At 42.6% G+C, this 141926-nt stretch overlaps 11 protein-coding genes across 16 annotated transcripts; 8 read left to right on the forward strand and 3 right to left on the reverse strand.

Annotated features, from left to right (window-relative positions):
- The first annotated feature begins 30661 nt into the window (after positions 1 to 30661).
- On the forward strand, positions 30662 to 43387 carry LOC127772588 (uncharacterized). Of its 5 annotated transcripts, none has more exons than XM_052298527.1 (11): positions 30662 to 30938; positions 31543 to 31660; positions 32256 to 32352; positions 36102 to 36208; positions 36449 to 36571; positions 36775 to 36928; positions 37221 to 37281; positions 37401 to 37765; positions 37859 to 39467; positions 39681 to 40112; positions 42578 to 43387. In XM_052298527.1, the coding sequence occupies exons 1-10, from the start codon at positions 30808 to 30810 to the stop codon at positions 39922 to 39924; spliced, it is 3009 nt and encodes a 1002-aa protein (XP_052154487.1). In that variant the 5' UTR covers positions 30662 to 30807; the 3' UTR covers positions 39925 to 40112; positions 42578 to 43387. The 5 variants fall into 5 exon arrangements, with proteins under 5 accessions (XP_052154487.1, XP_052154486.1, XP_052154488.1 ...); XM_052298526.1 differs by lacking the exon at positions 42578 to 43387 and adding an exon at positions 40300 to 40525; XM_052298528.1 differs by lacking the exon at positions 42578 to 43387 and adding an exon at positions 40300 to 40525 and having other exon boundaries at positions 36452 to 36571.
- Positions 43388 to 46211: 2824 nt separating this feature from the next.
- On the forward strand, positions 46212 to 52434 carry LOC127773576 (pentatricopeptide repeat-containing protein At3g62470, mitochondrial-like). Its single transcript, XM_052299683.1, has 3 exons — positions 46212 to 50142; positions 51357 to 51534; positions 51640 to 52434. The coding sequence occupies exon 1, from the start codon at positions 46277 to 46279 to the stop codon at positions 48164 to 48166; it is 1890 nt and encodes a 629-aa protein (XP_052155643.1). The 5' UTR covers positions 46212 to 46276; the 3' UTR covers positions 48167 to 50142; positions 51357 to 51534; positions 51640 to 52434.
- On the reverse strand, positions 50976 to 53883 carry LOC127773577 (uncharacterized). Its single transcript, XM_052299684.1, has 7 exons — positions 53596 to 53883; positions 53353 to 53424; positions 52877 to 52944; positions 51792 to 51909; positions 51618 to 51701; positions 51437 to 51544; positions 50976 to 51350 (listed from the first exon to the last, which is right to left on the reverse strand). The coding sequence occupies exons 1-7, from the start codon at positions 53776 to 53778 to the stop codon at positions 51267 to 51269; spliced, it is 717 nt and encodes a 238-aa protein (XP_052155644.1). The 5' UTR covers positions 53779 to 53883; the 3' UTR covers positions 50976 to 51266.
- Positions 53884 to 59925: 6042 nt separating this feature from the next.
- Positions 59926 to 61219, forward strand: LOC127774080 (universal stress protein PHOS32-like). Its single transcript, XM_052300353.1, has 2 exons — positions 59926 to 60457; positions 60825 to 61219. The coding sequence occupies exons 1-2, from the start codon at positions 60134 to 60136 to the stop codon at positions 61038 to 61040; spliced, it is 540 nt and encodes a 179-aa protein (XP_052156313.1). The 5' UTR covers positions 59926 to 60133; the 3' UTR covers positions 61041 to 61219.
- A 7188-nt stretch (positions 61220 to 68407) lies between these two features.
- LOC127774847 (glycine-rich cell wall structural protein 1-like) lies at positions 68408 to 71231 on the forward strand. Its single transcript, XM_052301138.1, has 4 exons — positions 68408 to 68745; positions 69018 to 69121; positions 70174 to 70567; positions 70901 to 71231. The coding sequence occupies exons 1-4, from the start codon at positions 68658 to 68660 to the stop codon at positions 71023 to 71025; spliced, it is 711 nt and encodes a 236-aa protein (XP_052157098.1). The 5' UTR covers positions 68408 to 68657; the 3' UTR covers positions 71026 to 71231.
- A 3894-nt stretch (positions 71232 to 75125) lies between these two features.
- On the forward strand, positions 75126 to 77118 carry LOC127774733 (uncharacterized). Its single transcript, XM_052301020.1, has 4 exons — positions 75126 to 75277; positions 75469 to 75524; positions 75660 to 75888; positions 76678 to 77118. The coding sequence occupies exons 1-4, from the start codon at positions 75190 to 75192 to the stop codon at positions 76926 to 76928; spliced, it is 624 nt and encodes a 207-aa protein (XP_052156980.1). The 5' UTR covers positions 75126 to 75189; the 3' UTR covers positions 76929 to 77118.
- Positions 77119 to 88283: 11165 nt separating this feature from the next.
- On the forward strand, positions 88284 to 88628 carry LOC127773231 (uncharacterized). Its single transcript, XM_052299259.1, has one exon. It carries the CDS (start codon positions 88284 to 88286, stop codon positions 88626 to 88628), a length of 345 nt encoding a protein of 114 aa, XP_052155219.1.
- Positions 88629 to 98365: 9737 nt separating this feature from the next.
- Positions 98366 to 100871, reverse strand: LOC127772916 (probable xylan O-acetyltransferase 9). Its single transcript, XM_052298908.1, has 3 exons — positions 100614 to 100871; positions 99900 to 100527; positions 98366 to 99833 (listed from the first exon to the last, which is right to left on the reverse strand). Exons 1-3 carry the CDS (start codon positions 100831 to 100833, stop codon positions 99317 to 99319), a joined length of 1365 nt encoding a protein of 454 aa, XP_052154868.1. The 5' UTR covers positions 100834 to 100871; the 3' UTR covers positions 98366 to 99316.
- Positions 100872 to 110881: 10010 nt separating this feature from the next.
- Positions 110882 to 111930, reverse strand: LOC127772784 (hapless 2-like). The gene has a single exon (XM_052298755.1). The coding sequence runs from the start codon at positions 111832 to 111834 to the stop codon at positions 111355 to 111357; it is 480 nt and encodes a 159-aa protein (XP_052154715.1). The 5' UTR covers positions 111835 to 111930; the 3' UTR covers positions 110882 to 111354.
- Positions 111931 to 120510: 8580 nt separating this feature from the next.
- LOC127772511 (uncharacterized) lies at positions 120511 to 126868 on the forward strand. Of its 2 annotated transcripts, none has more exons than XM_052298438.1 (11): positions 120511 to 120834; positions 121551 to 121719; positions 122404 to 123085; positions 123178 to 123262; positions 123922 to 124009; positions 124566 to 124750; positions 125186 to 125318; positions 125444 to 125580; positions 125707 to 125781; positions 126237 to 126350; positions 126441 to 126868. In XM_052298438.1, exons 2-11 carry the CDS (start codon positions 121572 to 121574, stop codon positions 126480 to 126482), a joined length of 1689 nt encoding a protein of 562 aa, XP_052154398.1. In that variant the 5' UTR covers positions 120511 to 120834; positions 121551 to 121571; the 3' UTR covers positions 126483 to 126868. The 2 variants fall into 2 exon arrangements, with proteins under 2 accessions (XP_052154398.1, XP_052154399.1); XM_052298439.1 differs by having other exon boundaries at positions 120511 to 120830.
- A 3020-nt stretch (positions 126869 to 129888) lies between these two features.
- LOC127775048 (nicotinamide adenine dinucleotide transporter 1, chloroplastic) lies at positions 129889 to 133891 on the forward strand. Its single transcript, XM_052301361.1, has 9 exons — positions 129889 to 130388; positions 130496 to 130591; positions 131641 to 131747; positions 131961 to 132009; positions 132093 to 132202; positions 132564 to 132658; positions 132759 to 132847; positions 133010 to 133104; positions 133211 to 133891. The coding sequence occupies exons 1-9, from the start codon at positions 130268 to 130270 to the stop codon at positions 133457 to 133459; spliced, it is 1011 nt and encodes a 336-aa protein (XP_052157321.1). The 5' UTR covers positions 129889 to 130267; the 3' UTR covers positions 133460 to 133891.
- The last annotated feature ends 8035 nt before the right edge of the window (positions 133892 to 141926 follow it).

Raw genomic sequence — 141926 nt, forward strand, 5'->3', positions numbered from 1 at the left:
GTATCATAAAGATGGAAGCACTAATCCCGAGAACGCAAGCCGCCATAACAAGTTTTACCTCTAGTTGAAGATCGAAACCGATGCAGCTCAACCCGAAAGCAAGAACTCGTTGAAAGTAAACGAAAGTAAAAGGGTGGCGATGCGCCGAGATTGTATTGAATGTGTATTGTTTGATTACATGGGTTCGGGTCATATTTATACCTGAGATACAAAATATGTCCTTATCGGACACGACTCGTATCTCTAACAAACTCTAAGATACCATAAGTCTTTGCGGCAGACTTTTGCCCAAACTTATCTATAAGGAAATTATATAAAATATCCTAACTAATAGATACAATTGCCTTTTCAGGACTTAATATGTGCGTGGCAATCCATATGAAGCACATTAACTCAACCCGACAACATGTACCGAGTCACATTGTCGGAATCTTCTCAATCGGCTAACGTTGTCCGACTCAAACTCTGCTGATTCTGGTTGCAGCCGATTCGGACTTTAGCCGATTGTTGCTCTGTTTCCGGAACAATCTCTATCTTGGATTCTGCTTCAGTTTTACCTCCATCTTCGATACTTGAATTACCAAATTTGGTCGTTAACACACATGTGCTGAAATTAAAAAAAATATGAAAAAAGAGAAAAAGAAAAAGAAAAAAATCGAAAAAAAACAGAAAAAACGCCTCGCGTGGGGTGGGAGTGTCGCCAGGTGGCACGCGCGCCAACAGCGTTGCTGGCGCGCTCGTGCCAACTAGCTTTTCTGATCTTTTCACTTATGCTTATGCATATCAGCCAAATTTTAAAGTTTCAACTTTAAATTTAGAGTTGATTTTAAGGGGTTTTTTCATCAAAGTTTATTATTCAGCCTTTGCTTTTAGATAGCTAAGAACATGTATATAAAAGTTTTTTTCACAGATTATTTTTCATTTGCAAATATGTCGTTTGGCTTATTTACTTAATATGCCAAACGATGCGGGCTGCAACTACCGCTGCTCTATTTCTCTTTTCGGTTACTACCTTCAAAACAGTCATTATCTTTTCATCCCGTAACTCGTTCGTACGCTCCTAAGTAACCACCGAATCTAATATTTTATCCTCAATCGCTCTCCTAACACATTTCTAATTATATAGTTCTCGCCCTTTAGAAACGTATGGGATGTTACTAGTATCAATATACTACCATAGTTTAGCTCAAGTGTACAAACTTATACTACCTCCGTTATACTACCTCCGTTTTTTAATAGATGACGCCGTTGACTTTTTCTCACATGTTTGACCATTCGTCTTATTAAAAAAATTTACGTAATTATAATTTATTTTATTATGAGTTGTTTTATCACTCATAGTACTTTAAGTGTGATTTATATCTTATACATTTGCATGAAGTTTTTAAATAAGACGAATGGTCAAACATGTGAGAAAAAGTCAATGGCGTCATCTATTAAAAAACGGAGGGAGTAATAGATAAGGTTAATTAGGCATGTGTAGGTGATGTCTGAAAAAAAAGGCATAATGCCATATTGAGTAATGCAACACCTAGCATCGTGTTATAGCTATTAGAGCTCCCAATACTGAATTTTGATTATCTTAATTAAGCTGTGCAACTCCCAAACAAGAGTGTACCTATTGTAGTTAATAAAAATATTCTTGTCATGTACTCCCTCCGTACTCATAAAGAAAGTTATTTAGGACAATGTTTAAGTCAAACCTTGGAAATATAAATCATAAATAACTCTCAAGTTGTTGAGTTTGAAAATGTAAAAAGTATATGAATAGATTTGTCTTGAAAAATACTTTCATAAAAGTATACATATATCACTTTTCAATAAATATTTTTATAGAAACAAGAAGTCAAAATTGTGTTTTAGAGACCGTGTCGCTGTCCAAAACGACTTCCTTTACATGTACGGAGGGAGTACTAGGATTTTGGATGACATGCATAGCAAGCAAATACTACATCTATCTCACAATATAAGCGATTTTGAAAAGATAATTGTCCAGATTTGTAGTTATAAGATATATCAGAACCCTCCAAAATCCCTTGTATCGGAGGAAGTAGTCTGTGTGAGAGTATCTTGCATGTCGGTTTCAAAAAGTATCTTGCATGTGACACTACCATGTTACTGCTTAAACCAACTCACAATGAAACAAAGGAAAATCAACAAATGAAACAAACATAGATGATATGTCTTCTACCATATGAGAATGCTCTAAATCAAACCACAATGCATTGTGTTCTCAGGTGCCAAAGAGAGGTAAAGGAAGAGCACCTTGGTCATGTTCAGAATGTAGGCTAAGCGTGCCAGGATGAACTTCGCTTATTTGATATATATTCTTTTGATAAACTATTTGGTTGATTGCTCTAACTATACAAAGCCATACTTTCTAAAGAAAATTCTTTATTTGCACTGCACAATCGATCAGTTTTCTTATTTGCCCTTGCAAAAATGCCTTTCCCCCTTATCCCCTTCATTGTCAAATTTAATCCTTTAAGACGTGTTTTTTTTTCATGGAACATAATGGTGGATAAATACGCACGTTTCTCAAGCTAGGGATGAAAACGGACGAAAACCACATTTATTGTTTTCGTTTTCATAATTTTTTCGGAATTAGAAACCCCATATACGAAAACGGAATCAATATTATTGAAACCGAAAATGGAGCGAAAACGAACCGGCGCGGGTATGGTAATGAAAATTTAACGGAATACAAAAACCCCTCAAACTGATAAATCCAATTCTTAAGTCTCAACGGTAAACAATTCATCATAAAACATAATCATATAAGTCTAATTGTTAAGTCTCAACAGTACATCACAAAACACAATCTATGAATAAATTATCTACCTTGAAGAGAGTAATGTTGTTGATAAATCCCAATGTAGGAAAAAGATATATTCTTATGTAACTTCAGATTTGCATAACAAATATTCTAGAAAAAATAACAGCCAAACACCATGGTATTCACTGTTTAGTGTTTAAAAAATGTCTAGGGTATTGTTAACAGTGAAATTTGGTAAGCCCCAAAGTCATCTATTTGTCTTAGAGTTAGTATCGGCTTTAGACTTTTGGAATCGGCCGATGGGAATTATAAAGTCGCCAATAGTCGGATTCTTAGTAGATTCGGTTAAGGAAATTAATCTACTAAAGAAAGTTTATCCAGAAGAGACCGAGTTCAAGGAGGATGCGGCATGACAGTTTATCTATTAATTAGGAATAGTATGTTAGTTTCCTTTTATCTTTAGGAAAGTGTGTTTAGTGTCCGATAAGGACTTTATGTTTTCCTTTTATCTTTAGGAAAGTTTCTTTCTTGTCCAACAATGACTAGCATCTACCCATGAGTATAAATATGTACACCCGGGGGTATTGTAAACTATCTTACAGATCAATATAACTACTCCCGGTGCATCGCCACCCTCTTTACCGATGTTTTTATTTATCATCCGGTGGAACTTGGCACCTGACGCGGGGCTGCAGCGGCTTTCGATCTCCAGCGAAGGGGTAAGTCCTACGTTCCGCTGGCCTAGGCAATTGTACCGGTGTTAACAGTGAAATTTGGTAAGCCCCGAAGACGTCATCGGCCTAAAATTAATATCAGCTTCAGAGTCCTGGAATCAGCCGATGGGAATTATCAAATCGCCAGCAGTCGGATTCTTGGAGGATTCGGTTAAGAAAATTAATATATTAAAGGAAGCTTATCCAGATGTGACCGAGTTCAAGGAGAATGCGGCATGGCAAGTTATCTTTTGTCTTTAGGAAAGTGTGTTTAAGTGTTTGTTAGTTTCCTTTTGTCTTTAGGAAAGTGTGTTTAAGTGTTCGATAATGACTTTATGTTTTCCTTTTTGTCTTTAGGAAAGTTTTTTTCTTGTCCAACAAGGACTAGTATCTACCCACGGGTATAAATATGTACACCTAGGGTCATCAGTAAACTATCTCTACGATCATTACAATTCGGCGATCGCCACCTGTTTTACTTTTATACTTTTTCGACGAATTTATACTTGTCATGGCTGTTTGCATCGGCGGGGCTAGGGCTTTGACACTCTGATCTTGTCAATGTAAGCACCTATTTATCATATATCTTAGTTAATCTAGTCTTAGTATCTCGATTTAGCCATATCAGCTGATTCTCGCTTTAGGGTTTATGCCGGTATCGGTTAAATCACTTTACTAGATTAGATTAGCTAAGGTATCTACCACCCTGAAAATCAATCAAAGGCTTGATTGTCTAGATATTATGTTTATTTTCATACTTAGTGCTGCATCAGTTAAGTTTGATGTACTAAGTTGTGCTTAGAACCATAATCTCTAGCCTGCTTCTTGATTGCCATTAAGGGTTTCATCAGGGTTTCAGCCGATGAGTTATCTAGACGTTGTATCAGCTTACGAGGATTGCTTACAAGTTGGATTTAGCCGATCACAACAAAGGTTTTACTGTTGATCTAATATTGTGGATTTTATGACATCGGACCTCTAGCCGATGTATACTTTAACCTTCGGACTAATACTTATTCTATTATATCATTATTAGCTTATTGGTTTCTACTGGATTATATTATTGTTATTTATCATCATGAGCCGATTGTCTTTTTACATCAAGTGTCAGATTCTACATCAAACATATAGTTGATAGCTCAAAACCTTATCGCTATCAGTTGGTATCGACATCGGCTAGAATTATTACATCGGCTTGTCAATCGATCGGCTCATTGATCTGCTATTTGTATATCTTGTCAGTTACAAGATCAAATTGACTGGCATGCCTGCATCTCATCAACCTTTGGACCTGCACTGGAGCTAAGCAGATCTCCCAGGCCATTGTGTTCGTTGACTTAGTTCGCGCCAACACAGTTCCGGCACCATCGGCCGAGCGCGGATTTTTCGTTAACAATCGGCTACATTGGTGTTGTTCAAGGCTGCATCGCTTCGATCTCTTGGATTGCTCTGATTCGGTTGATATATTTGCCTACCTAATTTATCATATATCTTAGTTAATCTAGTTTGGTAGCTCGATTTACTTATATCGGCTGAGATTCACTTTAGGGTTTATGCCAGTATCGACTAAATCGCTTTGCCATATTAGATTAGCTAAGATATTTGCCATCCTAAAAATCGGTCAAGGGCTTGATTGTTTAGATATATATTTTCTTTTCATACTTAGTGCTGCATCAGTTGAGTTTGATCTACTAAGTCGTGCTTAGAACCATAATTCCTAGCCTGCTTCTTGATTGCCAATAAGGGTTTCATCGGGTTTTCCACCGATGAGGTATCTAGACGTTGTATCAGCATACAAGGATAGCATATAAGTTGGATTTAGCTGATGACAACAAAGGTTTTACTATTTATCTAATCTTGTGGATTTTATGACATCGAACCTCCAACCGATGTATGCTTTAACCTTCGGATGAATACTTGTTCTATCATATCATTGTTAGCCGATTGGTTTCTACTGAATTATATTGTTGTCCTGTTACATTATCATCAGCCGATTGACTTTATTTACATCAAGTGTTAGATTCTACACCAACCATATAGTCGATTGATCAAAACCCTATCGGCATTGGCTGGAATTACTCTATTGGCTTATCAGCCGATCGGCCCATTGATCTGCTATTTGTATATCTTATCAGTTGCAGGATCAAATTGACTGGCACGCCCGCATCTTATCAACCTTTGGACCTGCACTGGAGCTAAGCAGATCTCCCAGGCTGTTGTGTTCATCAAGTTAATTCGCACCAACACAGACTTGGCATCGTTGGCCAAGTGCAGATTTCTCGTCAATAGGTATTTCAATCACAAAATTTCTAGAAATTCCGAGAAAATTTCTGGAAAGTTTCCAACCGATTCCGAGTTTCGACGAAAACTGCCCTTATCATATTAGATTCTGTTTTCGAGAATTTTTTTTCTGAATTCGTTTCCGTTTCCAAAAAATTCAAAAAAATCTTGACTGACAGATTCCGTTTTCGAATATAGGTCTAGAATTCGGAAAGTTTCCGTACCATTTTCACCCCTATCTCATGCTCCTTAGCAGTGCAATTTGTGCAAAATAAAATTTTATATATGAATTTGTCATGGTTATGGATACCGCATACCCAATAGTAATCGACTAAGCTTGGTGGGCCCACCATATACCAAGTCTTATACGGAATTGTACCTCGTATATAGAAGGAGTTTCGGATAAGGAAAGAAAGTAGAGTTCTATATGGAAACGACAATGACTACTCGGATCGTATCCATACTTGTCTCCCTAGTTCTACTTGGACAAGGGGACATCTATGGGTATAAATACAAAACCCCCTATGACGAGAGGGGACGACAGACACGCAAGCTAGAACAAACCAATATGCCGCCAGACATCGACATGAGAGATTAGCCTAGATAGACTTAATTTGGTGCCTGTGGAGGCCGACAAGAGGGATCTAGCGCCATCTCTGATCTCGATGAGTTCATATTAGAGGAGGAAGAGTACTACCCCATTGTTGACTACGTGTTGGTGTTCGTGCTGCCATGTCGACGACGGCTAGATAGGTTATCCCAAATATTGTACTTGTGTGATTATGATGAATATAGAGCAACACCAGCTTCGGCCAACAGGAGTAGGGCTTTTATCTGTCAGATAAGGGGACCGAACCTACATAAAAATTCTTGTCTCTGGCTCTTTTACCTCAATCTCGCATATACCCTGATACCAACGATCTCCATACTATGCAAATACCATAGTCGTGACCTCAAACGTCGATAGAATTTGTTATAAAAATGTTTAGATCCATTTTTGAACTTTAAAATAATATTTAATTAATTTGTTTGTACCCTCCAATAATTATCACAAATCATTCATCCATTCAGCTATTCAGCAGAAAAGTACATAGGTAAAAGGATAATTATGCCAAGCCTATCGTTTTAATTAATGTACCAACAAAGTTTGTTGATTAAAGTTTTCACAATAAAAGTTAAGATGCATCAAATGAACAAACCAAAAATAATTATACTTCTATAATTCTATTCCAATTACAAAGATAAGTCTGAAAATAATATTAAAACCCCCAAATCAACTCTAAATTAAGTTAAAAAAGTTTATGTTTTAGTTGTGGCTATAAGACAACGAGCAACCAATGTCAATTAATTTCATGTAATATACTAAATGCATAATAACTTCATTACTAAAATAACTCCAGGTTCCTGACTAAAATAGCTCATAGATTCATGAGAGATTCCACTACCAGTCCATAATAAGGTTGCTATAAAAATTGTCCCTGCAAAAATAATTAATAAAACTGTCGTGCATAAAATAAATGTAAGGGCAAAATTGTCTTTTCACTTGTCTACTGTTGACGAAAAATCCGCGCTCGGCCGATGGTGCCGAAACTGTGTTATCGACGAACACAACGACCTAGGAGATCTGCTTAGCTTCCGCGCATGTCTAAAATATTGATGAGATGCAGGCGTGCTAGTCAGTTTGATCCTGCTACTGACATATGTAAATAGTAGATCAATAAGTTGATCGGCTGACAAGCCAATGGAGTAATACCAATTGATGACAGCCGATAGCAATAGGATTTTGAATTATCGGCTATATGGTTGATGTAGAATCTGACACTTGATGTAAATAACAATATAAAGACAATCAACTGATGGTAATGTAATAAGAAAACAATTTAATCAAGTAGAAACCAATCAGTTAACAATGATATGATAGAATAAGCATTGTTCCGAAGGTTAAAGCATACATCGGCTGGTGGTCCGATGTCATTAAAGATTAGATAAACAATGAAACCTTTGTTGTAATCGGCTAAATCCGACATGCATACAATCCTTATAAGCCGATGCAACGTCCATATAACTCATCGGTTGAAACCCCAATCAAACCCTTATTATAATCAAAGACAGGTTAGCTTTTATGATTTTAAGCACGACTATGGATGATGCATCGCAAAGTATGCAAAGAAGCATAAAGTCTAAACAATTAAGCTTTTGACTAGTTTTCAGGGTGGTGGATACCTTAGATAATTTAATCTAGTAAAACGATTTAGCCGATACCGACATAAACCCTCAAGCGAGAATCAACCGATATGGCTAAATTGAGATACTAAGACTAGATTAACTAAGATATATGATAAGTAGGTAGACAAACATACCAACCAAACCAGAGCGATCCAAGAGGTAGCGTTAGACAACACCAACGTAGCCGATACGATTGTCAGGGCCAGCGGAACGTAGGGCTTACCCCTTCGCTGGAGATCGAAAGCCGATGCAACCCCGCGTCAGGTGCCAAGTTCCACCGGATGATAAGTAAAAACCTCAGTAAAGAGGGTTGCGATGGGCCGAGAATAGTTGTATTGATCTGTGAGATAATTTACAATGACCCCGGATATACATATTTATACCCATGGATAGATACTAATTCTTGTTGGACAAGAAAGAAACTTTTCTAAAGATAAAAGGAAAACATAAAGTTCTTATCGGACACTCAACACAGTTTCCTAAAGATAAAAGGAAACTAACAGACTATTCCTAATTAATAGATAAACTGACATGTCGCATCCTTCTTAAACTCGGTCTCTTATGGATAAACTTCCTTTAGTAAATTAATTTCCTTATCCGAATATAGCAAGAATCCGACTATTGGCGACTTGATAATTCCCATCGGTCGATTCCAGGACTTTGAAGCCGATATTGACTCTATGCCGATGATGACTTCGGAGCTTACCAAATTTCACTGTTAACATCTACTAACGCTAGGTAAAACTAACAGAATAGGCATATAAAGGATAAAAGTTGAGAATGGGGGTAATTAGCGAGAGAGAGAGAGAGAGAGAGCGCGCCAATTTTGCAATGGTAAATGAGGAAATCAATCAACGTTAGAGCACAAATAAAAAATTTCTTTACAAAATATTTTCAAAACTTTTCATGACAATTTGCAAAAAATATTAAATATATCTATATATTTTAATAAGTCTTATACGTTTTCTTGGTAATCCTTTTATTTGTGGCTTATAAGCCGAAACAAGTGATCTAAGAAACTAAAAATAATCTTAAGTAGTACTTTATACTCTGATTCTAAATGGTCCAAATTAAAAGCAATTCAGAAAAGCAGAAAATATAATAAACCCCCTAAAAAAACTCCGAAAATGAGTTCTAAAATTCAAAATTGCCTGCAATTTAAATGGTAACAAGTAGCCAAGCAATAATGTTAAAATAAAATCATTCCAACTTAATTAAAATGCATACTTGTATGAAGAGAGAAGACAGGAAATTTAGAAGGTAAAGTGAGGCATTGTCTCATGCTAAATTGCTAAGTTAGAGGGTAGTACTTCACAAGGTAAAATAAGCAAACAAAAAATTAATTTAAAGGATCAGGTCCTCTGAACAAATAGTTAAAGGAACTAACATGGTTTTCATCTTTATTAATCATACCTAAGTACCTAACCTAGCCTCGTGGTAGCTGCAATAACGTATCTGCCGTGCCTCCTACCATGAATCTTGTTATTAATAGTTGTTTAACTTATGACATAAAAGAACATGACACAATTATTGTAAAGGAAATAGAGGGCCGATCAATTGGCTTGGAAGGTGGATGCTGGAAAATTAGCAGCCCTATAGCTAGCCAACAGGTGCTGTTGCACACTGTCACTACCAAACGCTTTGCGCCACATGATCGATCCTCCAAACTCTCATCAAAATTCAAAGGTCAATTAAGTACCATACAATCTCAACAAATTTCTCCCCGATAATTAAACATCCAACAAACTAAAGTTGGGGAAAAGGATATATTAGCGAACTACCTTTGTGTTGGTAATATGTGTGTGTTTCTCAAAATTTTATTCATCCATTTGTTGGAGCCTGTCTCGAACAGACTGGTTATATATATATTCTTGTATATTATATATGTTTTGAAGTTGCGCTACTATCACGATCATGATTAATCGGACCAAGCTTGGTCATCAGGGAAAAAAGGAAAATCTTTATTGTATACAAATTAGGTTAAAGTACCTAACAATATTGTTGTTCACCTGCTACAACCCAGTGGGTTGGGTTCTTAATAATAATTAAAAAGTAATCGGAGTTGTCAACTTGTAGAAAAACACAATCTGATATGATCAGTCTTTGAGATCATCTGACCAGAAATAGTTACGTACACTAGTATACCTTATGAAAATTAATTAATTATTAAGCACCTACTATAATTATCTAAAAATTTTAAGCACCAACTGTAGACAAGAGTCTTTTCTTTTTTCATTTGTTTTTTTGAAACCTGAAAATGGGACCAATCTAGAAAAGACTAGATTGATTTTGAATTAATTAGAGGGTGAGGCTCGAACCCGAACCGGCTAGCTCGCAGCTTGCGTTGCTAGCTGAGAAGACCCTGGGCCTTTCTCTTTTTTCATTTGTGGAGAAAAAATATAATTGGAATTATAAGCTAGCTATCTAGTCCCATCGGTCTCTAAGTACTCAAATAAGTTTGGCACGATCTTTACTTAGAAAAAAAATATAAATAAAATACAGAATTAGAATGCACTAGTACTTCAAATCCTATGAATAAAAAAATACATGAAAACTGCAGTAATGACCATTGGATAGGGTTCAGGAAAATATTTTTTTATCCCAAAGGTTGAATCTCATGTCAAAATTCCTCTAAATTTTCTGAGCCATTCCAAAAGAATTTCATAGCATTTTTGGATAGCTATTCCTGATCATGTAGAAAAAAATTCGGATGGTCGAATTCCTCCAAATTTTCTTAAAGAACCCTTTGTTTTAGGGGTTTAACAGTTTAATTATCTATCCCAGCGGTTTGACGCAATCGAGGGTTTACATAGAAGAGGATACTTGGGGAGATCGATCGACGATACTTCCTCCCGGAGAAAAGAAGAAAACTTGTAAAGGAAGCTCATCATTCAGCATATTTTTTCAGCGAAAATATAATGCGTTAGGTTGTTAGTTAGTGCTACTTTTTGCATGCAGCAGGGGTGTTTCGGACTGTCCTTCACTTAAGCATACTTTGACTGACTGAACACCTACCACTAACTAACTTGGTGTCAACATCGATGGTTGACTTGTTTCTGACGTAAACGATGTATGTTTCATTGTTTAAAGAAACATTAAGGTCGATCTCGTGAAGTAATCCTGACTATGGTTGCCAAATTTGATCGATCTCGTAATTAATCAGAATAAGATGATGAGAAATTTCACCAGCTAGGCAGAGCGACTCACTGTCTAATTCACCAGGAAATTTCACTTATATAATTTTTTCCTAATGTTTAATTAGGTTGCCGTTTTTCCTTTTGGTACATCGTGATTAAGCACTGGTGATAATCACTTTACCTCGCCAAAAAATGGAGTCTTCTTCCTCGTGTCTATTTGAGGCAACAAAATATGATTTCTTTTGAGAATACGTTCTAGTACCGGAGGTGTGAGAAGTACTCCTCCAGTTTTATATTAGAAAATATGGTCCCTCCGGTATATCATCAAGACTGTGAAATCACTCATTTCTTTTACATTAATAAGTGCATTCAACATTTACTTTTATGGTCTATTTAGAATTAATTATACTATTTGTCGAAAGATATATTTCAAATTGGAATTGCTTTGAACATGTTTCATCCTAGTAGTAGTTTGCATAACAAGTATGTTTGGGATTAAAACAAAAATGAAAAATTCTTAGTGGTGCTTCAGATCATTGTCCTCCGATTCATAAAACTTGATATTCAAAAGCTCAGCTCTTTGATAAACTAATGACTTGTTTTCCCGCAATTACTAAGGAGTAGTACGTAGTTGCAAATAGAGCGGAGACATATCTAGTGTAGTTATGGCTTGAGCTCTTGCTCCCAAATCAAATTTAAAACTAATTAAATCATCATATAAATTTTGAAGAAAATCAATAACCCATTAATTAAACCACAACTTAGCCTAGGATTTAAGTAATTTATGGTTCCACTACTACTCCCTTTTTTCAAAAATATAACAATTTATCGGGTTTGACACAAACCACCGTTACAAATATAGATAGGTCCTATATCTAAATTCGTAATACTAGCCCGTATCAAATCCGTAAATTTTAGACAGAGGAGGGAGTAGTCACAAATCATCTTTTTTTTTTTTAAGTTACAAGCTTAGTACCGTTATAACTGTTTTTTTTTTTTTGAGAAACCCGTTATAACTGTGAACTGTGATATTTACGAAAGGTGATTTGCCCGCGCGTGCGTGCAAGAGAAGAATCGTTGCAGCGTCTGCTTCCGCGCGGTTGGGGTTTCCGGACAGCTGGATTATAGCGTTATTAATAACTGCCCTTGAATAATGACGAGAATCGCACACGTGATGAACAAGCAAAGATTATATTCCCCCTGCAGCAGCAGCAGCATGCATGTGTCATTTTTCTAACATAAGATCAACTAGGAATTAGGTCTCTCTGCCTCAATCAATTAATCATAGGAGTACAGATCAGTCGCATTTTTTTTGTGGGCACGCCACGACTAGCTACTAGATTTCCTTAATTAGTTTAATGCTCATGTTATATATATGTGGACGTCCAACGGGAGAAAATAATAATTCCGAAAATTGAAACCCTAGCTCCAACCTACCGCCGTCGCCGCAATCCCCCATCATCATCGCCGTCACCGAGGCCCCGCAGTTCCAGAGACTGGCAGCAGCGAATCTGCCCCTCCCGAGCTAGCGTCGTCGCCGGAGTTCCACCACCACCCCCGCGCTCCTGAGGCCAGGCCACTGTGCCCAGCTCTTCGTGAGGCCGCCTCACCACCCCCCCCACCCTCCCCCCCCGGCGCGCTTCTCCCGTACCTGCATGAGGGTACCGTCACCGGATCCACTAGACGTGAGCCGCGATGAAGCCTCCACTGCCTCTCCCGTCGTCGCTGGTGCTATTGCCAGTCATGCTCCCGTCGAGTAGGGATGAGATAGAGGGAGGAGAGGTGATAGGGGAGAGGACGTGAAAGAGGGCAGAGGATAGAGAGGAATAGGGGAGTGATAGGGTTCGGTGGGAGGATTGAAAAATTATAACAGAAGTGTTGCACCCTGTTGTGCTCTTCATTAATTTTCGCATGCAGGTCTTCATGGGACACCCTCAAAGGTTTTTACATACGGTTTTTTACGCTGGAAAAAAAGTGGTGTCTAGGGAAATTATTTTTTAAGTAGCGGATGATACTAGAAAAGTAATAAAAATAATTATGAAAAACTAAGGAAAGCCTAACTCTATCTGCATCACTTTAACATATTCTCTACTATAAAATTAAGAAAGTTATGATTTAATTGTAAATAGCTTTGTGATAAATAACACTAAATCTGTACATAGCATTTCGACATCGTACTTCCAATCTTAGTTTTGCTGTAAATTTGACCTATAAATATGTAATTTTACGATATACTAGCGTCTAACATATGTGTCGTTTTGTCGTAGTTTTGGCAAAGCATAGACAGTTATATAAAATTTTACCTTATATTATACCATATGTATGTATGTTCTATATTTCATCTTATATATAATCACAGCATTTAACGTGCTTATCCACTATGTATGTAACTTTATGTATGAGTTGTTTTATGTAAACTAGCATTTTTCTGTGCATTGTAACAGGATTTTAGTTAATAAAATTTATCATTATGATGTTATTATCATTATATTTTATACATCATCTCTTAATTTATGTATATATGCTTTGTATTGTCCTTTTTTCAAAAGAAGTAATAAAGTTTGTGGTGGATGTGGTTGACATGTAAACCCTTTAGCTTCACATGTCCTTTCTCCATTTCAAAAGATAAATTTTGCTATACGATAGTTAAAATTTGTATAATTTGTTGGTAGACATCATAGAAAATATGTCATGAGTGAAAGAGACCTAAAAATATTTTTTTAATGAATCGGCGAGCCGCCAATTTCATTGAATAGAGAAGGAGTAAACTGTACAGTATAAAAGGAAAAACATGACCAAAGGTCCTAACGAACTAAGTTATAAGCCAATTTCCCAGATGTTTTGCTCCTGCTAAGAGATCCATGCTCTGGCCTCCTCTTTGATTTTTGTTAGCAGGCCATTCGACGAGAGCTCCTTTTACTGGAAGGTTCTGCTGTTTCTTTCATTCCAAATTTCCCCGGCGACCAAAAGCGTCAACGAATGGAGGGCCTTCTTGGGGGCTTCTTTGGTGCTTGTGATTATTTCCCACCATTCTAAGATCGACGAAGCATGTTGCCACTGGTTAGGATGCAAGGTACTGCATGCCACCTAGTTCGCCATAGCCACCCAAATTCGCCTTGTGTAGCGGCAATTCGCCAAGAGGTGGAGGGCCATTTCATGGGCCTGGCGACACAGAGGACAGACGGAGCCATTCGGCCACCCCCTAGTAGCTAGCCTGTCTGAAGTCCAAACTCTGTTCTGAATGACTAGCTAGGCGAAGGTTTTACATTTTCGTGGGGCCCAAGGTTTCCAAATTAGGGTGTTGAAGTTGGTGGCCATTGTGCTGAGAAGCTGCATGTTGTATGCCGACGCCGCCGTGTATCACCATGACTGTTGAGTTTCCATGTTATTTTATCCTCCTTGTGCTCGGACAACTCAACTGTATGGGTAGCGCTCCATATCATAACAAGTTGGTCGATTAGTTCCGTTGTCCATCCTGTATCCGCTGGAAGGGTCACGTCGAGTAGCCACTGATTTGATTGCAATGCTTGTTGGAGCGATCTGTTCTTTTTCTTTGAAGCTGCGCGTAGACTAGTGGCGCCACGTCTTTCAACCTTCTCCCTTCCCACCAGGCCGACTCCCAGAAGCTAGTAGTTGCGCCGTCTCCAATTTTTATGGTTGTTGTTGTAGCAAAGAGGAGCTTGTCGGTGTCGTCACATGGTGTACCAGATCCCACCCATGCTTTATCTGGCGACTTCCATTCATGCCATAGCCATCTGAGACGCAAGGCCCTTGCAAACTTTTCAAGGTTTAGGATGCCCAATCCACCCGAAGCAGTAGGGACACGTGTTTGTGTCCAGTTGATTTTGCATTTCCCATATGTCAAGGTTTCTCCGCCCGTCCACAGGAATTTCCTTCGCTGCTTATCTAGGATCTCGAGTGACCCTTTTGACGCTTTTAGGCCTGTCAGGAGGAAAACAAGCTGCGAGGTAAGCACCACCTTCACTAGGGTAGATCATCCTACCAGGCCAACATGTCTTCCTCTCCATCCGGCTATGCAATTCAATGATTTATCGAAGAGCGGCTGCAAGTCTACTTTCCTTAGTCTTGTAGTAGTCAGCGGAAGTCCGAGGTATTTCATCGGGAGGTTTACTCTAGTTGCTGGCATGCCTTGTAGGATGTCGTCGAGGTCCAAATCGTTGCACCTAATTGGTGCTACATGGGACTTTTGCAGATTTGTGCATAAGCCAGACGCTTGCCCGTAGTGACCTAGCAACTCAGCGAAAGCACTCACGTTTTCCTTGTTCGGATTTATGAATATGGCCGCATCGTCGGCGTACATGGATGTGCGGAAGCGCACAGCTCTTCCTCGCAATTTGCTTATCACTCCGAGGTCGGTGGCTTTGTCAAGTAGGCGCTGAAGTGGGTCGATCGCTAGAATGAAGAGGAGGGGCGATAGAGGGTCTCCTAATAATTTATTAGAGGACAGTTTTAGCTCAAATAGAGCGAAATTCTTAGAAGAAAAAAGTCGATAATAATCATATAAGGCCAAAAGCGCCACCGTAGGTACGACAATATCGTGCGACTCACGTTGGGGCTTTTGAGAGGCCGATGGATGCCACCAGAAGAACAGGGTCAAAACTGGCCATGACCCTCGACAACAAAAACTTCTCCCTTTTTTTTCCCCTTCTCTTCCCGATCGAGAGCGAAAGCAAAGAATTTGCGTCGCGGTGGATTGCTTTGCTGTTTGGTGTGAGCAACTAGCTTAGCTGGTCCGGCTGGCCAGCCTAACGTTAGTTCTAGCTTACACTAGTTACTAGTACCAGTAGTAGCCCGTGCTTAGGTGCGTCCGCGCGTCGCCGTCGCCATGCATAATTGCGGATGTGCGTGTCCCTTTCGTTGCAGGTTTGGATCAACACGTACGTACCACTGACAGGCCGCCGTCTATCCCGGGCCAACTTTGACTTAACCATTTCAATTTCATTCAATTCCACGTGACAAACTACATCTTTTTTTCTTTTTCTTTAAGAGAACACAGCATCTCTTTTTCTTTTTCTTTAAGAGAACACAGCAGGGGAGGCCCCGGCCGTTAAGTGACAAACTGCATCTCCCTCTATCCAAAAATATATACGATTTTGATACTAGAATACATCATATTTTAATACTTCTGGACATACTCCCCATCTAAATTCGTAGTACTAATATGTGTCATATCTGACCAAAATCCCTTATATTTTAGAACGGATGGAGTATTCAAAAATATCGTAGAAGTATTATCGTCAGTATACAAGCGCTCACAACACGTGTACATTCACGCCTACGAACGCACAAATGCACATCCTACCCTTATTAGCGTATTCGGAAGACTCAGTGACGTATCTTCGTATTGATAAAGGCATCACAAATGTCTTGTTGTTAATGGATACGTCATCTATCACTGAAAGAATAAATAGTCGTAAATACGAGTACCCTTATTAAGTCTATATTATATAACTTAAATCAAGGTGAGCTCGTTCCATCACAAAGAGCATAACCAATTAACCTACACTCACTACTGTCGACGGGTGGTACCCGTAAACTGGATATAGAGGGTATTAGGGTACGTTGGTACAAGGATCTACGTAATACGACATCAAGCAAACAAAAGACGAGGATTATACTGGTTCAGGCCCCTTGATAGGTAATAGCCTTAATCCAGTTGATATGGGATTATATGGTGGAAAACACAGGTTACAAGGGGAACAATGGAACTTGACGGATCCGGTGAGATCGTGGTCGAGTTGGTTCGACTAGATCCCGGCGATTTGGCTCCTTGCAGGCTCCGACTTCGTAGGCTGTGAGGGTTGTGTTGGCTCTGAGATTCGATGCCCCAGGTCCTCCCTGGGGGGTCCCTTTTATATCGCAGGTCAGGCGGTTTCCAAGTAGAACTCGGAGATAATAGACCCTATACGATACATTGATGACCCAGTCTTGTCCGAGTAAAACTCTTCCCCTCCGTAGACTTCGTGAAGGATTTCCTTAGTGTACGCGGGGAGTATCCGTATGCGCGTGGGTATGCCATACCGATATGTGACGTACATCAAAGGGTAAAGGGTATACCTAACCCGTAACCCTGACAGTAGCCCCCAACTTCTGCTTAAAATGAGCTCGTGTAACCATTCGCGACTTCTGGCGTCGAGACTGTTGTCGTTCCCGGTGCGAGGACCGTAGAGACAAAACGTAGTCGAGAGCACCATTTGAAGCCCAAAGGTCACGAGCGAATTTAAACTGAAGTCCTAAAAACCGCCGCGCGTAACGGACCCAGAAATTTCTGGCGGGCATCTCTCTCTGTTCCTTGGAATTCGCACCGTCGGTAGTGCATCTATTTAAAGGAATTTTGAGGATCCATTTTGAAGTTCGCCCCCCATGCAAAAAACATCCCGCCTGCAAGCGCTCTTCGTCTTCTCCGCTTCCACAAGAAACCCTAGTACATCGACCTGAGCTCTTTCTCCGACGATCTCCGATCAGAGATGGATCTTAGCAAATCATCCTCCACCAGTGCGTCACTGAAGAAGCTTTAGGAAGACGGCGCCCTTCCCGGTCGCAGAACCATGGAAAGGGAAGCAGGAGGTACTAATCCCCAGCCCGTCTTAGGTCGCATGGTTGCGATCGAAGACTATATTCTCTGCGGTTTTCTCCCTCCGCCTTCTGAATTTCTTCTCTTGGTTTTGAACTTCTACGGTCTTTCTCTTCTCCATTTGAAACCCAATTCTATCGCCTTTCTTAGCATCTTTTCTCATCTTTGTGAGGCCTACATTGGGGTAGAGCCCTTTCTTGATCTCTTTCGCTTCTACTACGAGCTGCGTTGGATGGAGTCCAACAGGGTGTCTGGTTGCATCGGGTTCCGACTTCGGGATGGCCTGAAGTCGCGTTATATCCCCTTCCAGTGCCCTTCTTCTCGCAGCAAATGGTGGACTAGGTGGTTCTACCTTCAGATCAAAGACTCGGACCCTGCCTTCGTTGTTCCCAAAGAACAACTGGACAAGATTTCGTCTTGGACCGCAAAGCCCCCTTTGACCCCCTCTCTCCAGTCGTTTATCGACATTATCGACGATCTCCGAGTACGAGGCTCAAGATTTCGTCTTGGACCACAAAGCCCCCTTTGACCCCCTCTCTCCAGTCGTTTATCGACATTATTGACGATCTCCGAGTACGAGGCTTGTCGGGGTATAAAGTCGCTGCAGACTTCGTTGGTAGGCGGATCCAGCCGCTCCAGGCTCGGGCCCATCCAGCCTTTGACTATTCCGGACCGGAGGACGCGACCCGGGTTTCTCCTCGGGGTATCTTTCTCGCATTTATCCTGACATGCTCATGTTCGCGTTCCTCTCAATTTACCGAAATTTGGTTCTCGATTCACAGGTCTGAACAGCGAAGCCGTGGAACGTCGTGTTGGCCAGGTGATGATCAGTGGTCCGACAACGGCGAGTGCCATCCCTGTTTCCCTTTGTGAAAAAGGGACGGCCGAACGTGATGCTGCCATCAATGTAAGTGTACTCGACAGGCATTCTGCGTTTTCCTTCCGAGATCACATTGTGACTTGATTAAGCGTAGGCTCTTCCTCTGACTGACATCATCAGGCCGCTCGCGGATCATCAGGTGGCGGCGTCTTTGAAAGAGAAGGTCGCCAAGGAGGCATCTGATGCTGCTGCTGCTACTACAAGTGGTGGCAATATTCCGACAAAGGGGAGGAAATTCTCCTCTGTGAGCGGACATCGTCGCAAGGCATCAACCCCCTCGGTAAGCTATCCTGTCATCAGATTATACAGCCAAAAGAATTTCGCCTTACTTCGCATTGACCGTTTTTTAGGCCTCGGACACGTCTTCCCCGCCTCCACGATGACAACGTCTTGTGACAATTAGAGAGAAGTAAGTGGATGAACTTACGTCTCCGTGATTTTGTTCGAGCGTTTTCTGAAACATAGCTGTCTCATAGGGCGGCATGGGCGAAGGCGGCGCAAGACGAGTCCGGAGGGACTTCCGGCGCGTCTCCCACTGCAGCCTCGACGGATGTCGTGCTTGCACCCGGGAGTCGCGAGGCGACACCAAGCGGCCCAGTCAGCGGTCCCGCGGCTGGTCGTGGTCCACCGGCTGCTGTCCTCACCTGGGAGGAGCTCCAGGTCGAGATGGGGCGCCTCCTCGAGGCCGGTGCTCGTGGCATCGGCCGCGAGATTGCGGAGGCGAGGTCGGAAGCGGCGTCGGCGAACGAGCGTGCTGACCGGCTGGTACGCGAGTTGGCGGAAGCTCGTGAAGACCTCAAGAAGATGAGGGAGTTGGTAGCCGGCAACGAGCGACAACGGCAGGGGCTTGAGGACCGCATGTCAAAGTTTGGGAACAACCTGTCGGAAATCCGTGGCTCGTTGCGGTTCACATACACTGGCCTGCATCAGCTCGCCAGGGAGTGCGGCATTAAGTCTACTATCCAGGTGAATCCTGACGAGTTCTCGCTGACATCTTCTCTTGCGGAACTGGTGACGGCGATGGGGGAGATCCCCTCCAAGCATGCGGCCAGGATCGGGGAGGAAACGTCGAACGGGATCTACACCGAAGCGTGCCACGTCCTCGCGTGTGTAAAGCTATCGCATCCTGAACTCGATCTGCGCGAGATCTTGGATCAGGGGGCGGCTAGCAACACGCGTAAAGAGGTGATGGAAGAAGTCGGTGATCTGGGGGAATCCGTTCTCCCCCTATTTGAAGAGTAGGACCTCTTGTACTCCCAAGACATGCTGTGTAAAACTGAATCTTAACCGCCTTTATGAGTGCAATTATTATTTTGGCTTACTCTTGTATGTTGATCTTGAGAGCTTTTGTCCTTTGTAGAGATGTTGATGACGAGGATGTCCAGCAGCGCGGGCAGCCCGAGTCACCGGCGATTATTCCGGTTCTCGCGTTTGAACCACATGCATCGCCCGACAATGTGGACCAGACCCTTGCTACAGGGACGGAGATGGCGACGACTTCCTTAGGTTAGTAGTCCATTCATCCCTTGATGCTCTCCCGACTAGATCAACTATGTTCTCGAAAGAGGCATATAGCTTGGCTTAGTTGTTCTCACATTGAGTAGATCTTGAGAGTGCTCTTGCTGGCCAAGATCGTCGTATCCAATATTGGAAGACAAAATTTGAAGTAGCGGAACTCGAGAGAACTATGCTTGCAGTGAAGAAAGAGCAGGCTGTGGAAACACTCCGAGGTCGTGAGGTGTGGTTCAACTCGTACTTGAAGAGTTGCTGCACATCCATGGCCAGGGTCTGTAGAGAACTTCGAGTGCCCCGTGGAGATCCCGAGGAGTCGGCGGCCGGATACATCTCATGGCTGAACGAAGCCTGTGCTCAACTCGATGGCATCGGCAAGCGTATTGACGAGGCCTTGAAGCAGGAGTGTCGTCGATCGAGCTGATATGCCGAAGGGCACGTGTTGGCTTGCCTACGAGATCATCGCCCGCACCTGGACCTCGATTTTCTCCGTGAGGGTTTTGCTCGTTCTCGGAGGACTCCAGCGGAGATAGTCCATCTGGCGAGGTCGATGGTGCCGTTGGCGGAGAAGATCTTCCAGTCTATAGACTGGCGTTGGCCTTCTTGGTAGTCTTCGTACCCTGTGATAGATATCTCAGGAAAAAGGTGTAATATAGCTTTGGATTTGTGTAAAAACTGTAAGAAGTATTTTGTGAAATAGAAAAGAAATCTATCTTTAACAAATCTTTCTTACTCCGGATGTCGTGTGTAAGAGTGCGTTCTCAATTGACGACTTTAGTCAGCCGTTTGAGTCGTACACTCTCCCTAGCCCCCAGCCTTGTCATCGGAGGAATTTTCTCGGAGGATAAGGCTCTTGGACCTTTGACCTGCCTTGGTTGAATAAGCTCTGATCCTAGCCCCCAGCCGTGAAGTTGGAAAGTTAATTTCCGATTTCGCGGCTTGGTTAATACGCACGGCGAGAACTCTTACACGACCAGATCTTACATGGTCTTTCGTCTCTACAGGATCTGACAAGGCCTTATCGGCTCTGGGCGTCCCCAGCCGAAGATCCCTTAGGTTCCTCGGAGGCCTTGTTAAGACGGCGTAAAGGGACATGAGGATAGGTTTCAACGCTAGGTGTCATTAGGGTAAGGGATCATCGGGCGAAAACACTTTGATTGTAATATGGGCCTAAGAATAGGCTTTATTGATACTGTAAGGTGTCTTACAGGTACGGATGATATTGACTCATACATAGAATTTACGTAGTTGGTTAATGTTCCAAGAATTTGCTAATTCGCGACCGTCACCTTCTGCGATTTTGAATGCGCTTGGCCGCAAGACTTGTGTGATCGTGTAAGGTCCTTCCCATTTTGGTGAGAGTTTGTTTCGCCCTGCTTGGCTTTGAACTCGTCGGAGGACGTAGTCGCCGATCGAAAGTATGCGTGCTCGGATGCACTTCTCGTGATAACGGCGGAGGGCCTGTTGATAGCCGGCTGCTCGAACGGCAACTCGTTCGCGATGTTCCTCGAGTAGATTTAGATCGACATTTTGCTGTTCCTCCTGGTCCTCGTCGGAGTTCTTCTGTACTCGTGTACTCTGATGTTGTAGCTCACTGGGGAGCATGGCCTCGGAGCCGTACACGAGGAAGAAGGGTGTTTCCTTGTTAGACGTTGTCGGTGTGGTGCGTACGGCCCATAGTACTGATGGGAGTTCTTCGACCCATTTTTTGTCATGTGACATGAGCCTATCGTAGACGCGGGTTTTGATCCCTTGTAGTACTATGCCGTTTGCCCTCTCGACTTGTCCGTTGCTTTGAGGGTGAGAGACCGAGGCGAAGCATATCTTGACTCCCAGTCCGATGCAGTAATCCTGGAAATCGGTGCTGATAAACTGGGAGCCGTTGTCGGTTATGATGCGGTGCGGTAGTCCGTATCTGCAAAATATCCCCTTAATGAATTTGATGGCGTTGTCGGCCTTGATTTTCCCCATGGGTACTACTTCGATCCATTTGGTGAACTTGTCGATCGCCACGAATAGGAACCTGTAGCCGCCCTGTCCTCATGGGAATGGCCCGAGTATATCTATCCCCGCCAAGTCAGAGGGATAGTCCGGAGCACTTGCGCGGGTAGCTTTGTGTGTTTACTGTGGAATTGACATGCTTCACATCGCTGGACCATGTCGCATGCATCTTTAAGGGCGGTTGACCAGAAAAAACCTTGTCGAAAAGCTTTCCCGACCAATGTCCGACCGGCGGCATGTGACCCACAAATGCCTTCATGTATATCTAGGAGGAGGTGTCTGCCGTCGTCGGACGAGACGCATTTGAGAAGTACCCCGTTTGGCGCTTTCTTGTATAGATCGTTGCCGACCATACAGTAGATCTTTGCTTTACGGGTTATTTTCTCGGCCTCTGTATCGTCCTCAGGCAGCTCCTTGCTGTTGATGAATTTGATTAGTGGGATGCGTCAGTCGTCTGTGGTCTCGATATCGGCAATGGTGCGTTCTGCCTTTGTGGCCTCCGAGCTAACGTCGGGGGTGTCTGGGCTAACTTCGCCGCTAACTTCTTTCACTGATGGCTTCGTCAGGATGTCCAGAAAAGTGCCGGGCTCGAGCGGTTCTCGTCTGGACGCACGTCGTGCTAGGTCATCTGGCTCGATGTTGTCTTTGCGGTAGACGTGTCGGACTTCGATCCCATCGAACCTTTTCTCTAGCTTCCTGACTTCTGCAAGATACTTGGATAACTCGGGGTTAGAGCATTTATAATCTTTGTGCACCTGGTTCGCGACTAGCTCGGAGTCCCCTTTGACGATTAGTCGCTTGACCCCAAGTACGGTTGCAGCTCTTATCCCGGCGAGTAGTCTCTCGTATTCGGCTGTGTTATTGGTCGCCCTGAAGTTGAAGTGGATTGCGTGCTTAAATTGGTCTCCGGAGGGAGATGTCAAGATAAATCCTGCCCCTGCTCCTTGGCTGTTGAGTGCACCATCGAACGCCATTGTCCACGTTTCGTTGTCGATTTGGTTGTCTGATTTGTTATCAGACATAGTCCAATCGGCTACGAAGTCGGTGAGTACCTGGGACTTGATGGCTGTTCGTGGCGTAAAGTGGACATCAAACTGGCTCAGCTCGACTACCCATTTCACAATGCGGCCGACAATGTCTTTGTTTCTCACGACTTCACCGAGAGGACAGGAGGAGACAACTGTGACTCTGTGGGCTTGAAAGTAGTGGCGTAGCTTCCTTGATGTCATGATGACCGCGTAAAGTAGCTTTTGGATCTGTGGATATCTTGTCTTTGCGTCATGGAGAGCTTCGCTGACGTAGTAGACTGGTCGTTGTACTTTCTCTCTCTCGACAACAATGACGGTGCTAACGGAATATGGCGTGGCGGCAATATAGAGGAATAATTCTTCATTAGGTTGGGGAGCAACAAGTACAGGGGGTTTTGATAGGTAGCGCTTGAGTGCAACGAATGCCTCTTCGGCTTCCTGTGTCCGTACAAATTTGTCTTGTTTCTTCAGCAGAGCAAAGAAAGGTTGCCCTCGTTCTCCCATCCTAGCGACGAACCTGCTCAGTGCTGCTATGCATCCGGTTAGCTTTTGTATTTCCTTGAGTCTTGTGGGCGACTTCATGTTCTCGATTGCCTTGATCTTCTCGGGATTTGCTTCTATTCCTCTGCCAGAGACGAGGAATCCGAGCAACTTGCCCGACGGTACTCCGAACGTGCACTTCTCTGGATTGAGCATGAGGCGATATCGTCGGAGATTGTCGAACATTTCCCGCAGATCGTCAATCAATGGGTCGCTTGTCTTGGTCTTGACAACGATATCGTCGACGTAGGCCTCGACATTGTTGCCGAGCTGGTCGCTAAGTGCTCCCTGGACCGTGCGCTGGAAAGTATTCCCTGCGGTTATTAGTCCGAACGGCATCTTGACATAGCAAAATACTCTGAATGGCGTGATGAATGCTGTCTTCTCTTCATCCTCTTTTGCCATGTTGATTTGGTGGTAGCCAGAGTAAGCGTCGAGAAAGCTCAACAGCTCACAGCCAGCTGTTGAGCCCACCAGTTGATCTATTCGAGGAAGAGGGAAGTGATCCTTGGGGCACGCCTTATTGAGGTCGGTGAAGTCGACGCACATTCTCCATTTTCCGTTGGCCTTCCGCACCATGACTGGATTGGCTAGCCACTCTGGATGAAGTACTTCTCTGATGAAGCCAGCTTTGAGAAGTTTGTCGAGCTCTTCTCGTATGGCTTGTTTTCGGTCTGGTGCAAATCTCCGCAGTCTTTGCTTTACTGGCTTGGCATCGGGTCGCACCATGAGTTTGTGCTCAATCACCTCCCTGGGGACCCCTGGCATGTCGGACGGCTGCCAAGCGAACACGTCAGCATTATCGCGGAGGAAGGTGATGAGCGCGAGTTCCTATTTCTCGCTTAGTGTCGCCCTGATCTTGACGGTCTTGTCGGGGTTGGCACTGGAGAGTGGGACGATCTTGATTGCGCCGTCCGGTTTCGGCGTCTTGTTTGTCTTGCTCACTTTCTTGGGTGGCTCCGTCGTGGCGGGTGGGCTGGGTGTTTGCTCGACCAAGTCGAGGCTCCGTTTGTCGCATTGTACCGCCAGCTTTGCGTTCCCTTGAATAGTGATTGTTCCCTTCGGTCCCGGCATCTTGAGCACTTGATACGCGTAGTGGGATGCGGCCATAAACTTCGCAAGTGCAGTTCTCCCGATGATGGCGTTGTGAGCTGTATCGAATTCAGCGACATCAAAGGTGATCTGCTTTGTTCGGAAGTTGTTGGCTTGGCCGAAAGTCACGGGCAACGTAATCTTGCCTAATGGTCTGGACGAGGATTGGGGAGTAATTCCATGGAAGGGTTGATCGGTTGGTGACAACTCGCTTTGCGGAATTCCCATCGCGTCCAAAGTGCTGGCGAAAAGAAGATTGATTGAGCTGCCACCATCGATGAGGACTCGCGCTACCTTGATGTTCCGAATAGTGGGTTCGACCACGATCGGATATCGTCCTAGGATGACGGCGGTCTTGGGGTGGTCTTGTTCCGAGAACTCTATCTTCTGTTCAGACCACTTCATCTTGGGTGCAGCCCCCTGCCATGTCGAACAGACTTCACGTTCCACTTTCTTGTATTCTCGCTTTGAGGAGTACGTTGTGGAACCTCCGAAGATGTGTGAAACGTGGAGGTCGGAGTCTGGATATGCTGAATCCGATTCGTGAGGAACCGCCTCCTCATCCTTTTCGACCACGCGTACTCGCTTGCCTTTTTCAAATGCAATGTGCTTCTCGAGCGATTTTTTGAAAACAAGGCAATCTTCCAAAGAATGTCTGTCCGTCTTGTGTATGGGGCACCATGCTTTCTTTGTGTCGCTGCTCTGTGGGTCTGGACGCTTGGAAGGGTTCGCGTATTCTGTTGCGAGAACTTCTGCTTGAGCTTTCCTTTTCCCATTTTTACGATTTTTCTTCTTGCTTGACTCAGACGCGTCCGTGGCTGGTTTCTTCTCTCCCCCGGCCTTCGGTTTATCATTCTTGCGTCTTAGCGCGTCATCTGCGTGGGCGCATCGCTCAACAATTTCGAACAATCTCTGAGTAGTTGTGATGCGTCTTGTCGCCAACTCCTGGGTAGTATAGCGATCTCTGACACCAGATTTGAAGGCGCGAATTACAGAAGCGTCGGTGATTTTGGGGATTGTATTTCTGCACTCGTTGAAGCGCCGAACATATTCCCTCAAGGATTCACCCGAGTCCTGTGTCAACGCGTGTAGGTCGTCCTCGATCGCGTGGCGCTCGTAGGTTCCTTGGAAGTTGGCGACGAACTGTTGCCACAGGTCTGCCTATGAGGAGATTGAGTAGGGCGGAAGATGCATCAGCCATGAACGTGCAGAGCCTTTTAACGCAGTTGGCAAATAATTCGCCAGCGCGTTGTCGTCTGCTCCGGCAGCATAGAGTACTGTGGAGTAGACTTGAAGGAACTCTTCTGGGTCGGTGCTCCCATCATACTTTTCTATTGCTCTAGGTCGGAATCTCTCAGGCCATCGGACATCACGTAGGGAACGACTGAAAGCCCTACACCCAGCGCTGGGGGTGGTGGGGTGGTGGGGATCGTGTGTCCTTCGTGGATGTCTGTCTGGTGATGAGGAAGACGAGGATGATGACGATGACGATGGGTCGCTTGGTTCCAGCGTACGGTTACGAGGATATCGGCCTGGATCTCGAGAATCCTGTCGTCCTCTCCCGCTGTTGTCTCGGCACCGGTCTCCATCATTGTCGTCGTTATGGCGACGTCCTCGACCGGTATCGTCTGGCACCTGTCGTTCGCGATCGTTTTGATCGTGGTGGTTGTGGCGGTTATCATGGTCTCGGTCCTCGTTTGAGCGGTCTCCTCGATTTTCGTTATCATGGCACCGTGAAGAGACATGATGTCGGGAACGATTCACGTTGTCTCGTGTGTGTCGTGCCTCTCGGCGGCCGTTGATGTGATCTCGGAGATCGCCAGTGCCGCGAGGTGGAGGGGTAGCTCGCTAAGGCGATTCCCTCCGTTCCAAGTTTTCACCATTGGCATCGCCAGTTGGTGGCTGCTCTGGGTGTGCTGCGGCAGTGGCCTCTTCGAACGCGTTGCTGAGGTTGGTCACTGATTCCCGTAGTCGTTCTGTCCAACGCGCGAGATCATCGTTCAGAACGGGATTGTAGGGGGTTTCCCTCAGTATAGCGTTGACGGCTCTGATGTGCTGGGCTGGAGTGGTCAATTGATTCTCCGCTTCTGCATTGGTGCGCACTGATGTGCCGACATCCTCGATAGCCAATACCTCCCGCGGCGCGCTTGTTGTCGATGATCCATAGTCTTCGAGAAGGTGCAAGACTGATGGTTCGTGAGGATCGATATCGATTACCCCAACAAATCGATCTGAAGTTGGCGTCGCTCCTCGTTCCTTGTCTTTATCCCTGATGGGGATGTGTGACTGTTGGACCTTAGGGGATGGCGCTTTCATGGCGCTGAGAAAGACCTTGCAGTTTGAGAGGTCGTGATTCTTTGTCTTGTGAATAGGATAATAGACATCACGAGTTGGAGAAATACGCTGAATTCCACGCTCTTTGCAGGCACGAATTTCAGCGCGGACGTTGAGGAAAACCCAGCAGGCTTGCAAAGTGTGTTTCCTGGTTTTGTGGATAGGACACCAGGACCTTGTCGCTTCGGAAGTCATCTTCGTCGGCTCACAGTTCATGTCGGAACGACAAGGTTTGGCCGCATCAGAATCCTTCTCGAGCTCGGATGTCGTCGATGCTCCGTTCTCCGTCCCGGCGGGCGGATTTTTCGACATGGAGTCGCCTTGGTTTGTAGCCACTACGTTCTCGTTTCCGGTCATTGGCGGACCGGTTGAGATCGGCATCGTGGCGTAAATCGGGAAGACGATTTCGCCGACTTGAGTCCACATCAGCATCGTTGAAGCAGGGAATACTTGGCTGAGGTTGGTGTTGACGCTGTTGTCGACGAGGCTGGATGACATAGTAGTAAAACCTTGAGTACCAAGTCCCCCTACCTGGCGCGCCACTGTCGACGGGTGGTACCCGTAGACCGGATATAGAGGGTATTGGGGTATGTTGGTACAAGGATCTACGTAATACGACATCAAGCAAACAAAAGACGAGGATTATACTGGTTCAGGCCCCTTGATAGGTAATAGCCTTAATCCAGTTGATATGGGATTATATGGTGGAAAACACAGGTTACAAAGGGAATAATGGAACTTGACGGATCCGGTGAGATCGTGGTCGAGTTGGTTCGACTAGATCCCGGCGATTTGGCTCCTTGCAGGCTCCGACTTCGTAGGCTGTGAGGGTTGTGTTGGCTCTGAGATTCGATGCCCCAGGTCCTCCCCGGGGGGTCCCTTTTATATCGCAGGTCAGGCGGTTTCCAAGTAGAACTCGGAGATAACAAACCCTATACGATACATTGATGACCCAGTCTTGTCCGAGTAAAACTCTTCCCCTCCGTAGACTTTGTGAAGGATTTCCTTAGTGTACGCGGGGAGTATCCGTATGCGCGTGGGTATGCCATACCGATATGTGACGTACATCAAAGGGTAAAGGGTATACCTAACCCGTAACCCTGACAACTATGTCTAACCAGCTTACTAACCCACTACGTGGCAAAACATGTACACCCCTTCAATTTTTTTATACTGCGTTGTACATAAAGAAAATAAATACTAGTAGTACTTCCATTTGTATTGTAGTATGTCCTTGAGGTTGGCATGCTATTTAGTGTTTTTTTTAACTTCCAATTCTAAGAAGCAATTGATTGGTAGCTAATTTTTGAGAATCTGAAATTAAAAAGCTGGGTTCTCTAGTCTCTAGCTTTTAATTTATTTTTTGCATTCTATAGCTATAGAATCTATGGTAAAATTTGTTTGGAGAGCTATAGAATTTATGTTAAAATATGTTTGAAGAGCTGAAGATTATAGAAGAAGTTATACATACTAGAAACTTTCAAAACATGGCATTAGTTCCCAACTTTTTCTTGAAACTTCCAACTTTTCCATCACATCAAAACTTTCCTACACATAAACTTCCAACTTTTTTGTCACATCGTTCTAATTTCAATCAGACTTCCAATTTTGGCATGAACTAAACACACAACAATTCTATGGGACAAACTACATCTCCCTCTATCCAAAAATATATGCAATTTTGATCCGATATGACTCATCTCTTAGTACTAGGATACATCATATTTTAATACTTTTGGACAGGCTCCCCATCTAGATTCGTAGTACTAATATGTGTCATATCTGATAAAAATCCCTTATATTTTAGAATGGATGGAGTATTCAAAAATATCGTAGAAGTATTATCGTTAGTATAAATATAAGCGCTCACAACACATGCACATTCACCCCTATAAATGCACAAATGCACATCCTACCCTTATGAGCATATTCAGAAGACTCAACCGACATATCTTCATATTGATGAAGTCATAACAAGCGTCTCGATGTTGATGGATATGTCGTCTCTATCACTGAAAGAATAAATAGTCGTAAATACGAGTACCCTTATTAAGTCTAGAACTTAAATCCAAGTGAGCTTGTTCCATCACAAAAGAACGTAACCAATTAAACTACGCTCACTTCGGCTAACCAGCTTACTAACCCACTACGTGCAAAACATGTACACACCTTCAATTTTTTTATACAGCGTTGTACATAAAGAAAATGAATACTAGTAGTACTTCCATTTATAGTATGTCCTTGAGGTTGGCATGCTGTTTAAGTATTTTTTGGTGAACTTCCAATTCTAAGAAGCAATTGATTGCTAGCTAAAATTTGAGAATCTGAAATTAAAAAGTTAGGTTCTCTAGCCTCTAGCTTTTAATTTATTTTTTGCATTATGCAGCTATAGAATCTATGTTAAAATTTGTTTGGAGAGCTATAGAATTTATGTTAAAATATATTTTAAGAGCTGAAGATGAAGAAGTTATAGCTACTATAAACTTTCAAAACATGGCCTTTAGTTGTGGTGGTCGTTTAAGAGAATTCCTTTGACCTATATTGACAATAGTAGATTGTAATATATGCACTATTCAGATTGTAGCCAATATAAAACTTACTAAATTTTGGCAAGTTGACAAAATTAACAAAATTTTGGCAGGAATTCTTATGTATTTACCAAAGTTTGACAAAAAAAAACTAAATGTATGCATATTTTTAACAACTTTATATAAAAAAAAGGTATGGCTTGAAATGACATCAATCTAAACAACCCCTTACATTGACAAAGGGTAAATTGTAATCTATGCAAGGTGAGGGATAGCCCTTTCTTCTTCCTTTTTTTTTACTTTATGACCTAAACAATATCACAACCTTTGTTATATTTTAAATTCTTGTCACGATATTTTTGTAATTATTTAAATTTGTATCAAAGAAAATGATATTCCCCCGTTTCATAATGTAAGTCATTCTAGCATTGTCCACATTCATATATGTGTGTCTAGATTCATTAATATCTATATAAATGTGGACAATGCTAAAATGACTTATATTATAAAACGGAGGAAGTATACAGTTTAACCTAATTCCACAGTAAGTCACTAGAACCTCAATTGCATTTAAGGCTTTAAGCCCAGCCCATCCACCTCCTACTGAATGCAATTGCCCAATGCATCATAGGCTTTCTTCTTTTTTTCCAGTACCATTATTATTACGATTTATTATTATTTTTCTCCCTCCCTATGTCGAGCAAGTTTGCGGAGTACGTTCAAAAAAAAAGTTTGTAGAGTAACAAATATAAACTACATTGTCTCATGATTTTTCACACGTCATGTGCATTTATACGGGTGAATGTGCATATTTATGCAAAGCATCTGCTTATGTACAGTGTTTCTCGCAAACAAAAATGATCTTTTTTTTATCTCAATGATTTAAATTCCATATTAAGAAAAATTTGATATAATCAAATTCCACAGCGAATCGATATGTAACGGGAAAAAAAAAAGGACATAAACGATGCAGGAAGCCCCTCTCTCTCTCCTGTTCCTCCTCTGCATGCGCTCCTTCCTCTTCGCGCACATCCCCCTCCCTCTCTCTCTCTCTCTCCTCTGCATCCGCGCGCATTGCTCGATCGGCGAGAGGGGAATCAATCCTGAGAGTGAGGGAGGGGAGGAGGTGGTGGTGGTGGGGAAGGAATTAATCGATCGATCGAGGATGCAGCAGCAGATGGCGGCGACGGTGGAGGAGCAGATGATGGTGAAGGCGATCAGGGAGGAGCTCCCATGGGAGAGCCTCCCCAAGCGCATCCAGGCCGCCCTCGTCTCCAAGGACGACTGGCACCGCAGGTATAATATCTATCTACCCCGCATTCCATCCATCCGCGCATTAATCCCATTTCTGCTCGCAAGTTAATTTGTTCGGTTAGATTATGGGGATTTTTTTTTCCTTTTCTTTTTTGCTTGGAGATTTTGGGACGCAATCTGGGGTGTTTGGGAATATGAATGGGCGAATGATCTGATTAAAGTATTTATATATAGGAATGTCAATTAAATTCTTCAAGTCATGTTCGTGGTTAATCAACCGAAATGTTCATTATCCTAATTCCTCAAATTATCCACTATCCGGGATTGTCACCGACTTGTGTAGCCCATGTGATGTCGCCTACCATTATCATCTGGGTTTGGCCTGTTAGTGTGAGTGGGCCTGGGTTATCAATGGTACAGTACCTTTGATGGAAGCCACACAGGGCCCAACTGCACCAATTCAGCCATCCAAGGTAGCACAAATGTGGAATGGCATAATCTTGTTAGATAACTCAGGACAATTATTTTTGGTTTCTGACCTAGTTTCAGGATTTTCAGAGTATTGTCTTGCATAATGCATTTGGGTGTTTCTTAAAGATGTATGCCTGATGAGTGATGACCAGCTTCCTAAATACATTGATGGCAGGATTGTAGATTATTGCATACGAAAACGATTGCCATGGACCTCCTGTTTCGCGCGCAAAATTTGCAAAGAGGGAGAATACTATGAGGAGTTGATGCGCTATCTCCGCAGGAACCTTGCAGTATGTTGCTCAAATTTCTCTCAATTAATTAGAACCAGCATTCAGAAGTAGTGGAGAAACACCTTTTGCATCTCTTTGTTCTCATACTTCAATTTGTGAAATGGTATGTTTTGACTGATTTCATATGCAATATACACTTGTTGTCATTTTTGTTAATAATTTTTTTCTTTGGGTTGTATTCATGCATACCTCCCGCAGCCATATTAACAATTTGTTCAACTAGCTAGGAAGTAATTGTATTAGTATGATTGACTAGTTTTTTTAGAAAGCTTTCATGACAGCTACATTTTGTTAAAATGTTTTCTTTGGGTTGTATCCTTGTATACCTCTTGTGCCCATACATTAACAATTTTTCAATTAACTAGGAAGTACCCCCTCCGTTTCATAATGTAAGCCATTCTAGCATTTCCCACATTTATATTGATGTTAATGAATCTAGACATATATATCTATCTAGATTCATTAACATCAATATGAATGTGGGAAATGCTAGAATGACTTACATTGTGAAACGGAGAAAGTAATTTTATTACTAGGCTTGACTACTTTTTCTAGAAAGCTTTCATGACTGCTACTTTTTATTAATTTTTTGTAGTTATACCCGTACCATCTTGCAGACCACATCTGTCGAGTAATGAGGATATCACCTTTCAAATATTACTGTGATGTGCTTTTTGAAGCTATGAAGAATGGTAACTGCTTATTAATAGAAAGCAAAGCATCTCAGGCCGTGTTTAGTTTCCCGCCTATTCCCAACTTTCCATCACATCATATCACATCAAAAACTTTCCTACACACATAAACTTCCAACTTTTTTCTAAACTCCCAACTTTCTTCAAACTTCCAACTTTTTTCAGGAACTAAACACACCCTCATTATAACATTCCACCTACTTGCATCACGTACTTGCTGATTGACATGCTGTTATGCAATGTCCACATTGACTCATTTTGAATTTTAGATACATATATTCTACCAGAAACAAAGCTCCATATGTGTGACGTAACATGCACCGCTGTTTCTGCATCAATATCTAAAATTCATCTATCCAAATAGTAGTTTTGATTTCTCACTCATAACTTATACTACTAAAAATGTTTCTGTTCACCTTGACAACTACGTAAGCTTGGCTATAGTTTCAGTTTCTACTTGATTGTGAATTTTAATCAGCTAAAAAGTTTATACTATTTAAAATGGTTTCAGTTTATTTATTTATTTATTTTTTAGAAAAGGTCATAGACCCGGCTTTTTATAGAAAGCCACATAGGCAGTGTTCCAGCTGGGGACACCAGCATACATCGTAGCATCAAGACATAGAAAAGCAGGAGCCAACAGGGCTAGCAAAAGATCGTGACAACTCTACTTAGACCATCAGCTAGCAGATTAAAAAGCGGGAGAAAGAACCGTAGCTAAAGAGCCTATCAGTATGAATATCAAAGTCTGCTGTTCTAGCAGCCAGCCAACATCACTTATCAAAGGGACTCAAGACATCAGGAAACTGTCCAACACCCGTCCTCTGCGGTTTCAGACTTGACGCAACTGACTTGATCCTACCCACCATTACTTCCAGCTTCGGCACATCCTCAGGTTGACAGAGCTTCCTCCACTGCAAAAGATTAGAAGCAATTTGGAAAGCCAGGGTTAGTGGGGAGTAAAGCAATCTATCTCTGAAAATCATATTATTTCTAGTCAGCCACAAATTCCAGCAAACAGCAGCAAGCATACTCATACAAACTCTAATGGAGGAAGGGTTAGTGTCACTACTGCACAAAAGGAAAAAATCATCGAAACAGCGAGGAATTACATTCCAGTTCAGAACATCTCTACAAATACACCACATTAACCTAGCCATGTCACAGTTAAAGAGAATATGATTAGTTGATTCTAAATTCCCACAGAGTTGACATGACTCAGATCCCTCCCGTTTTTTCTTTTTCAATTGTTCAGCCGACTGAATCCTATCTCTAAGAGCTAGCCATAGAAAATGTTTGATTTTCGTAGGGCATGGACTTTTCCACATATCTGAATTCACCTCCCTCAAGCCCCTAAAGGTCAGAGTTCTATACATCGATTTGGTTGTGTATCTCTTGGTTGTTGCTAATCCCCAAAGCAATCTGTCAGCCTCATCAGTCACCTCTAAATCATCAATGATTTTTGTTAATTCCCCCCATTCAGTCAGTTCCTCAGGTCCAAAGGATCTTCCAAAAGAGAAGCACTCCAGTCTCCTTTGGGCTACATGGGACACCATCACCTCTTGTTGATTACAAATCCTAAACACAGCTGGGTACCTCACACTCAAGGGACAGTTGCAAAACCAGGTGTCTTTCCAAAAGTAGACATGAGACCCCTTACCAATTTTCCATTCAGCCCCCAGGTTCAACCACTTTCTAACATTGAGTAAGCCTCTCCAGAATTGGGAGCCAAAATCAGACTTACATTGAAACACACCTCTCTCTTGCAGATATTTTCTTCTGAGCACCTCTAAACACAAACTCTGATCATCTGATTCAATATTAATAATCCATTTTGCCAGGAGGGCAATATTCATCTTTCTGGTTTCAGTAAACCCCAAACCTCTAAAGTCCTTTGGAAAAGTCATATCCTCCCACTTGACCATATGGTATTTTCCTTTAAGTTTATTACCAGCCCAATAGTATCTATTTCTTATCTTGTCAAATCTCTGATGTACACCCTCTGGTAGCTGGTAGAACCCCATAGCATATGAGGGTATGGAAGAAAGACAAGCATTGATCTGGACAGCTCTACCAGCATGAGATAGGTCTCCAGCCCCCCAAGTACCTAGTCTCTTTTCTAACTTCTGCCCCAAAAACTTGAAGTCATGGTTAAGGATCTTGTCTGGACTAATGGGAAGGCCCAAGTATTTCATAGGAAAACAACCCACAGGACAATTAAGCATTTGGGCAACCCTCAAAGTATCAATCTCATTCATGCCCAAAGTAAACACTTCACTCTTGTGAAAGTTGATCTTAAGACCAGCCATTTCTTCAAAGCAGTACAGAATAAATTTTGTTGCCACAATTTGTTTATCCTCATTAGCAATGAACAAAACAGTATCATCGGCATATTGGAGATGGGTGATCCCCCCAGGGAAAATACTAGGAACTAACCCTTTGAGAACTCCAGCCCTTTTGGCACTATCAAACATTACAGCTAGGGCATCACTAACTAAATTAAAGAGAAGGGGAGAGAGAGGATCTCCCTGCCTGAGGCCTCTAAAAGTTCTAAAAAAGTCAGTCCTCTCCCCATTGATATTTACACAGACTCTACCTCCCATCACACAGCTTTTAATCCAGCTAATCCATTTAGTAGGGAAGCCTTTCCTCTCCATCACCTCTATGAGAAAGTCCCACCTCACTTTGTCATATGCTTTTTCAAAGTCAATTTTCAAAACAATCCCCTCTAAATTTCTGGTTCTCATCTCATGCAGCACCTCATGGATAATAACACACCCCTCAAGGATAAACCTTCCTGGGATAAAGGCTGTCTGGGTGGGGGAAATGACATCATTTGCCACCTCTGTCAATCTATTGGTTACCGCCTGCTGAGAAATTTGAAACAATCATTCAACACACAAATAGATCTGAACTGCTTAATGTATGTGGGATTGCTACTCTTTGGGATCAGAGAGATAACACCAAAGTTCAACCTCTTAAGGTCCAGTTCTTCATTGTGAAGCAAAATCAGCATCTCATAGAGGTTATTTCTTACTTGGGGCCAAAAAGCTCTATAAAAAGGTACACTAAAACCATCTGGGCCAGGTGCTGTATTTAGCTTGGTTTCTCTAATTATTTTGTCTAATTCCTCAATCTCAAAGGGTCTGATCAGATGTTCACTAGCTGCATTTGATAAGCAAAAGTTATCTCTCCAAACCTCTTGGGAAAGATGAATATTAGAAGGAGGGTCAGCTCTAAATAAGGATTTATAGTATCCTACAATGTGGTCTTTGATTACTGACTTAGTTGTTAGTTCTGTGTCTCCATCCCATAAGGAAGTAATAGTACATCTCCTCTTTCTTCCATTGGCAACCCTGTGAAAGAACTCAGTGTTTCTATCACCCTCAAGGATCCATTGTTCACCACATCTCTTATGCCAATAGAGTTCCTCCATCTCATAAATGTGTTCTAGTTCATTTTCCATCTCATATCTCTGATTCCAGTCCTCAGAGGATAACTCATCTGACAAAGCTTTCCTGATTAAAATGGTTTCAGTTTATACCATTTAAAATGGAGGAACCTTTTGTTCTCTTCACAATACGTTTCTGATTCTAGCTTGTAATATGTGGTACCTTTTGAGTTTATATATTGCATTTATTGATATATGGTTACTATACAACAATTTTACAATCCGTTTATCTTCATCATGGAGACTTATGTTTTGTGCGCACCTCTTTATATTTGTATATTGTTGATAATACTGGCAGAGCAACCATATGACAGTATTCCAAACTTCAGTGCTGCTGATTCCCTGAGGATCACAGGTGTTGGGAGAAATGAATTTATCGATATTATGAACAAGTGTAGATCAAAGGTATCATTACCTTCCATATCATGATCTGTCGTCTATGATATTATTGGTTCTTATATTCTTGCCAGGGTACAAGATTTAATTAGTGAATCCACGGGAATATTTTAGCATTATTACTGTGATGTAGGAATGGACTGTAATATTTGAATGCAGCACAAGTGCTTATCGTATGTTCAGAAAATGAACATATCTAGCCTAGTTTCTCGCTGTTATATTTTTATTTGTTCCACTCGTTTATGTCAGAAGATAATGTGGAAGCTGAGCAAATCAATTGCGAAAGAGCTGCTGCCAGCACTCCCTGCGGACCTAGCAATAGAACCATGGTGGGGAGTTCGGTTTGTCAACTTCACATTGGAAGAGTTTAAGGTTAGGTTCATCAGTGACAAGTTTTCTTTGTGCAAGGATATTGTACTTTTAACAGAATGATATAGCGAGTTTTTTTTTTTTTTTTTTTTGTGGTTCTCTTCTTACCATGATGGCATACAACAGTGTTAGTTAAACTTATTTCTCTCTAAGATTCAAAAGTACCTTGTTCTTTTTTGGTAATTGATAATATTACTTTACTGTAGAGGCTTTCAGAAGCAGAGGCATCAGCAATAGATAAAATATCAAAGGACGAAGATAATTCCTATGTTCTATTTGATCCGAAGGTTATAAATGGTCTTTACAAGAGAGGAATGGTATACTTCGATGTGGCTGTTTATCCTGAGGACCGTTTCAGAGGTATGGTTTCGGAGAAATCTATGTCATTACATACTTATGTATGATTTCTATTATTATGGTTTAGCATAAAATTGTTGGAGGATTGGCCTATAATTCAATGGCACAGTTGCTTCAAGCTTGTAACGGTAAACTGCTGATAAGTACAATATCAGTTAGAAACCTATAACATCCTTAGAGGCACTAACAGTGTGTGTATATTGAGGGTATTATTCTGTAGACACGAAACTACAACACAGCTCAATTCTCCCTAAATGCCAATTGGTTCAGTTCTGTACTTGTCCTGTTGTTTCAGTATCAAGGCTTGAAGGTTTTGTGTCAAATAAGGATCAGTCTTACGAAGATCCAATTGAAGAGTGAGTACTTGCCTTGAGTATTCTTCCACACAACTGAGCTCCATTCCCTATTAAACTATAGTGCATTGCAAGAATCATCTGTAGCTATTAAAATGATTTTACGCCTTTCTTGTTTGCAGGCTACTATATGCTGTATTTGTTGTATCAAGTGAAAATGCTACAGTTGCTGAATTGGCTAAAACGTTGCAGGCTGACCTGTATCAGCTTCAGGCAGCTGCATCATTTGCTTGTCGACTGGGTTGGGCTGTAAAGCTTATGGATGCAGACTCCATTCTTAGAGATTCAAATGGATCTACAATACCTAGTAATATTCTTACTGATGATGACGAAGGTTCACTTACGAGTATCAACTCAGAAAGGTCAGGTCATGCATTGCTCACCAGTGATTCCGATGGACCCAGGAGAATATCTGGGGCTTCTTATGTGGGTTTCATTGTTGATGCCAATGTAACTTCGTACTTGATGATGGGTTCATTATCTCCAGGTTATATTCCATTTGTTACTAATTTTCTACTTCTAGGCAGGGAACTGTTCAATGTCATTGATTGGTAATAATTTTCTCCCATACGTATCACAGGTCTGAAGTCTCATGCTGTGACACTATACGAGGCCGGAAAGCTTGGTGATTCTTGCATTGCTGATCTATGCAAGGACCTTGCTAGTTTAGAAGGAAAGAGGTTTGAAGGTGTGCTCCAGGAATTTGCAAATCATGCTTTTAGCCTCAGATGCTTCCTTGAGTGTTTGCTGTCTGGAGGGACATCACCAGATGAAGCTATTGAACCGAACAGCCAGGAATTCTGCCTGCAGGAGAATTTCTCCAAAACTTTATCCAAGGAAAGCATTGATGAGGGCATTAGTAATGTTGTTAAGAGTAATGGAGGTTCACTTGAAACCGTCGACACTGCAGATACTGATCATCATAATGAACTGTCACAAGCAGACCACCCAATGGTTGACTCAGATGTTGCAGATGCGAGTACATCATCACCCTCAAGTACTGTCTCTGAAAGTAAGGAAAGCACAGACAAAAATGATTCTGATACGAGCAAAACCCCTCTACCAGATGGATCAACTGACAGTAGTTCCTTGTCGAAAACTAAAAGAAGTTACCGGATCAATATTCTTCGCTGCGAGAGCTTGGCTTCACTGTCCGCAACAACACTTGAAAGATTACTTGTCAGGGACTATGACATTATGGTGTCTATGATTCCTCTTCCATATTCATCAGTACTTCTACCCAGCACTGCCGGCCTAGTACATTTTGGTCCACCTTCTTACTCTTCCATGACACCTTGGATGAAGCTTGCACTGTATACATCTGGGAGTTGTGGCCCAGTATCTGCTGTGTTTATGAAAGGACACCGTTTGAGGATGCTGCCTGAACCATTAGCCAGCTGCGAAAAGGCGTTGATATGGTCTTGGGATCAATCTGTGGTGGGTGGATTAGGAGGAAAGTTTGAAGGGAATTTAGTAAAGGGAAGCCTTCTGCTGCATTACCTGAACTCAATGACAAAGCATTCTGCTGTTATAGTGCAGCCATTGAGCTTAAATGATCTTGATGAAACTGGAAACCTTGTCACCGTTGATGTCCCGTTACCCCTGAAAAATGCTGATGGGTCAATTGCATCCACAGTAGCCAGCATGGATTTACCTGAGGAGAAAATATTAAATTTGTCTTCGCTATTATATAATCTGTCCAGTAGAGTCGAGTTGGGCACAGTTGGTTATCTTAGTTTAGTTAGGCTTCACAGGATAAGCAAATCCAATGAAATTTTCTCAAAGGATGAAAATTATGAGTGGATACCTTTGAGCCTGGAATTTGGAATTCCACTGTTCAATCCAAAGTTATGTGAAAAAATATGCGAAAGGGTCGTCGAGTCACACATGCTTCAAAAAGATGACCTCACTGAACATTACGAGGCAATGCAGAATGTGAGAAAGAGGCTGAGAGAACTTTGTGCTGAGTACCAAGCAACTGGTCCAACAGCAAGGCTATTCAATCAAAGTGGCAGTTCAAAGAACTCGCCGCGCCAACTAATCAACATTGTCAGTGGCAGATGGAGTCCATTTCATGACACAGTGGCGCCAACCACTGGAGGATCCCCCCGTGAGAATGACAGACTGAAAGTTGCAAGACGGCAGAAATGCTTCACTGAAGTTCTAAGCTTCGACGGGAGCATCCTCAGGTATGTTCTATACATAAAAAGAACTGCACCGCATAGTGTAGCGGTAAAGTGAATTAACCGTCCTTCCTCATCGGTTTAAACTTTTGGGTTGAACTGGCAGGTGTATCAGTATGCAACTCAATACATTGTTCTTGTGATGTATAGGTTAATATGATTCTTGTAATGTTAATTTTGCCACTGGATCATTCCATTCTAAATTTAAAACTCTAATAGGTCATACGCTCTCGCCCCTGTGTATGAAGCTGCCACAAGATCTGTCACTGAGGACCAACCCACCACACCTGTAGCAAAACCAGAACCGGATGATGCAGACACCAAAGATGTGGTCTTACCTGGAGTCAATCTTATATTTGATGGAGCTGAGATTCACCCTTTTGACATCGGCGCCTGCCTCCAAGCTCGTCAGCCTCTCTCGTTGATAGCTGAGGCGTCAGCGGCATCATTGGCCATGAAATGAGAGATCCATCCCTGGCTGCAACTTTGTCTTGTTCATATGTTTATTTATACAGAATTGGGTCTTGGATAGGACGCTTATCAAAAGCAGGCAGTTTTTAAAGCTTGATGGGAAGATTTTGTCATGCCAAAGTGGTTTTTTTTTTCTCCTCCAAACAAGAAGTTTTCTGGATTATTTGTGATGAATGCCAGGTGAGGTTTTCTTACACAAATGAATCAGCTAATTTGCTGCGACATGACATGCTCTGTTGAGGTCTACTTGCATTAGGCAATAGCACGTTTTGATGCTTTCTGGTTGCATCCTTTGCTAGTTTCAAAAGTTGTTTTTTCTTATTCAAATTGGTATTTGTGAATAACTCAACTTTTTTCTGATTTGCAGACTAATGTTTGGAGGGATCACTTTAGATGTTTTTCTGTACTTAATTTTCCAACGTAGGATCCTAATTAACTGTATAGTTCATGGTAACAGGAATTGTGCACATTATCATTTGATATTGGTACGATAGAATACAGATATAATTTGCACAAAAAAGCAATCATGTATGGTCAATATGTAATTCTTGAAATCTGACTGCCGTGATCCTTTTTTTTTTTATCTGCTCAATCCTGCCACGTCCATTTTGCTCTCTTTAATTTTAAAACAAATAACGAGATGACTGCTTGCTAAAATCTCTCAATTGACGGTTTCCATCAATGCTTGAGAGTGTTTTTAATTACATGTTCCTAATTTATACTCCCTCATTTTTTTTTCACGTGCCCGCTTACCAAACTACTCAAAAATACTTTTTTTCGAAAAAAAAAATCTAATAGAAAAGTTGCTTTAGAAATCATATTAATCTAAATTTTAAGTTTTTATAGCTAATATTTAATTGTTAATGCACTAATAAGCCAACCTATTTTACATGCGTGAGATAGAAGTTCATAACCTTCTCTCCCTCCCGAACACCACTATAAAAAGTAGACATCCAAGCCTACATGAGTTTATGAAATGGAGTTGTACTTTTTTTTTTTTTAGAAACAGTACAAATATAGACGCTATGCTCACTTCGCCAGTAGTACCATTTCTTTGGGTGAAAGCTTAATGTATGCTTACCAGCACAATGTATACCTGGTTACCCTGTTACTTTGTGCTTGCCACCTGGTTATGTAAAATTGGAATGTAATTTTATAAGGTTGATTTGAGTAAAGCGACCTTTATTTGGTCTCCTTTGAAACACGGGAATCTTATAAAAAATAAAAATAAAAAATAGCAAAAATCTTCCATTTTAGTTGGACATATAGATACCGAGTTGGCCTGCATTTGACAAACGATAAAAAAGATTAGACCCATAGCTTTGATCCCATCCCGTGCAATTAAAATGTAGGAAAAAAACATAATTGCTAATCTTCTTTGATAGAAATTTAGAGTGAATTTCCTTCAAATTTTGTCACATGTTTGCTCTATCTGGTTAGATTTTTTTTTTAAAAAAAACAGCTTAGGCAAGTGGGCCTTCTATTTATCTCAGAAGAAACAAAGTACAAGTTGCCAAATGGTATATATGATTTGTATAGGTACATACTCTTATAACGGTAAATAGGCTTACTGCCATGTCAAGATATTCTCGCTAAATAGGCTTCAAAATTTCAGCAAGCGCGGAATATGTTGCATACTTGTTATATGAAACAACCATTCTACTCCCTCTGTTTCAAGTTACAAGACGTTTTGTCAAAGTCAAACTACTTTAAGTTTAAACAAGTTTATAGAAAAAAGTAGTAGTATTTTTAACCTAAGACAAATTTATTATGAAAATATATTCAATTATTAATTTGATGAAACTAATTTAATATTATAAATATTACTATATTTGTCTATAAACTTAGTCAAACTTAAAATAGTTTAACTTTGACAAAAGTCAAAACGTCTTATAAACTGAAACGGAGGGAGTACTAGTCAAGAAGGCTGCTATGGTCTTCGGTGTTGTTCATTTGATGATGCAACTTTGTGAAGGTTTCATTCCATACATCACAGTGACCGAGCACTCAAAAATCAGATGTTTAGCGATTTTCAAATTCTGCATGCACAGCTAATAGGAATAGTTATTTGGCCACCGGCCCCTCACATGCTTGGGTTTTGTGGGCCGTCAGAACAAAGTCATCTCAATCGGGCCTAAATTAACATTGTTGTAGATGTACTCGTACATACATAATCGAGGTGTATATACCTATAACCTGTCACCGATGACACTCATCTGTGACGGGCACACTGTTAGGTCCGATTGAAATTACCTCCTATATCTCAATCGGGCCCAACTACTAAGCCCGTCAGCGATGAAGAACATTGGTGATAGGCTCCAAATAAGGCCCGATTGAGATGAGGTTAACGCCCGTCACCGATGATTCATATCGGTGACAGGCTTTTATTTATGCCCGTTAGAAATCTCGTTTCTTTGGACCGATTGAGATATATTTTGCACACTATAAATACTCCACCTGTCTGTTGTCTGACTCCCACAGTTCACTATTTTGGTGGGAGATTGAAGGGAGCGAATTTTTATCATTTTTTTCCAAAGAAAAGCAGGAAAATCATGAAAATAAGTAAAAAGTTACTAATAATTTCTTATTAATTTAGTAGTACTTATTTTATAAGATGTTAACTAATATTTTGTTCATTTTTGCAGCGGTGGATCGAAGTTGGATGTATGCGACTACTTTGAAGCGTCATTGCAAGTAGTATAGAGATGGCGCATTAAGTTTTATGAACGCTGCGGAGGAGGATAGGAAAAGAAGAAACAACAAATGCATGTGTTATCCATGTAGAGATTGCAAGAATGAGAATATGTTTGAAAGCAGAGTGGACGTACACTCTCACTTCATACATCGGGGGAATTCATGAAGGGATACACATATTGGGTGAAGCATGGAGAGTAAGAATCGGGAAGTGGTGTAGTTGCAGACAAGTGGTGCAGACAATCATGAAGAAGGAGATGAAGATGAGCATGGCATGTTTATACCATCTCCATTGGGCGGTGAAATGGTTAATGTAGACCCTGATCTGCTGCAAGACATGTTACGTGACGTCGAGGACCCAACTTACAACGAGAGAGATTCCACGAAGTTCAGCAGGTTGGTTAGTGACTCGGAGACACCTCTATACACCAGATGCAAGCCAAAACATACCAAATTGTCAGCTACCTTGAACCTAATGAAGCTGAAGGCAAGTAGTGGATGGGCATACAAGAGTTTTACAGAACTTTTGGGAATATTGAAGGCCATGCTTCCTGAAGAGATCACATTGCCCGAGACGACATATGAAGCAAAGCAAGTTCGTGTCCCCTGGGGTTAGAGGTCCGTAGAATTCACGCTTGTCCATACGACTACATATTGTACCACAAACAATATGCGGACTTAGATGTTTGTCTTGTCTGCAAGGCTTCTTGATACAAGCTAAAGAAAAGTGTGGGGGAGGGAAAGAAGTCGAAGCGAGGTGGTCCGGCGAAGGTTGTGTTGTATCTTCTCATCATTGATCGTTTCAAGAGAATATTTGCCAACCCCAAGGAAGCAAAGTTAGTATGTTGGCATGCCACAGAGAGAAGGAACAACGGTTTGCTAAGACACCCTGCGGATTCGATTCAATGGAGGAATATCGATCGAAAGCACAAAGACTTTGCTGCCGACCTCAGAAACATGAGGATATGTTTGTGTACGGATGGCATGAATCCTTTTGGAGACATGAGCAGTTCTCACAACACTTGGCCAGTTCTTATTGCGAACTATAACCTCCCGTCATGGTTGTGCTTCAAAAGGAAATATATTATGTTGTGCTTATTAATCCAAGGTCCGAGGCAACCCGGCAATGATATCGATGTGTTCTTGGAGCCTGTTATCAATGATCTTGAGATTCTCTAGAAAGAAGGTGTGGAAACTTAGGATGCATATGGTCAGGAGAACTTCAAGCTATAAGTTCTATTGTTATGCACCATTAATGATTATCCCGCACTGGGTAATCTTTCTGAACAAACCGTGAAAGGAAAGAAGGCTTGCTATGACTGTATGGAACATACACGCAGTACATGTTGACATAATCATCCATGACGGGCAGTTTTAAAATGCCCGAAAGAGATATAGTCATCTGTGGGCTCTAAATAAAGACTGATAGAGATATAGTCATCTGTGACGGGCTCTTGGTGTAAGCCCGATAGAGATAAGTCATCCAAACCGGGACTATTTTGACTCAACAGGTAGGTCAAAACTATCGGTGACGGGCTGTTCCTTAAGGCCTGATTGAGATGATTAGTCATCCATGATGGGCTCCTACCTAACCTGGTTTGACTCGTATTGCTTGGTCAATCTTATCTGTGACGGGCTTTGTTGTTGGCCCGATTGAGATAACATCCATCCGTGATGGCCTGGTGCCCGATTGAGATATTTTCTCACACCAGTGACATTTGCTTAGTGGCGGGGGCCTTACCCGAAAGAGATGAGGCTTGAAGCCCGTTAGAGATAACCGATCCCGTGCTAGTGAACAATGTTCACCTAAGCCATAGTCTAGACAGTCTAGACCGTGCCTAGATGCTAGACAAACGGTTCTCGTCCATTTTAGAAGTTAAATTGCGAATTAGACTATTTAACCATCTAGTCAGTCAAAAACGGTCCTATACTAACTAGACCACACAATTAGAAAACATTGGGATCAGTGTAAACTGTAAAACTATCATTTAGACTATGGTTTAGGAAATGGACCAATGCATTTTTTGTGTGGCACGAGATGAAACTTTGTACCCTGCTCAACGCCCATGTGGCTTAGGGTTTTGACCCATTCCAAACGTTTCTCCTCTGCTCTAAGGTACTCACTGCCATAGATAGTTTCATCGTCTCCTTTGCTGATAATTTGTCACCGTCGACTTTGCTCCAACCTAGACCATGGGTCATCGTTCATCTGGCATCTAGCATCTACGTGAATACCAAATATAAACCAAACAAATATCTTGCACTTGGTAGATACTCATGTTCTCTAAGTTTGACTGCATGATGCCACCTCAATTATTCTACTAAATTGTATTTCATATGCTGACTTTGCACTATATTCTCATGGTTGTCCACTTCCATCTTATTGTGTCTTTAGTTTCTTTCGACGGCTGTAAGTTGGGCGTGCCAACACGCCATGTAACAAAGTATTCCTCGAGAAGGGCAGACGTCATGTTGTGTCATATGTCTTCAACCCATTGCTAATTGCATAAGACCTCAACTATTCTCTTCTTTCGGTGAGAGTGGTTGTATGGGTTCGGCTCAATATTTGTCCTTTAATTCATCTTGACTAAAAAACTTGCCACCGATTAGATTCATATACTCCCTCCGGGCTGATAATACTTGTCGTTTTAAATAAGGGTGAGGTCAAACTTTAAAATCTTTGATTATGAATCATTTTTAAAATATTTGTCTTTAGTTACATTTTAGTAGTACTAGATTCGTAGTACTAGGTGGTATCACGTCCCATACTAAGTAGCTACATTGGAGGAAGTATATGATAAATATCATGCCTGCAATTCTTTTTTAAACTTCTGTTGGAGGGATCCATCTCTTCTATTTGATAGAATGTATATGTTTTGATTCAACAAGTTACAAGTCATATAAGTATTTTTTAGAGTATGGAGCTGTAAAATGGCATGAAGTATTGGCAAGAAGCAACAGCTAGAACAGCGGTTGGAAAGCAATGACTAGCTCCCTTTTATAATTGTTTTTTTGTCAAAAACACTGTAGTTTAACTCTTCTTTATTGATTGTACCTGTGTAATTAGGTTCTACTTCTTCTGTTTCACAATGTAAATCATTCTAACATTTTCCACATTCATATTAATGAATCTAGATGACATCAATATGAATGTGGAAAATGCTGAATAACTTATATTGTGAAACGAATGGAGTAACTACTTATCACTCTTAGAGCAAGGATAATAATAGAGCTCACTTCCTACTATTAGCCAATCTTAAAGCCATTAGCTATAAGGTTGACTATAATTTTCTTCTCCTCTCTATATCTCTTACTTATACATTAGTTGTATTTGTTTTGAAGCTTGTGTTAAAGTAGCTCTGGTATGAGAGCCAACACCCTTAACTTTTTGTTACATCTTTTCTCCACATAAACTTATATAGTAGGCATATAGCTCATTCTACTTGCTCTTACTGTATTGTTATCGGGTTAAAAGAAAAAAGAGTATCTAATGCTACTTATACCCGCTAAACACAACATTGCGGATGCCTTAGGTATTTACAGCAAAGCACCGAAAAAGGATTTTACATTTTTACAGCGGAACAGTGGAAGACGGGAGGGAGGAAGGGGAACACCAAAATTCCACCGACGCAGTGGCAGGATCCCCGTCCATGGCCGTTAAGCCCAAACCCACCACCTACCTCCTCCTCCTCCCCTCCTCCGCCGCCGCCGCCGTCCATGGAGACCTCCAAGTCGCCGCCGCCGCCGCCCTTCTCCCCGCCGCGGCAACCCGGGCCGGCGACGGTGCTCCTGTGCCCGTGCGCGACGCTCCTCCTCCTCGCCCTCATCGCCTCCTCCATCGCCCTCACCGTCCACTTCCGCCTCTACTGCCACTCCCCCATCGCCCACCTCCTCGCCCCTCACCGCTGCCCCCACCGCATCTGACCTCCGCCGCCGCCGCCGCCTCGCTCCCTCTGCTCTCGCCGCTGGCATGTGGGGCGAGGTGCGTTTCCACCTGCTCGGCATCCGACGGCGACGAGGTGGAGGGGGAGGGGGAGGGGGGCTCGCCGGCGCATGCGGACTCGAGCCACCCGGAGCACGTGGGGCGGGTGTGCGCGGCCATCGCGGACGTCGTCGCGGCGGGCGCGGGCGCGGGCGCTGACGCGAGCCTCGAGGCGGCGCTCACCGCGCTCTCGCCGCCGCTCTCCGAGGCGCTCGTCCTGGCGGTGCTCGACCGCTTCAAGCACGCGCACAGGCCGTCCCACCGCTTCTTCCGGTGGGCCGCCGCCGCCACCGCCGCCTCCGGCGGCTTCGCGCACACCACCATCACGTACTGCAAGATGGTCCACATCCTCGGCAAGGCGAGGCAGTTCCAGTCGATGGTGGCGTTGATCCAAGAGATGGGGAAGGAGGGCGCCCTCTGCATGGACGCGTTCAAGATCGCCATCAAGTCGTTTGCTGCTGCCGGTGAGATCAAGAATGCGGTCGGCGTGTTTGAGATGATGAGGACGCACGGCTTCGACGATGGGGTGGAGTCCTTCAATTGCTTGCTAGTTGCTTTGGCGCAGGAGGGGCTGGGGAGGGAGGCTAATCAGGTGTTCGACAGAATGCGTGACCGCTACGCTCCAGACCTACGGTCGTATACCGCGCTGATGCTGGCATGGTGCAACGCGAGGAATCTGGTGGAGGCTGGGCGGGTTTGGAATGAGATGCTGGAGAATGGGTTGAAGCCTGATGTTGTCGTGCACAATACGATGATTGAGGGGTTGCTACGCGGGCAGAGGCGGCCCGAGGCTGTGAAGATGTTTGAGCTCATGAAGGCAAAGGGGCCTGCTCCAAATGTGTGGACGTATACAATGTTGATTCGGGACCACTGTAAGCGAGGAAAGATGGACATGGCAATGCGGTGCTTCGAGGAGATGCAGGATGTTGGGTGCCAGCCGGATGTCGCCACCTATACATGCTTGCTTGTGGGATATGGGAATGCAAAGAGGATGGATAGAGTGACAGCCCTATTGGAGGAAATGACTCAAAAGGGGTGCCCTCCTGATGGACGGACATACAATGCTCTCATTAAGCTACTTACGAATAGGAATATGCCAGATGATGCGGCAAGAATATATAAAAAGATGATAAAGAAGGGACTTGAGCCTACGATCCATACATACAACATGATGATGAAGTCATATTTCCTTGGCGGGAGGAACTACATGATGGGTTGTGCGGTGTGGGAGGAGATGCACCGGAAGGGGATTTGTCCAGATGTGAACTCTTACACAGTGTTTATTAATGGGCATATACGACATGGTAGGCCTGAGGAGGCATGTAAATACATTGAAGAGATGATCCAAAAAGGGATGAAGGCTCCACAGATAGACTACAATAAGTTTGCTGCAGATTTCTCCAAGGCTGGGAAGCCTGACATATTGTATGAATTGGCTCAGAAGGTGAAGTTTACAGGTAAATTTGATGCGTCTAATGTGTTCCACCAGTGGGCAGAGAGAATGAAAAAACGTGTCAAGAGGAATGTCCCTAATCAGACTGAGAGCAGGACGTTCTAAGATTACCATTTGCCAGCAGAAATGTGGATCTCTTTGATGGTGGCTGAAATTTGAGGTGTTGCTCCTGCTTTTTAGGAGAAAGGTGCTAGTTGTTTTCTGTGTTGTATAGTAATGGTCCATGAAATATTAGTGTGTTTTCATGTGTGAACAAAATGATTCAGTTAATTATGATGTAGCCTATGGTAGTTTTATTTTAGTTCAGTCATGTGTTACGCTAAATCTTCATTCAGGAGTGCCTCTTCCATCTCTCTCTTGTTCCGTTAGTATATCTCAATAACTCATTATGCTGGATTATGCATCGTACCATGGCTTAGTCTGTCAGCCATATCGTTGAATTCAAGTATGTTGAGGTGCTTATGATTAAGCAATGCTGATGTGTACTCCCTCTATCCTAAAATAAACCAACCTAGATTGGGATGGGACATAACCTAGTACAACGAATCTGGATAGAGACATGTCTAGATTTGTTGTACTAGATTATATTCCATCCCAACCTAGGTTAGTTTATTTTGGGACGGACGGAGTAGGTTCTAAGGATGAAGATAGCCGGAACTTACGAGCCGCAACTCTGTGGTTCCATCCAGCAATTTATACTGCCTTTAGTTTGTAGTTAGCAAATCTCAATTGCGTCCAAATATTTTGTGTTCTTAATTCTGAAAGAAAGCTGTATATTAAGATTTATTTTGTTTCTCAAAATTGACCAATTTCCCTGCTTTGGGATCCTAATTCATTGGTAATTCTGCAGAGTAGAGCAAGTGCAGGACCAAGTTTTTTTGTGGTCAATGGCACTATTCCCGTATGAGGCATCTTGCTTTTTTTTCTCTTTTTTGACTAGCAGCAGAGCTATCTATATTGTAGAAATAGAAATGGCATTGTTCTGCAGTTTTTAGTTTTGGTCTTGACTGCAATTTGAGATGTGGTCGTAGCAAAGTTGCTAAGGTTTATTTTGCCTATGCTATCTCGCAGCAGCTATGAGCCTATGCAGATTTATTCCATGTGGTCCATGTTTGTTGATCTCTATTCTAGTTTAAAGGTGATTTGAGCTCTGTTGCAGTTTACTAATATGATCATTCCTCTTACTCCTGTGAGCTGAATCTTGTGATCTTGTCTACTTCATTGTCTGTCACTTGTCAGAAATTCCTATCAAAATACTGTAGAATGGCATTCTTTAGTATATGTCTATATACAAAGCGAATCACCCCACAACAAACCTAGTCTGGTTAGATGAGAGCTATTGCACCAGTCTTCACTGTCAATTGTTAAGATGTCACATGTTTGGTCCTGTTTATAGCTCATGCCTTTCTTGAGATTCTTAAAAACAATAAATGTTTGTTCCATACCACACTTCAACTTCTAAGTACTTTTGCATCATTACTCACTTGTTTGAGAGGTAGGCATGTTCTGTGTCTTATTCAAAAGGCTACTTGTTTTAGTGTTATGTAGTATGACTAAGTTCCTTGTTTGGTATCTTTATGTTCAATAGATCAATTATCTGGCTGTTTGTTCGCTTCGTTGCTATGCCATTGCATAAACAAAGGACCCAACATTGCCATATGTTTACAATTGGGGATAGATTTGTCAATTTTACTAAAAATGTTGTGTGTATTACAGTTTGCTGATCTGTTCACATGTGATCAAAGATTTAGCTCTGTTTCTGTGGTTCTTTAACGTGGAGTTGTCTTGTTGTGCCTTTCAACATTAGATGTGCACTGGTTCCGTCCTTTACTAAATGCTATTACAAATATGATTTGCGTGTCTAATTGTAGATATTTCACTGCTTATGAAAACTGCAAGCTCAGTACGTTGTAATTATTTGCCACATTTGTTTTATAAATCTGTTCCGTTGTATTATTGTGTTCCTTATCTGGCTTTATATTAGTCTCAGACTTTTCTACTGTCCCACAGCACATGGGAGACCTTTCTGTCTATCATGTGGTGCTTGATTCTAACTTGGCACTTGGTTGGTAAGAGTCAAGGTAATGTACAGTATTCAGTTAGCTAGCTCCTCTTAGTACTGTTACACCAAACATGAGCAATGCTCTTTGATTCTATTGTACTTTTCTGTTTGGTGAATTTAATTTATTCTGATTCCTACCGTCCTGATTTAAATTTAAACCTGACAGATATAACATGCTCACATTTCAACTTTTGTGATGCATGTGTTAGTATTTTTTTTTAGCTTTTACTCTTTGATTAATCTTTCAAGGACATTTGGTATGCAGGATAGAAAGAAAATAAAATAGTAATAATGCCATGAATCTAGCCTTTAGATTTATTCAGCTTAAAACTGAATGCTCTTGTCCTAATATTTCCTGAATTAAATTTACGTATGCGTTTTTTCAAGGAAAACTGCATCAGGTTGAAATTGACTTATTTGGTATAATGGGCATTATTTTAGTTCTTTGATGGTCCCTTGTACAGATAGTATATACGTTTGTTTTAAAGAAAATAAACACACCTGGTAACTGAAATATAATCTGGATTAGTGTAATGGATTTCTCATATTATTTTATATCAAGATAATGGGACAGCATCCATTCAGGATATCGGATTGCTCTGGCTTCTCAAATCTAGCTGAGATTTTACGAAAGACGCATGAATTGAATCCTGCTTGTCTCATGACTGATGCAACCTGTTTCTTTCAAGTGTCATGTGTGGGTGCCTTTTCAATCTGATCATATCTTGGGCTTCTCCAACTGCCAGTGGTAAAATTATCTTTTAGATTGGATGAACAAGATTAGGTACTTTATTTTCTCAATTTTATCTTAGTTCTGTTAGTGTGTTAGCTTAGTTTTCTGTAAATGCTGGGTTTATACCATCTTGACACCAATACTTGGTCATGACAAACAAATTAAGAAAAAAGAAAAAAGAAAAAAATAGTCTTTTTCTTTTGTTGCAATCTTCACTTATTTGAACCTTCATTCATATTTGAGGCGTCCATGGCACTGGTAAGTCGAAACTGTATCAGACTGCAGATTCATAGTTTTTACTATGCTATCTACAAATATACTAAAAGTTTACAAATGTTGTACATATTCCCCTCAACACATATTGCACATTCCTGTGACCTTCCAATGTAGAAGCATTTAAGTTCATTTGTTCAGTGAACATTAATTACAAGCTGCTGGTGCTGCTCCTGGCCACTCATACTGTGCAAGTTTGATGCGTTTCTTCTCCGTTGATCCTGCAGAAACAGAGGAAGAGAAGGTATCATGACTGCGGACTATTATGCTCCTATAAGCCATTGAGCAGAAGTCAGTCAAGACTAACCTGAAGCAGCTGCAACCGAAACTGTCGTTGGCCCTGCTGAATCATGCGGACCATCCGCATGATAGCATAGAACGGCAACAAGATTCCAGCAGCCCGAAGTAAGAACATCTGCAATGCAACATTCCCCAGTTAGTTAATTTCAATTGATCAGTTTACTCCTCTGTTGAGATAGTGAACTCACTGTGACAAGGCTGAATGCACAGTGATCCGCCGCTTCAATTGTCACCACTGCAATGAGATGCCACACCAGCAGCATAATGGTGAACTGCACAAGAATCACAGATGTATCAGAATCCAGGAGACACCCTGAACGGCCTGCCAGACAATGGACAATTTCGCTTCAGCTGTCTCATACCGTTATCGTCAATGATCGGCACCATGAGGAGCAGTCTCCATTACCCGTCTGCGCCTCGGATCCTGCATACTGCTCCTGATCCTCCTGAGAGAGTTCCTCAGGGAGCATCTCCTCGTCTCTGCAAAAGAAGGCTCTGCATCAGGCAGTGTACCGAGTTGGCACATGTGTCCCCCATCTAATCCGATCTGGTGGTTGCAACTGTTGAAACCTTGCAGCAAGATGCAACCCCGGGTGATGATGTGAGTGTGACTAAGGTGGCCACGTTAGCTGGAATGCTGGATGGCCGGGAAGGTGGATTTGTGCATTGACACCGTGTGATTTGGACGCACGCTCTTGACAGGACGCCTCACCGATGCATCCACAGCTCATACTTCACGGTTTGATTTGGCTGTCTATCTGGTCATTTTTGGCATGATGCCCTATTGTACATTTTTGTTCAGATAATGGCATTTCACACAGCCTAACGCAATTGGTCAGTGTAGTTCTGTGTGGAAATGTTGCCAGCTGAAGCTTCTTTTTTTTCTCTCTTTTTATATTTTGTTGTGATGGTTCTGTGTGAAAACTGAGCTGCAGCTTTATCTCTGTAATCTCATTGGAGAACCACTAATCAGGCCAATGTAATATGCCAAGATGCATTACTGCATTTCTTGTCTTGTATTATTGATAGATCTTAACATCTTAAGAGCTGTCACCGTGTCATTGTGGTCCCTAGTTTGGAAGGTATACTTGCCTTGTTGGTTGGGTCCTGTGGCTTATCTAGGACATCTTGGGGGATCTACCTGAGTGGCCATCTTAACATTAATAATGGCTACACAGATCATCTCATCAACCACTGGTTGTTAGTATGCTAATCCTGTCTCTCATTGCATGACTGGTTGGTTCCTTGGTTGAAAACAGAGTGTTACCTACTGATTTAAGACTCCGTTTAAGGGCATGTACAGTGCTACATTACTGGTGTTGACAGTTCACAGTTGCATGATACTACTAGCCAGATAGGCTTAGATTAGAAACACCTTATCCTAAGAGCATTATCTTAATGATCTTTTCCTATCAGAAATTGACAATGCAAGAGATGGAGGAGCTACCTGACAGTGACTGCCGTTTCAACAACCTGCACTTTCTTGGGAGGGATGGTGTAATCTGACTCAAAATTCTGTCAAGAAAAGCATCTTGTATTATTAAAAAAACAGGATTATGCATGAAAAATCTTTCAGAATGTCTTATTTAGGCGGCTAGTGTAATAGTTTATGAAAGGTTGGCAGAAGTTTACATTTTGCACAAGAAAAGTGCACTTTGCTTATGATTAGAAGCATTAGCTAACTTTCTTTAACCCCAAAGAAATCTGTTACTTTATCCTCTAAACATAATGTTGCACAGCTACACATAATTACAAATCATAAATAAACAAGAAAAAAGGAGCTAGCTGTTTGGCACCTTTCCTGCACAAATTTCACCTTTCTAGCTAACCCCAATAAAAGTGGCTAGCTGTTTCACATTATACACGAATAGGTCATATGGTACACTAATGATCAAACACAAACTTTCACAAAGAAGAGCCTACCTGGAGGCAAATCTCACAGAGTGTGCTCCCCTTCTCATCACACCACCTCTGCACACATCCCCTGTGAGCATACTGCACATGCACAAATTAACAAACACAAACCATAAACACATCATTTTAGCCACTAACAAACTAGTAAATTAATCATCACAAGAACCATATCATGCATGTAACAACTACAAGAAATGCAGGGAAGGATCATGGATGGATGATCACTTGATCAGCTTGTAACTTTGTACCTACCTTGAGAGAGCCAGAGCATCCACAGGGGGACTCAATTGCAGCGCACCACTCATCCTCCTCCTCATGGCAAATCCTGCACTGCCTCAGCAGCGAGGACGAGGACGAGGACGATGACGAAGACGAAGACGAAGAAGAAAACGAAGGAGAAGAGGAAGAGGAAGAAGAAAGCTCATGCTGTTCCATCACTTCCTCTCCTCCTCAATTCCTTCCAATACCTTGCTTTCTTGGCTGCTCAATAAGATATGCTCTGCTGCTGCTTTCTCTCACCCTCTCCCTCTTTTCTCCATGGCTACCAATGGTGGTGTTTATATATGGCAGAGAATAACACCAAATGCAAGCAGTCACCTCATGGAAAGAGGAAAATCCAAGTGACTGTGTCATGGGGCCCACCAGCTACTAGTCTATGGGCCTGTTTGGGGGAGCTTTAGATTCTGAGAAGCAGCTGTTTGATAGTCAGCTTCTGAGAATCTGGAAAAACTCTGAAACCCAGCTTCTCCAGCTTCTGGCTTCTTAGTTCATTTTTCAGAATTTGTAACTATAAATTCTTAGAAGTGTGGACTGTTTGGGGCATCTTCTAGCAGAAGCATCTTTTGGGAAAAACTGCAGCTGGGACAAGCTCCCCCAAACAGGGCCTATTACTACTACCAACCATTTGTTAAAGAAAAAGATAAAACCTTTCATTTTGTTCCTAACTACTGTCACCTTTTGTCATCTGGTATTCTCATCTGCCATTTATCATGAGCCTAACTAATGCACGTTCGCCTTGCTCGTTAGGCGCGTAATCTTTGGCTTTCAGGATAAATATTTTGTATTTATATATATATTTCCAGCTGGTGGATAAGTATTTTATCTTTAATTTCTTTTTTTGTTTACTTGAGACGCCTCAATACCTAACTAATAAAAAAGGAGTCAATGAAAGAAGACAATGAAAGAGCCAGTAACGGTCGCAATAATCACTAGAATGCCACGTCATGACATGATGAAACGGCAGAGATAAGATAATCCACTCATCCTTTTGAGCACAAGCATTCCCCTTTTGCAAATGCTTTTGTTTCCCTTTTTCCTTTCCCACTTACATGGAATTGCAAATATTCTTTTAGGACTTTTCCTAATGTGTTCTTTCCCTCAGTGTCTATAAACCGACAAAAGGTGTAATATATATACTCCCGTAGTCCTAAATATACTTTTATCTTAATTTTTTCCCTTAAAATATAGTTATTTCTTCACAGATTTATTATAACAGCAAAAGTATGTATTTGTCAACAATTCTGCGAAGTGAGTTGCAAAATACTCTATGATAATGCATTAGCTGGAATTTTGTTCATATCTTTTAAGGTAATTTGGGTTAATTGATTTTTCAGGTGGTCTTTGTTAAATGCGATTCCCTAAATCTAGTGGAATTGTTGTAAATGGTCCATCTGGGTCATCGCTCAGAAAATAGAAGTGGTCCTGGGACAAATTGAGGAGATTGGGTAGGAATTTGCATAGCTGGAAACTTTCATTCGTTCCTGTTCTTGTAATGAGACGGCTCTCATTTATTTGCAAAGCAAGCCTAGAGCGATGGACAATGGTCTAGTTGGTTAATTAAACCAGAGCAGAGTTCACAGAACCGATGAAAACCGCTTGATATTCGTTAGTTTCCAGATGATTCACTCCGGCTCAAATCTAGAAAGCGCCAGGTAAACCGGTCTGTTCAAAAAATTTCAAAACTTTTGGTGAAATGTGTTCAAATTTCACTGGATTTCGCCAGTTTTCCAGTGGTATAATCTCATCAAACAATTGTGAAGCCATGCCCATATGGATAAGACAGACAATGAAGAGCTCCCTTATTTATTCCGCAACAGAAAAAAAAAAGAGGGAAAATTCCAGAAAACCTCATGTTTTACACTACTTTACATTTGAAAGTTTTTCACCCAAAAAACTTGCAAACGTTTATTAGATAGTCTCTTTTCTGAAATTTACTTTAAAAAAAACAAGGAGAAGAAGAAGAACGGGCCGGACATGAGCTGCGAAGACCAGCTCCAAATCGGTGCTGCTTCTGGGCCTAGCCAGGCCGACGGTCTCTGATATGATCAGCTTTGGATCGGAAGTTGCTAGGTTGGGCCAAGTTGATCGAGGGTGCTTTCTAGACCTCTTCCATGGACCTTTTCTATTTCACGGTGAAATTGAACCATTTTTCATAGTTCTTTCTTCTTTCTTTTTTAAGTCGTGGCAAAATTTCGAAGTGCAACTTAAAAGTTCACAGTAAACAAGTACAATCATCTAGGGGTGACTCAAAACTTTCTATTCGCTCAAACTCGAGGTCTTTTTTTAATTTTTTGGACGAATGCACTCGAGTTCTAAACAAGCCGAATTGAGCTGTCTATAACTAACTACGTGCTATGATATATAAGAGATTTAACCTATATAACTAAATAAACAAAATCTCTTATATTATATTATAAGACAGCACTCTTTAGCTTAATGAACCAAGTTGTAAGCTACGTACTCATCATCATGCATTAAGCTTGTCAGTATATATATGTTAACACCATTCTTTATCTATTTTACCTATTATCTTTTTCTTTAAACTTACTTTATTTGATTTGTGCTTACTTAATATACCCTTTACCACTCCCTACTTCCCATTTTGCTAATATATAATGAATATTTAAATATTCAAAATAATTTTTTTTGTTTGGCCTTATTTTGTTTTAGTGATCTAAACTGAGGTGCTGCAAACTTGTAATAATCCGGCTCTAGCTTCCTATCAAATAAAGGCCGAAAACTCTTTTTCATCATTAAAAAAAGGGAAAATTGTAATAACCATCCCAAATATCACTCTAAGTTTGAGATGCCCTCCTATAAGAAGATTTGTTGCAAATCCCTACCTCCTAATTCACATTGGTTTGATTTAGGCAACTTCTCTCTATACATGCGTGAATCCTGGAGCATCTTGTGGCGAAATTAGCCAAGTCCCGTTCATCGTGATGATTTGTCAACAGGTCTCTTGTTTAGATTGTGTGGCCTTAATTTTTTATTAAACTGTATTGAAACCTGCTATTTTGGGTCATCTGACCAATTGCAACAGATGAAATCATGCAGTTCTAATCTAGCTATATGATTACTGCTTCGTGTTCAAATGTTTATGTATGCTCATTACGTCCGTGAAAAAAAACGGATTTGTTATTCAGTACACATGATATCGGTTTCGAATTTATATAACTAGTATACCATGAAAAACACAGTGAAAATATCCATGATAACACAACGAAATGATCGTCTTATACAGAACAAACGACATAATCTCTTGCTCCCGCCTAGTGGGACTCAGTTGATTTCGCCACAAGATTCTTCGGGAACAGGGCCGGCCCAGGGCATAGGCCGGTTGTGCGACTGCCTAGGGCCCAGGGCAGAGGGGGCCCCATCACTTACCACCCCCCTCTCTCTCTCTCCCAGCCCAGCCGCAGCCCAACAGAAGTTCAATCGCGTGCGATGATGCAATCACCGATCAGCGGCAGAGGCGCGTGCGCGATTGCGTGTCGCTTCGTCTGCCCGCGACTGTGACTTGCGAGACCGGAGAGGCGGAGATCGAGGCCGAGCCGCGTCGCTTCGTCATCCTGAAATCCCGAATTGCCGCCGATGAATCAGGAATCACGCATGTGTGGAGAGAATGTGCCTAAATCAAATCAAGATAAATTAGGAGGTGGGGATTTGCAACAAATCTTCTTATGGGGAGGCATCTTAAACTCAAAGTGATATTTGGGATGGTTTTTATAATTTTCCCTTTAAAAAAAACACTAGCAATATAGCTCACATTGGCTCGCCGAGCCAGGCAAGCCAAGCTAATCTTTTAGTAGCTCGTCAAGATTCAAGATTAAAAAAAAAAAAACCAAACCAGATCCGTCTCGTTACCATAACAAATCTGATCGAGCCGCGTGTCTTACAAAAGAATCGTTATCCCCTTCTACAGTCATTCCTACTGTAAAAATAATGCATTCCCAACTCACTTTCCAAGTGCAAGGGCGTGTACCATTAGTTGGGAATAGATCGATGCATTTTTGTAGCTTTGCATGACTCACCCCTTTCACTCATCACACTCATGTATTTTCACTTTGCAAGCTGCCAAGCTATTCAGGGGACCAAAACGGCCGGTTTGATCGACGAGTCGATAGCTCCCCCGCTGGATGTATCTAATCCATTTGGTTTGGAGTTTGGATAAGATCATGAGACCCCGGCCGGCCACCTTCTTCTGCTGGTACTTGCATATCCTATACACCGGGGCTTACAATCTCAATTGGCTAACGGATTTTATCATTTTAAATCCTGTCCAAGGCTTCGATTATCGTTTTAATTAATTCGAATGGAATTTTGATAAATTTCAAATAAACAGTTCGCGATGCACGTTTGGAGCCACGGTTTGAGATGCTCAAAATTTATTGAACTGCTCTGCACCTGGTTAACTGGGTACTAGAATTGGGTAGATGGGTAGACAGAGAGACGAGCACAAAAGGGATCATAGGTATACCCAATGTTTTTTAAAAGTAGCTATCCATCTATGCAAAAGAATAATAATAATTACTCAATTGGTTAGTACATTTAATGGGCGTTGGGTTCAATCCCCATTCTTCCTGTGTCTTTTTTTTTCTGATTATTACTTTTCAATAGATACATCCTCTTTTTCATATATAACATAAATATGTATCTTAAAATATTGTAATATAAATCTTGAATACCCACACTTTCAAAATCTTACGTTCGCCCTTGTGGGTAGATATTTCTACTTCGCCGTCACGCTGCGAGCACAAAGGAGAGAGGTCTCTGTCTGTCTGTCTTGTCGTGCGTACATTCTTGCTAATTGCTATCCATTCCGGCGGCCTGCAGGATATCGGCAGCTGCTTGTGCAAGAGAAAACCGGCGACTCTTGTGCTGCAGCACGCAGTTTTGCTGACCTGCCAAAAAAAAAACAAATTACGAGTGTGACCCTCTTCTCCTTATCCAACCAAAACCTTCTTCTATACAATCTTATTTTCATTTCTAGATGGATGTGAATGTGCAACCACTGAAAGATCGATCAACGTCAAAATACATATAGTCCATTTATTCGGGATTAAAGGAAACATATTACTAGAATTTAAACAAAATATTGCTAAGGTGGTGTTTGAATCTCCTGAAGATAAAAGATTAAGTGTTTCACGCAAAACGAGGTGATAATAACGTGCGATTAATTGAGTTTTAATTATTACAAACTTAGAAAACGGATTAATCTGATATTTTAAAACAACTTTCATATAGAAAGTTTTCGCACAAAACACACCGTTTAGTAGTTTGAAAAGCGTGCCATAAAAATCTTTATCTTCGTCCAACTCTTGTTGGAGAAACGAACGGGACCTAAGTGAGTCCTACTACTGTAATCACTTCATGCTTCCTAAGCTTCTATTTATTAAGCAAAACTATATGTATGAGTTTTTTTATAATACTTTTAATAGAAAAATAGCCGTGTGTTCTGAAGACTATTTTAATCTTATTATTGTTATACGATTTAACTAGGATAAAATTCGCTAGGATATATATTTTTTAGAAAATTATAAGCTGCAATTAGTAGTTCGACTTTCGTATCAAGTTTGCATGCGAGTTTTTTATAAAAGAAATTTCTTATACGATTTATTTTGTATTTCCAAAAATAGATAAATTTAAAAACCGACCCAAACAAAAATTACGTACCAAAGTACCAGTAAAAAACATCTTTAATTTTTATAATAGTAGAGAGAAATCTTCTATTTTTTTGTTTTGTACCCTTGAATCTCTACTATTATAAAAATTGAAGATGTTTTTGCTGGTACTTTGGTATGTCATCTTGTTTGAGTCGGTTTTTAAATTCACTCGCTTTTAGAAATATAGATCATTGTTTGAGTTGGTTTTAAGTTCGTTCACTTTTAGAAATAAAAAAGAGTCATATAGGAAATCTCTTTAAAAAAAACTTGCATGCTAATTACTTGAGAGCTCATGATTTTATAAAGGGAACAAATTCAAGCGAATTCTCACGGTGAATTTCACATTAACTAAACCGTATAATAATAAGATGATTAAAATAATTTTTCTATTATAACACACGGGTATTTTTTCTAATATTATTAGAATTAGATCATGCATAATCTATTTAGAACAAAAATGAACTCGTCAGTTGCGCGAAAATTGGTCCTCATGTCGACATGTCCCTAGCACCAAACTACCTACCCTGTAGAAACTTCCTACCAACATGAAAATCGCCCCCTAGAATATCATAAATTTCAACTCATACTTATCCCAAAGATATTCCGCGACTGAAGGGCAAAACCGTCAAGCAGCAATGTTCGAAAGCATCACCGAAGCTAGCTTACTCCTGCCGCCAGCCCGCCATCAGCTAAGCATCCATCCATCTTCTATATAGAAAGCTCTCCGGCTTGCTCAATCATCAGCAATTCAGCATTAGCAATACACAGTGTCAGATTGTCACCATATATAGTAGCCATCAATTGAAACCACATAAGAGATCAGAGAGTTAATTAATCCGGCAGCCATGGAGAACGTCACCGGAGGAGGAGGAGGAGGATCGCCGCGGCGGGTGGTGGTGGCGGTGGACGAGAGCGAGGAGAGCATGCACGCGCTGTCGTGGTGCCTCTCCAACGTGGTCTCCGCCGCCGCCAAGTCCCCCGCGGCCGCGCCGCCGCCGGCCGTGGTCCTGGTCCACGCCCGGCCGGCGCGGCCGCTCTACTACCCGGTGATCGACGGCGGCGGCTACGTGCTGACCCAGGAGGTGATGGACAGCATGGACCGCTACATGGCCACCGCCGCCGACTCCGTCGTCGCCAAGGCCCGCGACATCTGCACCGCCTTCCCCAATGTAACTTAGATTTCTCTCAGCTCTAAACTTTGACATTCTCGTTTTCGAACTTTGACATTCTCGTTTTTCGTTAGCACGTTTTTTAGATGGTTAAATTATACGTTTCTGACAAAAAAAAAACTTCTGTCTACAAGTTATTTTTAGAAAATCTAATTATTCGTCTTTTAATTTTATAATAATTAACCATGTGCTAACGAGTTTTCTCAATGTCTATGTTAATAATATCCATTCAATTGCCTTAAACTAACGGGGCCTTACAAGCAGAGGATTTTTTTTTTCTAAAGTCAATTACACGGAAGACGTACACGCACGAATCACACTTATGGTGGTACGATTGACTGATCATCTCGTCTCCTCTGATGTGCAGGTGAAGGTGGAGACGCGGGTGGAGAAAGGGGACCCGAGGGATGTGATCTGCGGGGCGGTGGAGAAGGCCGGCGCGGACATGGTGGTGATGGGGAGCCATGGTTACGGTTTCCTGCAGAGGACGCTGCTGGGGAGCGTCAGCAACCACTGCGTCCAGCACTGCAAGTGCCCCGTCGTCGTCGTCAAGAGGCCCGGCACCAACGCCAAGGCCTTTTGATGCGCCAACTCCGCGGTCCAGGATGCAATCTGTGGAATGTTATGATAATATGGGTGTATGTATATAGTTGCCTTGGTGCAGAGTTTGTGTATGTGTAGTAGTACATGTTTTCCTTGTAGTAACAAGTAACAACATATTGCACTCTCTAATGTATATATGCAAATGCTAGGCTTGCTTCAGTTACTGTGCAACATCAGAACATTACTATCTAAAATTGACTCGGTTATTCTAGTTCCCCAAATCGCTCACGTTGAAAAAGAAAAGATTGGGCTCCATTTCCTAACAATGCCCATAGGAACAAAGAAATTCCACAAGGAACCCAGCTACATTCCTAGACCCAAATGACACCATTCCTATTTTAGCCCCAAGAATGTGAAATGTAATCCTACAAGCCACAAGCGAGCGTCTTCACATACAAGTTTATACACCAGCAGAAGCTTTGGGATCCATCTAGTTGAATCTGTTCTTAAAGGCTAATCAGCAACCAGAGTGAATGACAAATCACATCCAAGGTAACTACACGGGTGGATTGGGGTTGATAATTCAAATAAGCATGTAAATCCACGAATACCATACACTCAGAAAGACAAAAAGATAACACATTCTGAAGAATCACGAGCTGTAAGCAGTCAAGAAGCACTTCCAGTCATCCAGGCATCACAACAAAATATTGAGATATGCTAATGCAAACAAGACAACTTTAAAAATGGATAACCAATTCTTATAGAAGATAATATTTCAGGTGCAATCCAACAGCATGGAACTGTGTTGCACAGAGCCAAACTACGCATGATAAAACTTAAGTACCATAGTAATCTCCTTTGCCCTTACAGAACAGTGAAATAGGTTCAAAACTGTAGATCCTAGAGATACAAGAAACATTCATAACCAAAAGGCTCCTCCACCTTACTCCTCGGACTCAGCCTCACCACTCTTCTTGTTGTGCTTCCTCGAGTACCTCTGGTTCCTGAGGAACTTTGGGTCCATCTATAAAAGCAATTTACAAAGAACCCAGGTAAGAACGCGGAAACAAGGCAACAGGATTCAATTTCAACATAACAGCGAGGACATTTGAATTGATTTCCGAAAACAAAATAAATCCTAAGAACAAAATAGGATGCAAGAATACGCAACAAAATAGATTCCTACACACCACAAGACTATATAGACAAATTCAAAGTCGCTTCGACTTGTGATTAAATTGTTTATACTGTCCAGAAAAGTATATTGACATACACAGACGATTGCCCAAACTACCTGAGCACTGGGTCCAATGAACGTTGGACTTAATCTTTAGCTAATAATCATCAAACGGCAGGGCTAAAACCAAGCAAAATATCCAATTCCACAAGGCTAAGTGACACAGGAGTAGAAAGCCATTTTGAGAACTTAAGCAGTGAAATTGACACAGTTAATCGCAGGAAAACTCAGATAGGCACCTAACAAATTCCTGTCTAATATCGATGCAACTCGTACGGTTTCATATAACCACATTACAACTGCACATAATGCCTAACTCAATAGTAAGGAGATTTTAATAACAGTCTAACCGACACTGTCATTCGAACATGGAAAACCTAGAACTGTCATTCGAACATTTCCACAAGCCTCTAGCCACATATACACATTATTCGAACTGTAATTCAAACAAAAGGCAACACAGTATGAACAAATTTTTTGCAGTGAATTACTATGTCCACATGAAGAAAACATCATTTTTGCAAGAAACCAAGGCAAGGCTACAGGATTGCAGGGAATCTGGATCTGAGAGTGAGAGAGAGGGAAGGAGCAAAGAGACGCACCCCCTTGGTGGAGGTCTGGCGGTGGCGCTTGGGCTTCTTGATGCCGTTCTTGTGCGCCTTGTACGACTGGTTGTGCGCCGTGTGGTTCTTCGACTTGGCCATCTCCGATCTCTCTCTCTCTCTCTCACTCCACCTAGAACAGGAATAGCAGATGAGGGTCAAACGAATCAGAGGAGAAACAGGAGGAAGAGGAGATTTTGGGCGGATACGCGAGGAGACGAGATGGTACGGTTCTCTTACCGGCGTCGAGAGAAGTCGCGAGCACGGGAGGAGGTCGGCGGCGGCGTCTAGGGTTTCGGGGATGGCTTGGACTCGAGGGCGAGTTTATATAGGGGAGGCCAGGAGGGGGATGGCTTCCCTAAGCCCGTGGTTGGATGGGCCGAAATTCGGCCCATTGTTTGGGCCCTGATCGAGCTGTTTTAAAGGGCTAATTAGCAATAGGAAAAAGTGCACCGAAGGCCCCTCAACTTATAGTCGGGATAAAAAACATCCTCGAACCGCAAAACCAGATACGCAGGGTCCCTTAATCATACAAAACTAGTCACCCGAGGTCTTTTGGTGGTTTTGACCCCAGTTTTGGTCTACATGGCGGATGAGTCAGCGTGGGACCCATATGGGGTCCCACATGTCAGGTGTCCACGTCACCCTCTCTCTTTCCCCTCTTCTCTCCATTCCTCATCTCTATCTCTTCACTTCTGTGCAAGCTGTCCGGGGTGAGGCGGGAGAGCGGCGCCGTGACCGCCACCGGCGGAGGCGGCGTGCGAGCGTGGTGTGGCTGGTGTGGCGACTGTGGCCGGCCGGAAGGATGGAGACGGTGGTGGTGGTGGAGGAGGGGGAAGCAGCGGGGGGAGTTCTTGGAGCTATGGATGGGGGTGGGGCTGGGGCACTGACGGCAGCGGTGGCGGGAACAGTGGCGTCGGGGGAGGCGGCGAAGGAGGAGGGGGAGGCGGTGGCGGTGACGGTAGTGGAGGCGGAGGTGGCGGTGGCGGCGGTAGCGGCGGAAGAAGGTGCTGGTGGGGATGCGGCAATGGTAGACGGCGCTACAAAGGTGGCAAAAAAGGCGGTGGCGGCGGCAAGGGCGGGAAGGGCATCAGGGCGGAGAGGGAAAAGGCCGGCGATGGCGGCGGTGGCGTGGGGATGAGGAGCGCGTGGTGGGGGAGGAGGCACGGGCGGCGGCCAAGCTACAACTCGAGTCTGTACCGGGTGGGGGAGTACGCGCGGTGCATGGCAGCGATGAGGCGGTGCCGAGGGGCGCTGCTGGTGTGCTAGATGCAGTGCGAGGGCCCCTGCTTCTACGACTGCGACGCCAACTGCAAGGCGCACTACCACTTCAAATAGCGGCGCCGCTGCCGACGTCATTTGCCGGCCGCTCGGGAATATATATATGTGCCACCGGCTGCTTGCATTTGCTTGCTCATTGTGTGTGTCTAGCTAGCTCGATTGGCTGCTTAATTTATCGGTGAGAATATGGGTGCGCCGTGCTGGACCACGAGCCGGTGAGGCTGCACCCCACCGCCGCGTCCCACTGCGCGTACTCGTCGCCGGCGCCGCTGACAGGGCCGACGCGTTCGCCGGCGCACGCGACGACAAGAGCGCGCCCCACGTTGGCCGAGCGGGGCGAGGAGACGGAGAAAGCGGAGAAGCCGCCGCGCTCGCACGCCGCCTCTGCCGGTGGCCGTCGCGGCGCTGCCCTCCCGCCTCACCCCGGCCAGCTCGCACAGAAGTGAGAGAGAGAGAGATGAGAAAGGGAGAGAAGAAGGGAAAGAGAGAAGGTGACGTGGACATCTGACATGTGGGGACCGCGTGGGTCCCACGCTGACTCATCCGCCACGTAGACCAAAACAGAGGTCCAAACCACCGAAGGACCTCGGGTGACCGGTTTTTTATAGTTAAGGGACCCCGCATATCTGGTTTTGCGGTTCGAGGACGTTTTTTATCCCGATGACAGTTAAGGGACCTTCAATGCACTTTTTCCTTAGCAATATGGCCTTAAGTGACTCCTTTCTAATACCTGGTATAGGCTGGTCCCTGGTACCTTGTACCCAGTACCCGAATACCGGTTGGTACCTGGTATCCGATACCCTGGTATCGAGCTAGTACCTAGGTATCAGATCATAGTACCTGGGTACTAGGCGTGATACCCCAAGAGAGAGCAAACGAGACGCCGCCATTGGCCGTCTAGTACCTGGGCGTCTTGACTTCGCTTGAGGTAGAGAGACGCCGCCGCCGGCCACCGCGGCTGCTGCTCGCGCACGGGGCAAGACCACGGCGGCGCAGCACGTGGCAGCATGGCACCTGGACCACACCTTCGAGAAGCTCACGTCGGTGTATCTCCCGCTCGTGGCGGCGACGCCGCTGGTGGACGCGCTGCGCGCGTTGCCCGCCGAGCTGCTCGCGCTCCCCGACCTCGCCCTAGTGGGATTGTAATTTTGTTTGGGACCCTGGCTCAAGTGGGGCCCATGTGAGGTGCATCCCAACCAGGTGGAACACGAGTGCACGACCCTAGGGACCCCTAGATCGTTCTTCCCACCTTTATAAAATAGCTAGGTACCTCTCCAGGGTTTCTTGGGTTTGTTAGATTAAAGTTTAGCCATTGCTACTTGCTTGCAGCGCAGTGTTGGCTAGACCACCCATCTACTTGTTATTTGGAACCCCAACTTTTCATTTGTATTCAATTCCTATTTGCTATATTAGATTGGTTTTATCTTGTTCTTGCTTATTTTTTTGATTTGCTTGTAGGAATAGGATTGATTCACCGGCAGCGTGCGCCTCAACTTATCATTTGTTATACGTTGCAGCACGCGTTGTTATTTAGAGCTCCAACTTACCATTTGTTACGCGTTGGTTTTATCAGATTGGTTTTATCTCGTTCTTGTTCTTGGTTGTTTTTTCGATCTGCCCGCTTATGGCCAGTGACCACATATATGCATCCTAGTATATTACCAACGCGTGCTGCCTCGTGCCTCAGTGAACAATTTAAAGCTTGCACATAGGAGTATATGTAAAACGCTAGCTAGCTCGATCGATCGATGGTTAGGTGAGAGATCAGCCGGGAATTGAGAGCAAAACCCTTCTAGAATGCTAAGCCCGATCGATCGATCCAAGGACCTACCTACCGCGTCGCATTCATCCGTGTGCACTCTCTGCTCTGGTCGTGTTTGTAGGTAGCTCCTGCATGCAGGCTCGTGTGAGGTTTGGAGAGAAGCTAGGCGTCACTACGCATGTAGTAGATTCTATTGATGATCAGTAGCCAATTTGATTGGTAGCGTCGTACAGGCAGGTAGCACGAACGTACCCGACCTAGGTAGGTTAATTTGGGAGCTTAGCTGCGGGCATCGATCGATCGATCTGAGTTCTGACGGACCCAAGTCCGATGGTTTGGTGGCGACGCAATGCTCTCGATCGAGCGTGTACGCACGTAGGGTGCAAACGGTTCGAAAAGTTTTCGGCTTCAACTAGTGTTTTTCGAACGAAAAGTGTTGGAATTTCTTTTAAAGCTTTGAAAACAACAACGATTTAGAAATTCTTTTTTTTTCTCGAAAACAAAAACGAATATAGGAAGACTACTGCCCGTCAAAAGCTGGAATTGGTTAGATACTTTCCAAAATCTGGAATTTTTTTTTCTCGGAAACAGAAATGCATTTAGATTTTTTTTTCTCAAAAACGAAAACGAATATAGTAAGGCTAATATTCGTTGGAAACCAGAATCGGTTGCAAACTTTCCAAAAATGAATTTGTATTTTTTTCTCACAAACATAAACGAATTATTTTTATGTAGCTGATTAGCTTGATCATTCTCTACTTTAGATGCTCAGATTTGTACACAGTACTGAGGTGGTTAGTTGAATGGATTTTTTTTTTCTACCAATGCTTTAGATATGCTTTTCTCTTGTCTAATAACTATTTTTTTATTAGACCATGCCGTACTGACTAATATATAGTTCTTGCTTATTGTAATTTTCATGAAAAGTAGAGTGTAAAACTAGTTATATATTATTAATTGATAAAAAATAGGAATTTTAATTTATTGTTTTAGAAAAAAAATAGTGAGGCACATCTCTTCGCTAAAGAAGAAGCAACAACCTCTATTTTCATATTCCGATAAATATTAGTTACAATATTCGCTCCGTATCTATATTCATCAGTATCATATTATGTTTTTTATCTACGGTTTTTATTTCAATTCCGATTCCAAAAAGATATAAAAACAGATATGGCAGAGTTGGTGTTAGTCCATTTCCAAGCCATTTTTCCCCTATGTAAGTGCGTTCAAGGAGAGGCTCCTCCGACGTCGGTTCTGTAATATGGATCGCCGGCATGTGGATCCATAATCTGTGGGACTCACATATAAACCTTTTAAAGTTAAAGGATATTAAGTTAGAATATGTATTTCCATACGTGCAGCTAGCGGTGCAGGCAATCAGGTTGCGAGATAGCGGCTAGCTGGGAATCAGGTTGCGAGAGGCGTTCTTGGCAGGTTGTGGTTGTTGGCAACAATCGGCAGGCGAGTCAAGGTGAGCTCAACGGCCATTGGCATCCCCTCCACTCCCCTCCCCCCGCAAGCACAAGGAACTGCCTACTGTCATCGATCTGTGTACGCATGTCTTCCACTCCACATGCTTGATGAGCCCATGACTCATCATCATGTCAATTAATAACCGCTGCCACCACTGCTAACCCGATCAGCGTCTTAATTAACTTTCTATGTTTTAAAATATAGCTATCACTAAAAAAAATATAGCTGCCATTTTAAGTTTAAAGTTGAACTATATTTTAAGATGGAGAAAGCACATTTATAAATATTTGACGTTTAGAGTAGGGTTCGATCAAAGTTTTAAAATTTAAACTGTCGAAAGTTTCTCAAATGTGTAGTTTAAAACCAAATGAAATTGTATATATATAGATTTACCTCGAAAAGTACTACCGTGATATTATAAACCTATTGAATCTTATAATTAAACTGATTCTAATATGAAATTGATAGAAGTGAATTTTAAAGTTTGACCAAAACTTACTGTAAACGTCAATTATTCATTGCCGGAGGGTGTATTTCAATTTCTTGTACATTTTCACTAGCTATATATACTATGTCGTTGCTTGGTAATTTGGAAGAAATCAAATCAATAAAAATTTCAGTATAGTCCGTTTTAGCGATATTTCAATAATTCAATTCTGCATATAACCTAAGCCATACGTCACAATTACCAGAACCAGACAGAACTCGTCTACCATGGTAGAAAAACAAGCACTTAATTTGATGCGAATCATTCTCATGCGAGCTCAAAGCTCACTGGAAGCAACTGAGACATCCAAAGTACATCAAGGTCCAGCATAGTCAACAAAACTAGGCTGGAAACTTAAGAACTTAACCAATTAATCGATGTCCAGTTTAGGTGTGATTTGTGCACACTCCAACACAGGACCAAGTCTAGGAAACTAGTGAGGGGTAGTTGGTTCTTGTGTACCAAACACCTGCACAGAATGGCCATTACCCATGTCATGCATGGTTTTTATAGCAGTTGGGACTAGCTTGCAATCATCTCCCAGTGATCCATATGCCTCTGCCTGAATATTAACTCACCAAATGGTTCAAGGGATCACATTTTGCTTCATATTCAGTAGCCATCCAGAGTTCCCCAAGAAGCAAGGCTGCCATGCTTCTTTAATCCAGTGCTGCATTTTATAAGCAGCTTTGTTGCCAATTCAGTTGCATAACCTGCACATATAAAGAGGGACTGCAGGCTAGGTGTGCTAGAAGCAGATTCTCAAGCTGTGAGGGAGTAGTAACTGAATTTTGATCAGTTCATTCAGTTGCATGTCCTTGCATGCCATGGCCTGTCTCAAGCTCAGACATGTGTGCCTCACTGTGGTGCTCTTCTCCATTGGTATCTCCAGCTGTAGAGGTAATTAATCTATCTTAGATCCACTTTTAATTAACATATGGGATGCATGGCTTCTTGTCTTTTTGTTCAAAAGTAGGACTTTGGTCTTGTTTGGAAATGATCAGCTTTAAATTTGAAAATGCCATAGTTTTAACGTTTCCAGATAGGGGTATTGAGGGATTTTTCAGCATATATAATCTGAAGGAATTTTACGGTCCTTGCATTGGAAGTATCATCACTCCATCTGTTTGGTTCTAAGTAATTAAGTAACTGTATTTATCTGAACAATGCAGGGCAAGGAGGAGGGGGAGCAGGTGGTGGTGGTGCAGTAGTTCCAGGGACACAGGATGCAATCCAGATTGTGGCACAAGCTGCTCTCTGCTTTGACAATAGACAAGTAAGTTCCATTCTCTTCTCTTCACTTTGAATTTCATCATAGAACATTTCTATGGATCCAGAGATTCTTACTGACCAAAAACTATGCAGAATGAAAGTGACTGAGTGCGTGGCATGCATACTGTGAGATCAATGCAAAAGGCACTCTTCAGTGAAATTATATTAGTTCAACCAATTGGGATGTATAATGGCATTGAAACATTAATTTAATTAGGGTGTCACTGTGTCACTAGTGCAAAATAAGCATTGACCTTCAGCCCCAAAAGCAACTCCTAGTGTGTACACTTCAACTTGGAAAAAATTAAGGTCGATGTAGCTATATTAAAGGATGGAGATGTTTACATTGTTTTGTTTAAATTAGGCTGGTACACCATGTGCAATCATTTTGTACACGACAGTCAAATACCTGAAAATTACTACTTTCTTCGTTTTTAAACAACTGGCAATCCTAACTTTACTATATGAAATTCGGCTGCGAATTATTCTTAGATGGTTAGACTAAAGTGAACAAAAGCTCCATACATATACTTAGGACGTTATACACTTTAATAACAAATCATCTTTTTTTATTGTTTGTAAATATTTACAAAGTGACGTATCCATAAATAAATAGTGCTTGCTTTCAATTATTAAGAAAATGGAGGGAAGTATATAGTTCAAAAACAAACTAGCACTTCTCTTAGTTTTTGAACCAATTTTTAATATAATTATGGAAATAGACACACTATTAACTTTTTTTGAAAACAAACAATGCTCATAGCCAAAAAGGTTTATTTTTTTTATAATAAGTTATCAGATGTTCAATTCGCTTTTTCCATAATTACAGCGTGGACAATTGTTCTACAATTTGGTCAGCTTAGGATAAAATTAACATAATAGTAATACTGCATTTTTTTCTTATATTTAACATTATTATTACAAATTATGCATGGCCGGTGATCTCCTCTGTCTGTATATTACCAGTGTCAGTGACTTTTGAGTGTCGTACGTTCGCTCATCACCCAACTAAATGAAGAAAAAAACGTTTAATTATATTAATTAATCTTGTGGCAGGTGATCAACGGGTGCCTGCAATCGATGGGCATCAACGTCACCACCACAACCGGTGGCAGCGGCGCCACCACGTCGGCTCCGGCGGCGGCGAACGGGTCGGCGGCGGCGACCATGTGCAGCGCGCCGTGCTTCGGGCAGATGACCATGATGATGGGGTGCGTGAACGGCATCTTCGGCAACTTCGCCGGCTACAGCCCGGGCCTCATGCAGGGAGTCCAGGCCGTCTTCCAGATGGCCTGCGGCAACGTCAATGGCCAGGGCGGCGCCGCCGCCGCCGCCGGTGGCGGTGGCGGTGGCAGTGCAGGAGCCTCCGGCGGTAGTGGTGGTGCTGGCGGCGGCGCCGGCGGTGCTACTGGTGGTGGCGCTGGATCGGGGAATGCTTCTCCTAATTCAGGTAAAAATGTTGGGCTAGCAGATTACCAGCTAATTAGTTACTCTTAACTCTCCATTTAGAAATATATTCGATGTTTGATAAGATTTGATTAAATCTTTAAAATTTTGAGCTGTTTAAGACAAGAAATAAAAAGAGTAAAATCGGCTTGAAAATCACTATCATTACTCCATCCGTCCCAATATGTCACGTCTGGAGATGTAGCGGCAATTTAAAATTCCAATCAAATTTGTTATAAATATCAAATAATATTTCTGAAGGAAGGGTTATTTGTTTTTACTATGCTTTACACTGGTCATCTAAACATTGGTGTTTGATGAATATGTGCCCATGTAGGCTCACACGTGGCGGTAAAGCGTCCGGGTTATCCGACCAGCGGAGCAGCTGGGCCCACTGTCAGCCTCACGAGGGTGTTTTCCTCTCTGCTAATCGTCTGGGCTGGAACTAGGCTGATGGCCTGATTGATTGCTGCTGTTCGAGCAGCTTTTGACTGGACACAGGCAAACGTTGCTGAAAAGTTCAAAGATGTGTTGTGTTTTCTTTTTAATTTCCTGAATAGTGAATAGTACTGTAGCATATTGATATTGATTTCTACAACCCACGCACCAGTGCTGATTTCATGTAACAACAATCTGTAATTTGTACGTCTTTTGATTTGATGAATAAAAAATTTGATGCGTGTTTGTTTCCTTTACCTTAATATCGACGGTTGAGAACCGGATTTCTTGATCGTCCATTCAGGTCGAAAAGTCGAATTGATCTTGTATTTTTGTATTGCAATATGATACACAACTCTCCAATAGTACAATGCAAAAGAAAGGAGTTGACCTTGTTAATCATATTTACCACATCTTTTTCCTCACAAAAAAAATAGAACATATTTATCCACGGATATAAGCATATTTATTAAGTGCCACATAAAAATAATACAAATCATTCTCAAAAGGAAAAAGTACACCGAAGGTCCCTCAACTTGTAATCGAGTTACAAAATCGTTCCCCAACCATAAAACCAGATATATGACATCCCTCAACTTATAAAACCGTTCACTATAGGTCTCTTGGTGGTTTTGACCTCGGTTTTGTCTGATGTGGCAGCTGAGTCAGCGTGGGACTATGTGGACCCTACCTGTCAGTGAACACATCATCATGCTCTCCTTCTTTCTTATGTCTCTCTCTTGCTCTCTTCTCACTCGCGCCGAGCGTTGCCACGGTGGTCACCAGTCGCGACTCCGGCGGTGAAGGGCAGCGACCGGCGCAGGGCTCAGAGAAGTGGCCCCCACGTGCAAGCGAGTGGCGGTCGGAAGAGCAGCCTTGGGCGGCGGCGTGAAACTCCGGATCTGGGGTTTGGGGCAGCGGCGGTGGCCGGATTTAGGGAAAACAACAGCGGTGGTCGTTGGGCGCCGGCGAGGAGTGAAATGGGCATTTGGTTGTGTCGTGCAGAGGCATGGCCGTGGAGGACCCGAGCCAGCCGCACGGGCTCCGGCTGCTCACCGAGGACTACCCGTACGCCGCCGATGGGCTGCTCCTCTGGTCGGCGATCTCGCGGTGGAGCGAGGCGTACGTGGCGGCCTACTACCCGAGCGACAAGGCCGTGCAGGCGGACTACGAGCTGCAGTCATGGTACCCCGAGGCCGTGCAGAGCAGGCACGCGGACAAGCGCGACGCGCCGTGGTGGTCACGCCTCTCGATGCCCGGCGCTCGCCGAGGGCGACCTGGAGTACGCGCACCTCGTCACCGACCCGCACCGCTTCTTCCTCTCGGCGCTGCCCAGCCTGACGCAGACCACGACGACATGCATCGACACGCTGTCCACGCACTCCGCTGCTCCGCCGCCGGATTCCCCATCGACGGCCGCACCTCCTTCCTTGCCGTCGGCTGCGTGTTGGTGTAGTCCGGCTGTCCAGACCACCGCGCCTCCTTCCTGCCTCCGCCACAACTCCCATCGCGAGCGGAACCTCGCCACGCCGGCAGACGACGCAGACGTCGCGGCGCAAGGCCAAGCCGTTGGCGCCAGCCTCACCGAGGAAGTCCTCCCGATGCTGGAGGAGGTGTGATTTATGGCGGGGGTGCTCCGCCAGCTGCTCCGGCCGCCGCCACTCTACCTGCCGCCCGCCCGCTCCGCCACTCCATCCTATTTCAGGCGTTTGCACGGGAGGGAGAGAATAGAGAAAAGAGGGGAAAAAGTCGAGGGTTCACTGACATGTGGGACCCACGTGGGTCCCACGCTGACTCAGCTGCCACATCGGATAAACCAGTGTCAAAACCACCGAGGGACCTAAAGTGAACGGTTTTATAAGTTGAGAGATGTCATATATCTGGTTTTTCGATTGGGGGATGATTTTGTAACTCGATTACAAGTTGAGGGACCTTCGACGTACTTTTTCCTTCTCAAAAACAAATTTTAAAATGTGAATATCATTTAGGAATAAGTTCACTTCGTGACCCTCAAAAGCGATCGAAATCTAATCCGTGGCCCTAAATCACAAAACCGGATATCTCGACCCCCTAACTCTCGAAACCGGTGCAATTTGACTCCCTTGATGGTTTTGGAGGGCGGTTTCGCTGACATGGCGCCTACGTGGCGCTTAGGTGGCGTTAGAAATAAAAAATATATGTGGGACTCATTTGTCATTCACCAAAAGTATGGGTGGGACCCATTGACATGTGGGGCCCACATAAATCATTCTCTCCTCATCCTCCCCCTCTCTCTCTTTCTCTTCCGTTGGCGAGCGGCGGCCGTGGGATGGGGGTCAGCGGCGGAGATGTTCCGGCGAAACAGAAACGACGAGGAGGAGCGGTGTGGCGACGAGGAGCAGCCGCGGAGCATGATTCCGGCGGCGGCGGGCGGGTGCCTTTCTCTGAGCCGTGGCATAGAGACCGGAGAAATTCTATATCAGTTCTTGATTTATCTCACCGGTAATTGTCATGCAGGCATCACCGCTGTATATCTTGGAGATAGCCAAGATCCGCTGTACATCTCGCTGATTATCAAATATAATCAAGCTTACTTACTAACTAATGGCAGATTTAATTTAATTGTATAGTAAGAGCTGTACCTGGATGTTGGATTGGAGTTATGGTGGGCTGTGGCGGCGCGAGTCAGAAAAGCAGTAGCCGATGTCGGCGTGGACGAACACCCAAAGCAGCTCATTGTGATAATTGATGCCGGTCGCTTCCTCCTCGCCCCCACATGCGTTCCACCTCTTCCTCCACCCGGTCCACCACGTCCTCCACGCCTGCCTCACCCCGTGCACCGCCACGGCGCGCTACCTCGAGGCCGACCGGCCTCCACTGCGCCATCGCCATCTCCGCCGCAGGAATCATGCTCCGCGGCTGCTCCTCGTCGCCACACCGCTTGAAGAAGGAAGGAGAGCAAGAGAGAAGGGGTCGTTGTCGCCGCTGCTCCAGCGCCCGCCCTCCCGCCCGCCGCCGGGTGCGCTGGCAACGGCTCCGCGGGGAGGGGTGGGGAAGGCCGATGACAACCCACGGGAGAGGGGCGTTGGTGATGCCATCTGTGGCGGCGGCCAAGGCGGTGGCCGGCGGCGAGTCGGCGCAGACTACATCGTCCGTGGAGAGGAGAGAAGGGAGGAGGAAGATGGGGAGGAGAGGATTATGTGGGCTCCACATGACAATTGCTCCCACATTTTTTTTTCTGTGTGTGTATGACAAATGGGTCCCACACATATTTTTTATTTCTAATGCCACGTAAGCGCCACGTCAACGTCACGTGGAAAGAAGACCGAGTCAAAACCGCCACGTAGGCGCCACGTCAGCGAAACCGCCATCCAAAACCACCCAGGGGGTCAAATTGCACCGGTTTCGAGAGTTAGGGGGTCGAGATATCCGGTTTTGTGGTTTGGGGTCAAGGATTAAATTTCGATCATTTTGAGGGTCACAAAGTGAACTTATTCCTATCATTTACAGCCAGACCGGCCCAACCTAGCTAGGAGAGCAGGCTTTGCATGGCCCAGTTCTGGCCCATGTTTAGATTCTTGAAATAATCTATTGGCAGCGGTTGGCTGGAGAATTTGCATAGACAGATCTGCCTCCTTTCGTGCAAGACATCGATTGTTAATTAGCCCGATGGAATTGGCAAAGATTTGGGCAAGAAAAGTTGCGATCCTTGCAAGGTGTTGGATTCGACTTGTATAACTTGAACCGCACTTCTTTCATATTCCTTCGTTAACAGTTGGTTACTAGTCCTAATTAATTCAGTAGCAATTGCCCAAACTAAACTTTACGACAAATCTCCAGCTAGACACAAAATGTTCTTTTGAATGAAGCGGTCCATAATTACTGCTAGATAGCATTGCTCAAAGCTAGACGGCAGTGATTTCTTTTGAATGAAGTTTTGCAAAATGAAAGAGTGGACAATTGGGCATCCTTGGGAATGTTGGTAGGACTAGGAATGCAGCTGGTAAATCTTGATAGAAAACAAGCACATGTTTTGTCAAAGAAAGAAAGAAAGAAAGAAAGCATGCTCTGACGAAAAACAATCAAGCAGAGAAAACCATATATAACAAGATATAGAGCTAGCCTCATCGCCGAAATGCAGCGGCACTAGCCTAAATTACATCTCTGCTCAACTACAACGATCACCTTCTCCCGAATTAACTCAGCAATATGGCAGTATTGCTCCATCCCTCTCCAAGAAGTGTCTGCTTGGCCTTTGCAATTGCAGTGTGTCTTTTGCTCCCATGCTGCTTTGGTAGTGAGTGCCTCAATAATTCTAGTTCTTCTTGGTTTTCTGCATGATAATCTTCATGCTGCTAGCTAGCTAGTTGGTGCCATTGCATAACTACATTAGGATACAGCATGCGTGTCAGCAACGAACTCTGAAGTTAGCCACAGCTTTCTCTAACATTAACACGATCGTTATTAATTTCATCGTCGCATATGCAGGCAAAGCTGCCGTGGAAATGTTCGAGAAGGCTTGCCATTGCTTCGACGATCACAACGTAAGCACATATATATAGCTATAAACAGAATCAAGTTAATTAATTAACTGTTAACTGTTTATAATCAAGTGTGTTTCTTCATGCATGCATGTCGCAATTGATCATTGAACCGAATTAATAATTTTGAATTTGCAGGTGTACAGCGAGTGCAAGGAGGAGCTTCGGCTGGGGGTGGAGGGGGCGTTCCATGTGGGGAAGGAGAGCGTGGACGAGTACTGCGGTGGGCCGTGCCTGATGGAGACGAAGATGGCGCTGCAGTGCGTGGAGGAGGTCGCCCACGACGGCTTCAGGTTCTACAGCGGCGCCTCGCTGCCCGCGGTCAAGGCCGCGCTCGACACCGGCTGCAGCTACACTCCCGACAGAGGTAAATTATAGTATATTAATTTACTCCAACAAATTATATATTCTCCTTTCCTGATAATATTTTTTTAAAAAAAAAACTCTCAAGATCATGTGCAAAAAAAAAATGTTTGGACAACAAAAACTATAATAGGATATCTCTCTGTGTAAACATGAGTGTTTAAATTGTTTAAATTCTATTGACGCGCACAAATTAAGAAAATATATAGACCGCAGCATGAAATTTCTCAAATGTATATGGAAAAAACGATTTTTATAAATTTATTCTAGTATAAAATTACACATTTTGGAGTTTAAAATGTTTTATAAATCCTGTCTAGATTGCCAAATGCTTGCATATCTATCAGACAATATATTATCTTGAGTTGGAGCCTCATCGACTACCCAAAAGTTTATTATAAACACCGTAAAGGCTTATTGGCGATTAAAAAAATAATTTGTTATAAAATTTTTATATGTATTCTTACTATTTAATAGCCAATACTAAAAAAAGTGGTGAAAACATATTAAAATTAACTTCAAATTAAGTTAAGTCATCAACTACCCAAAAGTTTATTATAAACACCGTAAAGGCTTATTGGCGATTAAAAAAAAATAATTTGTTATAAAATTTTTATATGTATTCTTACTATTTAATAGCCAATACTAAAAAAAGTGGTGAAAACATATTAAAATTAACTTCAAATTAAGTTAAGTTTCAAACTTAAATTTTACTTTGACTTATTATTTTTTTATCCTTTTAAGACCACCAACGGGGCTCTTGATTTTTTTTATTACCCATATATACGTGCAGGGACGTTTGAGATTAGGGAGCGTAAGCAGTGCGGCGACGAGTACTACCACTACAGCCACCACGAGCAGACGACGGAGCAGCAATACGGTGGGTACTATGGCAGCGAGGAGGGCGAATACCCAACTACGACTAGTACGCTTCCTGCTTCAGACTACTGCTACGGCGCCGGCGCCAGCAGCCTAGGCCTTCGCTACAGCCTGCTGCAGATGCTCATGCTCTTCTCCGCTTCTATGGTGCTTCTCTGCTTGTAATATAAGGGATACAATACTCCGATACAGTTCATCGTTTTATATCTATACTTTTTACTATTTTTTGGGAATACGTAAAAGGATTACGCACTTTTGTATTAAGAGGTATAAAATTTATACAAACAGCAAGCAAAGAAGAGAGACGGGAAAGAAAAGGGGAAAAAGGAAAATATATGAACTTAAGCCTACTCTCGCTATTACAATGTGACGACTGAATGACCAAACACCCTAACTAGGGAACTTTGGCGTTAGGGGACAGGCAAGACGCCAAAGGGTGGCCTCTTGCGCCATGGCCGTGACAACCTCAGGCCAGAACCGAGAACGGTTGTTGAACACACGATTGTTCCTTTCCTTCCAAATGGACCAAGCACCAAGAGTCACAATCGTATCGAACCCATGACGACGCTCCCTCGAAACTTTGAGCCGGCAAGAGCAGTGCCACTCATGGAAGGAATCAGCGCCAGAGGGGAAACACTGAGGGAGGCCGAGGCTCGAAAGGACAGTCCACCATAGCTGGAGGGATTCAGGGCACCCAATCAGAATGTGATCGATTGTCTCTTCCAGTTAGTCGCAGAAGACAATAGGTTGGGTGCGGCAGCCCACGCTTCTCCAATCGGTCAGTCGTCCAGCAGCGTCGGTGAGCGACCAGCCACAGGAAGTAGCGATATTAAATCCAATAAGGCAATCCAGCGAAAGAGAAAAAGAACGGGAAGAAAAACAAAAACATCACCGGGAAGCCGCCGCCGACGTCGCCATTGGATCCGCCGCGGGAAGCCACCGCCACCAGATCCGCCCGCAGGAAGCCACCGACGATGACGTCGCTGCCGTTGCTCATGGTGGGGGAGGGCGCTGTCGCCGACAGAAACAAAGAGGCTGAGAGGGAGGGACGGCCGTCGAGGAGAGGGAGAGGGGAAGGGACGGCCGTCACTGTCGTCTCTGCTGCCGTACCTCTCTATGGCCGCACCGTGTTGGCAAGACGGAAGGGAGAGGGAGAGGCGCCGCCAGTAGGGAAAAGAGAGGGGAGGGGAGGGGGAGAAGCGCCGCCGGTGGGGAGTGGGAATGATCTAGGGTTAGGGTTTTTTTTTTTGCATGGGGTTTTTGATTGATTTGGAACCGATCTGAGTCGTTTATCAAAATGAACGGCTCAGATTGATCGAGCGTTGGGCCGACCTCCATTGTCGGATCGCAGCATTGCTGGGCCGCACGCGGGCCAGCAGTCCAACACAAAACATGGTTAGATTTTCGGTTACGGTCCACACGGCAAGTTTGAGGAGGAGTAGGGGGATATTAATTAGACTTTAGTTGCTTCCTGGGCTGAACGCTTGCTCGCGGCCTGAGGAAAGCGGACCGGCTCGGTTGCGGGTTGAAAAAGAAAATGGGCTAAAAATGGCTCTTATAAAAAGGAGGATTTTTATTTAAATAAATATTGAAATGATGTTTGTATTATCAAAATTAGCAATTAAGATCTGGAAATTCTAAGAAAATTTCAAAAAGTGTAAGCAATATGGAGAATTTAATAAAAATTAAATCCAACCATATAATTTTATTTCACACTTTTTTTACTTGTAAATTAACTTAATTATATACCTACCTACTTAGAAAATACCCAAAAATTCTAGAAAATATGTATTTTAATTAATTAGATAATGTAAATCTTTCTCAATCTTTCCTCAATTTTCTCGTCTTTTCTTCCCGTTGTAACACACGGGCACTTTTTCTAGAATGTATGTCATAGTTTCTAAAAGAATATTTTAACAAAAAATTGGTAAACTTTTAAACTTTTCGCTGCAATTTTAGTGCAGTCATCTGTCCGCCACTAACTTGATGCCTGCTGCAAGACAACGATCAATTATTTTTTTAATGAACCGGCAAGCCTCCAATTTTATTGAATAGAGAAGGAGTAAAACTGTACATACGCAAAGCACAAAAAGAAAACTTTACAGGTTCAAGGCCTTTGGCCCGAACATGTTAGAAGGTAAGCCACCTGCCGAGATGTTTTGCGCCCGCCAAGACCCATGTTTTGGCCTCCTCCTTAATTTTGGCTATCAGCCTAGCCACCGGGAGCTCTTGGTGCTAGAAGACTCTATGGTTCCTTTCATTCCAAATCTCCCAAGCGACTAATAGCATTATAGTCCACAAGGCCTTCTTTGGCACTTCATTGGTACATGCGGTGGCCTCCCACCACTTGAGTAGCGTCGAGGCTTGTTGCCACGATGTTGGTCTTATCTGTTCATATGCCGACCAGTCTGCGAGTGCTGCCCAGATTCTCTTCATGTATGTACACTCCACCAGGAGGTGGAGGGCCGTTTCCTGGTTCCTTCGACAAAGGGGGCAGACGGAGCCATTCGGCCACCCACAGGTTGCCAATCTATCGGAGGTCCATACTCTATTTTGGATGACGAGCCAAGCAAATGTTTTACATATTAAGGAGCTTGCCCAGCGAATGAATTAAGGAGCTTACATATTTTAGCGTTGTTGGTGATCGTTAATTTTTTTTAGATATTTCTTTTTGTCTTATAAAAAAATTAAGGAGCTTGCCCGGCGAATGAATTGGAGCTTACATATTTTAGCGTTGTTGACGAACGTTAATACTGATTTCGATACTCAGTATCATAATAAATAAATGTGAAAACTTTCGATTGCCTGTAACAAAATTCAAAGATCAACTTTCGATGATATGAAACCAATTTTGCTTATAAACTATACCAGTGATGGGATCCTATGGCCCCTAGGTATCCCTCACCGGATCCGCTTGTACGCCGATGGTGTGGTCGCATTCCTTAGGCCGGTTGCTAGGGAACTAGCTGCAGCACAAGGGATCCTGGCTCTCTTTGGAGAGGCATATGGTCTTCATACCAACTTCACCAAATGTTCCGCAATCCCGATCAACTACTCGAAGGAAGAGGTCGCAGTCCTCGATGCCTCCCTCACTTGCCCGGTTGAGGAGTTCCCATGCAAGTATTTGGGTTTGCCTCTCTCCATCAAAAAGCTGCGCCGCGAGGACCTCCAGCCTCCAATTGACAAGATTGCGTAGTGGCTGCCACTGTGGAGATCAAATTGGCTCCAGCCAGCCGGGCGCCTAGCACTTGTCAAAGCAATGCTGAGTGCGATCCCGGTTTACTTGCTCACCGCCATTACCCCCCCCCCCCCCCCCCCGCGAAATGGGTGCTGAAAGCCATCGACAAGATACGACACGGCTTTCTCTGGTGCGGTATCTTTGCATGCGGTTGGGGCAACCGCATGGGGGAGAAGGTCTGCAAAAATCACCCTTTTCGCATGCGGCCGGCCCAACCACATGCGAAAATGGGATTTTCGCATGCGGTTGCTTATACCTAAATTCAGCAAACAAAAAAAAAATAAAAATAAAAAAACCTAAACCCTAGCCCGCCGCCGCACGGTGCCGGATTCGTCGCCCCTGCCGCCTGCCGGTGTTGCCGGCACTGGATCCGTCGCCCCCGCCGCCCGCCGGCGTCGCCGGCACCGGATCCATTTCCCCCGCCGCCCGCTGGCGTCGCCGGCTCCGGATCCGTGGCCCCCGCCGCCCGCCGTCATCGCCAGCATAGGATCCGTCTCCCCCGCCGGCCGCCGTCGTCATGGGCTCCGGATCGGCCGCCCTCGCCGCCCGCCGTCGTCGCGGGCTCCAAATCGGCCGCCCTAGGCGCCGGATCCGCGTGGGGCGGCGCCGCCCGAGGCGGCAGAGCCGCCCCCGCCGCCGACCGAGGTCGTCATCCGGTGAGGAGGGGGGAGGGGCGGTGAGGAGGGGATGGCGGTAGTGCCGCCGCCCGAGGTCGTCGCCGCCGCGGGGGAGGGCGCTGCCGCCGGATCCGCGTTGGAGGAGTACGGGGGAGTTGCCGGCGACGACGGAGGGAGGTAGAGGCGGCAGATCCAGGCGAGCGGCCGCTCCCGCCCGCCGCCGCCTCGCGCCACGCCGCCCTCGGCTGCCGCTGTTAGTGATATGCCCTAGAGGCAATCATAGAGATGATTGTATCACATACTATGTTTACATATTTATCTGACATTGTTCCTTGAAATAGATAACTCCTTATTGGTTAATGAATATGTGATTCTTTCATGAGACTCTTTATGTTGTTTTGTTACTATTTCTAAAGGATCCCTGATCAAATATCATATGTGGAACAAATATGTTTATATGATCAGCGCATGTATTAATTGATGATCATGTCTCATGGATCATGGTATAGAGATACCAAATTAATAATGTGGACACATGTTGGTGAACATGTTGTTCGATAGACCCAACATGAGACACTGCAAGAGCCATATGTGTTGTGTCATCAGTGATCTCATTTAGTGTTGGTGTTGAATCCTTAGACCTGAGATTATCATGGTTCTCAACATGTGTAGTAGCTTACTTAGGGACTGCTAAACGCTACTCCGTAAATGGGTAGCTATAAAAGTAGTTTTCGGGTATGCTATGAAACATATAGTGGGATATGAATAATCAAGATGGGATTTGCCCCTCCTATGGAGAGATATCTCTGGCCCCTCGATGTTGTAGATTATGAAAGTGCATGGCCATGCCAATGGTGATTGAGGAGTCAATCACAAGTTATATAATCTATCAACAGGTTCGAGTGAATGATTGAGCTATTAGAGGATGGCACATATCTAGCTTTGAGCTTAATCGATATCGTGAGGCAAAGGGGTTCATACAAGTATACACTAGAGGTTCAGCCGATATGATCTTTATGTATGCCAGGTGGGTCAATACATTCTGCTAGGGGCCGCTGTTGACGCGTGGACCGAAAAGGAATTTTCGGGTTACAGCTGAGTATATATGAACCTATAGGGTCGCACGCTTAATGGGCTGGAATAAGGGGATTGGATAGAGATCCAATGTGAGCTTAATTCGGATAGGGATTCGAATAGGAGTCCTACGGGCCTTGGAGGCCCGAGTGATGGATCCTATATATTCGTGAGGGGCGTGACCGGTGGAGGCATAACATCACGTGAGAAACCCTAGCCGTCACTTCCCTCCCCGAGCAAAACCCTAGCTGCGCACGGGTGCTAGCACATCTGCGCGTGGCGTTCCGTCCCTGTACGTGTGGATACCGGTAGAGGCGCCACTTGTTTGCGGTGTTGATCGGCGTGGGAGTATGGCGAGGAGAATGCACGAGGAGGAGAAGGTCGAGCCGGTGCAATCGACTACTTCCTCTACATCGACGCGCGCTACTTCGCGAGAGTTCCTTCGACTTCTCAGCGTCTTCTTCCGCTACACAGCGCGTCGAGTAGTAATGATCTGTGATCTAATACTTGCATGGTTCCTGGTTTACGCGATAAAAAATTTTGATTTATGCTATCGTAGCCTACGCGTATCCCAACAGTGGTATCAGAGCCGCCTTGTATAGTTTATGATCTAGATCAGTGCATATAGTTGATGTGCAGGTGTAGTAGATGAGATTTATTATGTTGTATATGAGTTCTTAGGTGATCGGAACATGAGATGAACCGATAGCCGCATGGGTTGATGAGATCAATCGGTATGTGTGTTGGTGACTTCTCTGGAATGTCTAGTACTCACCAAGGCCGAGCGCGATTGTGTTCATCGGATAGTCCGATGTCCACTGGAACTGCACGCCAATGAGAAAAAACGAGCCAACGAGATTGGCTCGGTTTTGGCATAATTTGATTACGCCGTTAAGGTTTTCACATGGCGAATCGTAGATGAGATCTATGTACCCCGGGACCGCCGTGTGCGTTGCCCCTTAGATTTCGCTTGGGGTTTTTATATCTATCTTACTTTATTGCTGTTATATATTTGATATGACATGGTAGGATAGATTCCCTCAGAAAAATTAAGTGTAATTTATGCTCTTCCAATAATTGCACCTATTTCGGTTGTGATCATAAGTACTGGGTTTGCCATAGCAAAGTGTCTCTTTTTATCATGATAAAATAGGATAGATGTTGGACATCTATATGCGGAGATTATTGGTTTACTTGACAAGGTTATCAAAACAGTTTTGGACCTTGGGGCATAGGTTGGGTTGGACATGGAGATGTCACCCCAACAGGACATGGAGATGCCCTCGGCCGGCACCACCTCGCGCCGCGCCGCCCTCGACTACTGCGCGCCACACTGCGCTGGCTCTCGGTCTGAGAGTGAGAGAGATAGAGAGAGAGAAAGAGTGAAAGAGAGAAGACTCTAAGAGGAGAGGAAGGGAAGGACTAGAAGATAAAAGGATAGGTGTGAAAAATTTTAAACTGGTGGAGAGGGAAGGAAGAGGGACCATTTTTACATGCGGACCACTTAAGCGTCCGCATGCAAAAATCATGTGTTTTTTAAACTTTAAATTGATTTTTATGACATTAAATTAACTCATATCAAAAAGTTGTCAAAAACAAATTTGTAGAATACATTGAGATCTACCAATTTTATTTTGGTTATTTCTCCATCCGAGTTTGATTGGACTATACAAAATTTGAGTTTTAAAATATAACAAATTAAAATAATTTTTCGGGTAGTAAATGATTTTAAATGGAAAAGTCATCAATAGCAAAGTTGTATAACTCATCAAGATCTACAACTTTTGTTTTGGTCATTTTTATATTTGACTTTGTTTAAACAGTTTGAATTTGAATTTCAAAATATGACAACTTCAAACAACATTTTTAAATACTAAACGACTTCAACTGAAAAAGTCATAAATAACAAGGTTGTATAACTCATCAAGACCTATAACTTCTATTTTGGTCGTTTTTTCATTCGACAAAGTGATTTGCAAGATTGTTTACAAAATGTACCTCTCTTATATAGTTTTATAAGAATATATAAGAGATGTACATTTTGTGAACAATCTTGCAAATCACTTTATCGGATGAAGAAATAATCAAAATATAAGTTATAGATCTTTGTTGTCGAAACGAAAACTGCATACGTCGAAAGACGTGGTTACTCAACAGTGGTTGGAAAAGAAACAAAGTGTATTAAATTGAGAATTTTTCTTAGGATCCCCCTATTACATGGCTCTAGGAGACTATTTATAGCCTCATTACAGGTTCTTACTACTAGGGTTTAGGTTACACAGGGGAATTTACACGGTTGCCCTTACGAAAGGGACATTTATATGGGCATACAGTGTAATTGAGGTATATGGGCTCCTAATGGGCCGCCAGGCGATCGCTGGCCCAACGGCCATTGGGCTTGAGAAGCTAGGATGGCCTCATCGGCCTTAGCGAGGCCAAACTTGCTATGGCGAAGTCGTCTCCCTTCAGCATACACGCTTCGCCTTACATCCTTCGCCCAAGAGGCCTTTGGCTTCACGAGGTACCCACGCAATTCTCCGTCCTTCGCCGTCCTTGTTCCATAGTCTTCGCCATGGGGGCTTCGCCCCGACTAATCTTGACGTCTCAGGCTTGAATCCTCGCTGGTCTCATGGTTTTGGCAGGTTTGGTCGAAGGGCCTCATGTCATACTGCCAATAATCTTGATGAGTTATACAACTTTGTTATTGATGACTTTTTCAGATTAAATCATTTACTGCTTCAAAATATTATTTGAAGTTTTGAAATTCAAATTTTTAATTGATAAAACAAAGTCACAAGAAAAAAATAGCCAAAATAATACTGGTAAGAACACAATAACATGATAGAGCATTATTTTAGAAACATTTAGGAAAAAAATCATCCAATTTAGAGTTCATATGAGTGAGATACACTAGTTTCAAATTTTTTAAATTTTATTTTCGCATACGGCTGCTTAAGTGGCCTGTATGGAAAAATCGATTTTTCCATGCGGGCGCTTAAGTGAGCCGCATGCAAAAAGGGAAAAGTACACCGAAGGTCCCTCAACTTGTCAGCGAGATACGAAAACGTCCTCGAACCACAAAACCAGATATGCGAGGTCCCTTAACTATACAAAACCGGTCACCCAAAGTCCCAGGGCAGTATTGACGCCGGATTTATCCTATGTGGCGGCTGAGTCAGCGTGGGATCCACGTGGGTCCCACATGTCAGGATGCCACATCATCTCCTTTTCCCCTTCTCTTCCCCTCTCTCTCTCTCACCTCTGGTGGCCATCGCGTTTGTTGGTGACGTGCGGACGACGACGGCGTAGGACATGGCGTGCGTCCGGAGGAGGTTCGCGGCGACGTCGACGCCGATGGCGCCCACGTTTTGGGGTTTGAGGATGTTTGAGGACGTTTTTGTATCGCGCTGACAAGTTGAGGGACCTTCGGTATACTTTTTCCCATGCAAAAATGAGCTCATTTTTGCATGTGGCCCTCTTAAGAGGCCCGTATGGGAAAAATCGATTTTTCTATACGGGCCACTTAAGCGGCCGTATGAGAAAATGACTCTTGATTTTTCCAGACGCCACTAGTTATGGTCCGTTTGCAGAAATCATGGGGCCTCGTGAAGAAAAATAACTTTTATAGTAGTGTATCTATGTTTTTTCTTTTTTTTGCTTTATCTGCCTCATGATGCACTCGTATGGACGAAGAATTAGCGCGAAATCGAACGGAAACATGATGAGGATCGGAAATTACCGATTTTTAAAGTAGTTAAGATATAGTACGTAGTAGGTACCGAAGTTTCTATAATTTCTGTACCCTAATTCAGTTTTTTTTTTTTTTTTTTTTTTTTTTTGCTATTCCGATACATTTTGCGAGAAAACAACGTATGCAGCAGTACTTTGTTTTCTAATTTTTGCGACGAACATTGAATTGACATTGACGTAGTAGGGGTTTTAATCTCTATAGAGAATCAAGGGGGCAGCATACCCCAAATAAATGGAAAATTAATCAGCTCGTATCTGATACGGGTGTAAACGATGGTAATAAGGTCGTGATATCCGGCCTGCTATCTGGTGCCATGCATATTTCTCAGCATTTACAGCTGACGATCGAGCACAAAATCACAGGGATGCAACGATATAATATCTTACCATGTGTAGGCAAATAATCAGTACGCCTTCCCACAGCCACGCCCGCCTATAAATAACGGGCCGGCATTCCACCGTAGCAAATCATCCATTCTCGCAAGCATATAGCCACTATCATAACAAAAGCTTCAAGAATTCTTAGTTCATGGCGACCACCCACGCCCAGCGCCGGCGCTGCCTTCTCTTCATGGCTCTGGTGTTCGCCGTGGCGGTGGCGGCCGTGGCGGCAGCGCGTCCACCGCCTTCCTTCTCCGGCACGGCAGATGGTGACGACGGCAACGTCCTGGTGGCGGCGGCCGGTTCTCGCGGCAACCGTGTTGGGATCATGCATGATGTTCCCAGCGGCCCGAACCCGATACACAATGACCACCCTCCTCCCCATCATCCACCTAGCTCGTCCCGAGTCAGAATCATGCATGATGTTCCTAGCGGCCTGAACCCGATACACAATGACCATCCTCCTCATCATCCACCTAGCTCGTCCCGAGTCGTGATCATGCATGATGTTCCTAGTGGCTCGAACCCGATACACCATGACCTTCCTCCTCCCCATCCTCCTAGCTCGTCCCGTGTCATGATCATGCATGATGTTCCTAGCGGCCTGAACCCGATACACCATGACCTTCCTCCTCCCCATTCTCCTAGCTCGTCCCGTGTCATGATCATGCATGATGTTCCTAGCGGCCAGAACCCGGTACACAACCATCAACCTTCTCCTCCATGAGTGGGCTACCCTAGTTTGAAGCACGTACTTTTGCATTACATGCTGATGTGCTAGATTGATGATTCAATGCGTATCAGATCTCGATGTTTATCTGATCGATCTTGAGCTAGCATCAAGTGAACATGTACACAAGTTTTGTTAATTATCAAGATATTTCAATAAAAAGTGTGGTTTATTGTCATGATTGCATGGATAATGGAATATAGCGTAGGTTGTTTTGATTTATCATTGGCTTCTCGTATCGTCTTCGTTTGAATGTTATGAATGGCACGCGTTATTAATTAATGAATTCAGCAGTGAACCTACCTAGCTTGGAATGCCAGAAATGAGCAGAACCACCAACTGAAAGACATAAGATGAAACACGCGATCGATTGATCGAAGAGAACCGAACAAGCTAGACATGAGAAAAAAAAGGAACATAAATTAAAACAATGAAATTAAGACAAAATTAAACCAACAGATGTGCGGGTCACCAAAATGGAGTATTTGTGCCTCCTAAAAGCACATAGTAATGAATAAAGTTATTGAATTATTGTTGTAAAAACAACAGAAATGCGATGGCAGATTGGCATGGATAACGAGCAAAACTTTGTCTTCCTATGTGTCCTCCTAGATTTTGCTTTAGGAAAGATAGACTTGCAAATATAAGCATAGGCCTGGGAATTCTTTTTTTTTTCCTTGTGAAGAAAATATACCTATAATTATTTTTCACGGAACTAATTAATACCAGTGAATCAGAATCTCTCGTCGAGGAATTGCTTGGGAGAAGCAGGATTTTAAGCATATATGGACACAATAAGATCGATCAAAATTTTAGCTCTTGGATTCAAATTTTGTAAGTGTACAAGAGAAGAGACAAGAGAGGCGGTGAGATGTTGAAACATGCAGAAATCAGGGTATATTTGAAATCAGGGTATATTTATTCGAGTGCATGCATACCATATACGAGCCCAAAATTTATGCTGGTTTTGGGCCAAACACGGGCCTTCCGAACAGACAAATTATGGTCCTTATATATTTGCGGTGGATATTTCTATAGGTAGAAAACAAATTATGTTCTTAATTAATAAATCTATATACTAATATATGGTTCGCCATTTTTATTATATTAAGATGCCATGTCGAGCACAATCTAATTAACATAGTACAGTATAAGTTACCATATCCTAGCTGCCAACGAAATATAATCAAAATGTTACCTTTCAAAATTCAAACAGAAAAGAAGGAAAATCGCAGTATACATATAGTAGTACCTCTGGTATCATATAATTAACCGGAATAAAGTACTTACCATACGACACAGATACCTTTACATAACTGGTGCAATTAATACTTTTGCCAAAAATTAAAAAAAGAAGGTTCTGCCTTACAAAAACGCCATTAGAATTCCATAACACGATGGGGATCGATCGATCGATCGACGTCCAACGTCGCACCCGATAATAAACTTACCAATAAAGGAATTAGGTACCAAAATTTTAGTACCCTGAGGTACTACTCCCGTATCTAAGATACCGAATTTTACATTTGAAAATATGGTACCTTCTTAATAACAATGATAAAATTACCCTACCAATAATTACCACGCACATTCCATACTTACGCCTATAAAAATACAGCTCCATCGCATGCAGCCAAGACGCACTCGCCCATCGTCGTCGTTGCACGAAGCTAGCTAGCTAGCATCTTCACCGCCGCACAAGCAGACACAGCTAGACGACGTCGTCAACAATGGCCACCGGCGCCTCCGCCGCCAACCACGGCAGCTGCTCCCTCCTCCTCTTCGCCGCCATCGCCATGGTGCTGCTGGTGTTCGTGGCGACGACGACGGCCGCGGCGGCGCGAGATGTTCGTCGTCCCGCCGCCGTGGAGAAGAAGATGGCCGCTGTGATGAGGCACGATGTCCCCAGCAGCGGGCCGAGCCCCGTGCACAACGGCGCGCCGACTCCTCCGGCCGCCACCGACGAGCCCACGGTGGCCGTGACGGAGCGTCTGGTTCCCACCGGATCGAACCCGTTGCACAACATGCCCAGTCCTCTACAAGGCCGCACACCGACCAAGAAGACGGTTAATTAATTGAGATGATTCCATCATGCTCAATTCCAAGTGGTTATTAATTAGGAAATTTAATTATATAGAGAAATTTTATAGTTCTTGAGTATTTTTACAAATCTTCGTACCTTATATAGTATCGAAAATATAAAATTTGTTATCCCTTCATTCTCAAGGACGGTAAAATCTCTTAGATAGATATGCATGTACCACATATGCTTATTATAATTATTAATCACGTACCATACAATATGTTTTGCGTGAGTAATAAATAAATAAAGAGATTTGCCCCTAGTTAGTCGTACTGTTAATTTATCATGTGCGTGATTTTGTATTTGGTTTTAATTTGTGTGCAATGGAAGATTTTGAGTTTGAAATTTTCAATATTGGTATGTTGCGTACTTGCGTGTTGTGTTATGCGCCTGGCCGGAGGTTTCCTTGATATTGATTGATGATCCCTCTTATCTGACGATGTTTGCCACGTACGCATTCACCACTAAAGATAGTTCGATGTGTGGAATTTGCTGGTTTACTGTTCATTCTTATCAAATTCGCTTAAATAATAATAATAATAATAATAATAATAATAATAATAATAATAACAATAATAATAATAATATTATTATTATTATTATGCGCGTGAAGTACTGAAACCTGTTGAAAAATTAAGGCATTATATTAAGCTGTGTGCATACCTTCGTCTTTGAACTTCGATCGGTTTTCTGAACTCTGGACTTCGACTAACATCATGTTGAAAACTAGCTGATATGTTGATATATTGGACCTGCAGGAAACTTTTCTCTACCTTTTGAATTTTTCGAATTGCCTGATGAAACTTGTTTTCGACCCTGGAATTTCAGTTTTGAAAGACTGAGTTAAGTTTCTATGGACTACTGAACAAGTTTCAATCGCAAACCCTTAAGCTGTCACGAAGGAGAATCCTAATTAGCACATATATACGAGAGCAGATGCTTGGTCCCACAAGACCCATGATTAGGGCGGGCCCAGCTCAATTCAAGGGTATTCAAATGAATACCTAAGATTATTAGACAAAACACAAAAGATACATATATGAGGTATACGGAAAAGCTAATTGGCGCGCGCGCCGCCAACGAGCATTTTCGGCCCACGCGGCCCGCGCGCTCCTCTCTCTTTTTCTTCGCTTGGTAGTTTCTCTCTTTTTTTTTTCTTTCTCGCTGGTACCGTTTTTTTCGTTGTTTCTTTCTCTTTTTTTTTCTTTTTCGTTGTTTCTACCGTACCGTATGTAACGTAATTAGTTTAGATTAGTTTTTTTTACTAGTGATTAGTTTACTAGTAATTTTTAATTCTTAACTTTAAAATTTTAAAATTTGGACTTGAAACTTTTTAAATCTTGAGTTGAAAATTTTCTAATCTCAAGTTAAAAGTTTTCAAATATTTCAAATCTGGACTTGAAAGTTTTAAAATCTTGAGTTGAAAATTTTCAAATCTCAAGTTGAAAGTTTTCAATTTTTTCAAATCTTGGCTTGAAAGTTTTCGAATCTCAAGTTGAAAGTTTTCAAATTTTTTAAATCTGGACATGAAAGTGTTCGAATCTCAAGTTGAAAGTTTTCGAATCTGAGTTGAAAGTTTTCAAATCCGAGTGGAAAGTTTTCAAAATTTGACTTTTAAATTTAAATCTTAAATCAAAAGTTTTCAAATCTGACTAAAAAATTTTCAATCTGTTGGTACAAAAATCTCCCAAAAAAGAAAAAAAAATCTTGAGAATCTTCCCTAATTACTCGTCATTAGTAGTTAAGTGGGTGTTAACTAATAGTACTATAGATAATTAAGGAGGTGAGGTGCTCGCTGCTGGCGCGCACGCGCTAGCTAGCAGCCCCCTGAGGTATATATTTCGTATGTATGCAGAGAAATAAAGAAAATAAACGTTATTGATCAAAAGAAGCCCAACAAGAAAGCCTAGCAGGCTGGCTCCCTCAAATTCGAACCCAATTTACAAGGTTGCCTAATTTGTGCATTAACCGTGCTGTGATGGCACGATACTAATCGATATATACTTGGTTGGTAGATTGTACTGCATATGTTCTTTCACAAAGTACATCATAATAAATCAAGAAATTTGCTAAAAATCTTGTCGCAAGTTCTAATTCAATAAGCAGTACTAAAATACCATATTGTTGATCATACATATCAAATATTATGCTCGCGTGTTGTAAAATTTTTTTTTACCCCCTTTCCATTTCGAATACCCAATCTCAAAATCCTGGGCCCGCCCGGCATGAAATCGATTAGTCCGATGGTAGTTATGGCCGTAATGGCCCCATTGTTTTGCTTATTCGTGGAATAAGCTAATTAAACAACATATTTGTAAATGAAAAATAATTCATGAATACAACTTTTATATACTTGCTCTTAGCAATCTAAAAGCAAAGGTTGAAAAATAAACTTCGATAAAAAAACCCTAAAATTAACTTCAAATTTAAGGTTGAAAATTTAAATTTTAGCTTCTATTAAGCGTTGACTTAGTCCAACGTTAGTTACTCATACACAAATTGATCCGTGTGACTAACTTTCAAATTTGAAACTTTCAACTCTAACTTGAAACTTTAAACTCAAAATTAAAAGTATTAATTCAAAACTTTAAAAAACTCTAGCCAAATTTTAAAACTTTCAATTCAAAATTTCAAACTTTCAGCTTCAAATTCTACTCATATTTTAAAACTTTCAAAATAATTTATTTTTTCGTTTTGCTATAATAGTTAAATAAAACGCTAAGTATACTAGGCTAATTAGTGTTCTCGATATCTCCAACTACAAAAATAAATAATTTATTATATTATTAAGACAGCTTTGCAAGGAGCAACACATTCGCTGTGGAGGCTAGAAATTCCCACATTAATCAGAGAAAAATAAAACAAGAGTCTCAATAGGAATACATCTAGAAATAACAGAAATTCCTAAAAAAAGAAATAACTGAAATTTGTAATAAAAAGTAAAAAAAATATAAAAATATGAGTCCATGTACAACACAATTAGAGATTAATTGAAATTTGAAGTAAAAACAAAATAAATTCCGAAATTAAAAATAACCATAAGAGTTTAAGTTGCAATACTATTTAGAAATAACTGAAATCCGGAATAAAAATTAGGAAATATTGAAAGACTAATTCATGTAGAATACAGTGTGAGATTAATTAAAATTTAGAATAAAAATAAAATAAATTATGAAACATTAAAAATAAATATAAGAGTTTAGATAGTAATATAATTTATAAATAACTAAAATTCGGAGAAAAAAATAAGAAACATTAAATTAAGAGGCCAAGTAGAACATATTTAGAGATTAATTAAATTTGGAGTAAAAAATAAAATAAATTTAGAATTTAATAAATAAAAAAGTCATGTAGGAATACAATTTAGAAATAACTGAAAATCGTAACAAAAAAAATAAGAAATATTGAAAGAATAGTTCGTGTTGAACACATACAAGATTAATAAAAATTTAAAATAAAAATAGAAGAAAATAATAAATTAGCATAAAAAATATAATAGTTCAGCTAAGAATAAAATTTTTAAATAACTAAAATTTGAATAAAAATAAGAGTTATTGAAATAAGAGACAATTTAAAACGCAAACAAGATTAATTAAAATCTATAATAAAAAATAAAATAAATTCCAAAACCAGAAGAATAAATATGAGAGTTAAGTAGAAATACAATTTAGAAATAACTGAAATTTAAAATAAAAAATAAATATTGAATGAATAATGTGTAGGACTCAATACGAGGTTATCTAAAATCTGGCATAAGAAATAAAAATTCGGATTTAAGAAAAAAAAAATAAAAACTAGAGTTCAAATAGTATGAATTTATAAATAATAAAAATTTGGATAAAACAATAAAAAAGTATTGAAAAACACTTGATTTAGGACACAATGGTGGTGAATGGCAGAGGAGTGTCACGCCCAGAAATTCCCGAATAGAATTCCAAGCAGATTGTGCATTAAAATCCCCGTCCAGGACCGGCCGGGGTACACAAACGATAATGTTGACATTCAGATCCACGTCTTACAAACATCATAAAAGTCTTACATAAGTGCAGCGGAAAAACGAAAGACAACAGGAGCTAAGCCTTGACTAGAACTGCAGCGGGAACACCACTCCACAGGCATCCTCGACGGCACGGACGAAGCCTACTCCTCGGAGAAACCTCCATCTGACACATACTCGTACTCTGGGGTTGGGAAAAATAGAGCAAGACTGAATACTACCCACTGTACTCAGCAAGTCATACCGGAATAGGGGTATGATGCAGGGAATTATCAAAGGAGAGCTAGAGTGGTTCATTTGCATAAAGCGAGCATTTATAAATAGAAGTTGAAAGAATTAAACAGTTGCCATAATTAATTAATGTTAATCATCCGCTGTCCAACGCTATCCCACGTTGCAACAGGCCCAACCATCCACCTATACTATCCAATTTCACTAGACTAAACTAGGGTGAGACTAATCACGGTGAATCTGGTTGACCGCCCATAACCGCGGGCACGGCTATTCGAATAGTTTTACTCTGATCAGAGGTGTACGACTGTACCCACAAGACACAGCCCCACGACACGTTTCCGTGCGCCGACATGCCACCACGGCATACCGGAAAGAGGCCATGACAGGACCCTTCGCATAACCCCCTCTAGCCAAGCACACCACACCTCAGGTTTCACCCCCGTCCCCAGCGGGCAACGGGCAGTCCCCTCTTGTGCCTAGGTGAATCCGGAAGCGACAGAGGCCGTCGCAGGGCCCGTCCCGCTCCATCACGCCCCCCCTTGCCTGGATGCGTAGACTAGAGGAAAGCTACACTACAAGCCCAGCCGTTGCCCACGCTGGCTTGTGGTAAGTACGATAAGTTCTTCAAGGGCATCCCGCGAACCGGTCCTTAAATGCCATGGGTGCGACTAACAAAACCATGCACCCACAGCACACCATGTGATTCATTTTAATTAACCAACACCAAAACAGTGGTACTAAACCAACCTTACCAATTGAACCTAAAGGCTATGTTTTAGTGATCTTTCCCCATTGTGTGCTAGTGGAACTAGGCATGGCTAAGCAATTCCTAGTCCAAAATCTATTCATGTCATAACCCAAGCTAACAAAGGAGCATGATATCAAAATGGCATGGCTATAACAATAGGTAAACACCCCGTAGTATTATTGCAAAACAAAATGCAGCAGTTGAAAGAAAACATTAGGACATTTGCAATATATGATCAACATGATCAAGTGACAAGCATCACTTGCCTTGCTCTGCTGCTGGAGGAACCTCGGCGACTATTTCGAAGTACACCGGAGCGTCGGAAGGACCGGAATCTAGCGACATACAAGGCAAACATTGCAAACAGGCTATAAGACTATTGAAACAGAGAACAAAACCATTTTTAATGGATTCTACACATTTTTCTTGATTTACTGAGACTTGAATGGGCTTAAACGGAGCTCGGATGAATTAGTTATGAATTTTAGAAGATTCATTGTGTTTATTACTATAACAAAATGTCCTTAAATCATTTATTGCGCAATATTTTCCAGGGCTGATGTCAGCACGGGGGAAGGCGCGGCGCCGACAGGCGGGCCCCACTGGGCAGCGACTCAAGGGGGGCGGTTCATCGTGGACCGGGACCACGCGGGTGGTCCACCGCCGGTCCATGGGACCGACGGCCCAGATCGCCCTCGGGGCCGATCGGACGGGTGGCGATAGAGGCGGCCGCCGGGCTCGGCTCGGCATCAAAGCCGGCCGGCTGGCCAGGGCTAGCGGCGACGGCACGCGGCCGACGGCGGCGGCGACCGGCGGCACGGGAGGCGGCGGCGGCGGCCGAAGGCGACGGCGCGCGACTTGAAGCGGCGGCGCGGCACTAGGAGGGGAGGAAGGGGAAAAGAGGGGAGGGATGCCTCACCGAGGGTGGCCGGCACGGAGGAAGACGACGGCGAACGGCGACGACGAGCGACGGGAGGACGACGGCAATCGACGGACGGGATTCGGGGTGCCCTAAGGAAGGAGAAGAGAGATTAGAGGAAGGGAGATGAACCACGGCGACCGGCATTCATGGCCGAAGGCGGCGGTAGAGGTTGAACTCACCGAAGCGCGAGGGGATGCGAATTCCGGCGATGAATCCCGACGGGGAAGGGGCGGCCGGGGTGGAGCTTAGCCTCGCGAACCCGACGGCGGCGACGGCGCGGTGCGGCGGCGACCCTAGTGGCGCCTAGCGGTGGCGGGTGGTTGCACGGCGCGGGAGTGATGGGGAGCACGAGGGAGTTCGGCGAGATGGGGAAAAAGCGAGAGGGGGTGACGGGGAAGCTTAAATAGGGGAGGGGAGCCCCGGACGTGGCCGGTAGGGCGAGATTTTGCCGGCCAACGTGGGTAGTGGGGGAGGAGAGAGAAGCGGGATTCGAAAATCGAATCCCGCCATCTCGGGCGCGGGCGCGAGCACGAGAGAGGGGGAAGTGGGTGCGGGAGATGTGGCGCACGCGCGGGCGTGGCCAACGCGGCCCAGAGAAGGCGGAGGCGTGGGCGCGGCGGCGGTTGCGGGCGCGGCGGCGCCGGCTGGAGGAAGGAGACGGGCCCGACAGGTGGGGCCCACCTGTCGGCGTCCCGGGGAGAGAGGGAGGGGCGGCTTGGGCCGGCCCACAAGGAGGAGGGCGCGCGCGCGGCGGGGTGGACTGGGCCGACGGCCCAAGAAGAGGAAAAGGAGGGAAAAGGAAAAAAGAAAAGGAGGAAAAGAATTTCCTGGGATTTAAAATATTGCATGCTCGATTTTAATTGGTTAAAATTATTTCTAGGGCTTTGAAAATTCCACTAAAAATCCTGTTAGTGAATTTCGACATGTAGAACTCAAGAACAATTCCACATGCCAGATTCGATTATTATTTGTATTACTTTATTAAGGTTTTCTCTTGATTTACACAAGTATTTTCTTGAGACCATTTATAACTTCAATTTAGGCTTGGGAAAGAACTTTGGGGTGTGACAAGGAGTAAGGGGTATCCGATAATGATAAGGTTTGTAAGACAAATGAGATGACTATTTATCCGATAATGATAAGGTTTGTCAACAAAATGCCAATTGATAGATCTCTAGGGCCTGATGGATTCAATGGTTGCTTCATTAAGGCCTGTTGGCCTATAATTAAATAGGACTTCTATAATCTTTGTGCTCAATTTTGTTAGGGTTCTCTGGTGCTTGAGAGTATTAATATCCTTTATAACTCTAGTCCCTAAGAAGTCTTCTCCTGAAAAGGTAAATGACTTCAGGCCAATTTCTTTACAGAGTGTGGCTCTAAAACTTCTTACTAAGGTGCTGGCTGATAGGCTACAATCTGTCATCATTGAACTGATCCACCAAAACCAATATGGTTTCATTAAGGCTAGAAATATTCAGGACTGTTTGCCTTGGTCTTTTGAATATCTGCATCAGTGCCAGCATTCTAAGAGGGAAATAGTTCTTTTAAAATTGGATTTTGAGAAAGCTTTTGATACTATTGAACATTCAGTTATATTGGACATCATAAGGCAGAAAGGCTTTGATCCTAGATGGATAAGCTGGATTTCTCAGATTTTTTTCTTCAGCCTCTTCTTCAGTTATCCTAAATGGTGTTCCTGGCAAATCCTTCTATTGCAAAAGGGGTGTAAGACAGGGTGATCCACTTTCACCCTTATTATTTGTTCTTGGAGCTGACTTGTTACAATCTATAGTCAATAAAGCTTGTTCTCAGGGAGTTCTTACAATGCCAATCCCAACACCTGGTAATGAATTTCCGATTGTCCAGTATGCAGATGATACTCTTCTTTTTTTGACAGCTTCCCAAAAAGAGCTTTTCTGTCTCAAGGCAATTTTGAACAGTTTTGCCTCTTCAACTGGCCTTAAGATTAACTATAGTAAGTCATGCATGATTCCTCTGAATGTAGATTTGGAAAAGGTTGATCATCTCTCAAAATTGTTTGGTTGCTCTATTGGTAAGTTACCTTTTACTTATCTGGGTCTTCCTCTTGGAACCACAAGACCAAGAGTTATTGATTTTGCTCCTCTAGTTGATAGAGTAGAGAGAAGACTCTCAGCAACCACTGCTTTGTTATCTTATGGGGACAGATTGACCATTGTGAATGCAGTTCTTTCCTCCCTTCCCACTTACTACATGTGCTCTCTTTCACTTCCAAAGACAGTCATAGAAAGTATTGATAGAGCTAGGAGACATTGCCTGTGGAGGGGATCTGATATTAATTCTAGTAAGAAGTCTTTGGTTCTCTGGGAAAGAGTTTGTCAGCCAAAAGATAGAGGTGGTTTGGGTGTAATAGACCTTAGATCGCAAAATAATGCCCTTCTCTTGAAGAATATGCATAAGTTCTATAATAGATATCCTGTTCCCTGGGTCAGTTTGATTTGGAATACTTACTACACTGCAGAACCTCCTCATGCTGTTACTCCTAAAGGATCTTTTTGGTGGAGGGATGTTTTGCAGTTTGTGGATATTTTTAGAGGCATCTCGGCCTGTACTGTGCAAGATGGAAAATCTTGTTTGTTTTGGGAAGATTTGTGGAACAATAAAGTCAGGGCCTTGGTTTATCCCAGAATATATTCTTTTGCCAGGAATTCAAATCTCTCAGTTCTGATGTTCTCTACTTCTGATCTACCTCAGCTCTTTGCCTTGCCACTTTCAGAGCAAGCTTTTCAGGAATATTTGGCAATGTCAGCTACAGATACCTTGGAGCATCTTAATGATGAGAGTGATCGCTGGACATATGTTTGGGGCAACGGTATTTTTTCCTCATAGAAAATTTATGCCATGAGTATTTCTCGTGTTCATGTGCCTGGATTTGGAAGAGCAGTTATACTATGAAAGTGTCAAGGTGTTTGGTTGGCTCCTCTTGATTGATAGGTTAAATACTTATGACATGTTAGACAGAAGGCATTGCTCCCCTCAAAATGCTTCCTTGCTCTGTGTACTTTGTTCAACAGGATCAAGGGAAACAACTCTCCACTTATTTTTCCAGTGTCCTTTTAGCACTCAATGTTGGGCGCAATTTGGTATAGTTTGGAATCTTTCTTTAAGCTTTGGTGAAATGTTGGTCACGGCCAGAAATTCATATAACTCTACCCATTTTGTTGAGAAGTTGCTTTATGCTTCTTGGAACATTTGGAAGCAGAGGAATAGTTTAATTTTTGAAAACATTGTTCCCTCTTGGATAGTTCTCTTTAGGAATGATCTCTCCCTTTTAGTTCATAGAGTCAAAAATTCTGAGAGAGATACATTGTTACAGTGGTTAAATTTGTTGTAATTTTTTCCCTTTATTAATATAAAATCTTAACGGTGGGGGGCTTCCCTACCGTGGTTCTTTAAAAAAACGAAATTCAAAGAAAATCATGTGTAAAAAATATATAATTTTGTATAGATATTAGCCACACAGTTACGCAGAATAAAAAGAATAAGTAGCGATGAAAGAAGAGTCCACGTAAAATACAATATGAGATTACTTAAAATACAGAGTAAAAATCAGATAGGAATACAATTTAGAAATAAAAAAACTCAAAATAAAAAATAATGAATATTAAAAAAGCAATATATCTAGAATATAATAGTTACAAATGACAAAAAAAGAAAAGGGGCAAGACGAGCTGCAAAGGTGTATGGTGGTGACGGTTGATGGGACATCACCCCAATGATAATTAGGATCAATTTTTAAAATTCTAATGACGATTAAAAGGAGGGATGGTGGCGGGTAGACCATAAAGGAGTAGGTTCGTGACGATTGGCGGGACTTCCAGAGTTTAAAAAAGGAAACCAAATATGATCAAGTTTAATTTTTCAAATCCAAGTAACACTAAAAAGAGATGCTGCGGACAAGCCATAAGGCGGTATTTGATAGTGCTTCTAAAAACTATAAAAAAGAACATAACGTGATCACTAAACTCCAAAAAACTATAAGATTTGATTTTTAAAGGTTCAATGGTGTATAAATAGAAATCGTGGTAGACCGGAACGGGTAAAGAATCTACTACACGACAACACGAAGAGGCCATTGTTACTGATCTGCTATTCTGGTGGTCATGAGAAGCTATAGCTAGAAACCAGTGAATTAGGTGGAGCAAAGTGTGGTTTACTGTAATGTTTTATCAAGTAAGCCAGCTCATTAGAGCATCTCAAAAGGCTAGAAAAACTATAAAATGCTAACTGCTTTCTCCTTTTTTAGCAGCATATCAAGGCTACATTGCTGCACAGCAATTGACACATGGTAATTGACCAAAACAAAAGGAAAACAAATCACAACATTTTAATTTGCCACTAAAAGAGCTGCTAGAATGTGCACTTCTTGTTTCTTATGTTTTCTTATAGCTAGCTATAGGATGTTTCTTCCTCTTAAAAAATGATTTTTTTAAAAAAAAGTCTAGAACAATCTTGGTCGAATTCAGTTAGATTTTGTTCAATTTTAAAATTTTAGATTGAAATTTCTGAAATTTTTGTCCCCTAAAATGTTTTTACTTCGACCAAAGAAAGGGAGAGTTGGTGAAGTCAAAGGTGTTCTCTAGATTCATGGAAGGATTTTTTTACCTTTTTTTTTCTTTCCGAAAATATTGAACCATGTTAGCTAGATGCCGCGGCCTAGCTGCATGCCTGCATGCATACATTACATAATACTCCTACATGGATTGTTCTAGAAGCTTCTAGTTGTTTTTTTAATTATTTTCAAGGGTAGAAGAGCTTGGTGTAGAGGAGCTCGTTCCACGTGTCCTGCAGGCCGGGGAGGCACCAGTGGACGCAGTCGGCGTAGGTCTTGGGGTCGGCGAGCTGCTCCGGCGTCGGCGGCGTCCACTGCTTCTTGTACACCGACGTGTGCGCGTCCTTGCGGTACAGCGACAGCTGCGTCACGTTCAGGAACGTCACCGGCACGTCGGCGCCGTCGCCGTCGAGCACCTCGCCGATCGCCCGCATCACCCCGCGCCGGCTGTCGGAGCCCCAGTACGCGGCGTCGCCGATCATCTCCGTCTCGCCGTAGCAGTTGCCCCCCGGCTCGCCGCCGCCCCAGTCCTGGCTCTTGCCGTGCGTCGGCGACATGCTCGTGAAGAAGACGCGCGTCGTCGCGAAGTCCATGTGCTCCCTCGCCCACTGCAGCATCTCCCGGAACGCCATCGCGTACGCCTCCTCCGTCGACACCCACGTCGTCGTCGACGAGTTGCCGCCGGCGTCGAACGGCCCGTCCTCCCTGCGTGTCTCGCCATTAGTGTCGTTGCCTGCTTGCTATGGTTAATTATGTTCTTGGGATGCTTACAGGATTCGGAACTGGAGGCCGGTGCACCACCAGAGGTAGGTGTTGAAGACAATGACGTCGGCGCCCTCCCAGTGGCGGCCGTGGTGGCCGATGCTGCCGCGGCGGACCATGCGGTCGGAGATGCGGTGGACGGCGGCGTTGTCGGCGTTGGACTGGAGGAGGAACGGCGCCCAGTAGAACTCCACGGTGGCGTTGTACGCCGCGGCGGTGAACACCGAGCGCTGCTGGTCGGGCGACGTGGCGAACGACCTCGCGGCGGGGTCGGGGACGGCGGCGAGGAGGAGGCACACCAGCGACGTGAACTGCCCGCGCCCCAGCGAGTCGCCGACGAACATCACGCGCTTCCCGCGCAGCCTGTCCAGCATCGCCGCCGCGTCGAACGCCGGGAGGGCGCAGCCGCGCGGCTGCCACCGCCACCGCTGGTACGCCGTCTCCGGCCGCCCGTGCGCTTCGCACGCCAGCTGCGCCGGGATGTAGGGGCAGTCCGCCTCCCGGTACAGCGGCCGCGCCGCCTCGTCGCGCACCCACCTCCCCGAGAACACGTCACACTCCTCCTCCTCCTCCTCGCCGTCGCCGTTCGCCGCGAACGGCAGCCGCCCCCGCCACCTCCTCGTCGTCGTCCTCCCCTCTGCTCCCATCGCACAACACGTCAAAACAAATTCGAGCTAGCTATCAACTGCGACGAGATGCACCATGCATGCGTGGTGACATTACCGGTCGTTGCCGCCGTGGCGGCCGGCAGCTCGATCCCATCGCCGGCGGCGGCGGCATTGAAGTGGAGGCTCGGCCGCGCTTGAGCTTGGCTGCCGAGGAGCTCCTTGAGGTCTTCGCCGTAGAGGAAGGAGAAGAGGAGGAGGAAGAGCACGAGCAGGAAGACGAACGGCGAGACGCGCGCCCTCTTGGCCACCGGCGACGGCGGCGGCGGCGCCTTCATCTCCGGCGATCTCGATCTTGGCGTTCAAGCTTGGAGGATATGATCAGTTTTGGCTGGGGATTATATAGGATGGATTTGCTAGCTAATTACTGCACTTTTTTTTAGGATAAATAAAATTAATTAGTGCTAATAATGTGTGAGCTCTTTAAATGTTGCTTAGTCACTGTCAGAATTGTGATTACAGATGTTTGAGCTGATTTGTTACCTGACAGTCATTGTCAGTATTGGCCACACACTACATGTGTCAGGAGGAGATGAATCTGCAACATTTTCAGTGCCTAATGGCAGGCTGAGAGATCTATTGTTTGGTTAATTAACATCCAAATGAGAGTCATTGTGGATATGTAGGAAGAAATATTATTACAAATATTAGTAATGCTCTTTTAGTTTAGATGGGTGTATCAGATCAGGTAGGTTGGTTGTTTCATCAATCATCAGTGATCCTGCTCAATCTGTACCTCTGTGAGCTTTCATCTCTGCATAAATCAACATGTACAGGCTACAGGGATGCAGTATAGATTGGTACTAACTAGCTATATCAAGTAGGCTGTCAATTAAAAAGTAAGCAACCAATGCAAGTATAACCTATTATACTCCCTCCGTCACAAAATATAAGGGATTTTGGATGAATGTAGCATGTTCAAAGTCGTAGTACTAGGATATGTTACATCCACCCAAAATCTCTTATATTTTGGAATGAAGGGAGTATTATAGAAGTTCAATTATATTTCAGCGGTTAATTGTTCCGAAGAAATAAATGCATTTTTTTCCTGTCACTAAACAAAAAGATTAGGCCATCTTTTCTCCTTTTGGCATTGTAGCCTACAGCTAAGCAAGATTTGGGCAGTTAGAATTCATGGCCAACCAAGAACAAGAAAAATGGGAGTCAGAAAAGGAAAGGAATGAAATGCAACCTACTAGGCAACTATCCCAACTGAATCATACCAATGCTTACTGAACAAGGGTAGTTGGTGGTGATTCATATATATGTCAGTAAGTAATGCTGAATTGCTGATAAACTTATCTTTTTCTTGGATTCTAAGCCAAGAGAGAGCTGGAAAGAGGTGCAACCATCACATAATTCCCAAAAGGACATTATAAATACTGAACATCAGGTTCAGGTATGCCCCTATATCGGTCATGTCAGAATGGTTGTTCTCATCTTTTGGTTGGAGCAAAGGGCATCAGGAATTTGACTGTCCCATATTTCCTGTTCATCAACTTTATTTGTAATTTTCCTTTTTATCTTTTTTTCCCTCTCCTAGTGACACTTCAACAATATATACATGAGTTGGTTGGAAGAGGCAAATGAGTGGCAGATTGTTCAGTCATAGGAGTTTCTGGTTGCATTGTCCTTCAAGGAAAAATCAAGCACCTAACAAAATCCTGTGAAGGAGGCACAAAACCTCCCTAATGGCTAGCTGAGAATTTTATGGGGTACAGAAGAGTGGAAAAAGTGTCAATTATCCATATTCTCTGTGATGGATTTGCAATTCAACATTATGGATGGTGTATTTGAGAAGTTATGAATGATTAGATAACTTTTCCCCTTCGTCCTTTCTGTCTTTCTTTAATTTCTTTCTTTTCTTTCAGTACAGTGTACTTATGTACTGCTGAGTGATAAGCAAAATAATTGTCAATGCAGTTTCTAGCCATTTGGCCCATGGAAGAAAAAGAAGGAACTCATGACGTGAATTTAATTTATCATTAGTTGTTAAAAGTACTAGTATCTGGCAGCTTAATTCTATAATATGAAGATATGATATCATTGGTTACGTTTTTGCTTGGGTTCAGAAAGTAAATGCGAATCAACAGGAAGCGACTGCACTAGATTAGCTAGTTCCTTTCCTTCATGAAAAAAAACAAAGCAAAAACAGGTTAGATTATATTAAAATAGAAGAGATTACAAATATAATTGAGAAAATCTATCAAAAAAGTGCTCCACATCTTAAAACGCACAAGAAAGATGAGCACGACTACAACGCTGATAAACTACGGCACATATAAAAGCATATGAATGAGTATCAATCAAGAGAGAATGTCTTTGTTCCTTGACAAACTAACGCCACTGAACAAGTCGGCGACCTAGCTATGAGTCGGCATCGCTAATTTGATCATCAACAACTCGATAGACACGCCTTAGTTTTCTAGATCTTAGTCGATGACCTCACAAATGAAGTAGCCATTAATTATAACAAATTAAATATACCAAACTCGATGACCATCTTGAATGGAATGATAAACCCTGAACTATCTCATCCTCCAAAAATTTCATCAAAAAGAAGTCCAAAAACTTACTAGAAATGCCTGTATGGTGATGTTTGGATGCCCATTCAGATTACCTGCTCAATGATAGTCAAGACACAAAAGTCGACTTAATTTCTAAGTTCCAATAATATTTGATGTTTATATATATTGTACTCGCAAGCATGCAAGAACTACTGCACCAGGTTAGGTGAATGGTCCAGATTGTCCAAAAGTTGCAGATGGAATATTCAGACCTATGGATCGGACAAATTTAAAGTGTACTCGTTTGAATCATTGATCATAGCTGGAGAAAAAACCTAGGAGCTGGGGATAACTGACATGATATATATGGAAGACTCTCAACTAACAATCCATGGCGTTGCTGGTTGTAGTTGCTAGTACACGTTTGATAGAAAACTAGGCTTCCTTTTGCTTTATGCCTTTATCCAAGGGCTATATAACTGCTCCTCCAACTACCACACCCTAGCTACGTCTGTCCTGAAAATGCTTGAAGGTAGTACTGTCAACAGAGTAGTTAGCATTTAATTTTGGCATGTTTGAACATTATGAACTGTTTTCACGTGAAAATAATGTGTTTTTGTTCCAAACAAGTCATAGGCATACCAGTTAAACATCATAGTATCATTGTTAATTAATCGTATAACTTTGTGTGAATCACCTTGAAGTATCATTTCTTTTAAATACATGTATATCAAATAAGCATCGAGTTTGTGGTGGTGGTAGCTAGATCTAGAGTCGTGGTTCACTTATCCACCCTAGGGGTGAAATCAGATGGATACGGTCAGATCATGGCATTTCCGCATCATAACCCATATTTTTCTTTAAATTCGAAACTAGGTATGAGTAATGTTGGATAACATATCACTCACCCAGCTATTATCCTATATTATTTCCTCTAAATTGGATTCGGGAACAGATATCTATTTGTATCTCTAATTCATTGATATTAAATATAGTGATGCAATTAAAATGTTAAAAAAGATACATCAAGGAAAATAAATATACATATTATATGTGAACTCGTAAAATAGTGATTAATCAATCTTTTATCATGTTTTAGGTGAATTTATAATAGATTTTCATATATATTTTATAATATGGGACATACAAGTGGATACAACTCTTCTCCTATTTTAACCCTTTTTTTTACGGAATCGGGTTCGAACTCGGATAGTACCGAGTATCCTATTTACTATTTCATATTCTTCCCGCAAGCCTCGGGTAAGGTGGGTGGTCGGAAATACCCATCCAATTTTCACCCCTAATCCACCCCCAACTCGATACATCAAGGAAAAGAAATATACATATTATATGTGAACTCGTAAAATAGTGATTAATCAATCTTTTATCATGTTTGTAGGTGAATTTATATTAGATTTTCATATATATATTATAATATGGGACATACGAGTGGATACAACTCCTCTCCTATTTTAACCCAATTTTTTTTTTACAGATTCGGGTTCAAACTTGGATAGTACCGAGTATCCTATTTTCTATCTCATATTCTTCCCGCAAGCCTCGGGTAAGGTGGGTGGTCGGAAATACCCATCCAATTTTCACCCCTAATCCACCCCGCAACTCCACCAACCACCTACATTTATGCACACACACAGTGCTCTTTCAACGGTAAGGACTCCTTTAGGTTGAAGGGATTTTCATTAAAGGAAATCTAGATGAATCCAATCAATGACAAAATATCTATATAAGTCATTTGGTGTGTAGGATTACTTCAAAGGAAAAACGTATAAAAGGAAAGTTCCTTCACATTTTGAGGAATTTTAGCATGATGTCTAACCTCATTTTTCAAATTCCTTTGGGACTTCCAATGCATCCTCTCTCTTTCTCTTTCTCTTTCTATTTTCTCTCTAACATGTCAACATATAATTCTAATTTCCTGTGTTTTCCTGCAGTACATCCAAACACATGTTTTGAGGAATTCATGTAGAATTCAACATGGTGTGACATCTCAATCATATGTGAAGCAAAATCAATGTTATTCTCTTTTTCTGAGGAAGCAGCCGCCCTGCCAGGCAAAGGGATTCGTCATCAAAAGTACTTTCGTATAATTATACTTTAATATCACATAAATAATATATTAGAGAAGCAATTGAAACCCTTATGCTAAGAAAAACAAAATAATCATATATTTTAAAAATAATCCCTCCCCATTAATGAATAAAAAGTTAGCATCATTTAATTTAATAAATTAAAATTTATTGAATAATCCCACATTGGTTGTGGAAGGACAAAGGAACTAATATATAAGTGGCGGGCCCCTCACCTATTGAGAAATGCTCTTTACGATTTTACAATTGGTATTAGAGCCTCACTAGTTCAACATCTCTGACCCGATGGACAAAGTGTGTAAAGACCTGATGGACCGTGGGCACCTGCGGGGATTGTATACTTGAGGGACTGTTGGGATACGGTGAAAGGGCGGTGAACGGCTGAGAGACACCAATATGTGAAGAGGAGATTGTTGAATAGTTCCATATTGGTTGTGGAAGGAGAAATAACTTAATATATAAATGAGAAAGCCCCTCACCTCTCATTAGCTAGCTTTTGAGATGGGAAAGCCCTTTACGATCTTAAAAAAATGACCAAAGAGAAATATATAGTCTAATGATATTTTTGTAACCTTTTTAACAGCTTTTACCTAAAATGGCAGTGGAAAAGGATAACTACTACAATCTGCGGCTTGATGGGAGAAGACCCTTTTTTTACAGCAGGATCGAAAGAAACAAAATAGTTGATGTTCACCTTTTTCTTTTTTGAGAGGATACTTGGGACTGTCTATAAATTTATCAACAATTTTCATTTCATTAAAATCATACGAATGTAACTACTACTACTACTACTACTACTACTAATAATAATAATAATAATAATAATAATAATAATAATATAACTATTACAATGTAGGTAGTATATAGTCCCATACAAATAAAAGAACCGAGTTACGCAATAGAAATGTTTCTGTATTTACATGGGACTTATATTCTACTATTTACTACATGCTAGTTACAGTTGCATGCTGGAGTATATTTTAATTACACCAACATATGTGTGATTTTAATGAAATAATTATCGACAAACGTATAACAAAACCATAAGAAATGCTTCATTTTCTCTCTTGGAGACCCAGTCGTTGAATAGGGCTCGACAACGATTCCCAGATGGAGCCGATGCTGGACAGAACAAACACAAAGCTCGTAGAGAGCCCAAAATTATTATTGTCTGGCACCGTAGCCCAAAAGTCCACTTTATTTCCCTCAACTACGGGTCGAGTTTCATCGGTGTCCCTTATTCACAAAATCAGGTATATAGCGTTCCCCAACTATCTAAAAAACCGTTGTAAAGTCCTTCGGCAGCTTCCTAGGGTGGTTTTAGCTGACGTGTAATCCCAGTAAGCGAAGATAAAATAAAAGAAATATGTGGAGACCGTATGTCGGTGGGATCCATCTTTCCTATATTCCTTATTCCTCACTCTCCTGTCGCATGTATAGATGGCCAAATGAGCCGCCAGCTAGCTCAGTCTGAGCACGACCTGGCCTAGGCCCAAGATCAGTCGGGCCGGCACGACCCGACCTACATGCCGGGTCGTGCCATGCCCGCTCATGGACTGCACCAACGGCCTAGGCACGACCCAATAAGACTCGGGCCGTGCTCCTCCTTCGAATAAGTCTATTTGGCCTCCCTCATCTATTTGCCTCCCTAATCATTTGACCGAGGCGGCCCACCATGTCGAGGCAGAGGTCCATGCATGGCCCAATGGTCAGGTCGGGCAAGGCTGAGCCAAAGGCATGAAAGCCCATCGTGCTTCTCCTTGAAATAAGTCTATTTTGCCTCCCTCATCTATTTTGCCTCCCTAATCATTGGATTGCGCCATGCCAAGCCGGTCCACGAGGCAGAGGTCTAGGCACATCCCAACGATCGACCCGGGCCAACACGGGCTCGACACCAGTTGGGTCATGTTGTGCCTGGGACGGGCCGTCGAGCCCAGGCCTTAGGCCATCTATAGCCATAGGGCGTCATGCCAATTAGGATCTGTGGATGCACGGCGGAGGTGTGCAGCACAACCAGAGACCTTCTTCCTATGTAGAGGAGTTCGATGATGGTCGTTGCGCCACTCGCCCCTCTCGAGGCCCACCACCCAGCCACCGGAGCTACAATAGCGACGACTCCATCCTGGCCATCCATCCTGCGCTGCCGCCATTCACCACCGGCCTGCACCATGACGTCGGTTACGTCGAGTGGAAGGACATAGTGTACAAAACGCAGGTCACAACCTTGGCATCCACATGTACAGGCTGACGAGGAGGAGGAAAGGGATGGTGACCGCCCAGGGATAAGGTGGACACGATGCATCCCCATCGATAGTGGGCTGAGAGGTGGAGCCCTTGACGATCGATGTTCACACACAGAAGGGCTCCCCGGCCCTGCCGAAAGCAACGGAGGTTGAGCTAGCGCCCTAGGCCTTCTTATCTAGAAAGCGACGTCCGTATTGCCGCTAGAAGAGATGGTCAATGGCGGCTTGGGTAGGAGTTAGCGGTGACTCAACCTCATCTTCGACGACGTCTAGGAAGCCCTCGACGAGGTCCGCATTCCATAGCACCTTCCAGGAGACCCTCCTCGACCTCAAGCACCACACATGCCAAGGTCGTGGCCAAGCTCCTCTACACCACCCCCGTTGTCGTCGACACCTTTGTAGCCTTCGCCGGATCGATAGCTTTCGCCATCTCCAGCACACCATCATCATCGAGGGCGACTTGGGGTGGAACTACCATCATCGAGACGACGACAGTGGCTTGGTATCCTCCCTGTCCTCAAGGCCCACGGTGGTGGTCGTGGGAAACCAATAGACCCCTTCCCTTGGGCATGGCGGCAGCTACACCAGGTATGTTAGGTCCCGCTATGTCGGCAACTCAACATCAGCATCAACATCAACATAAGGAGGGTGCCAACAAGCGGGCAAGTTTTGACGACGGCGGCAGTTGAAGACAAAGATGAAGGGGTCAAAAGGGAGAAAGAGAGATGGGCCCACATGTTAGTGGGCCCCACGTATTTTAGTTTTATACTCCCTCCTTCCCTAAATGTTGGACGCCGTTGACTTTTCTTTAACATGTTTGACCGTTTATCTTATTCAAAAACTTTTGTAAAATGTGTAAAACTATATGTATATATAAAAGTATATTTAACAATAAATCAAATAATAGGAAAAAAATTAATAATTACTTAAATTTTTTTAATAAGACGAACGGTCAAACATTTTTAAAAAAGTCAACAGCGTCAAACATTTTAGGATGGAGGGAGTGTTTGTTAACAATAATTCCATGTAAATGGCACGTCAAATAAAAACCAGGTTAAACATGTCACATAAACTAAACCCGGTTTTAATAGTTAGAGATCCTCCATATCTAGTTTTACGAGTTTAGGGACACGAATCTAACAAAGGCTGTAGTCGAGGGACCTAAATTGAACGTTTTCCAACAGAGAAAAGCTGGAGCATCTAGTGGTACTAGTACTACGTAGGGACACCAAAACATGCTGTTCTACTTCTGTGGGTACATCAGTTCAAACATCAACATGTTTTCACATATTTTGGTTGGGCGTTTCAAAATTTTGTTTCCGTAAGCCTATTTAGTTCGCGAAAATAAAATTTCTGATGTTACATCGGATGTTTGACCGGATGTCGGAAGGGGTTTTCGGACATGAATGAAAAAACTAATTTCATAACTCGCCTAGAAACCACGAGACATATCTTTTGAGCCTAATTAAGCCGCCATTAGCATATGTGGGTTACTATAGTATTTATGGCTAATCATAGACTATTTAGGCTCAAAAGATTCGTCATGCGATTTCCATACAAACTGTGCAATTAGTTTTTGTTTTTATCTATATTTAATGCTCCATGCATGTGTCCAAAGATTCAATGTGATGTTTTTGGGAAAAAAATTTGTGAACTAAACCAGGCCTAAGTTTATCCAGAAAGTTGCATGAAAATTAGTGGTAAAAGCTAAATTTTTACAAACAATTTAATTAAAAAAATCAACATGTTTTCACTATGCACATGAACTTCATAAAATAAACCACGTGGGCAATGTCAGGGTCCTTCATTTCTCTCCCAGAGATCACCAGCACCAAGCAGTCAAAGATTCCACAATCAGCATCAAGTAGAGGACAAGTGTGTTGAAGAGCCTCCCCTGACCGACATTACTCCCACAGGTAAGCACAGCAAGGCAGCATTTAGCTTCCTGGTGACCACACAATGCATCAGCATCGTACTACCATTTTTTTCATTAATTCAGTTCTTGCAGTCACTGAGAAGCTACTACTGTAGCTCTCTGAACCAGTCAAGTGAAAGCAATAGTTCACTCAAAAGGAGATACTAGTACTAATCATAGAGTAGTAGTAGATTACAGAGTGTATAGTACCAAAGTAGGGACTAGAAAACAGAATAACACAGCAACACATAGGATGAACTAAAAGAAGGGTGAGTGGCTGATACCTTCCCTGGCAACAGCTCAAATGCTCAATCAGTACAGTCTTCTTTTAAACACCAGCATTAATGTATGGTCATGTTTGGGTCCCCATACAGATCACTAATGTAGGGTCATGTTGGATCCCCTCTACAGATCACTAATGTAGGACCATTTCATATGTTTGGCTCCTCTACAGATCAATGACGAACACTTTTGTCTGATAGTCACAACACCACATAGTTCTTTGGTGCTCTAAGTACGTGTAACAAGGGTTTTGACATAAAACATTATGATGAACAAAATTCACTGGTCGATCTGAATGATGCCCAATAACAGAACTCATTGATATCTGAGCTGAAAATATTTTACTGCCATGTTTTGTTAAGTATTACCACGGATTCAGTTAATAATTACAATGTATCACCTATCAAAATCAATGTCTGTGCCAAAATATCATTAAGACCTCAAGAGAATTATATGATCATTCATGTCGACAGTGAAGGTGCCCAGCAATTCTGTTAATCATTGGCTTAAGTATGTTAAATTGTTAATATGATATGGACTAAAGGTGTGTAATGAGACATCGACATCTCCACAAATTTACAAAATCACTGAATTGATTATGCCGATATAATATGCATGAAGCTAAGGGAAATTTTGGAATAAAACATAGGGGTCATTATAAGGAACAATAAAAATATCTTAATATGTTTAGCTGTTACTAAAATATATTGTTAGTTGGTTGACGTGTACGTGTTCAAAAAGAAAGTTTAAAGCTACAAATCACTAGCTTAATGCTGGTCTAACATAGACAGCGAGGAAAGTTTGGTGAACAAAATCACATCATACCAAACACGGTGAACAAAGGAAGAGTTAGACGCCATGTCATCCTAACTACCGCTTCTTTTCTGTATACTTTACCATAGAAATGATAAAATGAGCAAGAAAAAAAATTACCATGTTCTAAGAAGCTGCTAAAAAACAAGGTTAGCTTGTTGTCATATGTCCAGGAAGAGTTTGAAACTAGGCTGTCGAGGTGACCAATATTTTTTTATATTTCAGATGGAAGCTCATCAATGTTCATAGGTGGTACTTGCTTTGATCAACTTATCAACCTTTGTACTCATTGTTCCAGATCAAACTCAAACGAACACCAGTACCACACAGTTAACCAGAAATATTGGTGAATATTAAACAAATAAAACTGATGAGCAAAGATGATCATCTCACCCATTTCTACATCTATCAAGTGTCAAGTATTGGCGAATATTACACCATCTTCAATTCAGTAGAAGTAACAACAAACAAACTGTGGTAGCAAATAGCCAAATACCAACTCGGGTTGAGACCTCCAAAACAGCAGGAGAAAATTTTTTTATCGATCAACAAAAGATACATCCACCCACACAACTCTACTACTAAATCATCTGATCAGTAACAAAAGATAAGCAACACAACTAGCTATCGCCGCCGCAAAATGCATATTATTCCTCAAGTTCGCCTACCGCGCACGCATCAAACGGAGCATTCGCAAACGCCTCCCAGCCTCCATTAGCTCATCAATATACACTCGCAATCTCAAATTTCATCGAAGTAGTAGCAGTAGTAGCAGTCGTAGAAGAGATATCAGGATCATTACCTTCCTTCCGGTGGGAAAAAAAATATATAAATCTAACTTGCAAATGTTCCAAGGGAGCCTTTCATTCCGAGAAGTGGAGGAGGAGCCATCATCAGCCATGGCGTGAGGAGAGCGGATCACAGAGGGTTTTTACCATCCGTGGAAGATCTCGGAGCACTTGCCCTTGAACCAGCGGAGCCCCCTCCGCAGCGACGCCTTCATCTTGCCCTCCACCGAGTACGCCTTGTAGCTCGCCACCCGCCGCCGCCGCTTCATCTCCGGGTCGCTGAAGCACCACATGCCACCGCTTCCGCCTCCTCCACCGCCACCCCCCGCTCCGCCACCTCCCAGGTAGCCGTCCCGCCTACCGGGCGGCGGCGGGAGCGCGAGGCGCGGCGGAGGGGGCAGCGGCGGGGGCGGCGCCGTGGTGTAGATCTCGATCCGCCGGTCGCCGTTGGCCGCAAAGCCGCCGGTGCCCTTGGAGGAGAAGTAGCCGTTGGCGGTGGGGGAGGAGGAGGAGGAGGAGGGGAGGTAGTAGCCGTTGGAGTGCGGGAAGGAGGCGGAGGACGGCGGCGGCGGCGGTGGGCGGAGGTCGAGGTCGCTCCGGTAGGGGCGGTGGTAGTCGGCCATGGCGGAAGGAGTGGGAGAGATGGGAAATGCTCTTGTGTTTTTTTTGCTTTGATTTGAGAGGGTGGAGGGCGACAAAAGGGGAAAGGAAGGAGAGAAAGGAGAGTGTTGTGATGCAGCCATGAAGAAAAGTATCACTCGTCGATGCATTATTGACAGTTGGAAATTTTCTTTGTAAAAAGCAATTTTGATACTTTTGTCAATTGTTAGATACTCGCTCAGTTGTCTTGATTTTCTTTTTTCTAACTAGCAAAAAAAATGCATGTGTATTACAATACGATTTTCATGTTTGATCAAATCCTTGCTAAATTAAACGACAAACTAAAACAAGACAAAAAAAACAATGGTAAAACAAAGTCGGAAATCGTATATAGCATTGAACACGATTGTTGCATTTGTTTCATACATCATCACATGAATAATCTCTTATATACATCTTTCCATAGCCTTATAAATTGATCGGGTGGTTATTCCATAAATTGGCACACTTGTATTTTGCTATACCTCATCGATCAAAGATTGAAATTTTGATTATTCAATTAGTGATATTTTTTAACTATAGATTAAATGCATTTACAAAGTAACAAACTTGCCACATATACACCTTAAACAATGATAATTTCTTATATTTATTAGAAGAGAAATCTGGAAGAGAAAAAAAGGAAAAAGAGAGAAAATGAGGAGAAAAGAGAGGAGATTGGAAGGAGTGGGAGAAGATCAAGATGATGGAGAGAAAAGAAAAGGAGGAAAAACGAAAAGAAGGAAGAGAAAAAAACACCTAGGGGGGGCACGAGGGATGGGGCAGAGGGATGAATTAAATTTGAAAATATGCATTTTTTTTTATTTTTTTGCGTTTATATATATGCATGGAAAACATTTGCACAAATATACCTCATCCGCACAACGGGGACGCGGGACCGAGGTGGTGCCGCTCTTCCATTCCGTGGGACCGGCGGTCGCGCAGCACGGCCGTGCGGCTTGCTCCCGCAGCCCAAGAGAGCGGCAGCGTGCGGCAGTGTGGTGGAGGGCGATCGCACGCGGTCCTGAGCCGGTCGCGCGGAGCCATGGCGCGGGACCGTGCTGGTCGCGCCACGCCGTCACGCGGGACCACCCTCCACCACGCTGCTGCTCTCCTAGGCTGCGGGAGCGAGGCGGTGCCACACGGCCTCCTGCGCGACCGCCGGTCCCGCGGAATGGAAGTGCGGCACCGCCTCGGTCCCGCGTCCCCGTTGTGCGGAGGTGTATTTGTGCAAATGTTTTCCATTCATGTATATAAACACAAAATATTGAAAAATATTGAAAAAAAGAGGTATATTTTCAAATTTAATTCCAGAGGGATGGTGTGGGACGGTTGGGTTGGACCAGGAGGGAGTGTGTAATAGTTATTTTACTCACGACGAATTGGATACGGGTGACATACAACCAACACAAACATGGATGACGTACCAAAATTCCAGCAAAAACATCTTCGATTTTTTAATAGTAAAGATTAATCATTTTTAAGTATTACTAAGTTTATATAAGAATATAGTAACATTTATAATATCAAATTAGTTTCATTAAAGACTAACATTTGATACTATGTTTGTTGGGTGTTGTACATATGGCTAAGATTTTTTTAATAAATTTAGTCAAACTTCTTTTAACTTTCAAGGCTATTTGGTAGAATATGAAACAAAGGGAGTATTTCATGGTTGTTTGGTAGGCCGTAGATTCATAAGTCCTCATCCAAAGTAGCACGAGTCGAACCAAAAACACCATCAGATCTGAAATGGAGTGGAGTAGAGATGGGAGCGGATCAGAATTGTATGTGAGGGGTAGAGCGACCTTAGCCCGTACTACATATTATTAATGAAAGTGTTAAATGTGAAATTAGAGAGAGGTATTAGAGCAGTCTAAGGCAGTTCATGGCCTCCCCGAGGCTTTTAGAAGTAAAGCATCTATGAAAACCAATAAGGATGTCTATGGTTCCATAACTTTCTCTCTTCTATTTAGCATTATAGTGTTAATTCTTTCTTCAATGAGCATTTTTCCCATCCTTGAGAAGCTACCATGAGATACGAGGTACCATGAGGTACCAATCTAATCTAACCGTTGATTTAGCAAGGGTATAATCGGACAAAAAAAACATCTCTTCGTCCGTGCCCATCCAGCCCGCCGTCGTCGTCGCCAATAGAGGCTGCCGCCGCCGCCGTGCATCCAGCCGGCCACCGCCGTCGCCCATCCAGCCTGCCGTCGTCGTCGCCATCGTCGCCGTCATGCATCCAGCCGGCCGCCGGTCGCCGCCGTCGCCCATCCAGCCCGTCGTCATCGTCGCCAATTGAGGCCGCCGCCACCGTCGTGCATCCAGCTGGCCGCCTGCCGCTGCCGTCACCCATCTAGCCCGCCGTCATCATCGCCGTCCCCCATCTAGCCGGCCGTCGTCGTCGCCAATCGAGGCTGCCGCCGCCGTCGCCCATCCAACCCGCCACCGTCATCGCCGTCGTCGCCGTCCCTCATCCAGCTGGCCGTCGTTGTTGCCAATCGAGGCTGCCGCTGCCGTCGTGCATCCAACTGGGCGCCGGCGTCATGCATCCAGCCACCTGCCGCCGCGTGTCCGTCCGCCCACCGCCGTCCCCCTCGAGCCCGCCGCGTCCAGCCCCCTCCAGCCGCCGCGCGTCCCGCCACCGCCGCCGCGCGTCCGTCCGCTCGCCATCATCCCCCTCAAGCCCGCCGCGTCTAGCCCCCTCCAGCCGCCGCGCATCCAGCCGCCGTCCAGCCCGCCGCCGCCGTCACGCGTCCAGGCGCCTGCCGCCGTCCCCCTCGAGCCAGCCGCCACGCCGCTGCTGTGCTCTCCCGACGTTTTTTCTTTCTCTCGTGAAACAGTAAAGGACAGAAATACCCTTCCACCCATAGTACCACTTCAATGAGGAGGTGCAGTACCATGAGGTACGGATGATTTCTAACCGTTGGATGATGCCAGATCAACGGTCAGGATTTGGTACTGCACAACCTCAAGTACAGTAAAAAACCTCTTCTTCAATAGTTAGCCTGTCATGGACACTTTGCCCCTAATTAAGCATCATCAAGCTCCAACCACCTAGGTTGGCACAATGTTTCTTTTGCCTCAGTTTGTTACGTACAAAGCCATGAGCTTAATTATGCGCTAACTAGATTCATTAGGAATAATGCCGAAAAATGCATAGAAGACTTAAAATGACATATATTTGACGACAAAACTAATATGATAAAACGACATCTATTTGAGAACATAAGTGTGCTAATTTCATTTATAGTACTCCCTCCACTATATTCGAGCATCACTATGTCACCCTCCACTGTCATGGCATGTGAGTGCAAATCAACATAATTTTACATGAGAAACGTTTTGTTTGTTTTTATTACGAACAGAGCCCAAATATTTTGATGTGAAAAGTACGATAGACAAGGAAATTACATTTCTGTCTTGTGTACTAGCTTTTTACTCTATATCATTTATTGAAAAGTTATAGCCGACTATCAATGCTTATATATTTAGCGGAGCTGGCAAGATATACCACACCATCACTAAAGGCATTGTGAGTTTGTGACTAGGATACCACTCAAACATTGATATAAGATCAAAAGCTTTGAGATGCTTCTTCTGCTGTCTTCTTTCCTTTCCTTGGTCTATTCTTTTCTTCTTTCCCTAGCCTACCCATATGCTGCTGTTATTCTGTTGAAATTCTTGGTGATGCTTCAATGCTTAAGATCACCTTTTGTAGCTCGCCTTCTCTTTCTTTCTTTCTTTCTTTCTTTCTTTCTTTCCGGCAGATTTGATGATTTGTCAGTCTCCATTGGACATGAAATGCTACACTATGCTACTACTGGATAGAGTTCCTTTCCATTTCAATCAAAACTGCAAGTACATTTCAGAATTATGATAAGAAAAAAAAGAGAATAGTACAAAAGGTGATGGAAAGTTTGAGTTCCTCCTACGTACCAGCTGATGTTAAAGTAGGGTTCACAATCTCAATGAATTTCGATCCAATTTCATGAATTTTGATCATCTTGAGATGGTTCTAGATGCGCATCTTGTTCGAAATTTGTCCCAATTTATATGAAATGCGTCAAAATTAGCGAAAATTGATGCCTTGATGGGGCTCGGGTTTCACTTGCCAATCAAGATCGTAACCCCTGTGTTAGCATGTTGGCGCCAACTAAGGGGTCCTGGCTCCTTGTGTTAGGCATCCTGCATGGCGAATATTCATATTATAGTGTTTTTCATCTTTTGTTTTGGTTCTCTTTTCATGATCGCTAAAGAGGACAATTAAAATCCCCGCAAAAAAAAGAGGACAATTAAAATATTGTTTTGATTTCTTTTAAAATCAAACTTTGAAATTCATTTTAAACTTTAAAAACACTTCAGTTTACAGTGTGCAGTATGCTATAGCAGAATCAAACTCTCCAATGACAATCGAGTACAGTACGGGGTTCTGATTAAAAAAATTAGGATACAAGTATGTTTACGGGAGACTTGATTTCGCTCGTTGTCTGGGCTGGAAAAGATAGAAATTTTTTTTCCAGTTACAAATTAAAACAAAATCCATAGCTCCAGAGCGTTATCAATCGCCATAGAATAAATTACGATAACACAAGGCTGTGTCGATGAGCATGCAGCTTCTCAATATACACCATCTGCTCTCATAATTATGGAAACGGTCAGAATCGGTAGCACTTGACGGTAGCACTTGACGCTCAGTCGATCTATAATTGACTATATTTATCACCTAAACAGTTTAGTTTCAATATCAATATGACGTTGAAATAAATTAGAAAAATCAAATTTTATATATAGCTAAAATGGTAACGGCTGGAAACAATACAACTTGTAAGGAAACAACGATCAGGCGGTCATGAAATTCTGTGACTATTTTCATTTTAGAGTGAATTGCATATTGGACCATATCTTTTTACCAAAGTTGCAACTTGGACTAGAATTAACTAACCATTTTCAATTTGGGCCAAATATCTTTGCAACATATTTCACTTTCAACCCGCTCTTCTTCTCTAGCTTCTCTCTCTTGCTGCTCTCTCCTCCAAGAACCACTGTGAACCACTGAATCTGAGCAAGGCAGATCGAGCTCAACATTTGCCATGCCCATACGGAGCTCTTCTCGCTGATACTTGGCAAGAAAGAATAATGAGAAAGGTGAAAATCTCCATGATCTGCACACTCACTAACTGGTCTTGCAGGTTTCGATCTTCATCCTCCCCGATATCAAGCTTTGCATCCTCCATTGTTCCCAACTCGAGCTCCAACTCTTTTTTTGGCCTCAATGCTCGAGCTCTACCCCCTCTGTTGCTTGAGCTCGAGCTCCAACAGTCCAACTCCACCACGTAGAACTCGAGCTCCATCTCTGTTCATTCTCTATCACCTCAACCTCGAACCCCGTCTCTTTCTCCATGCATGCTCCTGACATCGAACTCACCAAGCACACCTTTCAAATTGCTGGCAGGTTTGGAGCATCTGCGCTCAGACTCGTCAAGTAGCAGAGTGTGGTTCGAGGTGAATGGAGATTGGGAAAGAGGAACTTTGTCTGTGTGAAGAATTAAGAGGCTCACTAGAGACATCGCTGGATATAGCTCAGCCTAGAAGACTGCTGAGGAAGAAGATGACGTTGGCCACTGACTTGTGGATCCAATAGTCCAAAATGCAAAATTTGGTCACAAAATCTAGCCCTAAGTAAAAAAAAAATTGCTTATACCTGGTCCAATATACAAACAAGGTAATAAAAACTGGTCCAAAGTGGAATTCACTCTTCATTTTATTTTATCTCAGAGGATGTTTTGGAACTTATATGGATTATTAAGGGCGGGAATAAAAAAAGAAGACGAATGGATGGTTGGGATGAAATGGGATAAGATGAACGAACGGTTAATATTAAAATGTATGCTTCAGATGATTGGGATAATATTCCCCCAAACACATTCAACATGCCCTCGTGTGCTGGTGGTACAACTGCAGCCATTGGCTTTGTACACAACTACACATGAATTATGGCTTATGTTTCAGAAACATTTGGGGGAGCTTTGATAACTACGACTTCTCACAGAATAGACAAGTCCCCCCAAACAATCCAGTTTTTCTTACATATTCTAACAGGCTGTAGTGCAAAATCCAATAAGTAAACTAAAATCGGTTTTTCAAACTTCTCTAGATTCTCATTGGTTGAATTCCCACCGGTTGCTTATTATAATATAAAACTCCCCAAATCTAAAGCCGTTCATCACGGGACATGTGAGTGCTATTTTGAAGTGGATTTTGTGACCCTTATTGGTCCCTAGAGGTTATATGATATCCCCTATTCTTACGGAAGTACTTCCTCCGTCTCAAAGAAAAACAAATCTAGAACTGGATGTGACATATCCTAGTACAACGAATTTATCTAAATTCGTTGTACTTCCAAATTTGTTGTAATAGAATATCTCACATCCAGTCTTAGATTTGTCTTTCGTGGCACAAAGTGAGTAGAGCTTAGCATAATATTAATTGATTACAAAATCTCTTTTGTTCGTGGATCTTAAAACAATCTTCCTGGATGATGATAGGAGGGATGCGCATGGCTACAAGCTAACAAGCACCACCATTCCTGCAAGAACACTTACACAATGAGATTTGCTCTCTGTTTTTCCCCCTTCAAAAAACAACAGGAAGAGGGAAAAAGAAAGAAAGAAAAGTAAATTCCCTACTGTCGGTAAAATGGCAACCAGGGTACCCATTTCCCCGACAGAACAATTATAAATAAAATAAATGACATGCTTAAACCATCCTTAAAAATAAAAAGCCACACCTAGACTGATGCGGCTAGGGGTCCCACTTTGGTGGGTCCCGGGCCCACCTTCAATTGTTTACGGGATAAGTATGTAGCTCAAGGTCTGCCTCGGTCCATTCCTAGCCTTGGGATCCAGGCACGCCCTAGTCCCTATAGTTTCCGCATTCTTCTGCAAAAAAGAGCGTCGAAACATGTAAAATAACTACATTATCGACTCATCAAAGACATTTTCGAGAAGCATGCCTAAGAATAGATGAACTATCATCACAAAAAGCACGCAGGTGCGACCTCACGACCAGCTGGGGAGATGGACATGCTCCACGGGCTATTGTGAAGCGGTCCTCTCCGCCATAAATGAAACAGATTTATGGGGAGCCCCAGCCAGCATGGAGTTGAAAGGATGTAGACAAGACACCAGCGTTGAGTCATTGGCGCCGGTGGCACCTTGGATGCGTGTCGAACATGCCCTGCGCCACCTGATTAAGCCAAACGGGCAGAAGCGAGGCTGTGGCATTGTTTCAGACAGCCCGGGTTCCACCAAGCCCACCACTCGCCATGTGGTGGGATAGCTGGCGCGACCCAGCTGTTTCGGACAGAAGCCCGGGTACACGGGGTAATGCAGATTTCAAATCTCAATAGGGTTTTCTTGAAGATGTGTTAGGAAACCAGCCGACAACGACAAGATAGCTGATAAGACAAGACAAGGAGTATATTTGTAATAATGTGAGCCCCTACTTGGACTATAAAATGAAGGGGACAAGCTACAGATGGAGGGTTGGACTCTTTAGATCGGTATAATTCATTTTGCAGCCTGAAAAAGCCTCCTTTGTAAGCAGCTGATCTAGGGAAGACAACAAAACCAACACATGAGTAGGGTATTACACCTCCGGGTAGCCTGAACCTGTATAATTCATGTGTCTTTTGCATGGCGGGGAGCTTGGGCCCCACAGATCCGATCTTGCTTGAATCTTTTTCTAAGTATTGCACCACAAACCCCTTGGTTGAATCTTCCCACCTGGGGAGGGGTCTCCACTCCTCGTTGTCCAAGGAATAACTCCCTTGACACCTACATACCCCTTAAAAGTTGCCTAAGTCCTTTTATGCTGCTGAGTTTTGTTCATTCTCTTGCATACCCTAGACTTTTTGCTTCGATCCCTTCCATACCTTTTCCGTTGGTTGATTGTTAGTTGATCATTAAATTCTTATAAAAAAGTCTATTTTGCCATTTAGTACGAAGAAACATGTAATTATTTATATTATTGGAGTATAGAAATTTACTGTATGAAACTTTTATATTTATGAGTTTGTCATGCGAGATATTATTTACGACAAAATTTATTTCAGGCATGACAAAAAAATCAATATTTATTTTTTAATTATTAAAAAATGTACATGTAGCATATTTTTGTTGATAGTAGTTTCAACGTATTTGTCTTATAAGACAAATCTACACAAACAATTATTTTAAATAAATAATAATAATTTATGTCATCTAAACATAAAACCTGTCATAAATAAATTCCGCATAACAAACCTATAAACTCATACAATAGATTTTTTAAATCCAACAATACGCTCCACAAATCTATATGCTTTTTCATACCAATGGGTAAAATAGACTTTTTGATAGAAATTTTAATAGTCAACTCATGGTCAACTAACAATAAAGATCAAATTTAAATTCAGAGGTACAGAAGGAAAGCGATCTATAGAAGGTACTCTCTCCGTTCCGAAAGAAAAACGAATATGAATATATTAGAATGTGTCGCATCCAGTATTGGTTTTTTTATGGGAAGGAGGGAGTACTAGGGAAAATTTCACGGTTAAATATATTCTTTTTTAAGAAGAAGAAGGGCGGAAGAAAAGAAGCTGGTCCTGTTGCATGTACCCGAAAAAGGCCCAAAAAGGTCAAGCAGGCCCCCCAAAAAAAAAGGCCGAGAAGGCCGAAAACTGAAGGAGTACAGCGGCCGCCGCCGCCGCCGCCGCCGCCGCCGCCGCCGCCGCCGACGAGTGGTGTTTTCTGGTCACCTGCGGCAGCCGTCGTGGTCCGTGAAACGAAACCCCTGTCTTTCGTCCGCGAAAATTTTCCATTCTTGCGCTTCCAAGTATCGAGCCCCCACTTCCTAGAAGACCGCGAACCCTAGAAGCAAGAGACCAAGAGTCGAGGAGGAGGAGGAGGAGTTGGCCGGAATCCCCGTGTGGAAGGCAGGTATCGCGCTCGTCTTCTTGCTTCGTTTCGTCTCATCTCCATTTTCGTCGTTGCTTCTTCTGTCTGTGGTTGGCGAGTTGCGGCGACGGGAGCCTCGCCTCCCCAATCTCAGTAGTGAGAGCTTGATTTAGGGTGGGGGATTTTTTTTTTTCGAAAAGAAAAACCAAAAAAAAAAGAGAAAAAAAATCCCCTCTGGCGATCGGTTTTGGGATGAATGGAGGAAATGTGTGAGCATTTCAATCTCCCTTTTGCCTGTCCAAAGTGTTGTATCTTGTTCTTGATCTTTGATGTTCTGGAGGCGGAGAGGGTGGGGGAAACAATATCAATTGTTGTTAGTTCGTTCAGACTAGTGTTACAGAGATTTTGTGGAAGTATTGCTGTAGCATTGTTGTCTCCATTAGCATATGCCATATATATAGTCTGAGGTGCTAGAATGGATAATCTGATGGTGTTAATGTTTTATATCTTGCGAAAACAAATACTACTTCAGCTTGTTAGGAATTCCTGGAGTGAGAAGAAATGTCAGCTTGATAGATGTATATAAAATCTCTAGCAGAATCGTAGTTTTGTATTCGCAAACTCAGCAACCTCCACTGAGCAGAACTAAATAGTTAGTTTCCCATCGTTTATGACGATATGGAGCTGTCTCAGATTATTTGTTTTGGTGGAGAGGTTCAATTTATGATTTAATGTGGAATATATGTTCTCATACGCAGGTTGGGACGATTTTATGAAGTATGGGTTGTTCAAAGACACAGACTCAGGAAGACTCTGAATTCAATCAATGCAATGAAGAGCGCTCCCTGTGCTTACACTCATTTTCTGACTTGTCACATGTTTCTGCAGCTACTTTTATGTATCTTTTGAAGGACTGCTACCTATATGGTATACCTAGTTCTTTTTCATGCTATTCGAAAACTACTCCTTCCGTTTCATAATAACTGATACTCATATTTTTTGTTGAATATTTACAAACCTAGAAATGATACCATGTTACTAAAGTGGGGTTTGCCCTAAATCAAAACTTTCATTCACTTTGGTCTAACAATTTAAGGGCAATTAATTGTCAAAGTTTAATTGGGAAAGTCAAAATTGTCAGTTATTAAGAAAGAGGTAGTATCATCTATGTGGCACTGTTATAATTTAATATCTACATGATTGGTGTGCTAAAATATTTCTTTCTGTAAGCTTCGGTGCAACTAATTCTGCTTGATTATGCTATGAAAATGCTGTCACACAATCTTCCCAGAAATAAACACGTGATAGGAAAATAAATAAAGTTACCTACATAGTAATATCGACAGGTTAAATCCATAGTAGTTTGTATGGAACCTTGGTTGAGGTAAATATCATCAAATATGATTTTCAAATTCGGTTAATGCAAAATGCAGGCTCTTGAATTCCTTGGGTCTTCAAACTTTTTGCATAACCAACTCTCTGCTATGAATTTGCTACAAGCTTGCTTTATTATTTTATTTTATTTGTTTTCGATATCAATTTCATCCTTGATCTTATGCACTTATTAATTGTCCATACTCTGATGTTTTACAATCTTTTTTGAAAAATCAGGAACTGACAAAGCAACCCCAAAGTTCAAGATCCTTCAGCTGCAGGTTAAAAGGGCATTAAATAATGATCCTCAGCCAGGCCCATTCACGTATGTTGTTCAATGCATGTATATTGTGCCACTGCTGGGGAAAACCCATGCTGAAGGCTTCAGCCATATGTTGATCTCTTCTCTAAGGCATTTGAAATCTGTGGAATCTGTACAGAAAGATTTCTTAGATGCAAAGCATCTTGCTGCGCGACTTATTCTTGATATTGTTGCTTCTATTGTGCCCCATGAGGAACGCATACTGATAAAGCTTCTCGAGGCATATGATATCGAGTTGAGAGATATGGCTGATGCATTGTATGGTTCAGAGTTGGGTGATGAAGATCTAGTGAAAGCAAAAGAACATCTCAAACAGTATGTACAATGCTTAATGGAATCAGAATCTTATGTGACCGCTGTGAACCTGATAACACGATTTTCTATTCAATGTTATGATGAGTCCTTTCTTACAAAACTGATTGAAAATAATCACTTGGAGGCAGCAGAGAAGTGGGCAGTTTTCATGGGGAATGAAATGATATGTTTGATCATCCAAACGTATCTGGATATAAAAATGCTAAAGAGGGCAAATGAGTTGGTAAAACAACATGACCTTACAGAAAAGTTCCCAGATGTTAACTATTTGTATAAAGAGAGGTAACTTTTGTTTTGCTCAATGCAAATTGCAAAATATTTCTACTATAATGTTTACTAATCTTATAGATCTCTGAATTATATTGTATTTGCAGTGTACTGAAGAAGCTGGCTGAGAAAGGGTGCTGGGATATTGCAGAGGTTCGGGCCAAGAAGGAAACAAAATTGATGGAATACCTGGTAATATGCATCCACATTGTCAGAGTCATCTTTTAGACATGTTTGTTGTTTGTACATGTCATCATGAAAGTATCTGCTGCAATGGAAGATGGATTCACTCGAGACACAGTTTCCTATATGCCTCTATCTTTGTTCATCGGATGAAATGGCTAGGATGTATTGCTTTTGTTACATGTGGATTGATGGTCGTTATTGTGAAGCCATGCTGTCATCTACTTCATAGTGTTCATATTTATTTATTTTTTGCTGGCATCCTTGTGTATAAAATCTATATATCCTATATAGTTGGCACCAAAAGCTTAACATGCATTGAGCCACATAACTGACAAAATAAGAGCCATTGGATTATTCCCATGCTTCATCACAATCATCCAAGATATATTAAAATAGTTACATTTACTTCTCATTAGTTCCTAGATAACTTAATATTGATTATCCCACATAGTGTAGTTATTATTGCTTAAAGAAGGCAGGTCATGCCATTTGTCATCTTATCATCAGATGGTGCTTTTACGGTTCATATCAACTAACAATCTCTCTCATATTAATATATAGACTTTTTATAATCGTATTGCACACACCATTATCCCACCGCAACGCGCGGGTTGCCATCTAGTAAAATATAATTGCTTTACTCATGACCTTGTTACCTTGTGCAGGTATACCTAGCTATGGAAGCTGGGTACATGGAGAAAGTTGAAGAACTTTGCCAAAGATACTCTCTTGAAGGCTATGTCAATTCTTTGGGTAAGCATAAACACCAACGTTATTTATCATACATTAATATCTGTAGTCCTGCAGGTGTGTATTCTTTTAATTTTCTAGCTATTTATTTTCAACCTGCTGTAGAAACTAGCTCCTTTACGTTTGCATTAACTTTTAAATAGCCACCCTGCTGACATTCCTTTTGGTTATTACAACCCACTAGAATGATTAAGTTGATGACTTTCAGCTGGAACTTTGAAATCTGGGTTGCTGATATAGAATTACTAGAAAAACATTATAATGGAAAGGCTTACTACATGCATCCAACGTTCCAAATTTAACTTACATAGGAAGAGCTGTAATTAGGAACAAGGTATTTTAAAGACTAACATTTTTACCAATACAAAAATCATGGACGCGTGAGAGGGAGGGAGAGAGGGAGAATGCAGGATGGGTTAATGCAAAATTATGATATATGAAACACAGCTTTATGATACATTCATTGAATTTTATCTGTACTCTTGATACGTTGTAATTGACTTTATCCCATCAACTCCATTTCTACTGTTGATCCCCTATATTAATTGTGTATGAGCAGTTCCAGAGGAGATTTGTTGTGGGTCTGACTACTTAGATCTTAAAGAACTGATTTTGGAAGACATTATCTGGGTTGATGAGATTGATGGACTTCTTAATTCAATAAGTTATATTGAAGCTTGTAAAATTATTGGTGTGGATTGTGAATGGAAGCCTAATTTTGAGAAAGGTAGCAAACCTAATAAGGTAAGCGATGTCTTAATTTAAATTTCTGTCAGTTTCCATGTTTAACTTAGTTTTCTGGTACAATTATAATCATTTTTCCTAATGTATGGTAATCATATGTTGCATTATTGTGGCGATACAGCAGGCTGAATGAAAATCTCCCCCTGTTCTTCCTCAAAAGGCATCACTGGATAAAATAGGATAAATAAATTGTATTAGGTATCATTTAAGCAATTTAGTAGTTCTAGTATTCAGTTATCCATATCACTCCCTGTGTAGTAAGCTATGGCCTTGTGATCATCTCAGTGATATTTTCTTTACAGTGTTTATTGTTTTGGAACGACTATCTTATCCTTAAGTTCCCATGATATTTTTTACTTGTTCCTCTTTCAGAAATTCTGCATTTTATCTATCTATGTCAGTTCTTGCATTAATTGAATTTTGCTCTATGGTTAGGTCTCTATTATCCAAATTGCGTCAGATAAGAAAGCTTTTATTTTTGATCTGATCAAGCTGTATGAAGATGACCCAAAAGTGTTGGATAGCTGCTTCAGGCGAATTATGTGTTCTTCAAACATACTAAAGCTAGGTAGCGTACTATTTTGATTAAAAAACCCATATCTTCCCATACACTCTTGTTTTCCTGAAAACAACATTTCTTTCTTATGCATCCTGTTAAACAAGTACTTATTTTTGCCCCATTGTAAACCAAAGGATATAATCTGCAATGTGATCTGCATCAACTATCACAATCATATGGAGAATTGAAATGTTTCCAGTCCTATGAAATGCTGCTTGATATCCAGAAGCTCTTCAAAGGGACTACTGGTGGTCTATCTGGGCTGTCCAAGGTAATTGCTATAGCGGTATAGGCTCCACTTAACTGGACGTCGAACCAGTTTTGATTTTTTTTTTAAGCTTATAGTTTAGTGTGAATCATCTGGTCCTCCATCTTTATTTATCACGGAATGTATCAGAAAATATTAGGAGCTGGTTTGAACAAGACGCGACGGAATAGCAACTGGGAACAGCGCCCTCTCACCCAGAATCAGGTCTGTCATCTTTCATATTCCTTAAAAGCTGTCCTCACGAGTCCTTATTCCTTGAAAGGCCCTATTTGTTGGTATGAGTGATTAATTAATTTCTCATAATTTTGTATTGTGAGTTTTTTTTTTCAGTCTCATTCTGAATTTATTTTCACAATACTTTTCTAACCATGACAGGTGTTTGTATGAAAAAAGTAGAAAAAGAAATTTACTTTAGAAATGAGCCTGTCGATTACCACATTTTTAACATCACCTTAAGATGCCTCTCCTTATTCTCATGTACAAGCAAATTTTCTATCAGATCTTGTGCTAAGCTTATCTTGGTAAACACCATTAGTTAAAACTAAGTCAAACATGCTTCATCTTGCAATCTAAAGCCACGAGTTAGTTTGATAGCCTACTGTTCATCGAGGACAAAAAGCCCCATCCCTAAAACAGAGAGATTCTTCCTCCTTTTGCAGAAAGAGTATGCTGCCCTTGATGCTGTGGTCCTTGTTCATATATTCCATCACGTCAAGGGACAGCCTCAGTTTGGTGTCACCGAGGGATGCAAAGTGGAATGGAAGTCCCATATTGTAAGTGCAATCTAAAAACATCAAAGTATCAAACTGCCATGTTTATATGCTAATCCTGAACATCATGTGACATTTTAACCATCGTTGCAGGTTTCTCGGGTGAAGAATTCACGGAGTACATTACGCTTCTAAAATTAAGGGCTGATCAAAGTTGACTGTGGACGTAGTATCTTGCTAAAGTGTTAGCCAGGAAGAAGTTAAGAATCAATCTGTTCATATCTTTCTCACATCTTACATGATCTCAGCAGCTGTTGCTGCCATCTGTAAATATTATATGCTCAGATTTCTTCCATGTTGTGTTATCGCTAATTAGGAGCTATGAGCCTATGACAGTTCAGGCCTGCATCTTTTTGGTGGCAATGGACTTTATTATCAGGAAGCATGATAGAAATGTGCCAATGTGCCAGTTGGAGACGATTGAAATTTCATGAACTAACACTAGAATGTTTGTATTTAGATGAAAGTGAATCCTACCTTTGCTCAAGGGAATTCATTTCCTTCATTTACGGGAATGTAGGAACTTTTTTTAAAAAAAATTTTCTCGTATTCCATATAGTTGTGGCAGTACAGTAGATTCCCACGAGTCCAGCAAATCCAGTAAGGCACAAAGTAATCCAGAGTTCTCAACATTACTTTTTTTCAAGTGATCTAAGCTTTAAAAGGGCAAGTTCTCTCATTATTCGTGATAGGTACATATAATTATACAGAATTATTACTTCCTAACTACGCTTTCATCTTTTGCTCGTACGTGGCATTACCAGCACCATCAACAGAGATCTAAAAAAGGCGAGACAGAAAAACTGAAGAATTATTAGGAATTAAAGGCGATCATTCTCCCTTTCGATCTCCTGGGTTGCTGTCACTCTTTCCTGATAATTACTTTGCATTCGGGAATCAATTCGTGGTTGGCTGTAGCAATCTTGTGTTGATACTTGATAGCACTGGATTCGGTTCTTGGCCGACCAGATCTTCCCTCTGGCTGGATGGATAGGGTGGTTTCTGTTTGTTGGGGGATCGAATTGGACAGCCAATTCTAATCTGGACAGTCAACTCTTTCTTTACAGATAAGAAGCTATTGCGTGTCTGTTTCGAAGGTGTCAACAAAAGGATTTGTGCAGAATTTTTTTTAGGGTTCTAATTCTGTAAGAATATTTCCTATTTGACCATTTGAAATAAAGAAATGGATCTTCCCAAATTCTATAGAATTCCTTATAAATTTGCTCAATATAGATTTTGGAGAAAAATTATCAAGAGTTTTAACCTTGTAGGAATTTCCAATTTATGTGTTTTTCCTACCGTTTATCCAAATAGTTATTTCTATGTATTTCATACGGTTTCGTGTGGATGGTAATAACTTGTAATTAGAGGGGTTATCTTAAATGTAGCTAATGATGGTTTACCTTGTTTCTTGGCCTGTTATTTGAGGTTTAGGGTACGTGTTAATGTTGGGTTCACTTATTTCGTGCCGGTTAGATGTAGTACCGCATTTGATTTTTTAAGTAATTTTCATTTTTTTTAATAACGTATAAGTTGTTAAAACGTAACGTCAAAACCATAAATTTGATCCACTCTAATTTACGAATACAAATACAAGCTAATAACTTATCAACTTCTTACAATCTCATCTTTTCGCTTTTGTTTATACTAATTAGTATGTTTACTAGGTGAAACCCCGCGCGTTGCTGCAGGACTTCAATATGATAATAATAAGTAAAAATAATATGTAATGTAGCTAAACAATATAAACTTACATAAGCACTAAAATCAATTTATGTGATATGGCTTATTTAGAGAAGAGAGAAATAATATTAACCAAGTGAGGATGAACTTATATAGGTATATAAGATATTATAAAAAATAATGAAGATATATATTGAAATATTATGTGAATTATGTGGGATGATGATTTAACATGCTTTCATTTTAAAAGCTCTAAAATGTAATAAATTTTAAATTATAGATAATATAGCATGTTTACATGATATTAAATGTATTGATTGTTAGTGGATGATGATGTGGCACCTTTGCATGTTAAGGTTTAGGAGTCAGTGGGTTATAAAGGATTAGAAAAAAATATGGCTAAAATATTTATATGTGTCCTTACTCATTAGCGATACAAAAGCAAATACTATAAAATAAACTATAATATAAAAAATTAACTTGAAAATTAAGTTGTAAATTTAATTTTTGGCTTACGACGGTCCAGTAAATCTACTTGGATCGACTTCCATTTTATCTATATTTAACAAATGATACGTAAAATAAAGTTGACCGAAGGGAGTACTTATGCCATATAACAACAAAAAGAAAAAAAATAACAACAAAAAGAAAAAAATGGCAAGAAACATTCATGATAAAAACACGGAGCAATGATAAAAATAATAAGGAAAAATTTAATAAAGAATGTTGTGACTTAGCGGTTTTAGCTGTAGGATATCGTACAAAAGTAGCTTTTGGAAAAAAATACTCTGCAAACGTAAAAATTAACTTATGGATGCCGTACCTATTAAAATATTGATTTCTAGTTTGATGGGAGAGAAACAATAGTTCACAACTTTCACATTGTTTCTCTCCCCTATTTAATCATAAATCACCTTTATATAGTGTTTTTTTTTCTAAAGTCACTTTTGTAATGTCGTACGGTGAAGATATCGAAGTCATGATGTCATGTACTCATGTACCAAATTTTGCCAAATACCTATGTTTACGAACCAAAGTCATTGATAAGAGTCATGTACGTGTACCAACTACTTAGGCACTTGGGTAGTACAAACAAGACAAAATTTTGAGCTATTTTCAAGTACTTGGACAATCTACCTATATATTATGTCCGGATTTTCCAATCTGTCCCCACAAATCGAGAGAAGGGGGAGAGATCAGTACAAGCCGCACCATGGCGAAACAAAGCAACATAATTCTTCGTGCTTATCTTTTCCTCTCTCGCTCGCTGTGGATAGCGAAAGAAAACGAAACGAGGAAAAGAAAAATAAAAAATGGTCCCCGCGAGCCCATCTGGGCCGTCCGGTCGATTCCGCCTCGTCCCCGATGCACGGCTGCCGTTCCACCACGTCACCCCCCGGGTGGTAAGCGGCGACCAGACACCGCCGTGGGCCCCCACGTCCCGCCATCGATGACACTCGATGACACCTGGGACCCACCGCGCGGTGGTCCCACCTGACAGTGACGTGGTCGGGTGACGGGGTTCGTTGAGTCAAAAACATGTGGCCTAACTAATAAGCTGGTAAAGTTCTACACGTACACGTAAACGAGGACTACGTGTCAATGACTCGTGGGCCCCACGGCCTTGGCTGGTGACCACGAATCCGCTCGGGTCCACGCTTGTGGCTGACATCGGGGCCCCGCACTTGAGCCGCCGCGCCGCACGTGCACGACGGGCGAGAAAGTCTTCACCCAACCCCACTGGCACGTGGACCCTCGGAATCATTCCCGGTCCCACCGTCAGTGAGAGGGGGACGCCCCACGTGGACCCCACGCCTCCCCGAGGAGGAGGAGGAGAAGCATATGAGAGAGAGAAGAGAGAAGGGCAGGTGAGGTGAGGCGAGGCGAGGATGTCGTGACGACGGAAAAACGGAGCAGCCGAGGCGAGGAAGCCGCCACCGCCACCGCCGCGACCCCAATGCGCGCGCCTCCCGCCGCCTCAGATCCCCACCCCTAACCCTAGCCTCCGCCTCCGCCCCCGCCTCGCCGCCTCCTGCTGCCGCGACGAGCGCGCCACGGACGTCGCGGGCGACCCCCCGGAGGCGGATGCGATCGGGCGCCCTCGCGTAGCGCCCCCGGGCTTCACCTTCTCCTAGGGGTAGGGGAGGGTAGCGGTGGCTGTAGCCCTAGACGCGGCGGCGCGCGGTTCCGTGCCCTGAGGGAGGGGAGGAGCAGATCGGTGTGTGTGGGGGGGAGTGATGCCGGGGGACGTGGCGACCTCGCCGGCGCCGGCGCCGCCGTCCGCGTCGTCGCAGCAGAGCCACCACGCCACCTCCGCCCGCGGCCTGCTCTGCCACGCCGCCGCCGGCGCCTCCGCTGGTAACACATGACCGCTCGAGCTATCTTATCCATTTTTTTGGGTCAATTTGTGTGTTTCGGGGATGCCCATGTGGAGCAAGCGTTGAATTTTTGGGGCTTGTGGGCAGGTGTGGTTGCGGCGACCTTCGTGTGCCCGCTCGATGTGATCAAGACGAGGTTTCAGGTGCACGGCTGGCCCAAGCTCGCCACCGGCACAATTGGAGGTGCGTGTCTCTTCAGAGGAATTCTTGCGAATCTTTGCTTGCTACAGTTTGCTGCTGCAGAGCTAGAGCTGCACATAAATCTATTATAGACTGCAATTTCTATCCTATGCTTGATGAAGCATGGTGAGCACATAGGAGTTTGAGCACTTAAAGTCAGTGCATATAGTGGTCAGAATATACAGTGGATGCATCATGCATGCAGGGGAATGATGGTAAACCGGTGCAGATTTTGTGCCTTTCTCTTTGTGTAGCTTTACTCGGACACTTCCAAGATTCAGGGAGTTGAGAAAATACTTGTCGGCAACGAAAGATCTGCTCTCTGCTTTTAGATGTCGTAACGGTTTCAGATTGCTTGTTTGGACGGTTCTGTTATCTGAGGCTTTTGATTGCTCTCTTGTTGTTGTTTTGCGCACCTTGAATCTATCAGTACCTCCAATCAAAGTGGGGCTGGGAGCTTCACATGTGTTGAGCGGAATTGTTGGGAACTTATGAGATCGTGCACATTGAGAATGGAAGGAAAGCATGCAGCGTGCTATTTGCTGTTGCATGAATTCGTTGATGTATGATAAAAGCATTAGCATACATGAACATGTGAAAAAAGCCAACAAACTTTGTGATGTCCATGGGTGTAGTATAGTGTGGGTAATACTTCCAAGCCTGGATTTCTGATGTTATTGGTACACATTTGCTGAACCTAAATTGCCTGGAACATCTGCTGACGTACATGCTTTGAATTCAAAAAATGTTTTAGCTGCATTCATGGATGCTGGCATATGTGTGGCCCGTTATGCTCTGAAGAATGCCAGCAGGTCATCCTATGTACGTGGCCAACAGCATTGGTGCATTGATAATGCACTTACTTCGTACTTTTTACTGTTGAATTTGCATCTTTGTCAATAGACTGTTGAATTTGCATCTTTGTCAATAGAAGTTTGATGAGTAGCATATTTTCTGAAATGCTTATGTCTGGACTAAATTGTTTTCTACTATACCAAGATTCTTCAGAAGCTAAGGTTTATTACATCAGTTCTTTGTTCTATCATTACTAGGTAGTGTAATAATTGGAAGCTTACAACAGATTGCTCAGAGGGAAGGTTTTCGGGGAATGTATCGTGGTTTATCTCCAACTATTCTGGCACTCTTGCCTAACTGGGCGGTTAGTCTTTACCCTTACATCATAGCTCCACTTACTCCATTGATGAGATGTTTTTAAATTCTATGTAAAAAGCAACGATGCTAATGATAATGCTATAAGTTGATCTGCATGCAAACCCATGTATGGCACCGAGTAGAGTAGTACACTACACTATAGATGAATCAAGTGTCTATGATCTATTGTGGAGCTAATAGTATCCTTGTGGATTTCCAGGTCTATTTTACTGTGTATGAGCAGCTTAAAAGCTTGCTTTCTTCCAATGGTTAGTGTTTTACCCTGCATATGACTTACTTGACAGCATATCATTTGTCAGTTCTTATGTGGTATCGTACATTCATTTTGCAGATAGAAGTCATCACCTGTCCTTAGGGGCAAATGTTATTGCTGCATCATGTGCTGGAGGTGCAACTACTATTGCAACAAATCCACTTTGGGTTGTGAAGACAAGATTTCAGGTATCCTTCGACCACAACTTGTCTGGACCAGTAGTCGATCCAAGACGCCTGATAGCATAATTGCAATTTCAAAATGCTGCATACCAAATATTTTGTCTGGCCTATATTAGGCAAGTGTTTAAAACCTGTAAGCAATTCCCATTTCTTTCCTAATGTTGACTGATGGTCTTTACACAGGCTGAATGCCCATTTGGAATGGAGCTATCATTAATTATAATCACTTATAAATATGCTGAATTTCTTTTAGATCTTTTACCTGTCCATACTAAGCAGTCGACATCTACATGCTATACTCAGACAAATTGATTCAAAGATTTTATTTTGAGTCATATCATCATCTGTATCCTTTTCCCTTTTGTAGACCCAAGGGATACGAGCTGGGGTGATCCCGTACAAAGGTACACTTGCTGCTTTGAAGAGAATAGCACATGAAGAAGGCATTCGTGGACTGTACAGGTAGCTTTCCATGGAAGTCCACGGATGCAAGATTTTACACCGTTTGATGATAATATGTTTTGTGCGCTGGCTGATATTTTTCTTTTTCTTTTTTATAAAGTGGACTTGTCCCTGCCTTGGCTGGTATCAGTCATGTTGCTATTCAGTTTCCTGCATATGAGAAGATCAAAGCTTATCTGGCTGAGCGAGGTACTCTCTCAACTTCTGGCCTTGGCTGGTATCAGTCATGTTGCTATTCAGTTTCCTGCACATGAGAAGATCAAAGCTTATCTGGCTTGCACATGTTTATTACATTTGTACACTCCAGATTGTGTTTTGTTCCACACATATAACAGCGTCATGCTTTAACAGATAATACTACCGTGGAGGCATTAAGTTTTGGTGATGTTGCTGTTGCTTCATCCCTGGCAAAAGTTGCTGCGTCAACCTTGACATATCCTCATGAGGTAGAGTCTTTTCTTTGAAATTACGATGCATGCCAGTCTTGTAATAAGTGTACTGAACTTTGTTCTGGCCAACTGGTGGCTATATATCTGAAATGATTCGTTACAGGTTGTTCGCTCAAGGTTACAGGAGCAGGGAGCACACTCCAAGGCAAGATATACAGGTGTAATGGACTGCATCAGAAAGGTCTATCATATAGAGGGTTTGACCGGTTTCTACCGTGGATGTGCAACTAATCTGTTGCGGACAACTCCTGCCGCAGTAATAACATTTACCAGCTTTGAGATGATTCACAGGTTCCTTCTTGATGTATTCCCTCCTTTACCTGAACAGCAACCCCAACCGCTGAAGCATTGATTGTACAATCGTTGTGCCCCTATCCATGTTGTCACTGTTGAGTAGAAACCCAGTAAAACCATCCATGGACACCGTTTACCTTTGTTAGAAGGCTCTCCTAAAAGAGAAATTTTGATAATGCAACAGGTAGCTACCACTGAAAGCACAAATCATAGTGTAGGACAGTAATTAGCATTTCTGTGTGTATTATTACTTTTGATAGCATGCAATGAGGAGGTATATGGGTTTAGGGCTGTGGGGACATGGTGATTTTGGTGGGGTATGTTGTCCGATGATGATGATGATGAAAAAAAAAAAGATACTATTATGTGGATACAATAATTGCTCCATTCATTTTATTCCTCTTTTATGATTCGTTTTGTGATACTGAACTCAAATATGCCTTGGAGCAGACTGGCAGTTTTGTTATATAGGAGTACTATATATTTGCAATGGTCAAGTGTGAATATGCTGAACCTGTACATAGCTAACCTCCTCCAACGAAAGATCAACTTCTCAGTTTTTTTCCTTCTTTTTTTTTTGCCCTTTTTGCTTCGATTTTTTGTGGTGCAGCATCTCCTGGGTATTGTTTCGTTCGACAAAGACTCCGCTTTGTACAATGTACATGTTGGAATGGTCTATGGCTCTATGCTATTACTACTATGTATCAACTCTGAATCAAGCTGCTCTTCTAAGGGTTTGTTTCGCCTCGGACAAACACACCCAGCACTGCGTTACTCGCCATATATGGTTCCGTTGAGAGGTGTGGTGTACGGTGTACCATTGCCCTACTTAGATTTTATTTTGAGAATGAAAATTTTATAAAGCACGTAAACAGTATGCTATTTGTTTTCTCTGGGCTTAGTTGAATTCTGGTCCCTAAGGCCCAATACTAGCCTTATAAAATTTGCATTACTCAAAGGAATAAGTCCACTTATTGTCTCCTAAATCTTTCGGTCAGAGTTTAATTAACATCGCTAAATCGTAATACCAGAAATCTTTACTCATCTTAGCAAAACCGTCCAATCAAGTCTCATGACATTATGAATGGTTGTTTTGTCTGACGTGGCATCCTAGTCAATAAAAAGAAATATTTAAAAACATGTGAGTTCTACTCCCTCCGTCCCAAAAAAAGACAAACTCTGGTTTTTCGTGTCCAACGTTTGATTGTCCGTCTTATATGAAATTTTTTTATAATTAGTATTTTCATTGTTGTTAGATGATAAAACATGATTAATACTTTATGCGTGATTTGTCTTTTTAATTTTTTTCATAATTTTTTCGAATAAGACGGACGGTCAAACATTGAACACGGAAACCTAGGGTTTGTCTTTTTTTTGGGACGGAGGGAGTACATGTAAGTGGATTTTTACCTCTTCCCACCTATCCTCTCTCTTCCCCCATCTCTCCACCTCTCCCCTCACTTCCACAAGAGCTCACCGACCACCTATCCTCTCTCTTCCCCCATCTCTCCACCCCTCCCCTCACTTCCACAAGAGCTCACCAACCACCTATCCTCTCTCTTCCCCCATCTCTCCACCTCTCCCCTCTCTTCCACCAGAGCTCATCGAGGGGGAGAGGGGTAGTGGCCGGTGAGCTCGTTCGCAGGAGGTGGCAATAGCAGTGGGAGGTCGATGATGAGGAGGCTCTAGTGGCCCGTGACAGTGGAGAGAGGAGGGAGGCGAGGGAGTTGGCGAGCTCGAGCTCGCCGTGGGGAGAGGATGGGACCGCGGCTATCTATGGCTGCAAAGGAGGAGAGGACAGAGATAAGGGAGATGGGTAGGTTGGGATATATATACCTCGTCGTCATCGTTTCAGCATCTACCATGCCAATCCGACTATCGCTCAAGCCCTATACCGTGCCACCAGCCACTGCCGCCACGAACAGCCGCGATGCCAAAGAAGATGGGTGTCAACTCCAAGGAAAAGGTGGCTTGCGATCACGGCGGCTGACCGTTGGGACCGCATGGAGGCATGGAGTGCGCCAAGGAGGAGGAGTACTAGCGCAAGGCCAAGGGCCCCAAGTCTCGCGCCGCGTGTCGCCTCCTGCATGGTTGAGAACCGCTACCATGCGAAGGCCAAGCCGCTTCTACCTTCGCGTCGTGCAAGATGGCTGCCCGCAAGTCGTCGCACATCGAGGTTGAGCTTGCACGCTCTCATGAGGAGGAGCGGCTCCGCTTGGAGCGCGAGGCCAAGTCTGCCAAGAAGCGTACCACATGCATCGTAGAGGAATATGAGCACATCATCTTGCTTATTGGCTCCCTCACATGCCTCCTCTTCTCCTCCTTAGCTGTGGACCACTGGAGCCCCCTCCGCTGTTGTCATGCCTTGTGGATGGGCTCACTTGTAAGATCGTAAAGGGTCTTTCCCACCCTAAAAGCTAGCTATTAAGGTGAGAGGACCCCACTTATATGTTAGGTCCCTTGTCCTTACATAACCAATATGGGACTATTCAACAATCTCCCCCTTCACACATTGGTGTCCCTCAACCGTTCACTGCCCCTTCACCGTTTCCCCACGGTCCCTCAAGTATATAGGCTCTGCAGGCACCCACGGTCCATCAGGCCTTCACATACTATGTCCCTCGGGCCAGAGATCCCATGGTCCCTCAGGTATATGGCCCCCGCAGGCACCCACGGTCAACCAATGTGGGACTATTCAACAATTTCCTCCTTTACACATTGGTGTCTCTCAACCGTTCACTGCTCCTTCACCGTTTCCCCATGGTCCCTCAGGTATATAGGCCCCGTAGGCACATTGGTGTCTGTTGGTGGTTGTTAAATGCCGATTCTGTACCGCCAACATCTGCATAAAGTTCGGATAATAAAACATCCAACATAGTGATATGTGCTTAATCTCACATATTCCACAAGTGTTGGTATATATTTGTATGCAGACGATAAACCCCGATGTTGGGAGGAAAATCAGACTAAAGTGAGGAGAAATGTGTATCCCTGCAAGGATGGGTTGTGAACTTCATCAAAACATCAGTGAATCAGCCCAAATACCGAAGAATGAATAGAGGAGGATAAGGGGAGAACATGGACCAAGAGCCAAGCCAGATGGGCCCAGCCCAGGTTCGGCCGGACCACAATCTCAGCCATCCAGGCTGGGGTTTGGCGTGGACGGTCTTGATCATCTCCTAATGGCGGTTGCGGGGCAGTTCGGACATTTCAGCTTCTCACAACCGTCATACCTACCTCTATATAAAGGCTTCACTCCCTCACCTCACACACACACTTCCAAACTTGAGCTAAATTATAAGAGGCTCTATTGTACTATATTGTATATTACAATAGGAAGAGAGTAGAGTAGAAGGAGTCGGAAGAATTCCGGAGTTGTCGGTAATCTTCTCCTATTTCTTTTATTCTATTTATTACTCTGAATTCAATATAATATTCTTCTTGAGTAATTTAGATTTATTTTGTGAGAATTATCTCTTGGTTAGTTCCTAAATAGCATACGGAATTATTGTTCACTATAATCAACTAAATATAATGATTGCTTTGGTGAGTTATAAACACTAAAGTAGATAGTAATTGTTTAGACGTGATGTTTAGGTAATTGTTATCCAGTAATTACTGCGTATCCCACAGTACGTTTGAGGTGGGTGTAGAGGTGGTGACAGCCCTCGAGATCACTTAAGTCCTCCCTGTCCGGGTACGTAGTAGAGCGACATCTGGGAACAGCGGGTTGCCAGTGCCTGAAGTATTGCGTTAGGATTAAAGTTATGCTTTCCCTAGACACTGTTTCTCACTAGTAAATCCTCTCTATCCTGGCCTATCATTTACTTGGTGTCCTTGGATGAACCGAAGGAAGATCTGATCACACACGTTCTCTTGGATTCGATACCCTTGGAATACTCCGTAGGAGAAGTGCTACATCGGTATATCTGTGCGCTTGCAGATTTTATCTGTGACTATAAGAAATACCAACAAGCATTTCTGGCGCCGTTGCCGGGGAAACGGTTGCTGATCATTTCCGTACCTTATTCATCCTCGTATCCTTTTTGTTTTTTTAATTCTACATCTACCCCTGCTATCCTAGAGAAGTATTCCTGTCAAACTCTTCTCGACCATGGAGCAACCGCTTTTTGAGCTGTCTGCTCCTCGGGGTGAATTCTATGAGCCACCTCCTTCATCGGAGCCCATTTATACAACTGGCTATGAAATTCATCCCGAACTAATCAGTATGGTTAGGGAAAATCCTTTTTCTGGCTTTGATCTAGAAAATCCCTACCATCATCTGCGAGACTTTGAACAAGTCTGCTCGTGCCTTAAGATTCGTGGCATGAGACAAGGAACTGTGCGGTGGAAATTGTTCCCGTTCTCTCTTTAAGAGAGAGCAAAACAATGGTACACCTCTACCGTTGGATGTGTAAACGGTAGTTGGGAAAAGTTGCGAGACAAATTCTGTCTTACCTTCTTCCCAGTTACTCGTATTACTGCCCTATGAGTAGAAATTCTCAGTTTTAAGCAAATCGAAAATGAATCAATTGGTGCAGCCTGGTCCAGATTCACTAATTTAGTGTAGTCCGGACCAACCCTATCCTTACCCGAGTATGTGCTTCTTCAACATTTCCATACGGGTTTGGATAAGGAGTCTGCATTCTATCTGGACATAATCGCTGGAGGATCGTTCATGCACAAAACGCCGTCAGAAGGAAAGACAATTTTGGACCGCATTCTAGAAAATACTTCCTTCATGACGCAACCCAATGAACCCCAGCCAGAGGCATCCGTGTCCAAGATAGAGGAACCTCTAACGATTGAGCCCCTTGCTGAACCATCTACTTCCGCTAGCTCGATTGATGAGAAGGTTCCTGAGCAGCCGTCCGTCGAGAATGAAGAAATTCAGACTCCGGATTGTGCCACAATCCTGTTCAGGGACGGTTTTGACAAAGATTATGGCAATACCTTGAACTATTTTAGCAAGAGGAAACCACTCGTTCCTTTGCCACCTCCCGATCCTATGGAACTCAGGTTCCTACGAGAAACTGTCCGGGAGTTAACATCCATAATGAGCGATGAATGGTTAAGGGAGGCAGAGCTTTCATCCGAAGTAATTCGGATAAATACCGCTCCCCGAATCATTCCTTGCCATCTGGAAGGGAACGACGTCAGTATTCTCTACAGTCTAACTGTCGGGGCCAACCTCGTTTCCGGGTCTTTTGCATTTGCTTATTTAAGCGATAAGGCAGTGACCCCGACAAACAAATTCTTCAAACATCCAAGCGGAAATATCATCAAAAGATTTGGGATTGTGCAAGATGTGCTTGTCTGCTTTGAAGACAGGGAGGCGATCTTGGATTTCCACGTCTTTGAGATCCAAGATTTTGACATCCTAATCGGGCTGCCAATTGAGCAACTTCTCATCAACACACCCCGATTAGATAGCCTCAAAATAACACTGGGAGAGACTGAATTTTCAATTCCATTCTCACGGGCAAGGATCGTCTTGACCGACCCTCTGCCAGAAATTGAGTCAACGGAAGAGGTTATTGCAGTTCCCCCTCACGAGTCTCCCGAGGCCCTTCTGGAAGATGAGGTCCCCGATTTCATCAAAGAGGAAGCGGATCCCGGTGAGACTCTCGACCTGCCGATCATGGAACCACCACCTTGGCCTCCGCTTGAGCTTAAACCTCTACCCCCAGGCCTACATTATGCTTTCTTACACCATGACAGAGAGGCCCCTGTCATAATCAGTGACAAGCTCTTTGAAGACGAGACTCAACGTCTTCTCGCCGTGTTGGAAAAGCATTGTTCTGTTCTTGGCTACTTGCTTCAAGATCCTAAGGGGATTAATCCCGCGCTCTGCACCCATCGTATTCCTATTGACCCCGAGAGTACTCCCTCTAGGGAACCTCAACGATGGCTCAATAATGCAATGCGAGAAGTTGTAAAGAAAGAAGTCTTGAAACTCCTGCATGTCGGGATTATCTATCCCGTACCATACAGTGAGTGGGTTAGCCCAGTCCAGGTTGTGCCAAAGAAGGGAGAGATAATGGTCGTTGCAAATGCTCAAAATGAACTAATTCCACAACGAACCGTAACCGAATAGAGGATGTGCATCGATTACAGGAAACTTAACAAGGCTACAAAAAAGGATCATTTCCCGCTACCCTTCATTGATGAAATGTTGGAACGGCTGGAAAATCATTCCTTTTTCTGTTTCCTTGATGGGTATTCCGGGTATCATCAAATTCCTATCCATCCAGAGGACCAAAGTAAGACTACGTTCACATGTCCATATGGCACCTATGCATACCGTAGGATGTCTTTCGGACTGTGCAACACTCCTGCATCTTTCTAAAGATGTATGATGTCTAATACATCATGGAAGTCTTCATGGATGACTTCTTGGTCTATGGAAAAACTTTCGGTCATTATCTGCAGAACTTAGACAAAGTCTTACAACGATGCCAAGAAAAGGACCTGGTGCTTAATTGGGAAAAGTGCCATTTCATGGTCCGTGAAGGAATAGTTCTTGGTCATCGAGTGTCCGAACGAGGAATCGAAGTTGATCGTGCTAAAATTGATGTTATAGATCAGCTTCCTCCTCCCGTGAACATCAAAGGAATCCGCAGCTTCTTGGGACATGCCAGCTTTTATAGAAGGTTCATCGAGGACTTTTCTACAATCGTCAGACCTCAGACCAATCTACTAGCCAAGGATGCGCCCTTTGAGTTCGATGACGCGTGCCTAGTTGGTCCCACCTAACCACTCTCTCCATCTTTTTTCCCTGGCAGTCAACCTTATCCTCATTTCCAACCATTCATTTTCCTCTCTTCTGTCCCCATATTCACCAGAGCAACTAGCTATGGAGAGACCTACGCCGATGGCCAGCAAGGGCGACGACTCATCTTGTTGTCCGCCGCATTGCTAGGACACGATAGGGCGGCGTATTGACATCCACCACCCACCGGCATCTCACTAGCGTCGTCTCCCCGTCGAATTAGCTATTACGTTGATCTAATGGGCACCGGATCCAGGGGAGTCGACACCGGCCATGAAGGGAGCAGCTCAGTGTTAGCTTGCTTGACAATGGCGCGGTGAGCTCGGCCTCATCTTCGTCAACAATAGGAGAAGGCAATAGAGAGTCTTCGTGGAGTATAGGTAAGCAAAGTGGGGGGTGGCATCGATCCCGGCATCAACATGGTGGCCTACCTACCACTGGAGAAGAAGAATAAATAGATCTAGGCTGCTTTTTTCTTTTTATATGTTTCAGCTTAACATATTGGATGTTTAATTAGTTTAGACTAAAATGTTGCAGTGGTTGTTTTTTTAATCATCTGCATGTTTCAGTAGCTCAAAATTGGTGTTTCATTTGTTGTAAGAAAATGTTTCAGTATTGATTGGATTGTGTATCATAATTTAAAATTGTTGAAACATATATCTTTTTTTATGTTGAAACATGTTTTTTCAACAGCTGAAACATTTTTTTCATATGATGAATCATTTTTTCTCCATATTGTGTTGAAATATTTTCCCATCAAAAGATGAAACATGTGAAACACTTTGAAACAAATGTCATGCAACACTGTCCGACGTTATGCAAAACATTGGATGTCCGATCCATAGTCCTCTCCAGTATTAGTGGCTGGGATATGCCCCTTTGAGTATCCGCATGACGTCGACGTTCACATATTGAGTGTCATTAAATGAGTGAAGTGTTAGCCACACGAGCACTCGAAGGGGGTATGTGATAGTTTTGAACCTATATGATATAGTCTTGGAATTTAGATGTGCATTTTCAAAGTTTAAGAACCTAGATAACATGACGTGATAAGTTTAATTAAGGGCTGCCAATGCATTATACTCTTATTTTAATTTCATATCAATTTGGCTACTGTATAATCAAATATTTGTCAATGCGAATTTTTAACTGGAAACCAATCACAACCATCATCTATTTAATTTATTTGTCTATTTTTTCATACCAACCAATCATACTATTCCTCATTCAAATCTTCCTACTTTCATAATCCATGCGCAAAACCTCAAAGTGCTTATGTTTTGAATGAAGTAAGTAAGTTAAATATTAGAATCCTAAGAGAACTTCGGCGAGGAAGGAAAATAACCAAAGAGTCTCTTATTAATAGGAAAATATATAGTATTGGTGGTTAAGTAGGTAAAGTATTGAAGGATAAAATTAAACTTCTTGATTTATGGACCAAGCATGGTAGAAGAATACTATGTATAAATTAAAGATACAATAAATTTCATTAAACACACCTATTATAGTCCAAGTTGCACAAAACCACAGGTATCTTGACATGTGGCACAAACTATAGGTATTATATACTCCTAAAGTTTCACAAACCACACCATTAACTATTTTGACATACTGTTGTATTGAAATAAAAAAATGAATGTAACATTTATATAATGAATAAAATGCTCATAAATTTGAGATGTGATTGTAGAACTGAAAAGTGTACATGGTATACCAAACTCAAAATTATTAGTAATGTGGTTTTGTAAAACGT

Source organism: Oryza glaberrima, chromosome 5 (genome assembly GCF_000147395.1).
Source record: "Oryza glaberrima chromosome 5, OglaRS2, whole genome shotgun sequence".
Classification (NCBI taxonomy): Eukaryota; Viridiplantae; Streptophyta; class Magnoliopsida; order Poales; family Poaceae; genus Oryza; species Oryza glaberrima.

Excerpts from the sequence above, each read along its gene's own strand:
- LOC127773577 (XM_052299684.1), bottom strand. The coding sequence starts at position 53,778 with ATGGAACAGCATGAGCTTTCTTCTTCCTCTTCCTCTTCTCCTTCGTTT. Across the intron at positions 51,702-51,791 it reads GCCGATCATTGACGATAACG|TTCACCATTATGCTGCTGGT; the intron begins GTATGAGACAGC and ends ATTCTTGTGCAG. Across the intron at positions 51,545-51,617 it reads GTGCATTCAGCCTTGTCACA|ATGTTCTTACTTCGGGCTGC; the intron begins GTGAGTTCACTA and ends GTTGCATTGCAG.
- LOC127774080 (XM_052300353.1), top strand. The coding sequence starts at position 60,134 with ATGGAGAACGTCACCGGAGGAGGAGGAGGAGGATCGCCGCGGCGGGTG. Across the intron at positions 60,458-60,824 it reads TCTGCACCGCCTTCCCCAAT|GTGAAGGTGGAGACGCGGGT; the intron begins GTAACTTAGATT and ends TCTGATGTGCAG.
- LOC127772784 (XM_052298755.1), bottom strand. The coding sequence starts at position 111,834 with ATGGCCGACTACCACCGCCCCTACCGGAGCGACCTCGACCTCCGCCCA.
- LOC127775048 (XM_052301361.1), top strand. The coding sequence starts at position 130,268 with ATGCCGGGGGACGTGGCGACCTCGCCGGCGCCGGCGCCGCCGTCCGCG. Across the intron at positions 131,748-131,960 it reads CACTCTTGCCTAACTGGGCG|GTCTATTTTACTGTGTATGA; the intron begins GTTAGTCTTTAC and ends GTGGATTTCCAG. Across the intron at positions 133,105-133,210 it reads CCTTGACATATCCTCATGAG|GTTGTTCGCTCAAGGTTACA; the intron begins GTAGAGTCTTTT and ends GATTCGTTACAG.
- LOC127772916 (XM_052298908.1), bottom strand. The coding sequence starts at position 100,833 with ATGAAGGCGCCGCCGCCGCCGTCGCCGGTGGCCAAGAGGGCGCGCGTC. Across the intron at positions 100,528-100,613 it reads CGCCACGGCGGCAACGACCG|AGGGGAGGACGACGACGAGG; the intron begins GTAATGTCACCA and ends CGATGGGAGCAG. Across the intron at positions 99,834-99,899 it reads GGCCTCCAGTTCCGAATCCT|GGAGGACGGGCCGTTCGACG; the intron begins GTAAGCATCCCA and ends CGAGACACGCAG.
- LOC127772588 (XM_052298527.1), top strand. The coding sequence starts at position 30,808 with ATGCAGCAGCAGATGGCGGCGACGGTGGAGGAGCAGATGATGGTGAAG. Across the intron at positions 36,572-36,774 it reads TCACATTGGAAGAGTTTAAG|AGGCTTTCAGAAGCAGAGGC; the intron begins GTTAGGTTCATC and ends ACTTTACTGTAG. Across the intron at positions 37,766-37,858 it reads GATGGGTTCATTATCTCCAG|GTCTGAAGTCTCATGCTGTG; the intron begins GTTATATTCCAT and ends TACGTATCACAG.
- LOC127774733 (XM_052301020.1), top strand. The coding sequence starts at position 75,190 with ATGGCAGTATTGCTCCATCCCTCTCCAAGAAGTGTCTGCTTGGCCTTT. Across the intron at positions 75,525-75,659 it reads ATTGCTTCGACGATCACAAC|GTGTACAGCGAGTGCAAGGA; the intron begins GTAAGCACATAT and ends TTGAATTTGCAG. Across the intron at positions 75,889-76,677 it reads CAGCTACACTCCCGACAGAG|GGACGTTTGAGATTAGGGAG; the intron begins GTAAATTATAGT and ends ATATACGTGCAG.
- LOC127772511 (XM_052298438.1), top strand. The coding sequence starts at position 121,572 with ATGGGTTGTTCAAAGACACAGACTCAGGAAGACTCTGAATTCAATCAA. Across the intron at positions 121,720-122,403 it reads GAAGGACTGCTACCTATATG|GAACTGACAAAGCAACCCCA; the intron begins GTATACCTAGTT and ends TTGAAAAATCAG. Across the intron at positions 126,351-126,440 it reads TGGAATGGAAGTCCCATATT|GTTTCTCGGGTGAAGAATTC; the intron begins GTAAGTGCAATC and ends CCATCGTTGCAG.
- LOC127773231 (XM_052299259.1), top strand. The coding sequence starts at position 88,284 with ATGGCCACCGGCGCCTCCGCCGCCAACCACGGCAGCTGCTCCCTCCTC.
- LOC127774847 (XM_052301138.1), top strand. The coding sequence starts at position 68,658 with ATGTCCTTGCATGCCATGGCCTGTCTCAAGCTCAGACATGTGTGCCTC. Across the intron at positions 68,746-69,017 it reads TGGTATCTCCAGCTGTAGAG|GGCAAGGAGGAGGGGGAGCA; the intron begins GTAATTAATCTA and ends TGAACAATGCAG. Across the intron at positions 69,122-70,173 it reads TCTGCTTTGACAATAGACAA|GTGATCAACGGGTGCCTGCA; the intron begins GTAAGTTCCATT and ends ATCTTGTGGCAG.
- LOC127773576 (XM_052299683.1), top strand. The coding sequence starts at position 46,277 with ATGGCCGTTAAGCCCAAACCCACCACCTACCTCCTCCTCCTCCCCTCC.